Below are 144,179 nucleotides of genomic sequence, written 5' to 3'. Positions count from 1 at the left end.
GAAAAAATGCTTCCATCGGTGGTGCCTATTTTATTTTAATAATATGTTTCTATAAAGCCACCGTTGGTGTTTGTTTTCTCTTCTCCCCCCCCAAATAACGTCAATGCAGATTACTCATCGTAATTCGCGGGGAAAATAAAAACTAAATCAGCAATTTCCTGATGAATTGTAACGGAAATACGGAAACAATGGGAACGTGGATATCCGGAAGTCTTCGGATGTAGCCATATGTGGTAAGGATGCTGCAGCCGAATATTTAGAACATGACATAAAATGGCGACAGAAATACAATGCAACATGTGGTCCGTCGAAGATGTGGGGATATGGCTGACTTTTAGAGGTGAGAACTTGACGATAGACACAAGGTTGAGACATTCTTCAGCCTCAGAATTAAGTTTGAAAATCGTACATTTGAAACTCCGCAAACTTGGAAAAAGTCCCCTTCTCTTAGCTTCCATTTGATTGGTTAGAACTATTTGTATGACAAGTATGTGCTTCCGAAAAAACACGACCTTGAAATAAACCAGATTGCGCACTTTCTCACGCGACTTCATTTGACCTTTTAAGCTAAACTGCACGTAACATAATAATTTTGGTACCCATGTTTTGCTCTGACAGGCATTCGACTTTGTATGCATACTAAAACTTTGACGTACTGTTATACATTTATGGAATGCCAGGCCATTTTCCCCACGCTATAGCTCGACATGGCCATGATCGCATCTACTTAATATGCAAGTGCACTGCACAGAATAGAATGCTGTCTTCTCATTGGCTGACTGAAAATGAGGCAATGAACCTAGGTATAAACTGATTTTCAGTTGACTATAACGGAGACAGTATTCCACTTTTTGCGTTGCACTAGCATATTAAATGGGCGCGATCATGGTCATGTCGAGCGATAGCGTGGGAAAATGGTCTGGCATTCCGTAAATTTATAAATACTATGTAAAAGTTTTAGTAGGAGTATGAAGTCGAATGCCTGAGCGAAACATTGCTACCAAATTTATTACGCTACGCGCAGTTTAGCTTAAAATATCAGCACTGATTCTTCAATAGTTAGTAGCAACAGGGGACACCGCTAGAAGGCACTGGCGATCAAGATTAATGTTTTCTCAAAATGTCAACCTCATTACACCCAGTACTTTCACTGCTTTAATATGTAAAAAGCCGACATTATCACATCCGAATGTATATATGGTTGAAAGGTCAAATGTCTATATTTAGTGTATATGACATTGGGCCATTTCTACAATGTATTCAGCAGGAAAAAAAACGAAAAACGAATTTTTCAAAATGCTGGAAAACTAAATAACGAACATATACGCTCACCTACGCCTACTTTTTAAATACTTTGTAGTTCTTTTTACGAGAATAATGGTAAAATGTGTGCGAATATTTGCGGAAAACCCACGAATTACGACTTTTTCAAAGGTCACCCATGCCAGCAAGATTGGTAACTCTTCCTGGCACACTGGTATGTACAAAATGTAAACAATGACAACAATACGACATAATTTGGGTTCAAAAACACACGAAAACGATTGTATGAAAAGGCAGACGTTTATACCAAGGAATCGGATTATACAGACGTACTGTCATTCATTATACCAAACTTATTACAAAATATTTGTACAACTTTTGTTGTGTAATATATTTTCGAGCTTAGAGACTCGACAGGAGTATCACTGACTCAGTGATACTAGACCTATTGATAATATGTATGTGATTGTGATCAATGTCAGGTCATCTGTTCTAGGTAGGATTTTTATCTAGAGACACCGGTGTTACAATTAAAATGTTCATGTTTAGTAAGGATGGAAAAGAGGTACAAGTTCAACTATTTTTCAGAATTTTGAAGAATGAAAACAAATTCATTTAAAATTTTCATGCCATTATTTTGTGAATATCAATATGAATATTGTCATCATAAGCCAAGGAATAGAGAATTGATCTGTAGTATTTCTCCATTTAAACAAATACATAATCATAAATGTTTCTTGAGAACCAACTTAGTGCCAGTTTCTTCTCTATCTCTGACACCACAGTTGTCTTTGCTTCATGAACTATGTAATATTGCTCAAAACAAGGGTCAGAATTATTATGAAAATATGCAAATTTAGGACATCCAAAATTTAATGTTGCACCATCCAAGAACACTATAATGAATATGCACTATTGGTTTTAAGAGTAACATACAATTTCAACTTGGTATGACTCATGATTATGCTATTTCATGCAAAAATGTTAGGCGGCATGTGATAAAAAGGCACAGAAAGTCTTCAGAAGTACATGGAACACAGAAAAAGTGAATTTATTCTTTAACCTGAATGTTCACAACACATTTATATATAACCATATGTAAAAAATATGCAATTTTCAGCATGAAATAACATGAGGTCAAGAATTTTCAAAAAGTGACCAAAGAGCAATATTAAAAATGGTGGACGGTACATGTGTTTGAATGCTTCCTGTGAATTTATTTGAAAAGCTCACACTTTTCTATGTAAGCCGGAAATGGACTGGTTCCCAGCATGTTGTTCTTATATTATTACTCACTGTGGGTTTGTCATTGGCTGGCCAAATACAGTTTGGTACTCTCCATAAATAATGCACTGTTACTTAAATCTTCTGTGAGTTGTAAGATAAAAGACCCAATTCCAGCCAGTTAATGTAAACATTCAAAGAAAAGTCACGAGTTTTTGAAATATTTCCTCTAAAACAATGATATCTCTGCATTCTCACTGATTTGAAGACAGCAAAATTTAGATATGAAATGATAAATTATTGAAAATTGGTCAAATTATTCACAAATCACTGTGAAAATAATGGTTTTTATGGTTCTACAAATATGTCGACCTTGTAAAAAACTACCATGTTTCAAAATATTACTCATTGTCATGGGAAAACTGTTTTGTGGAATTGTTTTTGGTTTCTGAACTACATGCATCTGCTGATCCAATGAGTTTTGTGTGGTTGAAAATTGCAGAAATTTTACAGGTGTAATATTTGACTAATTAAGGCAAGATACAACAATAAAGCCTGGGAAAGACAACAACCGTATACATATATATATAGTATGGTAATGTTTTTGTTTTGTAATGTTTGTTTGAACATATAAACATGTAAAAACTTCAAATGGGTTGGCTGAATATCCAGTGATACTGTGTGTAAAAGGTGTGATATGAGACATGTGTCATCTTTATACAAGACAATTAAAGCTGCATGTTCGCAGTCTGTTGGGGAACATTTTCCATGTTTACAGAAAATAAAAGTAATTCAGGCATCTTGTGGTTTTTAAAATTTCTTTAATCCCTTCATATAAAATACATATTACCTTGTCTAACTTGAAAATAATTTTTAAAACTTACATGTATGGCCCTGCTATCAAATTTCATATATAATTTCTGGGTACTATTATTTAGGAGCTGTTAATCATATTGATCTTAAACTATGTAAATATTGTGCTTTTAATCCAAAATAAACTGTCAAGGCAATGTTTCATCCTTAAACTTGAAAACCATAAATACCCGGTTGATCAAAAATGAACAGCTCATTTTATTATTACTATTCACAAAATGTTTTTTATTTATCATATTATCTTTAATTATAAATATTGATTAGATCCATTATATTTTATTTCTGACTATTAAGTTTAATACTTCTATTCAAGTTACAAATAATAAACATTAATCAACATATAATTCACTTCTATTAAAGTAATTTGTATGCACGGAAATGAATTTCCAAAATTTGCTTCTATGCATGGGCATGGGGGTCCAAAATTCACTGCTATGACTGGTAGTGGTAGAAAAAAAATCACTTCAATGTGTGGTCACCCATTTTTGAATGTGCCTTCCCCTCCCCTCCGGGGTATGTTTAAATGGAATAGCCCTAAGTTTACCCTTCAAAATTCAAACTGTGGCACAAACCTTCATTTATCTACCTATCCCTAAATCTGTCTCACCAACCTTTGTTTACCCAAAAAATATTTAACTGTGGAACCAACCTTTCTTTACCCCCAAAATAATCTAACACTGGCACTGTCATGTTCACCCAAAAAGTCTAATTTTGGCACCAACCTAGTTACCCAAAAAATCTAACTGGCACCAACCTTTGTTTACCCCCCACCCAAATCTAAATGAGGCACCAGACTTTGTTTATAACCCTCCAATTTTTTTTTAAAATCTGGCCCTAATAGTTGTGCACATCTACTGTCCTAGAAGAGTGCTGATCATCTACTAGCTGAAAAAAAGAATATCAAGGAATCCAAGACAAGTTCATTTCTTCCTTTTCCCTAGTGAGCACTGAAACCATCACTGATATTCTTTAGAAATACCAACAAATATTTTCTTATGTATGTATGTATGTATGTATATATATATATATATATATATATATATATATATATATATATATATATGAATGACCGTTTTTAATAAAGGAAATGAACAATTAAAATGACCATGATTATCTTCTCTGTTGTGGAACCAATCTTCATGAACTATATATATGTAGGTTAAAAACTTCTAACACGAATACTGCCGAAAAATATATCCTGAATTGTGCACTTCAATGCAATGTGCATAGCAATCATTGATAAGACTCATAACACTTGATTTTTATTTTGAAACAATGTATAAATTATGTTTAAGTTTTCGTTAGATTCAGTTGTTTACCTCTGACACCTGTTTCGTTTTTACTTAAAACACCTTGCGAATGTATATGATTAGTGCTGACTTTTGGTCACATTCTTGCCTCTTCACACACAACCAATGTAATTGTACTATATCAAAATAATATACTGATACTGAGCTTTCTGCAGAAAAACAACGAGAAGCCATTTCTTTTTTTAAAGTAGTGGATGGGCTTTTCATGCAGAATATGCTTATTACAGGAGAATTTGCAGTATCGGGGATCAACATCAATCCAGACATTTCAAAATTGGAATAATTCCATGCACTCAATGTAACTCCTATAAGAGCTTACCCAGCATCTGAGGTCTGTATCGTATCTATACTGTATACTGTGTGGCATGTGGAGGAGGATGCCTTGGGCTGCTGCCTCTTGGACAATCTCTGTAGAGAACAGACCAATAATGAAGAGTATACTACAAGTATATTTTAAATATACAGCACATATACATAATCTTCATTATTTGACACCGATATTGATTACATCTCTACAAGTGAGATCAATAATGCACATATAAACAATCATAATCATTACTTCACATTGATATTGATTACATGTCAACCAGTGAAATCAATACCTGGCTACAGGTAAAATTGAAAAACATATTAAATAGAGAAATCTGTTAAAAACAAATATTCAATGCAGTTACAGCAGTTAAATTTGTGATTTTTACCTGTCTTTCAAAAGTATCAAGTTCCTCCAGTGAGATAACCAACAGTTTCTTAGTTTGACTGTAAGCAACCCACTCTGTAACAATGTCTGAAGCAGCCACCTTGTAAATTGAACACAATTCTTGCACTAGGGAAGACATCAATATTGGCATTAGTCAACATGATTGTGTTGAATTATAGAACATAAATTTTTTTATGAAAAGTAACCGTTTCATTTTCTATTTGTTCATCCGTTCTTATAGCAGTCTTTGCATACAAGTTTTTGAGATACCAGTTGAACAGTTTTAACTATATTGATGTAAATTCCATACAAGAAGAAAATTGAGAGTAGATGAATAAAGCTAGATGTAATAGAGGTGGCTTTTTTCGTCAAGCCCACCTACTGCAGAAGCTCAATGCAGTGATCACTTTGGCACCTTAGTTCAATCTCAGTGTAAAAATGTTTTTACAATCCATTTCAAGAGTATTCAGACACTCTATAAACTATAGAAGGTAAAAATGTTAAAGCAACAGGGAGATTAGAGTCAAGGTAACCAGTTATAAAATTAAAAAATTTCAAATTGACAAGATATTTGTACTCTTTATTCTTTTTTGTTTATCTTGTATAATCACAGATGTAAATATTATATATACGGTTATAAATTCTGGACAGGGCAAAAGTATTTATTATTATTTTCTATGATTTTTTATTGTGTTTAAAACCAATGGGTTGTTTTTAATTTAGTTTTTGTCCAAAAGCGTGTATTTGGTTGATAAATATAAATTAAATTTTTTTTACAGTTTTTGATTGCTTTTCTACATATAGTGCTGACATCAGAATGCATGAAATAAATTACTATTCTGTAGGTATAGTCTTGATGCATACAAGCTATAAGATTCAGTGATCAACTCTCTTGGAATCCCTTCTGGAACAATGATGGCGCAGTCAATTATAAAATAAATTAAATATGTAAAAGAAGATTTAAACCAATTTGCATTGTTCCTGTGATTGTATCTGCTAAAATTTTTTAAAAAATGTTGCCAGCTGCTCTGGCACAATAAGGAAAATTATCCAGCACCAATTTCTTTGGGAATGACCTGTATATGGCAATATATATTCCTATATCTCGACTCTGTATTGTCTGAACTGCATGTGAAAGTGTCACCAGTTTCTGAATGTGGCTTTCTACCTTGGAGTTCATGCGTCTTATACGCCGTGTATTTTTATATAGCCTTTTATATTGCCATCACAGTCTGGAAATTTGACACTATAAACCACGATAGGTCATGCAAGTACGTAGTTTAGAGCGGAGACTATTTTCAGGCCCTTCAAGACCCATTTAAAATAGTGGAGAAAGAGAGGAGAGAAATTTGATTACGTTTGCCGATAATAACAGGATCGTCTAAAGTAATACTGAATAGCTCAAACTCATCATTAAGGTCCTCCTCTGACACAAAAGCCATTTTTAAAATAGAAATATTTCGTTCGCTTTTGTGCTGATTTATACAACCAATACTCCCGCGCAAATCACACTCACTTCCGGATTGACATTATTCGAAATACCTTGGCTTCCAAGCAAACGAAGCGATAGCTCGGCGTACTTGATTATTCGCTGGTTTTTATACAATTTTAAACCATACGGCTACAAGCTTTTTCTTTCCAAGAAGCGTCAGGGCTCCAATAAATTTAATTATTAAACAAAGGATAAGTGGTGGGTGCAAAGAGAAGTTGGTCAGATAATTTTGTCAAAGGAGAAATACTGTTAAATTGTTGAGCAGGCGTGCGACTTGACTTTAGAAAGACTATTGACATAACCTGCTTATCATATTCAAATGATCGTGTATGCATCTTTCAAACAGAGTTGGGTGGAGCAGCAGAAAGGGCAAACAGACCCAAGAATTCCGACAAAAAAAAAAAAAAAAAAATAAACAAAAAAAAAATAAAACATCTCGTAGAAAGGTCCAGATTTTTACAAATAAACGTTTCCTTGAGATGTTTTATTTCTGTTGAAACCAACCCCATCAATAAAACCTTAGTTCGAAAAGGTAGCTGAAAAATAAAGTACTCTACGTGTTTATTTACTTTTTGTTTAATTTCCACGGACGACCAACATTAGTAGGCGCCTTCTCTGGTGCTATTAATTAAAAAATTGTTATATTAAAATAATGGTACATCCGGAATCTCATACTGCAAGAATAGCACGAGAACGATTAGAAGCAATTAAAAAATTTCTTCCTGTCAGAGACTCATTTAGAAAAAACTTGCAAGCGCAGCAAGAAGCACAAGTTGAGTATGAAGAGGACACTAAAAATCTGTTTAAACCCGTCACTACAGCTACTGAGAAAGTTTCAGCGGCTGTTGAAAAAACTATATGGGGGGATATTGCGGAGGAAGATGAGAAGAGGAAAAAGGGTATTTTTCCGGTATTAGAACAAACTGCGGCACAAGCTGAAAAAATAGCAAGAAGAACTAAACAGACAAAGAAGATTTTACGGGATCTTCCAATTGATATAGCTGCGGCTCAACCTCCACCCGTTGGTGAGGAAATACTTGAAAGTATTGGAAAACTTCGTACTGAAGTCACCGACGTAAAAAAAGAACTTGCACCTAAACCCAAACCAATAAAAGAAAATATAAAATTAATTGCAAATTTCAAAGAAGGGGTTGTTGAAGAAATTAGAAATACTGAAAGAAAAAATTACCCGATAAAATATTAGAAATCTGATATTTTAAACCACCCTCATAAGAGGACAAATGAATCTTATTAAATGGATATATCGCATATATGCAAACAAAAGACGGGTTGAAAGTGGTGATTCGGAATACAAAGATCTTTATAAAGAAGTAGAAGTACTTTATAGAGAGAGAGAGTAAGACAACTAGAACAAGAAGAACTCTCCCAGTATCAGCTTCCTCCACCTCTGCAACAAATAGAACAACAGCAATCTTCTTCACCGCAAAAACCATCTGGAGAGAAAAGGAAGCAGATTGCAAAAGAAATGAAGCGAAAAGCAGAAGAAAAATGGAAGCAAGAAGAAGAAATATTCAAAGATATAGAAACTAAACAACGGGAGAAATTACGTTCACTGGGTAAAGAAAGAGATCCTCCGAGCGCTGTAGGAAGTGTTTTTCTGACTACATCGGGAGAAAATAATTTTGTTTGTCCTGATAATATCATTAATGATGTGTCACGGTTAGAAGTTCTTATGGGAGGAAAACGTGCCGGAAATAATTCACCAGAAATAATTAATGAAGCATCTGATATTTGTCGACGATTATTTCAAGGTGGTATCATGGATATCGGAGTTTACCGAGAACTTTTCGATGAACTTGTTGATGACTAGTTGTTAGATAAATGGTAAATTAAAAAAGATGATCATACATAATAATCATCGTAAATCTGTACAGGTCAGAGCAGTAAACTCGCGATTACCAACCTATAGAGCAATTTATGGAGATGGACTTGGTGATGTTGTACGGGGATTATTTACAAGGATAGCTCTAAAAGTAGCGCCTGTTGCGAAACAATTATCGATGAAAGCTATTGATATTGTTCGTGATAAAGCTCCTGGAGCAATTGTTAATGTTGCTGGTAGGGCTTTCTCGGCAATCAAAGAAAGACTAGCACGATTATTGCGACGAAAATCACAACCACCAGTAAAATTACCAAGTACTGAAATTATGCCTGCAGATGTTAGTAAAATAATAAATCAGGCTGCAAATCAAAAACTAGCGGCGTTAGCAGGTGAATCTGGGAATAATATTTCAAGTATGATATCGGGAAGTGGAGTTCCCAAACCCGGTTTTCGTGTTAGACGAAAATAATTATAATAAATGTTCAAGCGTATATCAAACACTTCATTTGACATGGAGGCACCTGTGCTTAAAGATGAATGGATCATGGCACTGTTTGATAGCGCCACTTATATGATCGATGGAAAAAATATCGAATCGGTTCAGAAAGATGTCGACGTTGCTACAACAATAATAGGATTAGCAAGATATTCTGATGATTATACAAGATCAGCAGGTCCCACAATGATGTTTGTGAAAGATAATTCTGATTACCCTGAAAGCGATCAGTATAATATAAGACGACCAAGAAACGATACTAATACCGCTGATGCTGCTGTGTGGCCGGTGGTTCATGGTTCTAATGATAATTTCAACTTAGGATTTACAGCACGCAGAAAAATGTTGCTAGGAGACAGTAGAAGATTTTCATGTACAATTCCACTATCGCATATTTTTGGATTTTGTAGAAATGTTAGAAAGGTTATTTTTGGAGTTAGACACACGGTTGTTCTTGTAAGAAAGGGTGATGATAACGATGCTCTGTGGAGACCTCTTGGTGATGCTGGTAAAGTAGTATTATCGAAACTTTCACTGTGGATGCCGGTAATGACTCCAACGATCGCAGAAAAACAAAAGTTGATTTCTTTCATGGACACTGGTGGTAAATCCTTGTTGTGATGGTTAACAACAAGCACAGATAGTATGCAAGCTAACGTTAACGGTCAGTTTACATGGCATATAGCATCACAACAAGGTGTTTCTGCACCGCGACATATTTTTATTGCTTTTCAGGAAACTAATCGATTAGATGATCAAACTCGCTCTCATATGATATTTAATAAATTAGGTATTACAGATATTTCCTTACGGATAAACGGACAACAAGAACCAACAGAGAATATACAACTAAATTATGAGCAAAATAGTATAGGACGTGTATATCATCGTTTAATGTCATTCATGGGACGTGATCAAAATGTTGATACTGGGTTGCAGATATCACAATTAGATTTTAAAGAATTATATCCGATTTATTATTTTTCATTGGAGCATCTTGATCTATCAAAACAATCTATCGTTGATATACATCTTAAAGCAACATTAAATACAGGTGGTGCTAATTATAGAGCAATCGCGGTCATACTCAGCGATAAAGCCATGTTACTTGAAGGTGGTAGTGGTCGGATGAGGGTCGTTGATGCACCAGTGGAAAATATTTAATCATGTTATTTAGAAAAATATATTTTATATAAAAATGTCGTATAGTCATGTTAATGTTACTCTGACTCCTGGTCAGGTCAAAAAGCTTCAATCAAAAACCGTCAACAAATGTGGAACTAAAATATCACTAAAACGAGATCAGACTGGTGGTGGTCCAAACAAATTATCGTTGACAAATAATCAGATTAAACATTTCAATAAAGCCCTAGAATCAAAAACCGGAGTTCAATTACATCTTTCTCCTAGCGCTATAAAAGATATGATTAAAATAGGTGGATTTTTCCCACTATTAGTTGAAATACCAGCACTACTTGCAGAAAAAGCTGCTGCGTTACCTGCGATATCCGAAGCTGCTGTACCGGCGTTAGCAAAAGCTGCTGCGTTAGGTGCTGCTGGAGCGGCGGGTAAAAAAGTTTTCGAAAAAATTACTGGTGGACGATATAGCAAAAAAAGGGACGCGGTCTAAGATTACCAGGATCTCGTTGGGGAAGAGGTCTGAGGCTTCCACGTTAGATACTCCAGCATCAAAGTTTGATTTACTTGATGCTGCTAAAAAATTATAAATAAAAGCTTTTAGAGGTGTTTTTATGCGAGATCAATTGCCGGACCGACCAAACAAACTCGAAACAGGTATTATTAATCTCGACTCAAATTCAGCACCCGGTACTCATTGGGTATCATACGCGGTTGATCCACGTGGAATCGTTTATTTTGATTCATACGGCTTAGCTCAACCCGTTGAATTTATCAAGTATGTCGCACCACTTCACGTAAGAACCTTTGGTTGTAAAGTTTGGTATTCAACGCTACCCACACAAACAATGACAGATCCGCCAATATGTGACCGTGAAGTAATTAATGTACTTAACGCTATATCAAAATCATCCAAACCGCCACATAAAGTTGTACATGATTATACAAGCAACTGCTTCGTTGCGCGTAAAGCATTTTAAACAACAGGTCTTATTATAATGGTTGATATTTACGGAAGAAGATCCTCACTCGTTAAGAAAAAACCCGGCGACGTTGATCTGTCAAAGTACGCGACTAAAGATGAACTCGCTGATATCATGAATCTTGCTGGAGTTGATCCAGATGAGGTTGTTATTTTTCAGGATCGATATGGTAAACTAGAAACGAGCAACATTAGATGGAATGATATAGTTCGACGAGTACTTGGTGCAGTTACAAATAATATTCCTGTGTTTACTGACGGTGGTAGAATCAAAGATTCAAGTGTATCGTTTACAACCATCAGAGATGAAATTGCAAAAAGTGTTGCTAGTCGTGTGAGAAACACCGGCGACACAATGACGGGTGAACTCAGCATGAACGGAAATAAAATAGTAGTTTTAAGAGATCCAGCATCCGACGAAGACGCAGCAACAAAAAAATACGTCGACACCGTAGATGGTAAATTATCAACGCTGCGGGCTGAGTATGACGTTCACGTGGGCGCTTTTGCAAGATTTCTCAGAAACTATCAAAAAACCGCAGAAGAATTCTTCAGCACTCCGCACACCATTGACATAAAACTCGTTGATATCAAAACTAACCTAGACACGATCAAACGAACACAGCAAGACATCGTAGCGGGGATTCCTGAGATCGTTAATAAAACCAATTTGATTAAAATTCCAGCTGGAATAACTCCCGGACATATCACAAACATCGTATACACAGTATCATCGGGATTTGCAACGTGGTCGCAGCAAAATAAAACTATCAAATATACCGCAACAGTCACTGGCGTGTACAGGCTGTCTGTGTTTAGTGCTGCAAAATTTGAAATATTTACAACGTATCCATGGCGTCATTCAACGGATAGGTTTTCCGGGGTTATATCTGTTATATTAAATAGCGGAACCGAAGAAATATTTATTTTGGAAGCAGCTGATAAGAAATTAACCGCAACATCTTACTGGTGGTGTTTGGAATTTGTAGCTTAAACACCTCAACTGGTTACTGTATAAAAATATATAGACGGTGCACAGTACAGGTACAATCAAGCGCGTGAATGGCAGGCAGCATTAAAAGATCGAGTCGAACAATATACAGTAAAAGTAAAAAAATATCGACGACGATTAGTTATGGTCGACGTGATTGTTTATTCTGTATCCGCTGTTGTTGCTGGAACGGGTGTTATGTTATCAGCGGTGACAATGATGGCACCAGTAGCCGTAACTATTTGTATTTCAGCAGCAACAACTATTGCAGGTGTGTTTAATATCATCGCAAAAAAATATGTACTTGCACGAACGAAAAATTATCTGATTGCATAATAAAATTACACACAGCGACGGTAGCATACTCGAAATTATCCTCGTTGTTATCAGCGAGTCTCAGTGATGGAATTATATCTGATTTCGAGTTTTCTATGATAACTAAAATATATCATGAAGGTATCGGTATTAAAGATACAAGTATTAATAATGACAGAATTACTCCAGCAGATCGTGACTAATACAACTCCGCCAAAGAAAACGATGATCTCGGTAAGTTCAACTAATCCTGAATTTAGTATTAACTTTCCTACTGCAATTCCAGTAAAAGAAATAGCACTAGCGCAATTACGGGTATATTACAGCTGGCCAAATATCAGATCAAAATCATTTAATGGTACACCAGCAAATAATCTGCTTGTATTTGCTAACAAGAACAAACCAGATGGTACTCCTGACTGGATAAATGTTGGAATACCCACTGGTAGTTATGAGATCAAACAAATCAATGAAGAATTTCAGCGTAGAATAAAATCAATAACCGGAAAAGAAGCAAAAATACCAATTAACGTTCATGAACCGACGCTATCCTCGACGGTTGAGATACATTCTCCTGATTATGCCGTTGATATCTATCAGTCCACGATAAGATCCGTACTAGGTTGGCCTGATGTTCCGCCAGTGTATGAAGGACCACCAGAACCAAAATTAAATGATTTTCTTACGAATGTGAGTAATTATGCAAGCGGATTAAATTATATTAATGGAAACCCCGTTCATGAGCACGTTGGTAGAATTATTTTTAATTATGAAATTTCCAATAAAATAATTACCAAAGAAGTAATAGAATCAATAAGTAAAAAATTTAAGGATGAATATCAAACTCGATTTAAAATTTTACAGAATTTATTTTCTAGTATTACACAATTTTACAGCGATGATGTAAAACAACAAATAATTGAGTCAATACAACATTTAAATAAAGTTATATCAGATTTTCGTGATGCTAATGCAGTAATTGTTGGTAGATTGGTCACAAGAATTACATCTGGAGGTAAATTAACAGGTGTAAGATTAAATTATTCTTTTAATGATCTATTTACCAATCATTAAAAAAAAACCGACGAATAATTATTAAAATTTACATTACCAGAATTTGACACAACTTCAGCTGTTTTAAGATATAATAATGATCCACATGGCGGCGGCAGGCACGTATCTCCGGGAATTGTTAATATAACCAGCACGATCGTGGTCAATCTGGTTTGTGACGTAGTCGATGGTAGCTATCAAATAGATCTCGGAAAATCAAATCAGGCTCAGCAGGGATATATTTTATATACATTTACACCACAAGTTTCCCCTGGAAGTTTAATCGTGCAGGAACCAACTAATCCTGTGTACCTGCGGTGTCACAATAATATGTTAACACGAATAAATTTTAAGCTCACAGACCACCTTAATCGCTTAAATGACATACGTGGAGAAGAGCTTGTGATACATCTGTATGTGAAATCATAGATCTTTGATTTTAAACATACAGTAAATATTATATAATGTACCAGCACGTGAGGGTTTTTATACATGACAAGGAAGTACTTGAAAACGCTATCAGAACAGTGTTTTCACAAAACACAGAACAATTTAACGTTAATTTAGTTATTGATGAATACGGAAGCAAGGATTTCTTATTAACACAAGAACAGTTAGATGAGCTCCGTCTGAAACATATTATCGAGATCATTTGTAGCAGAGATCAGATTCTAAATTATGGACACTCCTGTATTAAAGTCGATCAACTTAAAAAATAATATTCCAGAATAAATAAAAACAAGTGGTGGATCAGAAATATTTTATTTTATTTTATCAGAAATATTTTATTTTATCAGAAATATTTTATTTTATTTTATCAGAAATATTTTATTTTATTTTATTTTATTAGAAATATTTTATTTTATCAGAAATATTTTATTTTATTTCTGAATTTCAGTGAAAAATCAACAAATTTCGTGTTTTTGAGGTGTATTTTACCCATCTTGGGTGATTTTGTCTATTAGATCGTCTGGTAAAGTAAAAACCAGTAAATCAGTAAAAAATTACATATTTTTTGAGCTAATTTTACTGATATTTGAGCTAATTGTACTGATTTTTTAAAATTTTTACTGGTTTTGATATTTTATTCAATTAAAATCAATTAGAGAATCAGGCAACTTTACCCGACGATCTAATAGGCAATTCACTGAAATTTAAAATATTCAGAATAAATAAATCTAACCCATCAATTTCAGAAATAAATAATAATTCAGAATAAATATAATAATTCAGAAAAAAATAATAAATCTGAGTACCAACTAACCCATCAAAATTGCAAATTTGATCATTTTACATAAATCTGAGTACCAACTAGCCCATCAGTTTCAGAATAATTATAATATTTCAGAAAAAATAAAATATTTCAGAATAAATATAATATTTCAGAATAAATATAATATTTCAGAAAAAATAAAATATTTCAGAATAAATATAATATTTCAGAATAAATAAAATATTTCAGACAGGGTTGCTTTGGTCGTTACTTGTTGACATAATTTTTCTTAAGTATCTTATGCGGGTACTGATTGTTTTTTTCGTTTCGTACTCGCTGGATAATCCCGATCTGACCTTTTCTACTGCGACAGAAAGAGGAATAAATTCATTTACTTGATCATCGCTCACCATAGCTATTGACTGAAACATAGCTGCCTGAATCCGCTTTATGAACTTATATTCAGATGATAGAACATACTTATTCTAACGTTTCAAAATCAGATATTATTTTTTCAGGATTTAGTTCATCAGATATATTAATTCCGTTTTCTTCTAGTTTTTTGATAGCAGAAATAATATCTTTGATATTTTCATGGTTTATTATGTAATAAATAAATCTTTAAAATAAAAACAAAAATTATCCCAATAGAACCCCTATCGAGTGTTAAGCGAGTTCGTCGGGATGTTTCAAGGACGGCACAACATATAGTATTTACATATTTACAACCTCATTAAACTCGCAGATTGTGCCACCGCATTCTAGTAAGTTTAGAGGATACACAGAACAGAACACAACACATAGTATTTACATATTTACAGCCTCATTAAACTCGCAGATTGCCACCGCATTCTACTAAGTTTAGAGGATACACAGAACACAACATATATTATGAATGACATGAAATATATACAATGAATGAAATCTTAGTTAAGGACAACACAACCCAGAACTCGTAGCTTGGCACCGCATTCTATCAAAGTTCAACGGGCACACGAAACACAACCCCCTGTGAGAGCCCCTAACCCGTCAAACAACGGTCTAGAGGGTAAAGACAATCCTCATTAAACTCGCAGATTGCCACCGCATTCTACTAAGTTTAGAGGACACACAGAACATATAATCTTAATTAAGGACAGCACAATCCATAACTCCTAGTCTGCCACCGCAGCCTAGCAAGTTTAGAGGCAAAACACAACATTAAACCCCATAACTCTTAGTCTGCCACCGCAGCCTAGCAAGTTTAGAGGCAAAACACAACATTAAACCCCATAACAGCAAGTTTAGAGGCGGCCCCATAACTCCTAGTCTGCCACCGCACACTAGCAAGTTTAAGGGCAAAACACAGTGTATGAGGCCAGTATATATAGTGGAGAAACCCGGAAAAACCCATAATTGGGGGATTTTTCTTGGGTTTTTCCCCATCATCAAAATGATAAATGTATCTTTGCAACGAATCTACTATTATACAATGTAACTGCAGTTATTTTTTTTCTGTTTGTAAGTTAGAAAACATAAATATCTTTCTACAAGTAATTAATTACGACGTAGATGGTTAAAAATACATCGCAAATTTGAAATAGATGTGTTACAGCAATTTTCCGCTTTCGATCGTGAACACGGTCAAGGGGAAGTAACTCAGTTACATGAATATGCTTAACGGAGTTATCCCCCTTCAGGCAAGTAGTATAATAATGATAATTTCTGACCAAAAAAATAAATATAATTCAATGTGGTGATGATAGTTAACAATATTGAAGGGTGACTTTTTGCTTATTTTTTTTGAGAAAGCGGTTTTATATATATTTTCTGCAACTTTTTGTACCGAATGCGGGTAAATATCAAAATATTTCGCAGTAGCACATATCGAACGAAATATTATTTCTTCACCAGTTTCTATGTTTGCAGAACTTACCGCCCTCTTTCCGATTGTTTTGCATCTTCCAGTATTACCACATGCAGAGTTCTCGCTCTGCATAACAACTCGAAGGTTAGATAAACTATTATTTTGAGGATCTCCGTCAATATGATCAATAACAAAACCATCTTTGATCAAACCCTTGTGACACTCGTAAATGAAACGATGACAGAGATAATTTTTCTTCTGAACAGTAAATCTAAGATAACTAAAATTATCAACAGTACCAACTGGTCTCTTCAACCTACAATTTCTGATCACACCATTACGATCTGATTCGTAATTCTTAATGACAGGATGTGGGACAAATATATTTTGCTCCATTTATGAAATAATATTATTTGTTTAAATCATTGTTTGTCTGAAAATTTGATATATAATTCTCCACGGATTTTATAGCGTTTTCACTATTATTATTTCTTTGTCATAATATCTTTTAAGTTTTCTGAACCGTTTTCCACCGAACTTTCCACATAATTCTGTTTTTCCTCGCACCCCAATGCCACATCGCAGACACGGTATTGGTCCTAGACTTCCTCGCCGTATATTTTGTAAGTGCATCCAGCAAAATTCCTTTCTGCAGGATTTATTGCATCGATTTACTGAACCGATCATCAACCATCTGCATTGAGACATTGTATATATAATATTTTTTATTTAAATATTTGTTTTAATTATATGAACGAGTTTGAGAGATTATCCCAAACTAGGCCTTCTAAATATAAATTTAATCTCGACAGATTATCTCCTAACTTACCAGTACGAGATCTGGTTGATCCGAAAAATAAAAGTTTCATCTCGAAAATTCACGACGCCAAGAAAGAATTTTACACGGATGGTGCATCTCATGTATGGTCAACGTTCAAGATTATTCGCAATACTGTCAAGGATGCCACAACGAATGATAAGCGAGCGGCAACTATCATTAACTACATCACTGAATACGAGGGCAATCAAAAAAATTTCTTCAAAGTAAAATTTATTGTATTAACAGAAACAGGTAGTTCGATTATCCGTGACAAATATGATCCTGTCCTTGGTAATAATAAAATTGCCATATTAAGTAAAAATTCCAGAACGGGTCTATTGACGGGTATTGACAAACCGTATTATGAGCGAGCGTATCCTGTAACAGCAGTTATTTATGGAATCTATGAGATAAATAAAAAACCCAACGTTGATAAACTAGCACCCATGAATTTTTCAAACTTAAATTGTGTAGCCGAACGAGTAATAGAACACTTTACAAACGCGATGCGTGGAAACGGATTAACTGATTTAAGACGTAAAAAAAATAAACTCGTGGGCTGATTCAGTTAAGGATACCGGTGCTACAATAAAAGATGTTGCTGAGTTAGGAAAAATATTAAAATTTCCAATAGCAGTATCAACAATAACGGGAGAAGTACTGTACGAATCAAAATATAAATCGAAAGGAGCTCCAATAAATATTATTGATCATAACGCGCATGCAAGGACTAGCGCAGTAACAATATTTCCACGTGATCGAACTGTTAGATTTTACCCGTCAGATATGAGTATGTTTGATTTTATTAACGAAATAAGTTAAAACGATCCTGTATCGGTATGGTTATTTAAAAGTAATGAGGAAGGTGGATTTGATCAGTTTGTTAGACCAAATGGTGAAATATATCGAGCAGAATATCTCCACGACGAGATGAAAAATCTCGCGGAAAAGTTTTTAGAGTGCAAGCACTCCACGGAAACTACTGACAAATTACTAACTAATTATTTTACCGTTCCATCTGTTCCGGCTCATTTCGCTAGAGAAAGAAATTCATGGAAACCAACACGATTTGATTTACTCGAGGACGTACGTGCAAGTTGCGTCGAATACGGACACGGTGGATTATGGAATACCAAATATAATTACAATGATGTTATTTCGGTTGATATGGTTGCATGTTATCCGGGAAGTTTTCTAGGATACGGAGATTGTTCTGTGTACTTTAAAAGATTCGGTCACCCCACAAACGAGATGGCGCGAGTGGCAATTAATGGACCATTACCTGATTTTGATCTGACTGGATTCGCTTGTGTTGAATCATTCGAGTTTAACGAAAATCTACACAAGATTTGTTATGTTTGGTTTGGCAGACATTTTTGTGAAAAACGTTGGGTGCCTATAGTTTTATTACGATATATGCTAGATTGTGCGATACTGACATCGTTGGTGGTTAGTGAGGCGATTATATCATATCATGCACATACCGAAGTTTGGTTGCCCATGCCAGATTCTGTCAGTTTTGATGAAGTTATTAGCGAGTTTAAGGAAAAATGTCCTGATGTTTCCGAAGATAATATTATCAAAGAAGCTCCTAAAATTCTCGAGATTAAACTTAAAACCGCAAAAGATCTCGGTAGAAAAATTATAGGTAAATTTACTCAAGGTGGTGCATATGATCATAAAAGACATCATGCACGATTAATTTTAGATGATGCCAAGTACGATTTTATAATTGCTGATACAACAGCGAGAAATATATTTGTAAATCGAGAAAGTGTTTATTTATCCGACGGAACAATATTGGGTACGATCGTTAGTTACATAAATGATATCTCCCCACAGTATACTCATCTAAGATCTTCCATGTTGGCTTATGTTTCTATAAATTTATTATCGATGATTAATAGATTTCCTGAGACCGCAGTCAGAGTCGCAACAAGTTCGTTTTATATTTCAAGTAAATATTTAGAATCTGTTATGAAATTTACAAGTAATGAAGAACGATGGGGTTCGTGGAGAATAAAAAAGGAAATATTATACAATTATACAGAATCAGCAGATGTTCCAATGAAAGATTTTTATCGTAAGTGTAATAAAATATCAGAAATGTCGAAAGCGCCGTCGTTGAGTGATCCAATAACTATATATAACACAGTATATCTCATTGGACCTGGTGGATGCAGCAAAACGACTCGAGCAATTAATGTTTTTTGAAATTCAGATATGATCGTGCTGACACCCACACATAGACTTGTACGCGAGATGAAACAAAGGCAAGTACAATCGTGCACGTATCATAGTTTCTTTCGGTGGCGCGGGGATACATGGACTCCTGAACGAATGGGAGAAAAATATATACCTAAGATAATTATTTGGGACGAGATATGTACGGTGTCATTGGATACATTAAAAACGATTCTTGATTGGTTGCTGACGAAAAATACCGCTATAATAATGTGTGGCGATCATGGTCAACCGCCGCCTTTTGTTGGATCACCTCCACATGATTGGTTAAAAAATTTCGTTGATTATTACGAAGAAATAGATGATGATCATAGAGCTCTCGATGAAAATTTAAAGGAATTTAAAAAATTAATCAGGTTACAATCAAACAAAATTCAGTGTGAAATAATACGTGGAGTGATCTCAGAGACCTCAATGAGTGATTTTTTAAATTTATGGAGACCCAACGATTTGATAGTAGCAAGCAGAAAAATAATCAGAGACGCTTTACAACAGCAGTTATTTCAGCTGCATAAAGAAAAATATTCAGAATTGCCTGTTCCCTTATGTTACAGACCATCAGATACACGAAAACAGAATATTAATGTTGATATTCCAGGACAGACTAAGAAGCAAACTCTCGTATTAAATGATATTGTCGCTGTTGATATCAATGTGGTCGAAGATGCATTACACGCTGACAAATCTCCATGGGTGTTGGGATACGCTATGACGATCCATTCGTCTTAGCGATGAACTATTTCTGATACACGAGTTTGGATTGTGGACGATCGCATCGAGTGGTCAAATTTAGTCTATTTAGCGGTATCGAGGGTCAGAAAAATATCTAAATTACGGAGAATTATAATTCCTGAAATCGTTGATAAATTTAACATCATCGATGATGATATAATAAGAAAAAAATTAATCGGATACAAACAATCTGATACAAAAAATAAACGCTACTTTGATATTGATGCTGAATTTATTATTGAGTTAAAACAGCAGCAGAATAATCATTGTGCAAGTTGCAATTGTATAATGCTGTGGCGGTATTCGAGTAATGATTCAAGACAATTTACCGTAGACAGAAAAGATAATAGTCGCGGTCACACACGAGAAAATACCATGTTGACCTGTCTCGAATGTAATCGACGTAGAGGCGCTAGTTAAGTGATCGCGGTGGTAGTTGTGTATCCTCGGGAATTATTTGTAGTTGTTCACGTGTAAATCCACGTTGAGGAGCAGCCGAATCTAGTCTGTAGATTGCAGGTCTACCTGAGGATCTTGTCACGGTGGATATTTTGTGTGTGGTAACACTCCAAATAGGATCAGTCGCTCTCGCTTTACCACCTTCAAGTTCACCAGGCTCGTATAAATATCTAACTGTAACATCACCCAATATTTTTTTGTTTTTCAATATCTTTTCGTTGTGTTGGTATATTTTTTTTGTAATTGCATTAATGGGTTTCATGTTGGTTGTTCGTGTAATCTCATTATTTAATGCAGCTATCACGCTTGGTAATCTTGCAACCCATTCACGATATCTTTTATCTTGAATAAATTCCCTCGCGTATTGATATCCAAATAACCGCTCAGCGAGTGTTCCATTAAATCGTTCAACAATTGCCTGATCACGATGAATTGCAGGATGTCCTCGTCGTATTTTGGTATTATGTTGTTTCATCATCGATGACACTGGACCAAGAAATTCCTTACCAGGATCAACCTGTAATAGATTTGGCCATCGCAGACCACCTTGTGGTCCGAGTCCTCGTTGATAAATTCGTTCAAACGCATCGGCTAATTCAGATGATGTTTTCGTTGATAGCGGCTCTGCCTCTTTATACCTACTTCCAACATCAACAACGGTTAGCGCGTATTTGTATGTTTTTCTGCGTACAGTATCATGTGGTAAAAACAGAATATCTGCTTGATGAACTTCATTAGGAACACTAACATCGAAATACGCATACTGAATTCGTTTCGGTGGTGGTAGGTAAATTTGCCATATTGCCTGTTTGGATAACCACGCTTTAGCAGTAGAATGTTTAACTGCTGCTGCATCAGCAAGTTTATTAATTGCTGCTTTACCTTTCCAGCATCCTCTTGGTGAATAATAAATTAATTCCATTGTATATTACCAGACCCAAACGCTAATTTACCTTTCATCGCAGATCTTACTAACCAATTAGCTAATGATTCTCTAATATTTTTATTTTTTTATATAATTTAATGCATGAATTAATTTCACATCTGCAATATGCCTGTCTTGTAGATTTTTACTTTTATAAGCTACATCATGAACATGACAAGCTTTATCAATAGCGTTTACTGGTTCCTCGCCTGGTTTTGGTTGGTCTTGATTATCAAGTCTGATATCGAGTCGAGTACCAGGACCGCAATAATTATATCCTGGTAGATGTTTTTTCTCCGCTGTATTTAGCCCATGGAGTACCTGGAAACTTTGACATCAAATTAGCAATATCACCACCGCGCTTATTAGCTAAAAACGAAAATTTCTTTCTACCGCATACAGAACATTTTCCACCATACGCTATTTTTTTATTTTTTGTCGTAACCGTAGTTAAATCAGCAGTTGGAGTTTTAACTTTACAGCGTAAACAATATAAATTCATGTTATAAAATATATGGATATAATTGATTTCTCAGCGACAAGAAAACGAGAACCTGTTAAACACCACCCTGCGTTACCCAATTCCATCAGAATGATTATCATAGGACCATCTGGATCGGGTAAGACGCAGTTATTACTTAATCTGATAATGAGATGGTTGAAATGGGATAAATTATATTTGGTTAGCACCATCCGTTGATGATCAGAGGTGTTATGAAGTATTAAAAGATTTTAACGAAAATGCAAGATTACTGGACGAAGGTAATGATGTTATAGAGTTTATAACCGATTTTGATGAAGCACCGTCTGTTGATGTTTTAGACGGATTTATTAATAATTTAGTTGTGTATGATGATGTGATGCTAGATAAACAATCAAATCCAGCCAGAATATTTTCTCGCGGCAGACATAAAAATACAGATGTGATAGTAGTGAAGTGGGGCAACCTAGGGACAATGGAAATTACCATTACAGACACCCCTGGGCAACTCTGGGGACAATGAAAATTTAACATGGAGAAAAATCGTGGGCAACTCTAGGGACAAGGGGAATTTAACATGGGGAATAGAGTTTGGGTCTGTCTAGGGACAAGGGGAATTGAACATGGGAATAGAGTTTGGGTCTGTCTAGGGACAAGGGGAATTGAATATGGGATTTTTTTTATAAATTTAAAAAAGGGTAGGCAATTGAAAGTCATTCTCTTTTCGAGAAATATGGGTGGCCCTGAAAAGGGCCTTTGGGTTTATGTTAATGTATCCATTAACATAAAGGGCATCTGCGGCATCCTCTTGTCCTCAAGCTGCGTCTTACTCGAGGGCCATAAATCAGTGTCCTCTTGAGGCAACCTTATCTTTCTACGTATACTCTTCGTATCCACAGACTGGTGTCTGACTTGTCGATAACGGTCCACTTGGACCCGACATACATGAGCATGTCCGTCCTAAACATCATGGAAGACACAAGGGTGGATGATTCTACTGTGGTCCACATCTTGAAGCGACGAGAACAGGTGAATCAATGCAGTGAACTGCGCTTATTTATAGGTAGAGGAAGGATTGAAACGGATTGAGTTCATTCACCAATCCGAACACGCGTTACAAAATTCAGTCAGCCCGCATCCAATCCGAAGAGAGCAGTCTGTGACGTCACGTAGTCTATATAGATTCGCTAGCGCTTGTGTACAGTCAATCTATGCGACAGTGATTCAACATGACGGAAACTCAGAAAACGATCCATTGGGGTGCACCAGCAGGGGAGACTGCCCAAGGGAACCCGGACTTACTTTCAGAAGAGGTACATTGGGATTTTGTGGATTTTCTTACCTCGCAAGAATTTGTTCCGGAACCTTCGTTACCTTCTTCATTACCGCAAGTGGAGAATTTTAGACAGAGACAAAAAGAAGAATTGGAGAAATTTATACAACGACAAAAGGAAGCGGAACAAGCTTTTCTCCTACAGCAGCAGCAAGAAGAAGAGGTAAGAAAAAAACAACAGCAACAACAGCAAGAAGAAGTAGCAGCAAAGAAACAAGAGGGTGAAAATCAAACGGTCACGGTACTGTTGGACATTTTAGCGGAGTTAAGAAGTCTGAAACAAATGTATCAGACTTCTTTATTACGAACGAAGAGAATACGACCTTCCCGAGCTAAACACGTCAACCCTGTGACTAAGCCTACCGTACCACCCTTAGTGATTTCAACCCAATCATTATCATCAACATTACGCAGTCCAGAAGTAGGCCTTGGCCGTGGCAAAGGCTTAAGGCAGTTAAAGTTGATTGCTTAAACTCACCCCTACACCAAAATAAAATGGCCCTTTTCAGGGCCACTCACATTTGTCGAAAAGAGATAGCCTTTCAATTTGCCAATAACTCAAAAAAACCAACCCATTTTACCCCTTATAGGACGTGTCTTTGTATGAGTGCGTGAACGTACGTTCTTATTCTAAAATCATAACTCAAAGACACTTACCTTATATCATTCATTTATTCTTTTCTCCATTGTTACAATCCAATTCACAATTCACAACAGAACACTTTAATAAAAAGTTCATTGACTTCTTCTTTCTCCTTGTTTAGTCTCTCTGTCTTTTAAATTTCTTCACCGTCTTTTCCTCTTCTTCCTCCTCACTTTCTTCCCTTCTTCTTTTCTTCTCCTGTTTCTTTGCCTCTTCTTAACAGAATTGTCTTCTTTCTTCCTCTTCTTCCTCTGAAGAATCCCTCTCTTCTTCTGAAGAATTCCTCTTTTCTTCTGACTCCTCTTGCTTCTTTTTTGGGCAATCTGGAGACCAATGTCCTTTTTCTTGACAATAATAACAGGTATCTTTACTTTTGTCTATTTTAGCCCTTTTTTTCTTTTTTGACGGTCTGGACACTCTGAAGACCAATGCCCTTTCTTTTGACAGATATAGCAAGTATCTTGACTTTTATCTCGAAAGGAAGGAGAGTAGTCCGTGGGCTGGTCTGAAGAGAATTTTCTAATGACCCCTCGCAAAGCTCTGACGAAACGTTCGATTTGGCTAGTCTCTTCCATCGTTGTGCTCGGCTTGAGAGTGAAATGAATAGTGAAAGGACAAGACACACACCCTTTTATATACGCTGGTCTGTCATGACTATAAATTAGTCTATGGTGTTTAAACTTGAGTCATTTGACGTTTTTCACTCAAGATGAAACGATCCTATTCATTCGAGAACAAAGAAGAAAGTAAGTGGCAGAAACGTGATCTATCGCCTCGTACCAGGGCTGAAATCTTGGCACAAATTCATGCCAGTAATTTTGAAGAGGACATGAGTGAATCAGAATCAGAACCCTCTAAACCAAGTTCACCACCCTTAGTCAACCCTGAAAAATACTATTCCATTCGAGAGACGGAAAAGCGCTCCTCTAGAAAATTTAGAACCACGGCTTACAAATACACGGTGAAGTTTAAAGATTTCAAGGCTGAAGTGCCGTTAGAGAAAGCAGAAGTGTTCATCACTGGGGTGTGGGATTCTTTGCTCACCGCACTCAAGCGACAATGTCAACCCAAAGAAGACGATCGCTTGAGACTTTCCATACAACACGACGGTTTGAAATCCCCTGTTTGGATCGAGTTTAGCACCCCTGCAGAATTGACTGCTTCCAAAGTCATGGACAAGATTCAACACGTACAACAATCTAATGATCAGGTTGACATCACCGATGGTAAAGCCACACTGGACATGACCCACGTCTCTCCTCCTCAAGGGACTGGACGCAAAAAGATGTTATTGGTGGACGACCTTCGCAACACCAAAACAAGTGTCGTCCAAATTCACAATTCTCAAGACCAGATGTGTTTAGCCCGAGCCATCGTGGTGGGACGAACCTATGCCAACAAGAACGACACGGTAGAATGGAAAAGAACCTGGGAGAACATTCGAAAATCGAACCGAGCCAAACAACGAAACGAAGCAGAACTCCTGTTACAACAAGCCGGACTGTCCAAAGACACACCCTGTGGCATTCCTGAGATGCAAAAATTGCAAGATGCCCTAGCTCCACGATACACCTTGAAAGTGCACCCTCAAGAAATGCGTGGGTCTCTGTTGTTTCGAGGCCAAGATTTTAAGGACGGAAAATACATTCATGTCTATTATCACGACGACCATTTCGATACCATTACCAGTATCACTGCATTCCTGGGATACAGTTATTACTGTGAGAAATATGATTATGCTTTTAATAATCGAGAGCAACACAAGCATTGTGGATCGAAATGTCCAGGATGTTTGGCCTCTCCACCCTGTCTGAGCGAAGAACCAGTGCCTTGTTCAACTTGTCTGCGCACGTTTGTCAGCCCTACCTGTTACCAACAACATTTGAAGACGCAAGGTTCACAGAAGGAATGTGCTTGTCAACTGCTGATATTGTGCCCTACGTGTAGACAAGGCATACTTACCAATAATGCCAAGGCACACGTATGTCGAGGAAAGAAAAAATGTCACATTTGTCACCACATCGTGGACTTGGAACACCAATGCTACATGCAAAAATACCAACCCCCACCAGAGAAAGAGGACGGTCACAAGAAGAAAGGCAATTTCATCTTTTTCGATTTCGAATGCTTGCAAGAGACCGGCATTCACATTCCTAATTTCTGCGTGGCTCATCGAGCGTGCGAGAAGTGCATTCAAGAACCTATTTTCAGTCATTGCCCTCATTGTAGCAAGATTCCCGGAGGGCGTGAAAAAATCTTTCGGGGACCGAACACGTTAGCCGATTTTGCCCAATGGGTCTTAGACCCCATCGACAAGACGTGGAGCCAAGAGGATATCGAACGTTACGGAGATTGTCATCGTCATGTCACGGTGATGGCTCACAATTTCTCCGGATACGATGGACAGTTTCTTTTGAGATACTATACGGAACAAGGCACCGAACGTCCTAAAGTGACTTTGAACGGAGCCAAAATCATTTTCTTGCAAGTGGGACAAGTACAGTTTAAAGATTCGATGAGCTATTTGGCCATGCCTTTGAGTCAAATGCCTAAAACGTTTGGAATGACAGAAATGGCTAAAGGGTACTTTCCACACTTTTTCAATACGGAAGCCAATCAACACGCCGTTCTACCCCATTTACCTGAGGCTCACTATTACGACCCCGACAACATGCGTACCGAACAACGAGAAGCTTTCTACGCTTGGTACCAGGCTCACGCCTCGGACCCTTTCGACTTTCAAGAAGAAATGCTAAAGTATTGTCGTTCCGACGTGGACATTTTACGGCGTTGCTGTGGAAAATTTCGAGAACTGTTCATGGAACACGGAGGGGTCGATCCTTTGAAAGAAGCTTGCACCATTGCCAAAGCGTGTTCCTTAGTGTATCGACAACGATTCATGCCTGAAAACACCGTGGCTGTCATCAGACCTCAAACGACCCACTATGTCAAACGTCAATACTCGGTCAAAGCCTTACGTTGGTTACATAACCTGTGCGACAAGGAAGACAAGTGGATTCAGCATGCCCGCAACGGAGGGGGTGAAAAGACCATCGGAACGTATTCGGTCGATGGCTGGGACTTAGAAAACCCCAAGATCGTGTACGAGTTTAACGGTTGCTTATTTCACGGATGTCCCGTCTGTTACCCTGATCGTAGCACTAAAAATCAGTTTTTACAACGAACCATGGAAGACTTGTACCAGGACACTTGTCAGCGACGCCTAAAGTTGGAACCGGAAGGATACCAAGTCGTGGAAATGTGGGAACACGAGTACGATCACCGTATGAAAACCGATCCCGAGTTTAAACGCCTCGTGGAAAGTTACCAGTTCATGGACCCGCTGAACCCGAGGGATAGTTTGTACGGAGGAAGGACCAATGCCACCTGTTTGCTGTACCAAGCCGACGAAGAGAAAGGAGAAGAAATCAAATACTTGGACGTGTGTTCGCTGTATCCCTACGTGTGCAAATATTGTCGCTTTCCTGCAGGGCACCCGCAAATGTTAACGGAACACATCGACCTGAAAAACATTCGACAATACGAATGCTTGATCAAGTGCAAAGTGTTGCCGCCCACGGACTTGTACCATCCCGTCCTACCTCACCATTGTCAAGGTAAACTGATGTTTCCATTGTGCCGTACTTGTGCCGAAACGTGCAACCAAGACCAACCTTGTCAGCACACCCAGGAAGAACGGGCCTTGACGGGAACCTGGGTCAGCGTAGAATTGTTCAAAGCTCTGGACATGGGATACCAACTGTTAGAAGTGTACGAAATTTGCCACTTTCCGAAGACACAACAATACCACAAGGGTGATCCCAGTCAGAAAGGCATTTTCGCTGACTACGTGGATGCCTTTTTGAAACTGAAACAAGAAGCCAGCGGCTATCCTTCCTGGTGTCACACTCCCGAAGACCAAATACAATTCAAAGAGAAATACTATGAACAAGAAGGCATCACTTTACACCACATCGAGAAAAACAAAGGCAGGCGATTGTTTGCCAAAGTGATGTTAAATTGCTTGTGGGGTAAAATGGCACAACGACCGTGTTTACCCAAGACGGAATATTTGACAGAACCTTCCCGCTACTTCCAGATGATTCACGACAAAACCAAATACATGAAACACGTGGACGTCGTTCGCGAGAATTTGATCTTGGTCAATTACGAAGAAGATCTGGACTTTGTACAAGACGACCCTTTTGGAAATGTCATCATTGCGGCTTACGTGACAGCTCATGCTCGCTTAAAATTGTACGAAGCTTTAGAACTGTTAGGGGAACGCGTCCTGTACTTTGACACGGACAGTTGCATTTACATCCATCACCCGAGTCAACAGCACCCTGACATCGAAGGAGACCGTTTAGGAGCCTGGACAGACGAGCATCCCGACGACAAGATTCTAAGTTTCGTCAGTGGCGGTCCAAAAAATTACGGTTACGAACACCGTGACAAACAAGGAGAAGTGCACACGACGTGCAAAGTGAAAGGACTGACTCTGAATTATCGTACCAGTCGTGTGGTCAACTTTGGGGTATTGAAAGAATCCTTGCAATCGGGAGAGGAATAACACTTTAAAGTGACCACCTATCAACCGAACAAGATTGTACGTTTACCCACTCATCACATCGTCAGTCGGCCCTTGGAAAAAGTCTATCAAATCGTGTACCAGAAGCGAGTGCGACTTCCCAATCATTTCACCTTACCGTATGGACACGTCGGTATTGGTCTGTATATAAAAAAGGAACCCTAGGCAAGATCGATAGTTTATTGGGACTACCAAGACCGAGCGAACAAGATGAATACTTTCAGAGAAACACAAAACAAGTTGTTTAGAAAGGCACAATTCAAGTGTGGGGCTTCGGAAGTGGAATGCGATTGTGACCCTTGCGATGGGTACGATGCTGTACGTTGTGACCTTAGCGATGCCGTAAAGTATCATGGGAACTTTAGTGTCACTACCCCTATCATGGAAAGGGATGTTGTGCGTGTCAAAGCTGAGGGATGTGAAAGTGATGCCGCTCGTCCTCTTGGACATTTTACTGGGTTTCGTTTTAAAGGGGAATGTTCACCTTCACGTCTACCCTCCTACGGATGTCATCCAGCCCTGAGCAAACTCCTGTTCATGTCACCCAACCCTCATCGAAACGAACCTGTGAAAGACGAATATTCGTTTCCTGTGCGTTTGTCGGAATACTGCGACTTTGAAAATCGTCTTCAATCGTTCAAAGGAAAATGGCCTAAGTATCTGGGAGGACCTTCCCCCGAAGAATTAGCCAGAGCCGGATTTTTCTACTTGGGCGAAGGAGATAAAGTCAAGTGCTTCAGTTGCGGTGTGTCACTTCATTACTGGGAACCGCAAGATTCGGCCTACGTAGAACATGCTCGATGGTCACCGAATTGTCATTACTTACCCTTAGTGGGACCGAGACATTGAAGTAACTTACCATAATCTGTTCATGGATACTTTACAAGAGAACATTCGTGCTTTGCCTGTGGAGTTGAGAGAACGCATTTACCGAGAGCTGCTCAAAATACAAGTGAAACGTAAAGAACAATTGCATCCGTTACGTCACCGGTGTTTGAACCACTGGTACCTGAAGGCTATACAAGGATTGATTCAATTGAAAGTGTTCCATTGGACAGACATTGATCAACGATCCCCTAGTTTTAAAAAGGATTGGTTTGTTATGGACGATTCTATCTACTACATCATTGTAAACTTACTGCACCGAATTCCAGAGGAAGAGTTAACGAATTACCAACATCTTGAACACAATGTCAACTTGGTGAAAGAGGAAACTTCTGAACGAACTGTAATGTGTAGATTAGTGACTAAACGATTTAAATTTGACACTGAAGTAAAACCATGTCTGTGCAAAGAGTACATTTCTTGTGTCAGACCAAAGAGGATTTAGTATGACCTATTCATGGATACTTTGCTAGAGAACATTCGTGCTTTGCCTGTGGAGTTGAGAGAACGCATTTACCGAGAACTGATCAAAATACAAGTGAAACGCAAACGCAAAGTTATTCAACCGTTTTTAAATTATGCTCTGTTCCAAAGTATAAGAAGACTGATTATGAGTGGATATTACATCAGGCACAAAGGTAAACAAGGCTATTGGCCACCACCCAAGGATTCCAAAAACAGTGTATATACTTATGGATACTTTACAAGAGAACATTTTGGGCTTGCCTGAGGAGTTGAGAGAAAGGATTTACCGAGAACTGGTCAAAATACAAGTGAAACGTAAAGAACAATTGCATCCGTTACGTCACCAGATCTTTAACCACTGGTACCTGAATGGTATAAGAGGACTGATTCGTCAGAAATTTTTTCAGTGGTCAGACCTTGTTGAACATTTTCAGTTTGTGAATGATGATGAACTAGACGTTCGTAATTTTGGTTACTTCGAGATTCACTTACTGCAACGTATTGAGGAAGACGAGTTAAAGGATTACCAACATTTGTTACATGGAATCTGCTTAGAGAAAGACGAAACATCTAGACAAACTCTGACGTTTCAGTTACAGTATGTAACATTTAAATTCCCTACTGGAGAACGAACATGTTTAGTTAGAAATTACCTTTATTGCTTCCGAAACAAAGACACTATAAAATCAAGTTGCCATGCCACGGATTATGTCACATATTATTGAACAGATTCCGTGGAAGGAACTCAATGACCATATTCAAACCGTGGATCATTACCATCGATTATTACAAGTACTGTATCCATTCAATTTGGGACGACAAGTGGTGTGTGTCTTAGTGACTTGTTTCCTGGGATTTCGTTTACCAGCCGACTCTTTGTGAACTCTTTACGATCAGTACTTACCACCTCAATGGCCTTAAATGGTCACGAAAAACTCCTTTTGCTCAAAGCCTTGCGGTTTCATCTGGATACTTCTCGACCTCTACGGGAAAAAAAGATTCGTCAACTTTTAGCTACCCAAGACGTGTATGACGATGTGTGTGTAGCTTGTGACTTACATCCCCATTGGACAGATGTCCGTGCCTGGAAAGAATGGGATTATGAGGCTTCGACCCAAGAAGTGGCCCAGTATGCACGAGAGTTGTTCAGGAAAAAAGTTACTTTTCAACCCGTGTTAGTGACGGTGCCAGAAGAACCCGTCACCCAGGACGGGACTGTCGTGGACAGGCCTGAAAGACCCTTTCGGGAGGACACTTGTGTGACCTTACCTCCTACTATAGAACTGGTTAGAACATTACCCAAAACATGTTGTTGTACAGACACTTGTTTTTATTCCACGTTAATGGTTATCATGTGCCTTTTATTCTTGTACTTAAGCCTTTGGCTTTTATGTATTTTTCTCTTTCGTATTCATCTTTGAAACATTCAATAAACGTGTTCTGAAAAAAAAGTATATAAACTCTTGTCTTGTTTGTTTTCGTGTCACAAGTGACATTTCTCACACAATGACTACCTCTGCTGTCTCTGCTCCCTCTTCCTCTACTGTCAAAGTCATCGACGAACACTTAGATCGTGCCAGTTGGGAGGCTTTGTATCTTCGCCATCCCTTTAACATGCTCATTGCTGGACCTAGCGGTTCAGGCAAAACCGAATTCGTCAAACGTTTGATCGAACATAAACATCATTTGATCGATCGGCCACCTCAACGGATCGTGTGGTGTTACAAAGAGTGGCAATCGGCGTACAGCCTCTTGCGAGAAAGTCAAGGCGATTCCATCGTGTTTGTGGAAGGCATTCCTAAAGAAGACGACGACATCGTCTCTGACTCCCGTCAAACCCATTTGGTCATTTTCGACGACATGTTAGGAGAAGACGAAGAAGAAATTAAACTGTGGTTCACGCGCAAAGGGCATCACCGTAATGCCAGTGTCGTTTACATCACCCAAAATTTGTTTCAACAAAGTAAAGCCCATCGCACCATCAGTCTCAATGCGCATTACGTGGTCTTGTTTAAAAGTCCTCGAGATAAATCGCAAGTGCAAGTCTTAGCCAAACAGTTAGGAACGCCTTGGCTGACTCAGGCGTACGACGATGCCACTCAAACGCCACACGCCTATTTACTCGTCTATCTGAAACCGACAACCCCCGAGGATTTGCGATTTCGTACCCACTTGTTTCACCACTGGTGCCAAGACGGAGGGCCTGTCCTGTACACGTCTCCGTCCTCGACTTAATTTCACTCCACATAAAAAAAATCTATAAAAATCTCAGACCCTTTTCGTCTGTCTCACACACAGTGTGAACATGACGTCCCTTCAGTCGCATCTTCCCGTCAAATTGATTCGTGCCTTGTATGGCATCAGTCGAGAAAAAAATCCACAAATACGAGCTCGTGTCTTACAAGCTAGTCTCAAAGAAGTCTTACGATGGTTCACGGTGACGGCACGTCAATTACTCCAAGGAATCATTCAGATTCCTCATCAAACCAAACGCTTTTTCGATCGAAACAAAGTCGCTTTGGTCCAAATGGCCGATCCCCGCATCGACACTCAAACCAAAAAACAAATCATTTTGAAACCTGGAGGGAGCGGTACTCTAGGAGGGGTCATCATTCGCTCACTCTTAAGATGGGATCCTAATGCCCCCAAAGTTATCCCCAAGAAAAAAGTCCAACGAAGCCCCAAGAAGAAAAAGAAAAAGACCAGGTTCCCAAGGAGAAGAAGAACATCTCCAGTGGCGGGACCCTCCTCTGTCCAGACACCACCCCGGAAAAAGAAAAGAAGCCCCCAGAAAAAGAAACAGAGAAAAAGTCCCCAGAAAAAGAAAAGTCCACAGAAGAAAACTAGTCGCAAGAGAGGTACTTCTTCTTCGGCCAGGACGCAACCTTACACTCGCAAACCACGACCTGCCACGGCAATGACAGCGTCTCCGGCAGCCTCACGTTCATTTACTTCTCCATTAATGACACCAAGAACTGAAGAGTACTTGGAGACGTTGATCACACAAAGAACGTCTCCGTTGATGACCCAAAAAGAACTTCCCCAGTGTCAGGACCCTCCAATTTAGTGGCACTGGCTGCTGCTCACAAAGTACCTTCTCCCAAAATCAAAGTCCATGAAAGATCGGGCATGTTACAAAGTTTACTGGATTTGTCCAAGCAAGAACTGGCTCGATTCAGTCCGTTGCGTACCCCTCCACGACGTGTCATGCCTGTCCTCAAACTGATACGACGTAAAGACAATCAGTGGCGACGCGTTCCAGTATAAAAAAGACCTGTGACCAAGTCGGGGGTTATCAGTGTTTTTTTGGTGCTCCTGAAGACTCAAAGATGTCACCCTCCAGAAAACCCCAAGGAAACAAAAGAAAAGGACTACCACCACGTTTAGTCAAACATGGAGACATGTTATCTGTCCTGTCCAAAGCTTCTCCACCTCTACGAAAAAAACTCATTCAATCAGCCTCCAAAGAGGTCATCGATACCGTGTGCGAATGTTGTTTGAACGTCTTGAAAGGCACGATCACTTTGTCCAAACACCAGAAACAATGCTTAAGCAAACATCGTCACGTTCTTCGCCAAATGGTTCAAAAGAAAATTCCCATTCGTCAAAAGAAGAAGATGTTGGTCCAACGTGGAGGCATTTTGCCTCTCTTGTTAGGCCCCATACTGAAAGGAGTCTTGGGAACCATGTTGAGAGGAGTGGTGGGAGCAAGATAAAAAAGCCTTCGGAAGTCCCAAGATCTCAGAATCGACCCCTGACAACCCCATGGAAGGACGAAAACTAGCTTTAGTGCCTTACAAACGATGGATGGAATACCATCGGTGGCAAGAACAACGCACCCCGCATTTACCTCCCAATCCCAATTTGAGCGAGATGTCCCAGTTACAAAACGAATTGCAGTCCTTGATGGATCGCCAAGATCTGTCCGAAACAGAAAAATCGCAAAAGTACTGTCAACTTTTGCAACGACTGCAACTCTTTCACCAGAAAGCTTTAGACGAAAAAGCCCTACCCACTCTGAAAGATTTTAAGACCTTGATGAAAAGTCCAGCACCATCATCATTACCACCACCACCACCACCACCACTACTACCATCCCCAGGAGTCACCAGAGATGCTACCCCACGAAGGCCTGAGGAAGAAGAGATGCGAGAAGTGTTTCAAACACCGTCAGCAGCTCCCATTTCGAGTAAGATTGCAGCATCCTTGTTGACCCCGTCCCCCACACCCCAACGAGAAGAAATGAAAGCTTGGGTTAAAAAGATGATGTCCACTCCTCCTTCGACAGAAGTGAAAAAGAAAGAAGGGAAACCAGAAGTGAAAAAAGAAAAGAAAACCAAAGCCATTCCATTGCCACCTCCACCACCACCACTACCTTCGACTTCTACTCCCGTAGCCCATCGGACACGTAAATCCGTTTCTAAACCACCCTTTCGACCCACCCAAAGTAGCATCACCGAAGAGTGGGTGACTTATTAACACACCAACCAACAGAAAAAATAAAAATGGAAAAAGTCTTAGCCAGCATTTACTACGATCCCTCGCATCCTGCAGGTTACGCAGGAGTTCAAAAATTGTATCGTGCTGCCAAAACGCGACTGAAAAGTCTCCGTTTACCTCAAGTGCAACGATGGTTACAAGAACAAGCTGCCTACACTTTACACAAACCCATTCGACGCAAGTTTGCCAGAAGTCGCACCCGAGTGGAAGGCATCGATCATCAATGGCAAGCCGATTTAGCCGATGTTTCTCATTTGGCTAGCTACAATCGTGGCTACAATATTTGTTTTGTGTCATCGACGTCTTTTCCAAATTTGCCTGGGTCGTGCCCTTGACTTCCAAATCGAGCAGCGAGTTAGTGCGAGCCCTCCAACGGGTGTTGAAACAAAGCGGTCGTCACCCTCCTCGATGGTAAACGGACAAAGGCACAGAATTTCTGAACCAAGCTTTCCAAAAAGAATTAAAGAAACGTGACATTCATTTTTTTACCACCGAGAATCCCGAAACCAAAGCCAGCATCGTGGAACGTTTTCAACGCACTTTGAAAGCACGCATGTGGAAATATTTTACGCATCACCACACTCTGAAGTACATCGACATCTTACCGCACCTGGTGCAAGCGTACAACCAATCTTACCATCGAAGCATCGGACGTGCCCCGCAAGATGTGACTCCCGACAACGAAGTGTTGGTGTTTGAGCGCCTGTTTGGTACGTCCCCAACGAGGGCTGTCCCCAAGAAAAGCGGAGAGTTGGCCGTAGGAGATTGGGTGCGCATTGGCAAAACCAAACGCACTTTCGACAAAGGTTACTTACCTAACTGGACGACCGAACTGTTTCGCGTCACTGGACGAGTGCATGGCCGTCATCCTGCCGTCTATAAATTGGAAGACATGAACGGAGAAGTGCTCAAAGGAACGTTTTATTTGCCCGAGTTACAACGTGTCACCAAAAAAGAAGACGACGTGTACGACATCGAAAGCATTCTCGAACGCAGAACCCGTAAAGTGGGCAAACGACGTGTCAAAGAAGTCAAAGTACGTTGGAAAGGATATCCACCCAGTTTTTATTCTTGGATCGGCGCTTCGCAAGTCATCGACTATGAAAAGAAGTGACCATCATGCCCTTTCACACAGACGCAGCTACGTCGACCACTCCTCCTTCCCCTAGTTCTTCTGTGCAAGATTTACAAAAACAACCCTTGTGGGTGTGGTGTGGAGAACGTGTGCCTAAAACGCAAATCGTTTTTTTTCTGCCAAATCTTCGTGGTGTATTGTGTCATCGGTGCAGCCATTGCCAATTTGAGTTTGCAACAAGGAGACAAACAATTGTGGACCATTTTATTGAGCAGTTGCATCGGTTGCCTGCTTCCCAATCCCTCCCTGAAATTCTCCTCGAACGGGAACCACGGGAACCTTTTGTCCAGTGCCAGTGCCAGTCACCACTCCAACCACAACAACAACCACAACCAGAACCCCATTTTAGGCGGAGACACGCCTCTGACGTCCAGTAACCCCTCGGACAGCCACAGAACTCTGGAATTATGAGTCACGAAAACCAATTTTACTTAACCTTACCCAGTGACAGTTCCATGGAGGTGTTTCCCAAGAACACGTTGTGCTGTTACACGGCCAAATTACCTCAAGCCATCCCCTTAGATCACGAAGCCCATTGGGAAGGAGCTTTAGTGGAAATCATTCACCCGACCCAAGTCCTCAATGTCCTTCCCAATCACAATAAATTTGATGTGGAAGTTTATGACGAACAAATGCAACAGTGGATGGATACCAATGTCAAATATGACAATAAGACCTCTGCCACAAAAACTAAAAAGTACACTAAATATCACTTGTTCATTCCCCCAGGCTATTATTTTAGTGGTCAACATTTGGTCAGCACCATAAGCTCCAGGTTTAATGCCGTGTTTTTGAGAGCTTTGGACAATGTCAATAAAAGTGTTACCCTGGAGTACCACAAAGCAGCTCGTCGCTTCCTGATAAAATTTCCTGAGGGGGGTAAAATCATGTCTTTCTTATTTTGTCCTGAATTGTTTGACATGTTGGGTGGAGACATGGACATTAGAATGGCCATGATGAAGAAAAACGAATTACCCATCGTTTACGACAACGATTCTTTTGCCAAGTTATTTCGTACCCCATTAGAACTGAACCAAGGACTGAATTTGATGTTTGTGTATTCCGATGTGGTGGAGTACAACGTGGTGGATTACAACGTGGTGGGACACACCTCCGTACCGTTACTGCGTGTCATTCCTTTCAAAGTAGATTCTGATACGGCCACTGACGAGGAAGGTGGAAACACTTACCACGTCCACCGGGAATTTGTCCATCCTCATTATTTGCCGGTCAGCAAGTCTTATTTGGACACGGTCAACATTGCTATAAAAGGAGATCTGGGACAAAGTATTCCATTCACCAAATTAAAAGTCACGGTGAAACTCCATTTTCGGAAACGGTTCTCTCACGACTCGTAAGTCATGTATCCAGTGTACCGAGGGGTTGCACGACAGCGAGGACACGGTTTAGGAGATATGTTAAAATCGGCCTTTCGTTCGGTGGCCCCAGTGTTGAAACCGATGGTGACACGCGGATTGCACGCTTTGAAAGATGCGGCACTGACACAAGGCAAAGAATTTCTCCAAAATGTCATCATCGACAAACAAAACCCTAAAGAAGCCTTCATGAGGGCAGGCAAAAATGTCTTGCTGCAAACTGATAAAGACCTTTTGGGCCGCCGAGACACACCTATAAATGCCCTGCACGCTACCGAGTCAGGCATTCAGCAAGGACATGGCAGAAAGAGACGACGAAGAAAACACCCTTTCACCAGACTTCAAGCTAGAAAGATCAAGAAAAGAAGAACCGTTCGAGATTTAGACGTTTTCGATTATTGAGAAAGAACAGAAAAAAAATGATGCACCGAGAGTCATGTGCTTGTTCCAAGTCGGAACTGGATATGTTTGCCATGCCCCCCACCATGATGACTATGCAAGAATCGCAGTGGGTGGAATTTCATCCCGTCTCCTCATTGACCGATTCAGCTCCCATCGAGTTTGAAATCAAAGGACAGCCCGAAGATTACATCGATCTGAATAGCAGTTACCTGTACTTGAAAGTGAAAGTGATCGAACCACCCAACACTAACATAGACAATGATGATCTAGTAGCTCCCGTCAATAATTTCATGCATTCCTTGTTCAGCGAAGTGGACTTGTACTTGAATAACAAACTGGTCAGCAGCAGCATGGATACTTACCCTTACCGAGCGTACCTGGAAAATCTCTTGACGTACGGAAAAGAAGCCAAAAACACTCATCTGGATGCTTGCGTGGTATGGAAACCTGACCAAGCGACTAAGTTCAACGCCACTGCAGTTGCCGGGGATGGTTCAAATCCAACGGGATTTGTAGAACGACGAAAGAAAATTGCTGAAAGTCGTAGTTTAGAACTGATGGATCGCTTGCATTTGGACATGTGGTTACAAGAAAAATATTTGCTGAACGGGGTGGATATCCGCTTGAGACTGAATCGCAGCAGTACCGCTTTCCATTTGATGGCTCCTGTTGCTCCTGATGCTGCCCCTTTTTACAAAACCGTCATTCAAGAAGCCAGACTCTACGTGCGTCGTGTGCAAGTGTTACCTAAAGTGGGAAACGACATCAGTCAGACGTTGAGCAGAACGACTGCCAAGTATCCGATCCGACGAGTGGAAGTGAAAACGTTCACCATTCCTGCTGGACTGCGATCCATGATCGAAGATCATCTGTTCCAAGGACAGTTACCCAAGCGTTTAATCCTTGGTATCGTCAAGAATTCAGCCTTCAACGGAGCCTACAACGAAAATCCTTTCAACTTTCATCATTACAATGTATCCAAGATCGAGGTCAGTCGTGATGGCAAAACCTTGTGTACCCGACCTTTCGAGCCTAACTTTGGTGCCGCGAAGAATTACTTGAGATCGTACTTGTCCCTGTACGAAGCCACCGGACAGTTAGGAACCAACACCAGTCACGGCATTACGTACGACGATTACGCAGGAGGCTATGCTTTGTGGGCTTTCGATTTCACTCCAGACCAACGCAGCGACGAGGGACATTTCCACCCTATAAAATCTGGCCAGATTCGTGTGGAACATCAGTTTGCAGAACCTTTACCCGTAAATAACACGGTGAACGTCATCCTGTATGCAGAATTCGACAATGCCATAGAAATCAACAGTTTGAGAGAAGTCATTCTAGACTATTAGAAGCTATGGAAGACTGTTATCCCTCTTTACTTAGTGGAGAAACTTTGGACATGAAATGTGAGGAAACTGTGGAAGAAGAATCCCAAGACAAAGACGAAGAAGATATCATGATGAAGTCGAGATGGCCAGAACAAGAAGCCCATTTAGTCTCCTGTTTTGCCAAACACTTGGTCGAAAAAATGACGGAATTGATCAAGAAAGAGTGTTATGGATGTCAAAACGATCATCCCAGTCAAATTCAACACGATAAATGCCTGATGTTGAGTCAAGAAGAAAAATTGGACGAGTACCTGGACGAAGCTTGGAGTCTCATCTCGGACGAAGACGTGTGGCATCAGTGGTATAAAGACTTGCGTGAACATTCTTGTCCACCATTAACCACTCAAGAGATCCATCGTATCGAAGCTCTCCTGAATCAGAGTGAGGAGACGAAACGAAGAAACGGTTACTTGTCAGACATTTTCAAGCAAAAAGTCAGGATCGAATTGATGACTTATTATTACCTGTGAAGAAAAAAAGAAGAAAAAACCACACACAAATCAATGGATACCTGGGAACTTTATTACCTTTTGAACCACAGTTCGTATACGGCTTTTTGGAATCCTGTCGTCTGTGCTAAAGATGAACTCCCTCATCGCAAACCTCAAGACCATCAAGCTTATGTCATCAACACGGACGACAGTCATCTTCCAGGAACCCACTGGGTAGCCGTCTACTTTCCTCAAGAAGGATGTGTGGAATATTTCGATTCGTACGGATTGCCCCCTTTGGAAGACGATATCATTGACTTTATGAGAAGAAATGCTCAAACCACCCGATTCAATAATGTGAAATTACAAGGCGCAGATTCCTTGGTGTGTGGACAATATTGTGTGTATTTTCTGCATCATCGCAGCCTGGGCTATTCCTTAGGACATTTAGTGACTCATTTTGATCCTCGTTCTTCTTCTAGAAACGATGAGAAAGTAGATCGATGGTTTTGTGACCATTATGCTTATCTTTTGTCTCAAGCTAGGAAACGTAGTGTCCATCAATGGCCTAATGATTTCCAACAGTGGAAATCACAATTTCATGCACAACGTTGTCAGCCCTGTTTAAAGTAGACTGTCAATTGAAAAAATGTTTGATGTTATAATGTTGGATTATTGTTTAAAATATGTTAGAGTTGTTGTTGGTTAGTGTTAAGTGATTATTGAATAAAAAATGTTGTGTTTTGAAAAAAAATGCCTTTGTCTTTTGTTTGGCTATAAGAATGTTTGATTCATGCTCTTTGACTTCTCTCTATCCCTCTCATGACACTCATTGAACGTTGCGGCTCGAAAACCGTGGAGGGATGTTTTCCTTCACGTCCGCGCTTTGACTTTAAGAACCGGGTCAGTTTTCCAGTCTAACCATCCATTGTCGACTCATCCTCCTACGAAGATGTGCTCCAAACTAGCTAAGCTAAACGAAGCCTACGTGAATTTGCATAGGGTCAGACACAGTCTAATACCGAAGCCAGAAGAGATAGAGAATGTGAGAATGCTAAAAATCACTGAAGACCTGATAGAAGAGCTCTTCAGAGAAGAAGTGAACAGGGAGAAAGAAGAATGGACAGAGAAGTACAGACTTCAGAGACAGCAGCAGCAGCAACAACAACAACAACAACAGCAACCTGAAGCTGACAGAGGCTTTGTCGATTGTCGTATCGACACCAAAGAGTTCTTCTTCTCTTTTCGAAGAAGCAGACCTATCGCCAGAAAGTCTATCCTCAGAGGACATCGCATTCTTAGAAACTAAAAAAGATTGCCATAACAAAAAAAACAAACAAAAAAAAAACAGCCCTTTTCAGGGTTACCCAATACTCTAGAAAAGAAATAACCATCAATTTGCCAATGTGTGTAGGTAGAGTAGTGTGAATATAAACACTAACTCTTTTTTAAAAAATGTGAGGGTAAGTGTTTGTGTATAAGATTGTGTGTTTGTAAGTGCTCACGTAGGTTGGTATGGATAGTAGATTAAAATGATGTCTTTTTTTGGTGTTTGAGGTGTAGATTTGGGGTTAGATTGGATTGCTTTGCGTATGTGGATAGTCTATTGAAGTGGTTAATAACAAAAATTTTTTAGAATAGTAATGGGTAGCATAAAAAGTGAGTGATGTTTATTTTAGGTCCGCGCGTTGTTTTTTGGTCATGATCTAGGTAAGATCAATTTTATGTTTTTAGGGGGATGTTTTCCATCACGTCCGCGCTTTCAGTATAAATTGAAACTCGCTCGGCAGTCTAGCTACCCTTGTTGATTGATCAACACCATCAGAAGAATGAACACCAGAATTGTGAAACTGCTAGAACTCCAGATGCACCTGGAATATGCCAGGCGCATAGTAAATGAACTATCCGCGGAAGCCATAGTAGAAGAGGCAAGAATAAAGAAGGAAGAGGAGGAGAGAAGAGAGAGGGAAGAGGAGGAAAAGAAAATAGGAGAGAGGATGACTTACAAGATACCAGAGACAGAGGATTGGTGTGGTGAAGCCAATCATCCCGCCTCTGCACTCCCAAGAAGAAAAGTGAAAGGAGACTGGGGAAGAAGATGCGTGTGTGGCGCCAGGCCAGGAAGGTGCCATCATTAGATAGGTGCATCTGGAGTTCAAAAAAAAACCAACAGCCCTTTTCAGGGCTACCCAATACTCTAGAAAAGAAATAACCATCAATTTGCCAATGTGTGTAGGTAGAGTAGTGTGAATATAAACACTAACTCTTTTTTCATAGTGCGAGTGTATGTGTTTGTGTGTTTGTGTTTGTAACTGCTCACGTACGTTGGTGTGAATAGTAGATTATGGGTTTCTTTATTGTTTCTTAGCGTATGTGGAGAGTATAGTTTGGGTTTTATTATATGAAATGAGAAAAGTAGGGGATGTTTTCCTTCACGTCCGCGCGTAGTTTGGTCATGATCTAGGTAAGATCAATTTTATGTTTTTAGGGGGATGTTTTCCTTCACGTACGCGCTTTCACTATAAGAACTCACAAGGTTTGATGTTGGAACCATTCTACGGAATAAAGACAAGGAAGATGGTAGCTGTAACAGAATTGTTTAACCAGTTGAAGGACATTTGGTATTGGATGGTGGATGGAGCTTATGCAGTGGAAAGGATTGAACGAGAATGGAAGCATGAAGTTACCCGAGATTTTGTCAGAAGACAAGTGACCAACCTGAAATTAGCTATGGATCTGGTGAAAGAGATGACAGAAGAAGAAGTAAAAAGACTAAGAGGCTTTATAGATCCAGAGTATGTAAAGATTGGTCACTTAAAGGAAGCCATGGATAATGTGATGGAAGTAAGGTGCTTTTTGGAAGACGTAATGGAATGGACAGAGTGGTCCTTTGTCAAAAAAGGCCTAGACCAGCTTAAGAAATCGGAAGAACTTATGAGAAAAGTAATGGAGGAAGAAGTAAAGAAGATCAAAGACAAGTGGAATAAAGAACGAAATGATATGGAAAACTTAAAGAAAAAAGAGGCCTTTGACAAACTCAACAACAATTGGATCAAGATACAAGAGAAGTTCATGGGCTATGGGTCACTCAGACTGGTTACCTGAAGAAAAGAGGAAGAACAAAGGAATTTGGGGAAAGATTAGGGGCTGGATGAGAAAATGGAGGAAATAGAAGAAGAAGCAGAAGAAAATAAAAGGCCCTTTTCAGGGCCACCCATATTTCTCGAAAAGAGAATGACTTTCAATTGCCTACCCTTTTTTAAATTTAAAAAAAAAAATTTATTTTAAAAATTTTAAAAAAATAAAAAAATCCCATATTCAATTCCCCTTGTTCCTAGACAGACCCAAACTCTATTCCCATGTTCAATTCCCCTTGTCCCTAGACAGACCCAAACTCTATTCCCCATGTTAAATTCCCCTTGTCCCTAGAGTTGCCCACGATTTTTCTCCATGTTAAATTTCCATTGTCCCCAGAGTTGCCCAGGGGTGTCTGTAATGGTAATTTCCATTGTCCCTAGGGTGCCCCACTTCACTACTTGTGATCTATGTTACTCAACGATATACACAAATATCAAAAGTGATCAGAGACAACTGCAATATTTTAGTTGTGTTTAATGGTGTAGATACACACACACTTAGAAATATTCATCAAACTTGGTGTGGTGGTGACATGGATTATAATAAATTCAGAAATTTCTTCTCACAAGCGCAAGCTACTCCGCATGGATTTATAACAATAAATTTACATGATCCAAGAACAAGATATCGTGTAGGTCTTGATAAAATCTTTTAACGTTTTTGATTTTTAAAATTAATAGCAGCAGAGAGGGCGCCTACCAATGTTGGTCGTCCGTGGAAATTAAACAAAAAGTAAATAAACACGTAGAGTACTTTATTTTTCAGCTACCTTTTCGAACTAAGGTTTTATTGATGGGGTTGGTTTCAACAGAAATAAAACATCTCAAGGAAACGTTTATTTGTAAAAATCTGGACCTTTCTACGAGATGTTTTATTTTTTTGTTTATTTTTTTTTTGTCGGAATTCTTGGGTCTGTTCGCCCTTTCTGCTGCTGGTGGACATGTTGGACTGTTTAGTAGTATTGCAAGTTCTCTTTTTTACACTTTTGCTGAAATTTATCCGATTCATCTTACGTGTCTATTTCCTCAATCTTGAAGTTCCCTGGATACTAGTCCGAGTTTATTCTGACTCTTGCCACCCCACTTTTGATATTTGGACATTTCTGTTGGGGTGTAGGGTCAGAGTACATTCCCTATCGAAAATTTGGAATTTGCCAACACCATTTGGTGTCGGCATGGGGTGGCCGTTTACTAGCCGGTGTAGTGTTAAATTTTAACCCTCGTTGAATTCTGACCCTCCGGGTCTGCTTTTAACGTTGAAAGTTTACCCAGGGTCAGTTCTTAACGTTGAAGTTTGATTTTCACAGTCGTTGAAAACTGATCGCAGCGTTGAATTTTGATCAGATTTCCGGGTCATTTTTTAACGGATATTGTTTTAAGTTATGCATACATGGGTTTATGAATTGTCAATAAGGGAATGCTTAGTATGTATAAAATCAACAAAAGCAATGTAATGCAGTACATGTAGTAATGAAATTATGAATATAGTTATCTTCCATATCTGAAATGGATATAATGTAATTTTGTTTGTACTTCGCCTGCTGCGTTCCATCAAACAATCAATGACCCTCTTCGAGCCTTAACCAAACAAAATCAACCATGGAAATGGAATAAAAACGATAAAGCGTTTGAAAACTCAAACAGAATTTAATAAAATAACGCAATAATAGCGTAATTCGATCCTAATAAGGAAACGCAATTACTTGTACATGCAATTCCTGTCGGTCTAGGCACATTATTAACTAATAATGGAAAGATTATTGCCTACACCTGTAGAGCACTTTCAGATGTAGACCAACATTGAAAGAAAGACATCAGAGAAGTATAGTGGGACAAAAGGGCGATAATGGGAATTAGCATTACAAACCACCTTGGGGCGATATGGCGACAAGATTTATAGCGACAATGGGAATTAGCATTACAAACCACCCTGCAACGATATGACGACAAGAGTTATAGCGACAATGGGAATTACCATTACAAGGTCCCTTGGGACGATATAGCGACAAGTACTTTGAAGTACAACCTGGGCCTGTATAGCGTCAAGGGAAAATTAACATAGGAATATATCATGGGCCTGCCTATCGTCAAGGGGAAATAAACATGGGAATATATAGTGGATTATAAACACTGATACCACATTTAAAAAATAATTTTTTTTGAGAGTTAGGCATGAAAGTCATTTGGTTCTTCTGCTTTTTCTTCTTCTACTTTCTCCATTTCTTTAACCATCTCCTAAATTTTCCCAATATTCCTTTATTTTTGTGTTCCGACTCAGGAATCCAGTCTGGATGACCTATCGCTCTACATTTCTCCCGGACATTCGTCCAGTTTTTGTTCATTCTCTCAAATGCTTCTTTTTTCTTTCTGTTCTCTTGTTCTTTCCTATCTTTTGCCCATGTGTCTTTAACGTTCTTGACTTCTTCTTCCAAGACCCTTTTCATAATTTCTTCTGCTTTATGGACTTGGTCCCGTCCCCTTTTGACAAAAGCCCACTCTGTCAAATTGAAGATATCATCCAAAAAAACAACACCTGACTTTGATAACAATTTCAAGAGACTGCTTCAATGTTTCGACTCTTACATATTCAGGCGAGATGATACCTCTCAACTTCTTTACCTCTTCTTCTATCATCCCTTCAATGTTCTCCCTGGCTATTTTCAGATTGTTTGCAAAGTCCAAACTGCCTGGGAACTTCCATTCTCTTTCAAGTCTTTCCACTACATACTCCGGATCTATCATCCAATACCAACTCTCCTTCAACTGGTTAAACAAGTCAGATACTGCTACCATCTTCTTTTCGCTTATTCTATAGAATGGCGCGAATGACGGGCCCTTTTTACATTTATGTCTAAAGCACAGACGTGAAGGAAAACATCTCATACTTTTGTCTTCTCATATTATCTACTATTCACACAAAGTTAATGAGACAAAAAACTATCCACACTATATACTATCCACACACGCACAGATGCCAAATCAAACCCCAAAATCTGCCATCCACACACGCCAAGAAGCAGAAACAAACCCACCATTTACTATTCACACAGGCAGAGATGCCAAATCAAACCCCAAAATTTACCATCCACACACGGGAGAAGCTAACAACATAACCACAATCTACTATCCACACACGCTGAGAAGCAGAAACATAACCATAATATACTGTCCACACACGCTGAGAAGCCAAATCAAACCCAAAATTTACCATTCGCACACGTAAAAAAGCAGAAACAAACAAACCATTTACTATCCACACACAGAGAGATGCCAAATTAAACACAAAATCTACTATCCACACACTCGGAGAAGTCAAATCAAACCCAAACTATACTATCCACACACGGGGAGAAGCCAAATTAAACCCTAACTATACTATTCACACACACCGGGAAGCAAAGACAAAACCCAATTATACTATTAACACAAAAGGAAAGTTAAACAACCACACACTCTACTATCCACACAAACCTACGTGAGCGCTTACAAACCCCAATAATATACTATCCACACACGGAGAAGCAGAAACATAACCATAATATACTATCCACACACGCTGCGAAGCCAAAACATAACCACAATATACTATCCACACACGAGAAGAAGCCAAATCAAACCCAAAATTTACCATTCACACACGTCAAGAAGCAGAAACAAACCCACCATTTACTACCTACACACGCAGAGATGCCAAATCAAACGCCAAAATCTACCATCCACACACGGGAGAAGCTAAAAACATAACCACAATCTACTATCACAGACGTGAAGGTTTAAAAAACCATACTCTCTATTATCTACACAAACGTACTTCAGCGCTTACAAAACCCAATAATCTATCATCCACAGAAGCGTACGTGAGCGCTTACAAACACATAAACACACACATACACAGACACACACACAATTACACACATACACACACAATTATATAAACACTACTCCACATTCTCACATTGGCAAATTGAATAGTGTTTCTTTTCTAGAGTTTTTGGTTAGCCCTGAAAAGGGCTTTTTTTGGAACTCCACATACACCTGTTAGTGATGGCACCTTCCAGGTCTTGCTCCACAAACACATCTTCTGCTCCAGTAATTATCCCAGTTGACTGTAGTAGATGGGAGTGCAGAGGCTAGATGATTAGCCTCAGCACCCCAATCTTCTGTCTCTGGGATAATATAAACTTCCCTCTCTCTTCTTCTATTTCGCAGTATAGGATGTTGTGGCCTCCTTATTTCTGCTTCCCAGCTTTCAGTTGGGCGAACCACAGGTAATTGTACTACTGGTGGAAGATGAACATCAAAATGATGGGTATTGTAGTGAAAAGGTGAACACAACACGTAGCGCTGGAAAACGCAAAAGGGAACCTGAAGTAACCATTAAAGACCATCAAGAGGACTCTAAACTAAGGTCGAAAATAGGTGGCCAGAAAAATCCAGACGATAAAACTTTCCTACCTTCAAAGAAAAGGAAAATATCTAGAGGTTATTGCAATGAATATGAGGCAAATGATGTTAGAATTCTTCACGTTGAGGCTCAGACAAGCATTGTTTTTGACCCACCCAGTAAAAATTGGCAGAAGGAAAAGTCAAGATTTTTTGGTCTTAACGTTAAGAACTATCACAAGCCAGTTCCTACCAGACATGTGAGCATCAATGCAAGTGCAGTAAAACATGCGCAGATGAGAGGTGACGGTAATTGCTTGTTCCGCACTTTTAGCTACATCATTTTTGGAGTTCAGACCTATTATGCTGAGATCAGACAGAAGGTCATAGAATACTTGACAAAGAACAGCAGAACATTTGAACAATACACTAATAAAACTTTAACACAATATTTAAATCAAACACAGATGTGGAAAGACGGAAATTGGGGTATGGATGTGGAAAGAAGAGCTGTTGCAAGTATGTTAAACACGAACGTTTACGTGTATTGCACGTACAGTACAGAGCATAATTGTTCTTGGAACAAGTATACTCCAATAAATTCTACCTCAGAGAGTAGCATGTACATATTAAACCGGAATGACCATTATGAGCCAGTATTAGATGTTGAAGACTGCGAATTCCAAAATCTCTTCAGCAGACCACCTTACGTTCCTATACGCAAATATGTTCCGGAGAAATACTGGAAATATGTCTCTGCCGAAACACTCGAAGCTGCTCTTTTCAACAACTATAATGATGAAAAAATACTTCAAGAAATGAGAGAATGCCCGGATACTGTCTATGTACAGAACTATAAGGATGCGCACTACAAAATTCCAGGAACCGAAGATACCGTGAATGGATTTGACCCTAACGTTTTTAATCTGCTATGTGACCATGAGAACTTTCTTGACTTACTGTTTTGATTGTCAGCTTTTCAACAGATGTGAAAGGCAGGACACCAAATGCTAAAGTTTTGTCAGAAGTGACCAATAAAATAAAAAAATTGCATACAGAATCATATTTATAAATCCTGAGCAATTTGCAACTATTCAGGCCATTGCCTTGCTCTTTGTAATGACATTAATACTGTTTATTGAAGAAATATTACAGTTGAAATTATCATTTAAATTTCGAACTTAACGTCCATTTAGGTCGATTTGTTCAAAACACTTGCTTTTGAATTGAATTATTTACAGTTTATTTCTTAGTTTTCAGATTCCAACTTGTCTGCCAGTTTTAATACTACTATGGTGTTTTCTGTAAATGAAGCGTTTATCGAACAGGTTATTTTTTGTTTGCCTGCTTCCTATGTTGTTTTTTTTTTCATTTGTCACCCAGTCCAACTAACTATCGTACACGGTGTTTTAAAGCAATATTTCTTAACATGGGGAAAAGATGACTTTTCTATAGCTGTATTCAAGCATTTATAATATTTTTGTCAAATGATATCTCCCCCAGAGAATGGGGAGACGTAGTGCTTTTGGTTTAAAATGTTCATCATACCGAGACGATTTGCAGAGCACAAGTTTCAGCCACGTAGGTTTAAGGTCAATATAATATTTTGATGTTAAATTGAATATAGTTCATGACCTGTCCATGTATTCTTTACGTCTCGAGGGATTTGATATTACTTGGCACAAATTTGCACAATATTGAGATTATGGTCAGAGAGCCGATTCCAGTCTCGTCGGTTCTTGCTAATGTGATATTTTGTGATCAAAGGTCCAATAGACTATATATATGTTTTCCGCTCCATATCACCCTTACATGTTGAGGGATTTTGAACAAATAACACATAATACTAGTTTAAATGTAGCAAAAACTTAGGAGATTTTGCTTGCTTTTTGGAAACTTGATTGCTCCCAACTATTCAATTGTATTCATCAGAATTTAAAAGATTAATGGAATGTTCGCTACCCAAGCGCAATATAATTTAATTCCAAGTGAAGGAAGCCATTTTTGGAAATCTTTTAATACAGGTAAATCGTGCTAAATTAGCGATATTTTACGGCCGCGGGTTTTACGTTTTTCTTGTAATAAAAGTAAGAAATGTATTTTTAAAATTTAAATATATATATTTATTTACATTTGGTCTAAACGTAAACATTGTCAATTGATCTCTGCTTCTCTGCATTGTCGGCCGATAGTTACATGATAACCGTTATAAACATTGGTGTATTTATAGGGAGATAAGTTATACCCATGTATATTGATAACAGTTGAAATGATTCGCATTAAAATGCATGCCAATGTAAGCTTTTTAAAATCTTGTCTATCAAGAAAGAGTCATTGGTTCTATTCCCAATCGATATGATTTTAAAAAAATATATATATATAATGCATAATACATGCCGATGCATATCTGAGATTTTTATTTGATGTAATATCATGACAAAACAGTTAGCATTATCGATTTTAAGAGTACCGGTGTGCAATTTTAAGATCGTATCAAAATGTCTTAAATGCACGTATATATAAACCGCAAGCGAAGGCGAGGTCACTTCAGAAACATACACGGCATATTAGGTCTAACAAGAGTTACATCGCCACGCCTTTTTTGTCGTATCGCTAGAATATTATTTTGTAATTTAAAATGCAGAATGTTTATGAAAATAAAATAATATGCATTTCCCAAAAATAATTTCAAAAATACATTATCAACTAGAAAACGTTAGAACAAATTGCATTTCAATACTTCAAAATTCGATTTGAAATAAATTAATAAAAGAGTGCCCACACTGGGATTCGAACGCTTATTCACATACTAAACATATATATATATATATATATATATATATATATATATATATATATATATATATCTGAACCGCCTAGGCAATTGATCCATCACAAACTTTAAACTGAATGTTAATTCTTATATATATATATATATATATATATATATATATATATATATATATATAGTCTGCATTTTCATTTAATAAAATCCTAATTTTACCCGATTTACCTACAGTAATAAATAGACGAAGTCGTTCATTATTATGTATCTTTAAACCGTCTGTGGATGGTTTATTCATTATTCACGGGTTCTTATTTACTGTTATAATTATCCTCAGGGACGTAGCTAGTATATGATTGATGATTAGGTATGTTGAACGGCGAAGCCTCGAACTGCTAGAGGAGTGGGGGGGGGGTGGTGGTGGTGTGGGTACGGGGCAACATTGTTACAATCTAGAGGCTCCGAGATAGCATTTCATGCATCTTGTTGAGACTTTCTGAACCTTGGTACTGTTTTAATACTGTAAAAAAAAAAAAAGAAAACATCAAATTCTTATGAACAGACTCAATAAAATCGAGTTTGCTACTATCTTGTTCGTCTTTTTGCTTCTAATGAATCCTCTTTTCCGTATGTATTGTATTATATAAATACAGATTTCATATCGGTTTCATGAGTGAAACTTAAACCATTGAAAAAAATCGTCAAAATTCTGTGCAGGAAGCTACGCTCCTGATCATCGTTAATATACTGTTTAGTTGTTTACCTGCCCTGTTGAACCTTGCGACTTTACCGAAGTGAAACATAGTCATTCATTTATCAGTTTGTCCAATTTGTCCAAAGCAAAGTTTAGCTATTTTTAAAATGTTCCGCATTTTGGGACATTTAAAAAAAAAAAAAAGTATAACGGAGTGAATTACGATAGTGACAGATTAACAACATTCTATTGCACACAATTGTTTCCTTAAAAAAAAAAAAAAAAAAAAAAAAAGATTAAGAAAGACACAGCTCAGTGAGTAATAAGTTGATTTCATTTTAGAAGTGGTTCAAAAATCAACGTTGAGTTTTGATAACAGAACATTTTACCCTAAGGTCATAATTTCCCCTGAAAGGGGTCGTTATTTAATAGGACATTAAAAAAGGGTCAGTTTTTAACGTGAAATTTTGATCACGTTGAAAAATTACCGACCGGGTCAGAATTCAACGAGGGTCAAAATGTGATACTACATCTGGGTCGTTATTTAACAGGACATTTAAAAAAGGGTCAGATTTTAACGTGAAATTTTGATCACGGTCGTTGAAAAATGACCCGGCGGGTCAGTATTCAACGAGGGTCACAATTTAACACTACACCGGCCCAGCAAACTTGAACAACCTTTCATCGATATATACCTGCATGAAATCGATAGGAATATTTTTATTCTCTCACAAATCGTGAGCATAGCATTCGTTATGTCTTCAATCCGCTGACAGACGAGACAAAAGTACATCGTTGCTGAAATTTGACCTTAATCTGGCCAGTTGCATTCCTAGTCACGTGACTATACAACTCTTGCAACCTACATGTTAATGACATCAGAGGTCATACAGTCACGTGATATCAACACTACACCATTTCTAGTGTTGCTGTAGGATAATAAATCGAACATATAAATGAATGTCGCGTAATGTTTACAGAAAAATGAAAAAGCCCATAAATTTCTCAAAATATTTATTGTGAAAACAACGACCGAAAATCTGTAAATGTTTCAGCAATTTGAAGAAATCAGATTAACTATGCTGAGAGCACAGATCAATGTGATAGTCACGTGACACCAACAAAACCATCGCTAACACTTGCTCAGTACTTCTTGAAAATGGTTTTCTCCACGCTGCTGCGATACCGACAGGTTTCTGGTTGTTGTTCTAATAATACATATGTTGAGAATTAAGTGTGCATTATATTTATTTACAAATATTAAGTGAGTTTATATAAAATGTCCAGATTCTATGTACAACAACTTTGGAATTTGTTTTTTTGTCGATATCACGTGACTATATGACCTCTGATTTACTTGTGTAATGTGTTAGCACGTATCACGTTATCACGTAGTAAGTATCATTACAATGTTTTCTGTGACTCTTGTACAATTTGTCACTTTGACGTCATTGCTGGAATTGAACCAATCAAACACTGCTATCTGACTCATTCGAGTAGAGAGGACTGAGGCTGCTGAAATTCGCTAGTTACAACGACCTTATGCTGGCAAACACCTTCGGCCAACACAAAGTATCCAGAATATGGACATGGCACAGCCCACGCGGAGATCATCACAGTCATATCGACTACATCATGGTGAAGAGGCGCGTACAGTCAAGTGTAAACATCTCCAAGACAAAAAGCTTTCCTGGAGCGGACATAGGAAGTGACCATGATCTGGTGATGATGGCCTTCAGGCTACATCTAAATAAGGTCAAGAAAGAGAGCCACACAAGAATAAACTTTGATCTCGAGCAATTGATTGATCCCAAAGTAGCAAAAGCCTTCTGGGCAATGCTTGGTGGGAAATTTGCACCGCTCACCATCCTTGATGCTGACAATACCAACATGGACACGTGGATTACCACCTTCAATACAGCAACGACCGAAACACAGCCAGAAAGATCCTTGGTAGACATCGCCCAGTCAAGAAGCCCTGGGTCACAGCTGAGGAGGTCCTGAACATGTGTGACAAGAGGAGGGAAATGAAGAATTAAAAAAGCGATACAGTAGGGGCAGAGCAGTACAAGGCAGTCAACCGGGAAGTTAAGAAAAGCATGAAAAAAGCAAAATAGAACTGGATAGAAGAACAGTCCAAAGACATTGAGAGAAACTTAAAAAGGAACAACAGCAGGAAAGCACACCAACTGTTCCAAGTTCTAACAAGCACAAAACAAAGGCGGATACCTCCTTACAGGACAAAGCCAGAAACTGCCTCACAGAAAAAAAAGATATTCTGCAAAGACGGACAGAGTACTGCGCAGAACTTTACAACCACAGAGCCACAATAGATCCAGGGGTACTGAACGTCCCTCAAGCAACTAACAACGACAACCACCCTATAAGAAGTGAAGAAATGGAAGCCGCAGTGAGATCGCTAAAAAGAGGAAATCATCAGGAGTGGACAATATCACATCAGAACTGTTCCCAGCTGAGGGAGAAACAATGATTAGAGCCCTCACAAACATCTGCAAACAGGAGTATGGCCTTCTCCATGGACCTAATCACTGATCATCACCCTCCCCAAGAATAGCAACTTGCCACAGTGTCAAAACCACCATACAATCAATCTTATAAGCCATCCAAGAAAAATCATGTCAAGGATACTGCTGAACAGACTAAAGCCGCAGGCTGAAAAGATCATTGCAGAGGAGCAGGCAGGGTTCAGAGCAGGGCTTAGAAAAACAGCAGATCTTCAACATCAGGACATTGTGTGAGAAGTACATCCAACTCTAGAACTATTTGTACCACGTCTTTGTGGATTTCAAGAAGGCATTTGACATGGTAAGGCATGCAGCCTTGTGAGCGACCATGAGACTGTACAACATCAACGCCAACATCATCACAGTAATAGAACACCTCTATAACAAGGCCACCAGTGCAGTATACTTCAACGGCATCCTGGTTCAGAAAGAAAGTCGGAGTCAGACAAAGCTGTCTGCTCTCTCCCACACTATTCAACATCTTTCTGGAGAGAATCATCGCAGACGCGCTTAAAAAGCATGAAGGGATGGTCAGCATCGGAGGCAAAACTATCACCAACTTACGTTTTGCCGACGACATTGATGGACTAGCAGGAAATGAGCAAGAATTAGCTAGCTTAGTAGAGAGCTTCGACAAAACCTCTGCAGCCTACGGCATGGCAATCAGTGCAGAGAAGACCAACATGATGACCAACAACACCAAGGGCGTCAGCACTGACATCAGGGTCCAATGTACGAAGCTAGAAACAGTCCACAGCTTCAAGTATTTTGGGGCAACTGTAACAGATGAAGGATCAAAGCCTGAAGTACTCTCCAGTATTGCACAGACAACAGCAGCGCTGAGAAAACTGAAGCCCATTTGGAACGACAAGAACATCGCACTCAGTTCAAAGGTCAGACAGATGCACTCAATGGTGATCTCCATATTTCTGCGAATCATGGACCATAACAGCTGACTTAGTGAAAATGATACAAGCCCCAGAGATGGGACGTGTCCGAAAGATCCTCGGCGTCACTTACAAAGACCATGTCACCAGAGAGGATAAGACAAGCCACTGGGCCTCACAATGACTTCCTGATCACAGCGAAAAAACGTAAACTGGTATGGGCATGTCTCAAGATCATCAGGACTTGCCAAGACAATCAGGTAAGGCACTGTGCAAGGAAGAAGAAAGAGAGGCAGGCAAAGAAAGAGGTGGGAAGATAACATTCGAGAGTGGACAGGCTTGACACTGAGCGACACACAGAGAAAGACGGAAAATAAAGAGGAATGGAGGAATCTGGTTGTTCGGTCTTTACGGAGCCCCAACGGTCTACCAAACTACAGGACTGATGGTGATGATGATGATATTGATATTTATGCATTACATAGTGAATTCCCAGACTACTACTACAACAGCTACTACTGCTACAATGTAAAAGTCCCTCTATCTGAGATACAGAGCCTCCAATCTGAAGCAGACGAAGCAGAAAAAGACTTGTGTTAAGTCATTATATAGCTGGAGATACTCTGCAAGAGTGTTGAAAAAATAAAGTACGACCCAACGCTTCTCATCCCACCTCACCCCCACCCCCAATCAACGGTGCATAGAAACGCCGGAACGCACCGAAACGCAATATCGTATATACCATAGCTGGAAATTGTGAAATTTGCGACATTATTTTTTTTAAAAGAAAATAACATTTACTATTATTAGTGTCTAATAAAATTTTTACATAACTTTAATGCTTAATCTATTGCTAATAAATATATATCAGAAATGATTTTTTAATAATGCCGGGATGTATGAACTTCGTGAAAATCAGCAATTTAAATTGCTGTACAATGTAAGTGTAACTATCAAGAATTATGCGCGGACAATTATTTTAGTGATCTAAATACAAAAATAGATGCAAAAATGGCATGTCAAATCATTCCCGTATTTATTTTGGAATTTACATCACAAAAAATTGTTGGTCCCGTGATTCAGAGTAGTTACAATTTCCATATCAATTGTTCAATGATAATAATAATAAAAAAGTACACGTAGTTTTCCTTTCATGACAGCTTTTCTTGAATACCCATATGTATTCACTTCTTTGTTAATGGCATTATTTGCATATATTGCTAAAACATTAAGCTGCAAAAAATGAAGCACTGGTCAGTGAAGATTAACACCAAGATTCCAGTGACACTGATAGCAAGACCTTTGCTGATTATACATATCACAGTGTCGGTACCAGGGAAGAATCAGCAATCACGTTGTGAATTTCAAACTTCCTCTCCAATATTGTCTGTATAATTAGTTTTATTACGTAACAACAATTTGATAATCCCATTTGAGACGCGACTTCAAGTTTCTACAGTCACATTGCTTTACCATGCATCCAGTCTCAACAGAGCTTGATGTGTCATGCGATTTTAACAGTTTTTTGTAGCGATTACTCAGACACTCCTGACTGAACTACCCAAAGCGATAATCGGTAAACTTAAGATGTATGATACTTGTGCCGCTTTCTTCCCTTCACTTATAACGTTTTATCCATCATCATTTATACTTTTATTTCTAATTTATATATCTTTTAATGAACTGTTAGTTTCCGTTTTCTGATATTTTGAGTAACTTCTACGTGGATAATTTATGTATCTTTCTAATTACTGTTCGTACTAAAAATATTCACATGTCATCTAAAGATGAAGATATTGAAAATAAATACCTTGAATTACTTAATTATATGATGAACACTTGGCCATAATGTTTCAACATAAATAATTGGTGTTTAAACCATCAAACCTGTCTAAAAGAGTTTTTTTTTTTGGTACAGAGAAAGTGTATGCTGTTTGATTAATGTACATTATTCATAGATCTCACATTATGGTTTTTGGACTAACAGTAGAAAGAAGTTCGATTGCTTTCATGTAATTTTCTTACAGATGTTACATTTCGGTGGCAGTTCTCAGTTCCATAATTGGACTTGTCTTTATGCATATCATTTAAGAGTTGTATGTGACTGTTTTATTTTTTGAATATCCAATAAAAGCTTCTGATCTTATGAGACTTTCTGATAGCCACATATTTAATCTCGAGTTGTAACACTGTTTCAACATTCTTGCCTACACAGCTTTTTTGTACATTTTTTGATCTACACTAGAGAAACACCGACTTGGAAATTATGAATAAACGTGTGCAGATTATTATTAATATTTGCGTTTATAATGCACTAATTAACATCGTTGAATTATTTACATTATTCATTAAGTTTGATTGTGAAATTCATAGTTACCATATAGCAATCAACACATTGTCCTAATAAACACAATTAATGATCATTTGGTATTCGTAAGCACAAAAGGCCAAAATGATTAAGGCCTGCTGAAGCATAGTCTTTATAAATTTATAGCAGAGCTATTACTGATTCGCTTTACTTCAAATGTTTTCTTTCACAATTAGTATTTGCCTTCTTTTAACTTTCTCACATTCTGTAACTTGCGTTATTTTCTTTTTGGTACCGGTCCTTTTTTACACTAATCACCTCTCCCATACACATTTCTAGTGTACTGATATGAAGGCATATCCAGATGCAATTGCGGGGGATAATATGGCCGTATTAGCATGTTTACTTTGCAATCGGGCCGTATGGATATGCTATTTCAGAATACGAATTGATGACAATGGTATGTTTCTTCGTATAAAAGTGTTTAAATTCCGTAAATCTTTGGTAAGTTGGCTATGTTCATTAGTCAATCATGATAGATGGCTGAATTTCACTGTGGCAAGTGTAAATTGGAATATGACCATGATACCACTCAGTGCTCAGATTTTTGTAAATGGTACCATAGGAGATGTATTGATAAGTCTCAGCAAGAACTTAAATCTTGGTCTTTAAAATCTCAACAATTCCTTTGCAAATCCGGTGCATTTGAAGTGATGACTATGATGCAGGAGCGGCTTCATAAAGGTAAGGGGATTTAAATAATTGTATTTAGTATGTTATTAGTCTCCATTTCAGGAAATGTTTTAATGAAGCTAAGTTTCAAACTATTTTGAATGTAGTTTGCATTGAAAATTATTGTCTTCATTTATAAAAAGGTAATCCTCAAACTAAGTCAGTAACAACCGCTTCTTTAATTCAAGCAATAAACGAAATTAAACTATATTATTATTATTATTATTATTATTATATATATATATATATATATATATATATATATATATATATATATATATATATATATATATATATATATATCAATCAACATAAATAATGACACTGTTTTCATTGCGTTTTCATTATGTTTATTATAATGCATAGGAGGCCGTGTACGTCTTTTTATTCAAATACACCCATATATTGAGTTACACTCAAACATACTCAAAGACGTCATTTTTAATATTGAAAGTCAACCTTACTATCATAGAAATCGTGGCCCGAAAGAAAAGACCGATCGTATAATGGGCATAGTACGTAATGTAACATACTGTCCAGTAGACTCAACAATGGCAACATCTCTGTCCAATTTAACCGTCCAAGCCGTTGACCTGCGTTCGATAAGATGGTTGACGTTTTAATAATGTGTAGTTCTCGTCAAATTTCTTTAGCAGTTAATCTTGCGCAAAGTTGTAAAAAAAATGTATAATGTAAAAAAGATGTATGATTTCAATTCGCTACATTTTTACATTAAGCATAACGGACATCAATTTCTTTACATAAATGTATAGAAGTATGCAATTATACAGAAATAATAAAAAAAATTATTCAGACTTTGTCTAACATTTCGGTGTTTGGCAGGACCGGAATGCAAATGACGCTAAAGATCTACAACAGGAAAAGTGGCCGATTTATATTCATCAATTACAACAACAAAAAGAACATACCACCAAAGATATATTTAATGCATATATTTTTTGAGTATAGTCGAGTGTATTTGAGTAAAACGACGTGCAGTACAAGTCAGCATACGTATGATAGTGTATTGAACTCCAACGGCTACTGGTTAAATAATCTTTATTTCAATGCAGGAAGGCAAGAACGAATGCTGGCTGATTTTTAAAGGTTGAATTTCCGCGATTAGTGGAAGAATGCGAACATAATATAGGATTTATCAAACAGTCATTTGTGTGTGTGTGTGTGTGTGTGTGATTTGGATTTTTAACGTAGTTTTAACAATTTTTCAGTCATATCGCTACGATGTCTGCAGTGTGGCAATTTATAGTGATGTCTAGCACTGGTGCATCATGCCGCAGACATGCCGCAGACATGTAGCATGATGTCCCACCCAGTCACATTATCCTGACACCAGGCCGACCAGTCCTAACACTAACCTCTTATTGCTGAGCGCCAAGCAAGGCAGCTGTTAGTACCATTTTTGTAAGTCTTTGTTGTGACTCAGCCGGGGATCGAACCCACGACCTCCGGCATCTGAGGCGGACGCTCTAACCACTAGGCCACCGGAGCGGTAGTCATTTCTTGTACCACGTGGAAGACATGCTTTTCAATATGTAGGTTTTGTTGGACACTATTAGTGTTTAATAAAATATTCATGATAATGATACATTCTCATAAATCTAACAAAGCATTTTCATACTCCGACTAATACTCTCTCTCTCTCTCTCTCTCTCTAAAGATAATAAGAAAAATATAATTAATAATAACCCCAATATAATAATCAACTTAAGAAATCAATATTAATATGTGTTTATTATTAATAGCTAAAGCATTAAACTCGTGTATAAATTACAATACACGCTGTTATTATTAAATTTTGTTCCTTTATGAACTGTCTCCAAAATGCGCAGTTTCCAGCTTCTTTTTAATTTGATGTTGCATCACTTGCAGAAAAGAAAGTACATATTAATTTATTATATAACTAATATTAAATATCACAGATATGAATTATACATTTACAACCAATATACACTATGGTGTATACGATATAATTGAAGTGCGTTTCGGTGCGTTCCGGCGTTTCGTTTCGGCGTTTCGGTGCGTTCCGGTGTTTCTTTGCACCCCTCCCTCCCAATCAAAACACAAATTTAACTCTTTTGATGAATTAAAGGACTTTTGTTAATCTAACTCATCTACTGTAATTAATCCCCCACATCTGAATTTAAAATAGTAATCAAATCTAGCAAATTTTCCGCTTAATCCCGTATGTGCTATCCCGCATTAAAGCGTCCCAGGATTCAAGATGGACGACTGCAACCTTGAAAAACTATCGGTAACGCCTGGGAAAATGTCCCCGGCGTTTCACATGAACGTTACAGAATACTATGCCACTGTTTCATGTGAGGTTGGAGAAATTACGATTACTGCACTTACTCGAGATAGTAGTGCATCATATTCAATTTCAGTAAGTTGTAATAAAGCGAACAAGAATGTTGTGTTCAACTGTGTCAGGTGGTATACTTAGTCCTACAAAGTAAGACACATCATCCAATATTTTTGTTCTGGGGGGTGATGGAACAAAAACAACATTTGCTATGTCTTACACTGTAGGACTAGTGGTATACTCCAACGCTGTATTATCGCGGCAAACGGGATTTTACAATTAATTTTGGATACGTCTTGCGGTTGTTTACAGAGGTAAAGCTGTAACCGGTAAGGACGGAAATATCTTACAGCAAAATTTCCTCTAAAATGTCAAGAATTTGTATAAGTTTACAATGAAAAAGAATGAATATCACTTTTGTGTAAAGTGCATACAGTTACGTTCATCATCATATAAAAAATTCCAGTCAAACTTGCTACACGTGCATTGGCTTTGATTACGAAGTATATTCAGTTTACCGTCTGATGTTTGATGATTATTGGTCATATACTGATGGTGACATACATGTCCTTACAAGGTTAAGCTTGCAATTTCATTCCATGGTAGCTAGTATGGACCAGAATTTATAAAATGTTGCTTATGATCATACTTTTCTTACATAAATAAGAATATAATAACAGTTAAATTTTCTTGAAATCAGTAATAATATTAATAATAGTTATTTTATATTTACATTTCTTTGCCCACATTGCTTTAAAATTCATATAAAGTTAAATAATAATTGCTTTTAATTTGTGATGTTGTTATTCATGGATTTACAATTGAATTACATTTGTGTGTTCGATTTTATCATTGGATCCTTTCGTTTATTGTGGAAATATTATGCCAGTACAAGTGTGGACGTTTCTTCTCATAAGTAAGTTGTATTTTGTGTTTATTATAAAACCTGCATACTACCATAGTTAAGTTAAGGAAATACTGTGATAATATAGAGTTGTTCCCCCATGGTATGTTAATCTGGGTCAGCCATTGTACGCTGTTTTTTTTACATTTACGAGCTTCGATTGACAAAGACTTTTTATAGGAGTAGAAAGAGGGAAAGTCATTGAAACCTTATAAATTATAAGTAAGCAGCAATAACAAAACAGTTTTAATATGTACCGATAAGAACATTAAGTACCTTGATAATACAGCATTCTGGGCTAGCAAGCCTGTTGCATCTTTGGGGGTACCTCCACCCCCCCAACAAAATGCCCCCCCCCCCCCCAAATAAAACAACAAACAAAAACAAAACAAACCTTTTCTGCAGCTGTTTACATACCCTTGTGCAAGCATAGTTGATGATTGATGGCAAATCATCCAATGTCAACTTTTTTCTCTCCACGATATCATTTTCGTTAGGTATTGTTGGTGCAATATGCATGATATACCCAAATAAAGCCAGTCATGCAGTCGATTCACAAAGTAATAAGTTAGATAAACTTCTGTGTGTTGGATAATAATTCATTTTCAGTAACTTGATCACATCCATTTGAGTTGCATTTATGATTTAAAGCAAAGGTGTTTCCCAGTTGTAATACATGTATTTCAAAGAATACACTTATAATAAATGAGTGCAATGCACACATTTATTATAAGGATCAAAATATAGAAGATAAAGCTTCCATTATATAGATAAAAAGTATATTAGATGGATATAGATAACTTACAAGAAATTTGTAGGAGCCAATAATGTGCCATGATCCTGCAGTGAATGCATCAGATTCATGCAGATTTTCCAATTTTAGTGATTTACTCAAGAAAACCTAATTGGTTTGATTTTTTTTGTTCCCACAACATTGGCACCAGGTTTCAAATTCAGTTACCTTAAAAAATCTGAATTTTGACATAATGTATACATCATGCTACCTCTTCTGTACACATTGTATTTAACTGATTAGCCCAGTCAGTTTTGAGGCTTGTTTCTCTGACAAATAATTTCTGAATATAATTGTTAATTTAAATGTTAGTTTTGGGTCTGAAAATACATGGGAAGACTTAGCTGCTTTTTACAAAATGTCTGAGAGTTTAGGATTTAGAACAATCTGACATAGGATTAAGGTAGTTTCAGAAATACCATGGTGAGAAGTGCAGAAATTTAAAAAGTTAGAAATTTATTTTCTTTATTATTATCAGTGAATCTTTTTTTTCAGGGAAGTGGGGGAAGCAAGAAAGTTAGCTTGCAAGAGGGGACTGTGACCGATATAAAAATAGAAGTCACTGCTGAGGATGGCACTGTAAAACACTACTTTATCCATGTGAAACGACTATCAGCTAGAGATGCTACACTTAGTGATATCAAACTTAGTTCTGGAACATTAGATCCAGAATTCAGCCCAGACGTGACAAGCTACTCATGTGAGATTTTCATTACGTTGACGAAACTTTGGAATTTTATATAAATTAAAAGATTTAAATCTTAATGTGGGCTTCTGGCAGAAAGAGCAATGATTTAGTTTCCCATATAACTGGCAAAGTTTAATTTTGTTACATTTTGTCTTACTCCATTGTACCTGTCTTACGTTTCAGACAAAAACAATAGAGGCAAGTGTTAATTTTCTTGTGCTTATCACTTTATCTAATTTTATCTGGGTGTACTGAATACTTGAAATTGCCTCTGTCTTCATTCTCATTCTGTGAGATATCTCACCTACATAAGTAGTCATTGATAACTGTTGCATGTGCATGAATTCTTTTACCATTATAATAAGTGAGCAAATTATTAGCCAATAAAAACATTTCCAATAAAGCTGGTATGATTAATTGGATTATATTTGGTTTGAACAGCATTGGTATTTTGTTCTTTGTTCAACTCTTATACTTATGAGTGGATCACCCTTTGATTTCATCAAAGGAGTGTGATTAAAGTAAGGAAAGGCACTTGACTGACATTAGTATTTGATTCCTTTTTGAACTTATTTAATAACAGTAATGATTCTTTAGTTTTTAATTAATTGTACAGAGGATCAACTTCCACATGCAGTTTTGTGTTTAAAGTATATTGATGGGATGTTAATTTTAGGAGCTGTCTGCATTTTTATTTAAAGAACAGAAAGTATATTATGAACCTTTTGCAATTAGTTGTCAAGCATATCTTTAACATGTAGATAAAATGAATTTACTAAATTATTTCACAAAGGGAAGGTAATAACAAAGTTACAGAAAAAAATCTTATAACAATGGATAAATTTAAGGTGACAAATGAGTCTGAGATAACAATCTGTAGAATGAAATATTAGCTAGACTCAGTGATTGCAAAAATGACCCATCAACTAAGAGACAGAGAAACTTGTGGAAAACCATTTTCTGATCTGTGAATTGATTTAGTCTTGAGAGAAGAAGTTAGGGAAAGTCTGAACTCCTTTCCATTCTTGATGAAAGCAATTGGAGGCTACTGTATCTGGGCAAGATGTAGTGCTTACGTAGACAATGGAAACTGGAGAATTAAGACCTTTCAAAAAATAAATGTTCTTTTCAAATGAATATTGTTACATGCTATAGCAGTTAATGAAACTAAACATAGATATCTTTCTGCATCCATAACAGTGAAAGTATTGATACATGTACTCACTCAGTGATCTCATTGCATCCATAACAGTTAAAGTATCGATACATATACTCACTGAATGATCTCATTGCATCAATAACAGTTAAAGTATCGATACATGTACTCACTGAATGATCTCATTGCATCCGTTACAGTCAAAGTATCGATACATGTACTCACTGAATGATCTCATTGCATCCATTACAGTGAAAGTATTTATACAAGTACTCACTGAATGATCTCACTGCATCCATTACAGTGAAAGTATTGATAAATGTACTCAATGATGTCATTGCATCAATAACAGTTAAAGTATTGATACATGTACTCACTGAATGATGTCATTGCATCCATAACAGTTAAAGTATCGATACATGTACTCACTGAATGATCTCACTGCATCCATACCAGTTCAAGTATTGATACATATACTCACTAAATGATCTCATTGCATCTATAACAGTTAAAGTATCGATACATTTACTCACTGAATGATGTAATTGCATCCATTACAGTTAAAGTATCGATGCATGTACTCACTGAATGATATCATTGCATCCATAACAGTTAAAGTATCGATACATGTACTCACTGAACGATCTCATTGTATCCATACCAGTTAAAGTATTGATACATATACTCACTAAATGATCTCATTGCATCTATAACAGTTAAAGTATCGATACATGTACTCACTGAACGATCTCATTGCATCCATTACAGTTAAAGTATCAATACATGTACTCACTGAATGATCTCATTGCATCTATAACAGTTAAAGTATCGATACATGTACTCACTGAATGATGTCATTGCATCCATAACAGTTAAAGTATCGATACATTTACTCACTGAATGATGTCATTGCATCCATTACAGTGAAAGTATTGATACATGTACTCACTGAATGATCTCATTGCATCCATTACAGTGAAAGTATCAATACATGTACTCACTGAATGATCTCATTGCATCCATTACAGTTAAAGTATCAATACATGTACTCACTGAATGATCTCATTGCATCCATTACAGTTAAAGTATCAATACATGTACTCACTGAATGATCTCATTGCATCCATTACAGTTAAAGTATCAATACATGTACTCACTGAATGATCTCATTGCATCCATTACAGTTAAAGTATCAATACATGTACTCACTGAATGATCTCATTGCATCCATTACAGTTAAAGTATCAATACATGTACTCACTGAATGATCTCATTGCATCCATTACAGTTAAAGTGTCAATACATGTACTCACTGAATGATCTCATTGCATCCATTACAGTTAAAGTATCAATACATGTACTCACTGAATGATCTCATTGCATCCATTACAGTGAAAGTATCGATACATATACTCACTGAATGATCTCATTGCATCCATTACAGTTAAAGTATCAATACATGTACTCACTGAATGATGTCGTTGCATCCATTACAGTGAAAGTATCGATACATATACTCACTGAATGATCTCATTGCATCCATTACAGTTAAAGTATCAATACATGTTCTCACTGAATGATGTCATTGCATCCATTACAGTGAAAGTATCGATACATATACTCACTGAATGATCTCATTGCATCCATTACAGTTAAAGTATTGATACATGTACTCACTGAATGATCTCATTGCATCCATTACAGTTAAAGTATTGATACATGTACTCACTGAATGATCTCATTGCATCCATAACAGTTAAAGTATCAATACATGTACTCACTGAATGATCTCATTGCATCCATTACAGTTAAAGTATCGATACATATACTCACTGAATGATCTCATTGCATCCATTACAGTTAAAGTATCAATACATGTACTCACTGAATGATGTCATTGCATCCATAACAGTTAAAGTATTGATACATATACTCACTGAATGATCTCATTGCATCCATTACAGTTAAAGTATTGATACATGTACTCACTGAATGATCTCATTGCATCCATAACAGTTAAAGTATTGATACATATACTCACTGAATGATCTCATTGCATCCATAACAGTTAAAGTATCAATACATGTACTCACTGAATGATCTCATTGCATCCATTACAGTTAAAGTATCAATACATGTACTCACTAAATGAAGTCATTGCATCCATTACAGTGAAAGTATTGATAAATGTACTCATTGATGTCATTGCATCCATAACAGTTAAAGTATTGATAAATGTATTCATTGATGTCATTGCATCCATTACAGTGAAAGCATTGATAAATGTACTCATTGATGTCATTGCATCCATAACAGTTAAAGTATCGATGCATGTACTCACTGAATGATCTCATTGCATCCATTACAGTTAAAGTATCAATACATGTACTCACTGGTTGAGTGCATTGCATCCATAACAGTTAATTTACAATAATTCTTTATGATTCTTTAGAAAATATGCAGATTAAGCAAATGTGCTTGCTGTGTAAGCAAAGAAAATGATATGCCTGAATTAGTGCCAAAAATAATCCATAAATAATGTAAGGAAAGATAAAGAATATTTATGGTTCAGTAGATGTACATGCTGAAATCATTAAGTGTTGTATGTATCAGTTTCAAACCACTAGAATTATACCTGCTTGATTCTGTATGAATATAAATACTTTTTATAATTCCTTTAACTTAAGCATTAATAATTGTTAATGATGACATGTTTGAAAGGGAATGGACAGTGAGATTTTCAGTAATTTCAACAATTTTAAGCCATGGAAGTGTTGTTGATGATTAGCAGTTCCTTTATTGCATAGGTCTGTAAAAGTGATGTTGATAATTATCAATTCCGTAATTAGGTAGGTCTGTAAAAATTATGTTGATGATTATAGTACTGTAATTCCTTAATTTCATAGAAACATGAATTGATTTTTAAAACTCAGTTGATGATCCTTTTATGACCACCACACTGTTTGGTGCTTATTTATTTATACTAGTTGACTAAGCAAAATATCTGTAGGTTATTGTTTACCTTGGATTAAAAAAGGATTGGACACAGGATGTGGCAAAGACAAACACAAAGGAGACTTAATGACTTTATTTTTAAGTGACTGTAATAATAAGATTCACAATTATCAGCTTTTTAAAGCATTAATGTCTTTCACAAATAAACTAAGATCATAGTACAGCATTTGATTATGGATACAACTGAAAAGAACGTTCACATATAGAAAATTGTAACATTGTTATTCTTATAAAGGACACAGCAATAAGACATTTTTTTCTTCAGGAATTTTACACATCTTGACAGATGGTTAAATCAAACTCTTGTTTATTTGGTACAAAGTCTTTTGTAGTACTTCAGGATATTGGTAAAATTATTATAAAATTTTGAGATCTATTTTGAACCCGCAACCAACCGCATCCGAGGTGGATGGTCTAACCAATAGGCCACCTGAGCAGCTGAGCAGTTGTTTAAAAATAGAAAACTTGCCCAGGTCATTGGTAGGAAGCTACTTGCTATGAAATAAATTTGTGGAAATATTACAGGCACAATGGGATGGGTCAGGCAAAGCATAAGTTACATGCCCCTCCATTTTTTATGTGTATTGTTGTTATTTTATGTGGAAGTTTGAAACTGATTTTGTGATAGGTTTTTCTGTGCAGATGTCTTCTAGGGTCAGTACGTCACATGGAAGAGGTAAAGATACAAGTAAACACTTATGTTTTCCTAAAGCTTGTGTAGCAGTTTTAGCACTCTTGATCTCAAGTAACCCCATTGTCACATGGAAGCAGTAAAGATACAAGTCTTCATGGAAATACAGTATTTGTGTATTTGATAGTATATTTTAGGCATGTAGGACAAACGTATTTCAAAGGTTGAAACTGCTTCATTGAATTGAGATCTATAGATAGTGTACAGATACATTTCAAAACATGAATACCTGTGATAATCATAGATTGATATCACAGTAAACTTCAGTACCTATATTTATTCTTTTGTTTTAGGCTTGTTGCCCTGTAATGTGGCCAGTGTCACTGTAATTCCCACTGCCCCAGATAAGAAAAATGAAGTGACAGTGCTAGGAAACAAACCTGGTTCTCCCACCCCCCTGAATGTGGGAGATACTCCTGTTGAGATTGAAGTCACTTCTGCAGATGGATCTAATAAACAGGTACTGTTATAAAGCATGGTGCATTTAAAACAGATCTAATAAACAGGTACTATTATAAGGCATGGTGCATTTAAAATGGACGGATCTAATAAACAGGTATTGTTATAAAGCATGGTGCATTTAAAATGGACGGATCTAGTAAACAGGTACTTTTATAAAGCATGGTGCATTTAAAACATTTGTTTCATAAAGTTTATATTTATTAGTGTCATGATGTCATATTATAAATATCATAAACCACACCATGACATAATAGCAACTATCATGTGTTAAAAGAACCCTGACTTTGTACATTTCCTCTTGAAAAATTTGTCATTGAAGGGTATATTTCAGATTACTATTTACTGAGTTTTCTTTTTCTAAATGCATACATCATTTACAAAGATGGAAATTCTATTTATCATAATTGAAAAGAGAATATCACTTGGTGAAATCCATTTGTTGACATTGATAAACATTGGAAGTTCTATTTATCATAACTGCAAAGAGAATTTCACTTAGTAAGGTCATTTTTGAAATTGATGTACAGTGTAAAAAAGATGACTCTTGTAGGCTAATAAATTTAGTACTTGGTGATGAATGGTATTATCAACTTAAGGTATCCTTTTTGACATCAACATTTTCGTCTGAATATAGCTGCATATAAATTAGATCTAACTGCAAATTGCATAGACCCACATCAGCTGTCACATCATGTGCTGGTAGATCAGGGTCTGTGTAGTTTTTCTTAGGAGTAATCAGTAGAACAAACATCATAGACCCTGAACTGCTGGTGCATTATGCAAAGGCAGATCAGGGTCTATATTGTTTACAATTGGACCTGACTTACAAGCAAGTACATATTGTAAGTTTTCTTTTATATCAGAAGAATTTAAGCAGCTTTACTTCTACTGAATTGTGCTGAATTTTCTTTGTGCAGTTTCAAATCACAGTGTAATGGATTAAAAACAAAATACATACAGTTTAGTTAATAGTGTGCAGTTGTGTTTTTATGCATGTGGATGTCCATAATAGATACTGTATTTACCGTACATGATCGGACACTATTTGTTGGGACACTATAAATTAGTTTCTAAAGTATGTTCTGGGATACATCATTTTGTTTCAAGTCGTACGTTGTGGGACACCTTATAAATCATTCAAAAACTACACGTCAAAAAATGCACTCCAACTGAAATTTTCAAGATGGAACTGTACACGAGATAAAACTCTTTAATCCACAGCAGCAGCTCGGCACAGCCCTTCCCCAGCACACATACGATCCATTCTTTTGGTGCACGAATATTTGTTCATGCTGTGAAAAATTATTGTTGGAGGCAACACCTCTCCTGAAGCAGAAACTGCAAGGACTAAAGTCAGATTTTTAAAAATCTGCACCAGTTGTGCTAATTCTCACACTTTTAGCCCCCATCTTATTGTCAGTCCATCTAGCAGTGACATCAAAGTACGCTACAATTTCATCCATGTTAATAATCATATTGTCTGTGAAATCATCTTCTTTTTTGGCTGTCATGAATTCATCAAATGATTTTATTTTCTCCAAATCTTCTGGGTGACACTGGGTCATAGATGCCAATGCACATCCCATTGTTTCAATTTATTTTCAAAATTCCCATGAATGCCAGTGAATAGGAACCAAAGTTAGCTTCCATATCACGGTTGACTTTGTATATTAAAAAAAAGAGAAAAATTTGCACATTTAAAGGAATCCAAAGTCGGCTTCCAAGGTTGGCTTTCTTGTGATAAAATAACCTTTGAGTTGATACCCTTTAAAAAAAAATGGGCTTAAAAGTATACAAAGTTGGCTTCCAAGGTCAGATTGCTTTGTAATAAAAAATAACCTTTGTCTTTGATGTCTTGTCAGTAAGTTCAGACAATGAGTTTACTGCTTGCTGCCAGTTGTGTTTATTCACCACCTGGGCTTCTGTTTGCTTGGCATCTGTAGTTATATGTAATACAAACGGGCATTGATGTTTTCAGGTAAATAGTATACACAGCAATAACTTGCTTTGATGATACTTTTTGTAACCCATGCTACCGAAAAGATTGTCTCTTGCACTCGAGTGAATGTATTATCAAATAATTTTTATTTTGCAAGATACTGTCATATAGTTGACCTGGATATAATTCAGTCTTGGTTATTTAGCACCTAACACCATGTCATGCATGAATGGCAGATGTCTTCAAGCAGTCGGTCAAATATATCCCTCTCATTTGCAATTTTGTTGGATCCAGTCATCATTTGGATAAGATATTCAAACCTTTGAGTACAACCAAACACGATTTGTTTCTCAGTGTTCATGTCAGTCAGTGAACAATGTGTCATCGGTCATACATGATACATGATACATGCTACAGTATGGATGCCTACGCTATACAGAGTTTGTGGATATGTTTTATTCTGTAATGCTCATGACAACAAAAAAAGGTTTCATTGGTAACAATACAAGATTGGTTTCTTTTGTTTTATTATCAAATAAGCATTTTGTTTATCTATATTATGGCAATATGCAGTGGGAGGGGGCAGCGCAAATTCAACACAAATTTGTTTTGTTTCTTAAGCCTTGGGACATATAACCTAGGTGAAAAAGTATTTTATTTTGTCCCAATATATACAGTAAATATGATATATACAATTAGATATGAAATTGATCGACCTGATTGAATTAACAATATTTTCCTTGTTGCATGCAGATCCTGACAATAATTAAAATTATTTCAAACTTTAATTTTACATGTATTCTTTACAGTATGTAAGTTTGTATTCAGTATTGGAACATTGAAAACTCAAAATGCTATGATCCCACATTTTTGGTTTGGGTTTTCAGGTATTATGAATTTGTCAAGGTTATAAGGAAAATGCGTTTTGAAGGGACTTAGTGAGTCATTCATTGGCTCTGACTTACTGAGTCTTTCAAGCGGTGCTAATTTAGGGAGTCATTCAGGTAGAACCGAATATACAAGAGATTGATGTATGAGTTTTTGAATTTTTTTTATGTGTTTCAGGTTTATGTTGTGCTAATCACCAAGAAACAGCTACCTCGTCATGTCAGAATTACAGACCCTGAATTAGCTTGTCAATTTGAGTGCCCAGTATCTCTCAGTCCCCTCTATCGCCCAATCACCATAAGAGGCAGTGACCCCAAGCACACCTTTTCTGCCCCAGTCATTGATGAGCTTACAAGGATGTCCAAGACTGACCCACTAAATGATATGCCACTGGACAAGAACTGGAGAGTGGAGGATATTGAGCTAGAGAAAAGAATTGCAGGGGTACAAGCTTGTGTGCCTCTCACTTATGGAGGTATTTTGTCTGGCTTTCTCTTGTACAGCACATTTGCAGAAGTTCATTATTTGAGCTGAGGCACTTAACTGTGTTCATTCTTTTGGTCATGTCAGTATTTTACTAAGATGGCATAAATGAAAGCAAGAAAATGAATAACTATTAATATTTTTGTACAGTGATATAAAGGCAAACTGAAGATTTTCAGGGTAGAAAATATTGATACACCACTCCCTCGATAACTTGCGAACCCACTTATAACACGTGGTCAGGTGTGGATCCCATTTTTTTATGTCGGGTGAACTCACTGTTATAAATTTTATTGTGTATGTAACATAAACTACCTTAAATTAACTAACTCTTTCATAACTGTGATCAAAGATAGCAGGGCAACCAAGTGAAGCGAATACTTCATAAAATAAAGAGTTTGATCTCACAGATATGGGCCATTGTGGGCAAGCAATTTTCAGATAATTTCTAAAATGGCACTTAGAGATATCCTCAAGGAAGATAAGAAGTTTCACTCTTACTTTCAGTGAAATCATGACATCAATATTGAACTAATTGAACAATACAAAATTGAGTTTCAACTTGTGCGATTGTCCTATGAAACAAATGTAACTAGTTTTTGAAAACAAGGAATATTGTTTGGTGGTATATAAACAGATAGTCTAGTTTCCAGCTACTTTGACTCCTGACCTGCTAGCATTGCTATTTAATTCTACTCCAAGAACTACACTAATCAACAAAACAAAAAGCAGTGACGTAATACACGTTTTCGTGTACACATGATGGTTGATGAAACCAGTTGGAACAATCTTTCACATGTTAGAAATTTCGAAAATATATGTTATTTATGCAGAATAATGGACAACTTCATTAGAAAAAGTGTGTTATTAACAATTATGATAGACATGATTGTAAAAGGAGGATTCAGTCATTAAACAGCACAGTTCCCTACCCCCCTATGATTCTCTCGATGTATAAGTGGATATTTTCAAGTTTTGGTGGTTCCTCAGTAACTCTCGCCCTCACTTATAGGTCTATGTTTGTGGACCTTGTGCGCTAGCTATCTAGGGAGAGGTGTAATTAAATATGAGAATTTTATCTATTGCTAACTCCCTCAGCATTGTTACTTTTGCATAGGCTTCTACTCATATCATTTATTTCATTTGAAGTTTTTCATAGATAATGAATTCAAAATAAATTTCTTTAAAAACTGGAGAAGTAACATTCTATATTACCACAGGTCTTGATGATATAAGTGCTAAATTTGTAAAACCCTCGTCTCTCAATGCACCTTCACTTATGTGTATCTTCAGTTTACGTATTTCCACAGGTATTTTTCCAAACAGTCTAAAACTGGCAAAAGTAGCTCCAGTACATAATATGGAAGATCTCTTTGAAATGAATAACATTAGACCTTATTAGTTTTATCATCATTTTCAGAGATATTAGAAAGACATGCTAGTAATGAATTAGAAACCACTTGAAATCTTTTAATGTACTACATTCACCACAATGAGGCTTTCATGAAATGTATTCATGCCAGACTACACTAACTAGAATGGTGGATGATTGGTTAAGAGTAATAGATTAAAGTAACCTTGTAGATACAGTGTTTCTTGACCTAACAAAGGCTTTTTACCTTGTAAATCACAAAATCCTGCTAAAAAAGCTCAGCAAATATCAAGTTAACCATGAAAGCTTAATTTGGTTTCCAACCTATCTTGAATGCAGACATCAAGTTTCTGTTTTAAATAAACTTTCAGATAAAAATTGATAATGTAAAGAGTTCCACAAGGATCAGTTCTCAGACCATTACTCTTCCTGCTTTACATCAGTGAATCACAGTGAGCTGTCCACCACCAACATATTCACAGATTACATGACATTATAAAACATTGGATCAACTGGCCATGAGATTAGCACTAAATTGAATCAAGACTTAAAAAGAATAAAATGACTGGTGTGAGTATAATGATATGATGATAAATGCAGCCAGATCAAAAGCCATAATCATTGAGCAAGAGTAATATCGGAGAAAGATGACTTCAAAGTAATGATAAAAAGAATGGATGTACAACAGTCTGAAAATGAAAAACTACCTTGCATCATGATAGAAAATATTGTGTTGGAAAATGCAACTTGATAAGGCCATTAAAAATATTAACACTGCTTTATCTCTTGAACAGAATAAAATCTTATCTCCCTCAAGAACACAGAAAGATGACCTACAATGCATACATAATGCAACATCTAGAATATTGTCGCTTGATCTGGGGTAATACCGATACAGAAAATAAAGAAAAATTACTGAAATTAAAAAAATTAGCAGTGGGAGTTATTCTTGATTCTGATGTGGGTGCATCATCAACAATCTTTTAAAAACCCTTAAGTGTCTTCCATTTCAATAGAGAACTCAGTTTCAAAACAGTTTGCTAGTTTATAAATCCGAACATGGATTGGCTTCTGGTTATCTTAAATGTAACTTTAAATTTGTTAAAAATGTACATATTTATGAACTAAGCTCCATCTCAAACAACAATTTAATTTTATCTAAACTTAATTCAAAGTTTTAAAAGAAAAGTTTTGGTTTTCTGGAACCACACCATGGAATTCCATACCATGCTATATAGATTCAGCTGACTCATGCCAAGATTTCAAAAAGCTTCTTAGTCAACATCTACAGAAACAATCATTTGTATGATTTTATTTAATTGAATACTCATTACAAACGTGGTATATCATGTAGTCACCTATAATGTTTACACATATTCAGAAGTGTTATATCATGTAGTCAGCTATAATGTTTACACATATTCAGAAGTGTTATATCATGTAGTCACCTATAATCTTTACACATATTCAGAAGTGTTATATCATGTAGTCACCTATAATGTTTACACATATTCACTATTGCTCTTTGTATGAATTCTGTACTCAACCTTCAAGCCTTGTGCATATTCTTTTGTAGCAATAGATCAGTTATCTAGATTTTAATAGCATCTGTTGTCTTAAGACACCTCATCTTGCAAAAATTGTGCATTATAATATATAAATACATATATATATATATATATATATATATATATATATATATATATATATATATATAGTCAGTTCACCAAATGAGCTTCTTTAAATAAAATTATTATTATTATTATTTAGAGCACTGTTACCCAAATAGTAAAAAAAAAATATATAAATCAGGATGCTGGTACAAGTGATTATAAAGGAAAAATAGAAATATGCATATCTACACAAATCAAAAGAAATAATAAGAAATAAATATATATGATTCAAAAGGCTCTAAAATAAATCAGTTACTAAATTCTTTAGTCATCCTAATTAAATTTTGCACAGACAAAAATATTTTCTTTAGAGTACAGGGTTGCCAGATAATAAGTTTCATTTGTGACAGGAAAAAGGAGTGTGTCTATGATATGATCTCTAAGATCAGGATATTTTGGAGTCTAGAAGAATGTGCTTTGCATTTCTGCTTCACCACATGAGCAATACTAAAAGATGGGATTCATTTAAAATTAAACAACTACACATTAGCCTAGCGTACATAAACTATGGCATTCACTCACCAACATAATAATAAAATGGAGTGATTGATCTTTTTCATATTTAGTGCCCTGGGATGTATGTTCAAGGTATATCAGTATTGTATTTAAATATTTGAATGGAGTCGGTATTCATGATCTGCTATTCTCAGTCCAACACATCTTAGGAACTTTAGTGCAACAGCTGTTGCTACAAATTACCAAAGAATTTTTTTATAGACACAGGTCAAGGGCAAGTCACTTGGAAAAAGATCACTTGCCTCGACTTTAATTCACAAGCCCAACAAGGCCATATTTTTGTACTGTTATTTTGACACACCCAGCTCTTTCAGGAAATTTAAATGGTCATTCCCTTATACTTGTAATAATGTTCATTGTTTACATTCTGCTATAGAGGAGCTCACAACTAACGTGATCTCCAACAATTTCACAATGTCTGCATGCTCAGGTGTGGAATTGTGGCATTCACCTCTGCTCTTGCATTCTCTGCCTTTATCTTTGCCTTCAGGTTCATGTACATTCTGTGTATTTAAACAGACTGCAGGGATGAGTATAGGTTCATGTACATTCTGTGTATTTAAATAGTCTGCAGGGATGAGTATAGGTTCATGTACGTTCTGTGTACACAGTCTGTAGGGATGAGTATAGGTTCATGTACATTCTGTGTACACAGTCTGTAGGGATGAGTATAGGTTCATGTACATTCTGTGTATTTAAATAGTCTGTAGGGATGAGTATAGGTTCATGTACATTCTGTGTATTTAAATAGTCTGTAGGGATGAGTATAGGTTCATGTACATTCTGTGTATTTAAACAGTCTGTAGGGATGAGTATAGGTTCATGTACATTCTGTGTATTTAAACAGTCTGTAGGGATGAGTATAGGTTCATGTACATTCTGTGTATTTAAACAGTCTGCAGGGATGAGTATAGGTTCATGTACATTCTGTGTATTTAAACCGTCTGCAGGGATGAGTATAGGTTCATGTACATTCTGTGTATTTAAATAGTCTGTAGGGATGAGTATAGGTTCATGTACATTCTGTGTATTTAAACAGTCTGTAGGGATGAGTATAGGTTCATGTACATTCTGTGTATTTAAACCGTCTGCAGGGATGAGTATAGGTTCATGTACATTCTGTGTATTTAAATAGTCTGTAGGGATGAGTATAGGTTCATGTACATTCTGTGTATTTAAATAGTCTGTAGGGATGAGTATAGGTTTATGTACATTCTGTGTATTTAAACAGTCTGCAGGGATGAGTATAGGTTCATGTACATTGTGTGTATTTAAACAGTCTGTAGGGATGAGTATAGGTTCATGTACATTCTGTGTATTTAAACAGTCTGTAGGGATGAGTATAGGTTCATGTACATTCTGTGTATTTAAACCGTCTGCAGGGATGAGTATAGGTTCATGTACATTCTGTGTATTTAAATAGTCTGTAGGGATGAGTATAGGTTCATGTACATTCTGTGTATTTAAACAGACTGCAGGGATGAGTATAGGTTCATGTACATTCTGTGTATTTAAACAGTCTGTAGGGATGAGTATAGGTTCATGTACATTCTGTGTATTTAAACAGACTGCAGGGATGAGTATAGGTTCATGTACATTCTGTGTATTTAAACCGTCTGCAGGGATGAGTATAGGTTCATGTACATTCTGTGTATTTAAACCGTCTGCAGGGATGAGTATAGGTTCATGTACATTCTGTGTATTTAAATAGTCTGTAGGGATGAGTATAGGTTCATGTACATTCTGTGTATTTAAACAGTCTGTAGGGATGAGTATAGGTTCATGTACATTCTGTGTATTTAAACAGTCTGCAGGGATGAGTATAGGTTCATGTACATTCTGTGTATTTAAATAGTCTGTAGGGATGAGTATAGGTTCATGTACATTCTGTGTATTTAAACAGTCTGTAGGGATGAGTATAGGTTCATGTACATTCTGTGTATTTAAACCGTCTGCAGGGATGAGTATAGGTTCATGTACATTCTGTGTATTTAAACCGTCTGCAGGGATGAGTATAGGTTCATGTACATTCTGTGTATTTAAATAGTCTGCAGGGATGAGTATAGGTTCATGTACATTCTGTGTATTTAAATAGTCTGTAGGGATGAGTATAGGTTCATGTACATTCTGTGTATTTAAATAGTCTGTAGGGATGAGTATAGGTTCATGTACATTCTGTGTATTTAAACCGTCTGCAGGGATGAGTATAGGTTCATGTACATTCTGTGTATTTAAACCGTCTGCAGGGATGAGTATAGGTTCATGTACATTCTGTGTATTTAAATAGTCTGTAGGGATGAGTATAGGTTCATGTACATTCTGTGTATTTAAACCGTCTGCAGGGATGAGTATAGGTTCATGTACATTCTGTGTATTTAAACAGTCTGTAGGGATGAGTATTCAGGGTCATTACAAATTCTGAATGTTTCTCCATTTACATTGAAAACAGATAATTGAAAATGGACATACAATTGGATTGGCATTGGTCTTTTTAAGTTTCTTAGTTCATAGGATGATAATGGGGACAACATTCACCCTATTGAAATAGAACCAGCAGCTACCAATTCTTTGAACTATATGGATTAAAATACAATGTAGTTATCAAGTAACATTGTACTGGGGGCTTGTATTAAAGACTAATCCCTGAGCTTAGATTGATTTTCAGATAATCAGCTAGGTACAGCTTGATATAATTTACCAGTGATGCAACACAAAGTCAACTTGAGCAAATTAGAGCTCATTGATATTTATGTAGGACAAGTGAGTACTAATTATAACCAATAAAATACAGAGAACAGAAATAGTACTGCAACCCATTCATAGGTAGTATGCTTTTGTTTTGTACACAAAAGTAGAGCTTTGATATAATTAAACAGTTTTATCATAAAGTTGAAGAACCTACAAATGATCTGCTGGGGTGGGGGGATGAATAATATTAATTTAACACTTTCTTTAAAGAAATTTCGAGTAATAATTTTTCAGTAGGTTGGTGATTCTTCCCATGTTCTTCCTTTACCAGATATACTAGCTATCATGTCATGTGCTGAAAAATGGCGTAAAAACCAGCAACAATAACAATAACAACAATAAAAGCAACAAAGTAAAAATTCTGAATTTGGTGGGTGTTGTCAAGGTGTTCACAAATTAGACAAAACTTGATTCAGACAGACCATGTGATTGAGGCTGTATATATTACACATGACAAATTTCAAGTTTTACCAGTTTTGATTTGCAGATGTGTTAGTTTGCTAGATCACTATGCTTCCTCCATTTACTTATACATAATATTTTTCCATTATTTATATCTATTAGCAAGATTGTGGGTGGGGGCGGACAGTATGCCTGTTATGAGGTGGAGCATATTATGTTATGATGTTGTCTATCCATTCAACTGACACCTGTCTGTCTGTTATCAATTTTGCTTCTGTGTACAGTAACCCCACGATCCACTGATTTTGTGGGGAAAAGATCAAAGGTCAAGGTCACCTTGACTGAAGGAAGGTGGTTTCTACACAATTGCTCCAGCTCATAAATATCTACAGTAACCAAATTTTTATAGAATGCTTGCACTTGGAGTACAGAAAATTCTTTTGATTTTGGAATCAAAAGGTTAACAGTTGTGGTCACTGACTGAAAGAATGAAAGTACTTTGCACACAATAATTTCAGTTCTCCACAATCTACAGTTACCAGACTTTGTGGATTACTTGCACTTGGAGCAAAGAGGAAGATAATTGATTTTTAAGTCAAAAGTCAAGGTTACTGTGATAAATGAAGAAAATGGTTTTCACACAATATTTCTTTTAGACCAAGTTCCTTGATAAAAGTTTATGGAGGGCTAACACTAAAAGTATGGATAGTCATCTTGAATTGGGGTTGTAAAGGTCAAGGATCAAGGTCATTTTGTCTCAAAGAATAGTTGACTTTCCAGAATAACATTTATTTAAGAGTAATTCATTGACCTAAGTTTATGGATGTCATGCATTTAGGGTGATAAAATTCTGGTGTCTAACTTAGTTTTTAGATTGCATACCTAAACCAATGTTCAAGGTCATTGAGACCAGTTGGACAATAGTCAACTGAGCCATCCATACCCTACTAGAGCCTACATTGTAGACTATTAAAAACAGAGTAGGCATACCTTATGCCATTCACTGCATTTTGGTTTTTATGTGGGGTGGAGAGGGGGTAGCTTTTCACTGATAAAGCCATGTAATCATAAGTTGTGTTTTGATCATAATCTTTTTTTTTCTTCAGGAACATCTGATCATGTTAAGTTTTCAGAGCTGCCAAACCTAGTAGACAAATGCAATGTTGCACCGAAAGTTCAGGTGAGATTTAAAAAGAAAATTCCACAGCAGGTTTTACTATTTTATAGCATTTGTGTTGTATGCTTTTGACTTCATCTCACATGTTGTAGACTCTGTATTTATGTGGGTTTCATTTTTCAGGCTTTGGATGATGGCTGCTTTTCTTAAGTTAACACTTGATTTAGAAAAAATTTTCTTGTAAGTAAAATTAAATAATTGGCTTTTGTAAATTTTGGAAAAAATTATAGAGAATGTTTCCTTTTTAAACAATGTTTGATATTTAGTGTATATATCAAGAACTAACTGTATATTGCACACTAATCTCAGATCCAAAAACATCCTCATCTAATGCATGTTGAGTAACTTCAACACTCTGAAAGAGACTTTCAGGTAATTGTAGTGATACCTCCATAAATGGTAAGATTTTGAAAGATGAGCATTGAACTTCAAGAAAATGTTTGAGCACTGAAATAATTATACCCTTGTCAGGCTTTGTAATCCAGAAACTGTTTGTGCACTGAAATAATTATACCTTTGTCAGGTTTTGTAATCCAGAAACTGTTTGTGCACTGAAATAATGATACTTTGTAATCCAGAAACTGTTTGTGCAAATAATGATACCTTTATCAGGCTTTGTAATCCAGAAACTGTTTGTGCACTGAAATAATGATACCTTTATCAGGCTTTGTAATCCAGAAACTGTTTGTGCACTGAAATAATGATACCTTTGTCAGGCTTTGTAATCCAGAAACTGTTTGTGCACTGAAATAATGATACCTTTGTCAGGCTTTGTAATTCAGAAACTGTTTGTGCACTGAAATAATGATACCTTTGTCAGGCTTTGTAATCCAGAAACTGTTTGAGCACTGAAATAATGATACCTTTGTCAGGCTTTGTATTCCAGAAACTGTGCACTGAAATGATGATACCTTTATCAGGCTTTGTAATCCAGAAACTGTTTGTGCACTGAAATAATGATACCTTTGTCAGGCTTTGTAATCCAGAAACTGTTTGAGCACTGAAATAATGATACCTTTGTCAGGCTTTGTAATCCAGAAACTGTTTGAGCACTGAATTAATGATACCTTTGTCAGGCTTTGTAATCCAGAAACTGTTTGTGCACTGAAATGATGATACCTTTATCAGGCTTTGTAATCCAGAAACTGTTTGTGCACTGAAATAATGATACCTTTGTCAGGCTTTGTAATCCAGAAACTTTTTGAACACTGAAATAATGATACCTTATTTCATGCTTTGTAATCCAGAAACTGTTTGAACACTGAAATAATGATACCTTTGTCAGGCTTTGTAATCCAGAAACTGATGGAGCACAGGAATTGAACTCATATTTTATACTCCAAAATGAAAGAAATCCTACCAATTATTATAAATATCATTAAATTTTTGGATGTATATAGAGATGCATGTATACATGTTTGGATAATATCAGAAATTTCTTTAATAATACCTTATTCAGAACAGAGTTATAGATGGTCAGATTCTGAGTACAGATTAAATTGTTATACTATGACAGTTTCATTACTTTGGAGTCTGGTAGTCGCAAAACAGTTGGAGCACAAAACTCACTTCCAGACACAACAATCTTTCAGTAAGTGAAAATCATACTTTAGAGTCTGTCAGTATTATGGAAATTTGCATATGATGTGTAATTTGCATGTAAGTGACTATCAAATGAAATACATATAATGTTAAAAGTGTCATAAGGGCTGTTCCATTTAAACATACCTGGTAGCCCGGGAAGGCATTTGATTTCACAGAGTTCATATTAAAATGATAAATTTCTAAATTGCCCTTTAAAAGTGCTTTCCCTGAGTCCCATGTATGTTTTAATGGAACAGCCCTAATTCTAACCTTACTCAATACAGAATTATATAAAATTAAAATATTTAAAACCTTATTCTGACTACAGGGCCAGGACTTTGGTTGTTATGGTAGTAAAGTACAATCCAATGTTGTCAGCACAACTTAAATGGTTTGCATACAAATATTAGACTGACCTGACTTTTGAATTAACTTATTTTGACTGACCTCTTCAAGATCATTCCCGCTGAGACTGTCATACTAATGCATACTCTGGGTAAAAACAAGAGTGGAATGATTTTTCACCATTAAAATTTCGATTCAGTCCTACTCACATGCACGGGTTGGGGAGTTGGGAAGGTATAATGCAGTTGGATTACAATATTTTATAGTGAGCAGAGCAAAATTTACCTGTGTGATAGATAACACACACACACCTATGTGATAGATAAGCTTGATGTGGTAAATGTAGACATGAAATGCACAAGGAGAACAAGCAAGTGAATTTTGGAAATCAGTTTTAGTCATAATGAGCCCTATTACATATCATGTTTTGATCTACTCAAGGAGAAGAGGAGAAAGAATTGACGCACATGACTTAACCACAGTCCAAGAATTTATGTTTCTTAGATTACCATGTTCTAAAGTTAGTCCTGAGCCATGCTCTCCGAGTCTGGTTCTCAGGTTTCTTCCACCTCTAAGAGCACCCTATACCTGCATTATTGCCAATCCGATATTTTGTATAGATCTTTCAAATGTGCATGCAATCAGTTGGAGAAAATGAAATGTTAAAATGAAATAAGAAATCCTTCATTTTAAAATTTCAGGATGTTAAAGACAAGTTCAAAGATACTAATGTTCCAATAAACCACAAAGTTGAGGTAAGTCCAATCACATGATGACAGATTCAGCTAAAAACATGCAAATTAGAAGTTTTCAGGCAATGTAAGTAGCTGTTCCACCAATAATGTGTGATCTCTTAGTCTGAGTTCATTGAAAGAGATCCTTTTTAGTCTCTTATACAATTCTTATACAACAAATTACTTGATTGGTGATAAAAAATATGTATGGAAAATGTTTGTATTTATTGAAAAACATATAATATTATACTTAAAAGAATAACCATTTAAACTTATCAAGAATTTTTCTTTTCGTTATAAGTCTACAAATATTGCACTTCGCCTCAGATCAACAGGAAAGAAAGAATTCCATAACTAGCAACTAGTTTGAATGTATTATAATTGATTATAATCTTGTTCAACATCAGAATGAGTGTTCAAAGTAATATGTATTTAATATTTTATCACTCATTGTCATATTTTATCTATCAGTGTGACATCATATTTTATTTTTAAAACTTTATCACTCAGTGAGATATCATATTTTATCATTAATACTTTATCATTTATTGTGATGTCTTATTTCATCTTCAATATTGTATCACTCAGTGTGTTTTTTTAATCTTTAATACTTTATCACAGAGTGTGATATGTGATATCATATTTTATATTTAATACTTTATCACAGAGTGTGATATGTGATATCATATTTTATATTCAATACTTTATCACAGTGTGATATGTGATATCATATTTTATATTTAATACTTTATCACAGAGTGTCATATGTGATATCATATTTTATATTCAATACTTTATCACAGAGTGTGATATGTGATATCATATTTTATATTTAATACTTTATCACTCAGTATGATATGATACTTTATCTTTAAATACTTTATCACTCAGTGTGATATCATATTTTATCTTTAATACTCTATTACTCAGGGTGATATCATATTTTATTAATAACACCATATGTTTAATACATTATACTCATTGTGATATTTTTTCATATTTTATCATTAATGACATACATTATTCATGTACATTTTATGTCTCAATAAGCATTAGAGTCAAATCTTAGATCAGACAGTTCTCATGTCTTCCATTTTAATTATATTGATTTCTTAGCAAGGAACCTTTGTATAATTTTTATATTCTGTCCCTAATAGATAAATCTGTAAATGTGTTTCATTTACTGTTTCTTTTCTGGACTTTGTTTTTGTTTTCTTAGTTCCAAATAATAGTTGACATATTTTTATTATTTTATTGTTTTCTGAACTCATATTGTATTTGTGCTGTCCCACTGTAGATGAAATGCCATTCCACTTCCTGATTATAAGATTTCAATTTGCATAATCTTACCACAGAGATCTGTTATATTTGTCTGAGTTGCAAAATTTAAATATTTTACACCACACTAATATTACACAGATGATTCATAGTTTATCTGTGATGCCTTAAATGTTTTAATTATAATTATTTTATTCCTTTACATTTTACTTTATCTTGTATATCCATGGTTCCCACGCTACCAAGAAATCAGGAAAATGTCAGGAGAAATGATAATTTTTTTCCTGACCATGAAAAGTCCTTGAATTTTACAAATATTGATGAAAGTCAGGAAAAACTGGGGAACTTTCCACCACTACTTGATGCCCGAAACAGTCACGTAATTGAGTCATAACTAAACTGATTGTAAAGTTAAATTTATGGAGTTCTAACCAGAATATTCGGAGGGATGATTTGGCTGCTTGAAAATAACATATATGCTGAATCAGTCCAAATGCCCAATGGGTTAGATTCATCTAGAAGACTTTTATTTTCAAAGTCAGCTCCATATCCATATCTTTCTTTACATGGAAGGTATGAAAACCAGTCTTGCATCACAGGAGGCCAACATTGTGGTGGCAAAGTGTAGCCGATTACCAGATGGCCTCGCAAACTTGAATCGTTAGATTGAGTGATACATGCATGAAATCGATATGAAAATTACTTTTTCTCTCAGAAATTGTGAGTATTAAAATCGTTATGTCTTTAATCTGCTGAAAGACAAGATAAAATTACCTTGTTGATGAAATGTGACCTGGTACTTGCGATTTGCCTTGCTAGTCACATGAGTACACAAATCTAACAACCCATATTTTGAAATGTTGTAGAGAAGAAAAAAAAATATCAAACGAAATTTGTATACTAGCTGTAATAAAAATACAAAACTTAAAGAACACAAAATTCTCCATATTTTTATCTTCCGAGAACAACTTCGGGAGTTTTGTTGTATCATGTGACTACCACGTTGACATGTGCTCTCTGCTCTCTGCTTGATAAATCAGACTGGTCAGATTGCTGGTTTTTACAAAAAAATATCTTATTTTCATTTAATATAATTGAATTTCTGTACAACAACATTATAAAGGAGTTTGTTGTTGATATCTCATGACTATTGGACTTCCAATGTCGTAATTTGAGATTTGTGAAGTCATGTGACTAGTAATGCAAATGGCGAGTACTGGGTCAGGTTTCATCTACGCTGTAGTTTCGTCTTGTCTGTCAGCAGGTTAACAACATAATGATTGAAATGCTTGCCATTTCTGAGAAAATAAATCATTTTCCTATCAATTTCATGCAGGTATGAGTCAACATAAGTTAACATTTTCTTGGCCTGCTGGTAAGTGACTACCATATGTCGCTACTGCACGGTGTCACCAAATTCCAAATTTTCGTTATGCAGATGCAATGACCCCACATCCCAACCTAAATGTCCAAATATGAAAAATGGGGTGGGAATATTTGGAGGAAACTCAGATTAGAAAATGGACTGCTATTCATTTTAAGTCAAATTTGTAGTCCAAATTGTTGAATCTCAGAGCTGAAATGAGAAATTGTCATTCCTTGTATTATATATTAAAAAAATGATTAGAGCCCCTGTTTCAGTACAGGTTTGGGGACTGGTTTAATGAACTACAAGAAGATAAGTTGATTTTACAGAAAATTCTGTCCTTGTTTATACAACAGTATATACCTTTGAAGGTCTTTTGTCAAAATTTAAATCAACCCTTTTGAAAATGTTTTGTAAATGATGGATTTTTAACCATATTGTCTTAAGGAGATTAGGTTGTTTGAAAATCTTGTTTGGGATTTTATTGACACAGATAAATTCAGGGTTAAATTCTTTTTGTTACAAGACAAGATTCTAATTATTTGCATTTATTGTTTTTATATATATACTATAATAGGAATGTTACTTTCTATGAGATGCATAAATATATATTGCTATAGAATTCTTTAGAATTAAAGATTTGAAAGGAAACAAAACATAATTTATGTTAATTATATTGTTCCCACTTAGCAACATAATGCAGCAAAATAAATTAGAATTTTGTTCTATACACTGAAATGACTTTACTTGCCAATTTATAGGAATATAATCAAACTTGTTTTGTGTGATACATTTTGTGGTCTTGTACATGATCGTCTTTTCTGACTTAGATGTTTTTGGAGAGTCTTGAAAGAGAAACATTTTTAGATTTAGAAAATGCATGTTTTGTAATCTAAATTTCTTTAATTCCATTTAGTAATGGTCATATGTGAACCTTGAAAAAAAGTAATTTCATCCTGGAAAAACCCTGGAAATGACCTGGAAATTTATCTTTAGAAAAGCATGGGAACCATGTATATCAAACTTATTTGTGTCATCAAATATCATAATACAGCGCTTTCTTCGTGTAACCTTATGCTGGTACAAGTCTGTTGCCATAATTACTTCTTAGAACCTGAAGACATACAGAACTGGATCAATCTTACGGTGTTGAAAACTCCAAATTTTCCCTTCATCTTTTTTTTTTAATTAAAGTTTAATTCCCTGAAAAATGTCGGTCTGTCAAATGTGCAAGACAGTAATGTAATGAAAACCCTTTTTTTTTAAACAAATGGTGTGTGTATAATATGTTCAAGTAGTTAATTATAGCAAAGGAATACATGCTGTATCTTACATCATATTTCTTTTATTTTCTTGCTCTAGGTTAGAAAGTGGGAGAAAGAAATGCACCAGGTGTATGGTGAGACCAGTGCTGATAAGCTAGTTGAGGGAGCAAAAGAGGCCCTTCAGAATTACTTCAAATCCCTTCCATCTAAACCAGGTAGACAGATTGACCATGGCTATTTCAAAGTGATCAGAACTTTGGCACTCACATGGTTTCCCTTTAGGTTTTTTTTTTTACAGTCTAATCACATTTATTCCAGTTATTTCCTTGAATAGCATCTAATAAACTCAGCTGTCAAGATTTTAATTGATAATTATTTATTGGTTCATTTTCATATTATATTACAGTAATATTCAGACAAAACTGAGATATGGAGACATACTGTATATAAACAACTTGGACTTTATTGTGGCACATAAATTATTTTACATAAATTGTTTTATAAATCAGCACAATCATGATATGGTACACTTAAATACCTTTCACCACATAAACTCACTAGTACACAATAATGGTTGAAAATTTTGTTGAAGACTTTGAAATCTGCTCAGGTTTTGTTATTTTAAAGATTAAGTGAATTTGCTTTGCTTTATTGTAGGCCTACAAATATAATTATAAAATCCCACCTTGTGATCATTGCAGTTTTTAAGAGCACTCAGTTGTACCAATGAACATTAAAATAACTGATAGTCATTCTCCTTTTAATTAGATAATTTTTCTCCTGTTAATTATTCTCATATTTCATGGCTCAAATAATTTGACCACATGGATTACAATCAGCTAGTATGAACTCACTTTATAACTTTTGTTGACTTCCTCCCCCTCCACAAGCTAGCATCAAAGCATTGAACCATTGACATTAATCCAAAACACCAGAGTTGGTAAAGAAAGATATGCATGCAAAATAGTGTTCATGCCAAGAAACAGACTAAATCTCTCCCTCAATAAGTCACACACAATGAGACCAAACCATTGACTGCAGCGTAAGCAAGAATATGAGTTACTGAAGTTACCTCTGAAAAATTAAGAAAGGAATGGACATCAGTTGTGACAAGAGTTAGAGTGGTGGGATTAAATGGTTGAATACTATTTTTATATTAATGTTTGGAATAACTTTTTTATAATAAAGTTTTTGAGTTTTTTGCATAAATTGTCTTAATTTTCAAGATGACCAGTCTTTGAAAGATTGTTAAAACTGTACTCCAAGAGGTTTAAATACACAGTACTTGTGTACCATTGAAATTAATGTCTATTTTGGCAATGCTTTTTGCATGTGAATATGGATACATTCTGGTATTATTGTTGATTCAAAACAGAACTAGATCCTGTTTTTTCAAAAAGGATGGAGAAATTTGAAGAAAAACAACATTCAAACTCGATTTGTGTAGTTTTGTCTATAACATATTGATGTTCTGATTTCATCTCAAGCAAATTTCTGCTTTTTAATAGATTTCTGAGTTCAAAAATTCTGGAATTTTAAATTTACTGCAAACTTTTGATCTCATTTCTCGATAATGAACCCTATCCATGAAATCAAAGCATTTTATGCACTGGCTATTCCCTTGGTTTATCTCCCTTTATATCCTTTATGATAGTTGTGAGTAAGTAGGCTAAACGAATAATTAATGCTATATACTTTAAATTATGATACCACAAAATACTATTTATATTGGAATTTAATTGTTCAGTTGACACAAGTTGAGTTGACATATGACTGTGACTACTAACTTTTATGCAGATAAGATTTGCATGGCTTTCAGTTATTGTACTCTCTTTTCTCTCTTTTAGTTACTGTACTCTCTTTTCTCTCTTTCAATTATTGTACTCTCTTTTCTGTCTTTCAATTATTGTACTCTCTTTTCTCTCTTTCAGTTAATGTACTCTCTTTTCTCTCTTTCAATTATTGTAGTCTCTTTTCTCTCTTTCAATTATTGTAGTCTCTTTTCTCTCTTTTGATTATTGTACTCTCTTTTCTCTCTTTCAATTATTGTAGTCTCTTTTCTCTCTTTCAGTTATTGTACTCTCTTTTCTGTCATTTCAATTATTGTACTCTTTTTTCTCTCTTTCAGTTATTGTACTCTTTTTTTCTCTCTTTCAGTTATTGTACTCTCTTTTCTCTCTTTCAGTTATTATGCTCTCTTTTCTCTCTTTCAATTATTGTACTCTCTTTTCTCTCATTCAATTATTGTACTCTCTTTTCTCTCTTTCAGTTATTGTATTCTCTTTTCTCTCTTTCAATTATTGTACTCTCTTTTCTCTCATTCAATTATTGTACTCTCTTTACTCTCTTTCAATTATTGTACTCTCTTTACTCAAATTGATACAAACAAATGTGGCTAAGGTGATAAAAAATACAAAGCATATCTATATTTAATTAATTGTAACAATTTAATAAACACTCCCTTAAATCAAAACACAGTCATCATTGAATTAGGTTCTCATAGTAACAGTCATGGTCATTGCTTTAATGTTTGATTGATACTTTTTACATTTGCTTACTAGAGGGCATGTCACATTTATGATTATTACACTGAAAGCAAATTAAAACATGAAAATGATACATAAATTTTATTTGACAAAGTTTATTTTATTGGTATTTATTTCTTAAAGTATTGCCGCTAGTAGGAATTACTAGCATTTTAATTAAATTGATGCTTATCGTATGTTGTGATTTACAGTGTTGAGCATTTTGTAGAAAAGAAAATAATTAAAAATATAAACATATGAAATATATCATGATGTTGATTCATAATTCCTGACATTAACTATCTCTCCTGACAATAAAATAAGTGATCTATGGAGGTTTCATTTACCACGCTTGACAATAAAATAAGTGATCTATGGAGTCTTCATTTACCACGCTTGACAATAAAATAAGTGATCTATGTAGGTTTCATTTACCATGCTTGACAATAAAATAAGTGATCTATGGAGGCTTCATTTACCACTCTTGACAATTAAATAAGTGATTTATGGAGGCTTCATTTACCACCCTTGACAATTAAATAAGTGATCTATGGAGGCTTCATTTGCCACTCTTGACAATAAAATATGTGATCTATGGAAGTTTCATTTACCACGCTTGACAATAAAATAAGTGATCTATGGAGGTTTCATTTACCATGCTTGACAATAAAATAAGTGATCTATGGAGGCTTCATTTACTACTCTTGACAATTAAATAAGTGATCTGTGGAGGCTTCATTTGCCACTCTTGACAATAAAATACGTGATCTATGGAGGTTTCATCTACCATGCTTGACAATAAAATAAGTGATATATGGAGGTTTCATTTACCACGTTTGACAATAAAATAAGTGATCTATGGAGGTTTCATTTACCATGCTTGACAATAAAAAAAGTGATTTATGGAGGTTTCATCTACCACGTTTGACAATAAAATAAGTGATCTATGGAGGCTTCATCTACCACGCTTGACAATAAAATAAGTGATAATTCTATGGAGGTTTCATCTACCATTCTTGTCTCTAAATTGGGAGATGTATCAAGGTTTCATTAAAAATATTTGCACTTCTATTCAAGTTTGACATGTAAAGGCCTACTTTTTGTAAAAAAAAATTTTTGGGGTGGTGGTATTTTCTTTAAGAAAGAATGAGATCTAACTGCTTCTGCATTTTACTTTGTCCATACATTTTAATACATGTGTACGAAAATGAGATAGCAGTGTACCTGGCTTTTGCATCCATAGTCCAAGATTGATATTCATTACACTTTGTGTGCATGACAGAAAGTTAAAAGTTTTCATCTATGCATCTATGCAATCATCTTTGCATCTACACATCTTTACATATATATATATATATATATATATATATATATATATATATATATATATATATGTATATATATATATATATATATTTGCATCTATACATTTATACATCTATACATCTGTGAATCCATGCATCTATACATCTATGCATCTATATACATCTATGCATTTATACATCTGTACATCTATACATCTATGCACCTATACATGTATGCAACTATACAAATATGCATCTGTGCATCTATACATACATGCATCCATGCATCTAAACATCTATGGATCTATGCATTTATGCACCTATACATCTATACATCTATGCATCTAAACATTGATACATCTATGCAACTATGTATCTATCTATACATATGTGCATCTGTACATATATGCATCCATACAAATATGCATTTGTGCATCTATACATACATGCATCCATGCATCCATACATCTATACATCTCTGCATCTATACGTCCATACATCTATACATCTATGCATCTATACATCTATTCATCTATGCATCTATACATCTATTCATCTATGCATCTATACATCTATTCATCTATACATCTATTCATCTATTCATCTATACATCTGTTCATCTATGCATCTATACATCTATTCATCTATACATCCATGCATCTATACATCTATACATCTATGCATCTATACATCTATGCATCTATTCATCTATACATCTATACATCTATGCATCTATACATCTATACATCTATGCATCTATACATATATACATCTGTGCATCTATACATCTATGCATCTATTCATCTATACATCTATACATCTATTCATCTATACATCTATACATCTATTCATCTATACATCTATACATCCATACATCTCTACATCTATTCATCTATACATCTATACATCCATACATCTATACATCTATGCATCTATACATCTGTTCATCTATGCATCTATACATCTATACATCTATACATCCATGCTTCTATACATCTATACATCTATGCATATATACATCTTTACATCTTTACATCCATGCATCTATACATCTGTACATCTATGCATCTGTTCATCTGTGCATCTATACATCTATACATCTATACATCCATGCATCTATACATCTATACATCTATACATCCATGCATCTATACATCTATACATCTATACATCTGTGCATCTATACATCTATGCATATATACATCTATACATATATTCATCTATAAATCTTTACATCTATACATATATTCATCTATACATCTATGCATCTATTCAATTATGCATCTATACATCTATACATCTGTGCATCTATTAATTTATACATGTATGCATCTATCCATATATACATCCATGCATCTATACATCTATTCATCTGTATATTTATACATATGTGCATCTATACATCTATGCAACTATGCATCTGTCCATATAAACATCTATGCATCTATCCATCTATACATCTATGTGTCTATGGATTTACACATCTATACATCTTTATCTTAATGCATCTATGCATCTACACACATATACATCTTTGCATTTACATATCTATACATTTACACACATGGACATACATGCATTGATGCTAATAGACATCGTTACATCTATTCATATACACTGTATATCTATACATCATTGCATCTTTGCATCTATACATCTATTTATCTATTTATCTAAACAAATATATATATCTATGCATCTATATATATATATATATATATATATATATATATATATATATATATATATATATATATATCTTTGCCTCTATGCATCGATACATCCATGCAGTTATACATCTACACATCTAAACATCTCTACATCTATACAGGTATGCATCTTTACGTCGATTAATCTGCACATTTATGCATCTGGACATATATACATTTATGCATCTATACATCTATTTATCTATACATCTATGCATCTAGACATCTAGACATATACACATCTATACATCTATGCATCTATACATCTATACATCTATTTATCTATACATTTGTTTATCTATACATCTATACATCTATGCATCTAGACATCTAGACATATACACATCTATACATCTATGCATCTATACATCTATACACCAATGCATCTATACATCTATTTATCTATACATCTATACATCTATACATCTATGCATCTAGACATCTCTTTATCTATACATCTATTTATCTGTGCATCTATACATCAATACATCTATGCATCTATACATCTCTTTATCTATACATCTATTTATTTATACATCTATACATCTATGCATCTCTACATCTGTGCATCTCTACATATGTGCATCTCTACATATGTGCATCTTTACATCTATGTATCTTTACATCTATGCATCTATACATCTGTGCATCTGTACATATATGCATCTTAATTTTTATACATCTATAAATCTATATATCTTTACATCTATGCATCTACATATTTGGTAAATTCTCATTCCTAAAAAACTGCTATTATGTTGTTTGCCCTTAGTTTCACTGAGGGTTGTTGAGAAACGATACAAATTTCCCCAAGGGTGCTTTGATGAAATTATACTTTTGATATATGAAAGGTAGGTTTTTTGTGAAGTCTTCACCCCTAGAAGCAATTTAGACTTGTGTCATTCTTGTATGAAGTTTTTGAGTTATCAGAGTACCCTGGAATGTATATTTAAAAAGAGTGCCTTCCTCAGGTACCATGCAATTTTATAATGAACAGCCTGAAGTGGGATCAATAAGAAACAATGCTCTTGCCATTGAAGCTAGAAATTTTAAAATTTCTTTAGTGTCAAGAATGGTCTTAAAATCGATGTTTATTAAGTTAGAACTTTTGCATTATTTATAGGTCGTTACACCAGCTATGCAGAGGGTGAGTCCCCAATGGATTATCTACAACTGTGTATTCACCACTATGCTACTGCTATCAAGTTCAAGGGCAAAGACACCAATCTCCATCTGCAGCTGGGAATGTTACTGGAGGAAAAATATTATGCTGAAGATATCTTTGGCTTGAAAAGGGAGGTAAAATCAAGAATGAAAGAACATCCACTCCATTTAATACTATGCTGAAGATATCTTTGGCTTGAAAAGGGAGGTAAAATCAGGAATGAAAGAACATCCACTCCATTTAATATTATGCTGAAGATATCTTTGGCTTGAAAAGGGAGGTAAAATCAAGAATAAAAGAACATCCACTCCATTTAATATTATGCTGAAGATATCTTTGGCTTGAAAAGGGAGCTAGATCAAGAATGAAAGAACATCCACTCCATTTATATGCATAATAAACATAAATAAAGTCCTTTGAATCTAATTGGTCAGTCACAAATTTATATGATGCCATATATCCCTGGTGAGTCAGTGTATATGAGACGGATGCCATATATCCCTGGTAAGTCAGTGTATATGAGATGGATGCCATATATCCCTGGTGAGTCAGTGTATATGAGACAGATCCATATATCCCTGGTGAGTCAGTGTATATGAGACAGATGCCATATATCCCTGGTGAGTCAGTGTATATGAGACGGATGCCATATATCCCTGGTGAGTCAGTGTATATGAGACGGATGCCATATATCCCTGGTGAGTCAGTGTATATGAGACGGATGCCATATATCCCTGGTGAGTCAGTGTATATGAGATGGATGCCATAATATGATATCCAAGAAACTCATCTGATTGTTATAATAGAACTTACAGGAAATTCATAAAGCATCATAGGCAAATAAATTTAATACAAGTTGATGCTATTTTTTTTCTTACATTGGCTACAGTGAGCAAGCATAAAGAGCTATTAACTCCCCTTTCTATCCCCCTAGATGGCTACTATTATACCTGGATGTAATCAGTAAATCCTTGACCTATTTGATGAGGTGGCATATTTGTTATCCCCTGGCTGCCTTTACTTGCATCCATTACAGATGGCCCTTCTTGCATAATGGTGTTGTAACATGGGCCACCTAGATCAAAACATTATAATCTCGACCAACATCTTAAAAGGTTGTGACTTTTGGTAGGAAACCCCTTGACAACCTGTAACTGGAAAAAATGATTTGTACAGATGACAGTTTCCTGTTTTGGAGATCACACTTTCGTACCTGCCATAACATGAAGTGTAATGCAAAAAACATTAAAACATGAATTCTTACAACCAAACCCCCTGATATTATTTTCAGTAACATTCGGGAAAAGAAACAAATTACCACCTCATTTTATGCCCCTTACATGTAGCATATATAAACAGCAAAGAGTCCTGCTTAGAGCTCTTATAAAACAATCGCTGGGGCAGTTTATACGACTAATTGTCATGGATGAAATTAAAATGCAAGATGGTCAGGTATAACCAAACACAGTTTCGCTTATTACTTAATTGACTGACAATAGCTAGGGTGATGTGTTAAGTCCTTTGAAGACTGTATGGGGGGGTGGGCAATTAGGTTAATTTGCACATGTAAAATTTACAAAGTAGAACAACCCAATACATTTTATGTTACAGGTAAAACAGTGAGATGCCGGTCGAGGAATACAAGTTATTAAACATCATTGCCTTGATTGAGAATGTTTATGTGCTCTTTATTATAAGAGATTATGGCAAGTTTGTGACCAGCAGCAACATTTTTTTAAAGTTAGATTTTACTTCATATATAAAACATAGGAACTATTTATTTCAATGGAATAGTGTTCAAGTACATGTGATTTAGTTTTTAAAACAAAATGTCAGACTGCTAACCCTGAGATTCAGGAAGCAATGAGCTATCAGTGAAGCAAGGAATATCCAGCAAACTAAATTACAGAACTCCGGGTTGACAGAGTTTGACATTGTGAAGAACATCATCAGCAAGGGGGAGGATGTTGCCCCCCCCACCAATGAAATGGTCTGTTCCAAATGTGTTCTTTATATCAAAAGAGACAAGAATATTTTGTGATCAGATATGTACTGGATACAGTTCTGACAATGCTAATTTTATTGTCATTATGAATAACTCAATTCTGATCAGGATTCACTTAGAGAATCCAGCTGAAAAGTTTCAACAACAGTGCCATACAGTCTCTAAAGAGTGCAAAGATGAACAAAAATGACACTTGCATTACCTTCAAAACCCTACTGAACTACTGTTAGCTGCAAAGACTGATTCTAATTAAGAATGTATTCCACAGTTCAGTGGATTTTAAATACAGAAACTTGGTGTATTTTTTATTCAGTGTCTTTGTGGTTGTGATTATGTGAGTTTGGCATTGATGGAGACATTTTTATATATTTTCTCCACAATATGGTTTCTAGAACAATAGAGCTGGAATATAAAATTTGTTTTACATATAAAGTGAGAAAAAAAATACTTTGTATATTTGTATGTACTAGTTGTATTGTTATTTAATCTGCTATTAATGCTGACACTGTATTGCTTATGTGCATGGTTTCACTGTAAATATGTATGATCCATGTACCTATCTGTTGAATTATGAAATACCTTTGTTATGTCAGTAAAATAGCTTGTATTTAGAAAGTGTTTTATGTTGTTTTACCACGACTATCAATGTTAAAATATTGTTTTATCTTCTGTTTTGTCATAGTCAGTGGAAGGTCCATAGATCAGTAGCAGCTACATCTAGATAAAGGGATGGGACTGACAGAGGGAAGAAAATCTTAGGCAGTGTATGACGTTATAAGCTTTACATGTTAAATACATGGATTCGGAGTCTCAAATAACTGTTGGGACCCTGAGTGGCCTAGTGGTCTAAAGTGCTCACCATTATGGATCACTGCCATCTCACCTCTGTCTGCATGGGTTAGAGTCTTGGGTTTGGCCAATGTGGGTATGTGAGAAAGCTAGCCAGTAGCCGGGCTCTTCCTCCACCATTAGTACTGGCTGCCATGTATAGCCTATCTTATGTTGAAAAATGGCGTTAAACCCCACAACAACAACATCAAATAACTGATAAATTACGTTCTTGGCTGTCAACAGATAACCCATGAATCAACTTCTTGGATGATGATAACAGATAACTCATGAATTAGCTCGTTGGTTCTGAAAAAAAGCATTATAAAGTATCCCAAGAGCATTTCACTTTTTTAAAATTCTTCTGCCTACATAAATTAGACATTTGATGGTCACCTAAAAATTTCGTATGGTTAAAACCATGAACCCAAATGTTCAAATGATTTCCCTTGCTGACTTGCCCCATAGTTACTAATCTATCTTAGTCATCATTCTAGGATCAGTCTGATTTCCCGTCCATGAACCTGCAAGCCAAGGAGAGCTCCAAAGAAGAAGAGTGTGCCGCTATATGCAAACTACGTGGAGTAGATTCTTCAGCTCCACTCCCACTCCAACTGAAGGCTATAGATGAAGAATACCATCATCTAATCAATAATGGTCAAAGCGCTAAGGCAGATCATGTGATGGAACTTTTTCAGTTTAAGTCCAAAAAGGGGTCTCAGGTAACAATGTCGGTCTTGTTGTAGTTGAAATTTTTAGGTAGAACAGATAATTTTTACATTATGACCAGTTTTAGTTTCTTATATTCCTCAAATACAAAGTGTTTATTATAATATTAACACATGTTAGCAAATTTTTGCAGAATTTGCTGGAAAAAAACTTTAGGATCAGATTCACATTACAGGGAACATGATGATTTGACATGGTATCCACACTTAATATGGTTCAACTTAGATTGTATTTCTGTCAGACATTGACATTCAAAATATACAATATACTTTATAGTAATGGATATTTGTTGTTGATGAGATTGAAAATAAATTTTACTTTCATAAAATTTAAAATTAGCTTTCTAAGTACTTTTAACAATAAGAATCCTTTAACAATGCATACATTTTCAAATGCCAGACAGCTGAAAGTAAAAAATGTAATGTAAAGAATTTCCCAGAAATTTCATCATGAAAAGGCCCTGAAAATGATTATTTTCTGTGGAAATTTATACAGCAAGGTAATAATTAGTGATAATTAGTAACACATTTTCCACTGTAAAAGAGATAATAGTTTAGTTTTTGAAATATTATATATATGTATATATATATATATATTCACAATTCAATCATTGTTTATATATATATATATATATATATATATATATATATATATATAAGGCAATAATTTGCAAAGACATTACATCATTACCTATAGGTATAGACCAAGTTGTCCAAGCTGAATTAATACATCAATTATTTTAATTTCTTCCCTCCACTCCCTGATTTTATTTTACAAATATATCTGAGTAATGGTAATTTCTCATTTTTTTGCCCTGAACTAATTGAGCTTAAATGCCAGGTCTTCAAGTGAAACCTGCCTTAAAGGATCCCTCCATACACATAAACTTGTTAATAAAAGACACCTTCAGAAGAGTGTTGAATAGAAGGCTTACAGACGATGCCATTGCATGAATGTTACCTGTTGGCAAAGGACCAATTTTCTTGTCCTTTTCCTTTCCTTGGTAGACAGGTTTCGTTGTACTGAAAACATTATTGAAGAAAATAAGAATCGACCTTGATAATAATTTCCTTATCTCTTATCTCCATATGATTCAGCCATTTAATCTGTGGAAAACTTTGATGATATATTTAACCATTGACCCATGGAAATTCATGGAAAAAGAATACTTATTTATTCCATTGTCTGAGATTGAATGTCTTTGACAGATTCCATTGTCTGAGATTGAATGCCTTTGACAGATTCCATTGTCTGAGATTGAATGCCTTCGACAGATTCCATTGTCTGAGATTGAATGCCTTTGACAGATTCCATTGTCTGAGATTGAATGCCTTTGACAGATTCCATTTTCAAAGATTGAATGTTTTCCATGGATTCCATTGATGGTGATTGAATGTCTTTCATGCCTGAGATTGAATGTATTCCATCAGTTCCATTGAGGTTGAATGTCTTTCGTCAATTCCATTGTTTGAGAAAGAATATTTCCATGGATTCCATTGTCTGAGATTGAATGTCTAACATGGATTCCATTGTTTTACATGTACTGATTGTTTTAAATTTTGATGAGCTTTCAATGAATTTTCATAAAATCCATGAAGATTTACAAACCATTGGTTCCAAAATAATGATTTAAGAAAAAGGTATGGGTAAAACAATCTTCATTATGTATATGGGGAAACAGATAAAGGTAAAACCTAATGGGATACGATTGTGTCAGGGAGAGACACTGGCCAGTTAAAGCAATCTTTTTCTGACTCACCTCATGCATTATTTCTTTTGGAAAACTTTGCAGAATATGAAAAACTGATGTATATTTTTGCACATTATATATGCATCAATGATGTCAGGTGAATGATGTCACATATGTAGCACATCAACATACCCACCAATGGCACAACACAGAGTTGTCTAGCACAAGGAAGAACTCAGTTAAATCTGTCCAGTAGGCCTAAAAAATAAAAATTACATGGAAATTGAAATTTAAGCTTGTGTGACATACCAAACGTCCATGATATTGAAAAATAAGAGTGTGACATACCGAAAGTCCATGATATTGAAAAATAAGAGTGTGACATACTGAATGTCCATGATATTGAAAAATAAGTGTGTGACATACTGAATGTCCATGATATTGAAAAATAAGTGTGACATACTGAATGTCCATGATATTGAAAAATAAGTGTGTGACATACTGAATAATAATAGTAATAATAATAATAATAATAAAGACTTTATTTAGAGAAGGTAACTCAATTAGTTACAGAACTAATCTACCTTGAGGCCTTCTATCTGTTATGTACAATATATACAGTATATACAACATGATGTGAAGAGTCTGGCTTGACACTAAATAATTAAGTAATTTTAAAATTCAAATTATCAAGCCTGGAACACATGCACAGGCATCAGTGAAAACATATAAAATATATCAAACATAAAATATCATCCTGCATTGAAAAATTCAACTATAAAAATGATGCAAAATTACAGAAAAGCAGGTGGTATTTTTGTACTAGAACTGTTCAGTTTTCTAAAGATTTCATCCATTTAAAACATTGATTATGAAAAGAAGAAATGCTAGGAGCCTGCCTTATGTCACTGGGAATGTTGTTCCATACCAGTGGACCAGTATATTGAAAACTTCTTTTAAACAATTCCTTCTTTGGCCTTGGTATAATGTAATTTTTACTTCTTATGGACCTTAACTTTGGAGTACCATCAGCATCTCTTTGGTGAAAGATATTGCTTATATAGACAGGAATGGCTTTTCTGGATACTTTATACATCAATTTGGCCTTTCTAAGAAATATTCTTTCATGTGTTGTTAAAACCTTGATATTATTCATTGCATCCTGAAAATTATCTATACATTGATCTATAATTAAATGGCAAGCCCTCTTTTCAAGTCTTAAACCTGTTGTTATGTTTGAATTAGAGGTATTACCCCAAATTACATTACAGTAGTCCAGATATGGCTGAATATAACTTTTATAAAAGATGACCCTGTACTGAAGAGGAATGTATGTTTTGATTTTCCTCAGTAGCCAAAGATAAGAATTGACCTTTTTTGAAACATGTTTAATGTGAATAGACCAAGTAAGATTGTTATCTTTGAATACACCAAGAATTCTATCTTGAGAGGTCATATTAAGGCTCACATTGTCAAATAGAACTTGAAGCTTGTTGTTATCTAGCCTTGCTCATTTTTGTTGTGTTGAATGTCCATGATACTGAAAAATAAGTGTGTGACATACTGAATGTCCATGATATTGAAAAATAAGTGTGTGACATACTGCATGTCAAGGATATTGAAAAATAAGTGTGTGACATACTGAATGTCCATGATATTGAAAAATAAGTGTGACTTACTGCATGTCAAGGATATTGAAAAATAAGTGTGACATACTGCATGTCAAGGATATTGAAAAATAAGTGTGTGACCTACTGAATGTCCATGATATTGAAAAATAAGCGTGTGATATACTGAATGCCCATGATATTGAAAAATAAGAGTGTGACATACCGAATGCCCATGATATTGAAAAATAACTGTGACATACTGCATGTCCATGATTTTGAAAAATAACTGTGTGACATACCGCATGTCAAGGGTATTGAAAAATAAGTGTGTGACCTACTGAATGCCCATGATATTGAAAAATACCTGTGTGACATACTGAATGTCAAGGATATTGAAAAATAACTGTGACCTACTGCATGTCAAGGATATTGAAAAATAAGTGTGTGACCTACTGAATGCCCATGATATTGAAAAATAAGTGTGACATACTGCATGTCAAGGATATTGAGAAATAAGTGTGTGACCTACTGAATGTCCATGATATTGAAAAATAAGAGTGTGACATACTGAATGCCCATGATATTGAAAAATAAGTGTGACATACTGCATGTCAAGGATATTGAAAAAATAACTGTGTGACATACTGTGTGTCAAGGATATTGAAAAATAAGTGTGTGACTTACTGAATGTCCATGATATTGAAAAATAAGAGTGTGACATACTGAATGTCCATGATATTGAAAAACAAGTGTGACATACTGCATGTCAAGGATATTGAAAAATAAGTGTGACATACTGAATGTCAAGGATATTGAAAAATAAGTGTGTGACATACTGATTGTCCTTGATATTGAAAAATAAGTGTGACATACTGAATGTCAAGGATATTGATACTAAAATTTATTGACTTTATGTCAGACTACGAACAGTCTAGGTTAGTTTTTGGTCAAAGTTTTTTAAATTCTAACTGACCACAGACCTGTATTTTTGTAGGCTGCATAAAAATCATTTTGTAACTGCACCTGAATTGTAATATTGAGGCTGCATGGTTAGACACCTACATAGTATTCTTCACTTAATGTGTGCAATTTCAAATTATTTCAAGTTCATCATATTATTCTTGTTATCAAGATATTTTCACATAAAAACCTTTCTGATTGAGTTCTTAGTACAATTTAACAAGACAAAACTTTGTTTTAGAACATTTTTTTCTAATAAATAGAAATTGTTAACTTCAATTTTGCTTTTGATTAATTGGTATTTTAATAATAAGCATTTTATTTTACTTTTAAGTTTAAGTTCATTAATCAAACACAATACACACTACCAACAGGAAGGTGCTACAGCCCAGAAAGCCATGATGGAAGAGAACCCCATTGGTCAGGCATACCTGAAATATATGGATGCACTGGCTCTGGATGAGGCAAAAGCACTTTACAACTTTCATGTGGGACGTCTCCTTGTTGTTCAGGGGAAATATGACGATGCAGTCAGTAGACTAGAGATCAGTCTCATCTGGAACCCAAACCATCAGCTCTCCAGGTAGGGTGTTGTTTTGTGTATGAATGGTATCATCCAATAGATGGTATGTGTGTATCATTGGTCTTATAGTGATCTTTTCATATGCCTGCCATAAGGTGTCATGTGATGACGTCCATCTGTACATTTGTCTGTTCATCTATTTCCTTTCTCATTTCTGAAAAATAACTAGAGTATTTCACCTTCTAACCATATCAGACTTTGAACATAACTTGTAAATGGAGCCAAGAAGAGACTTTTTAATTTTGGGTCAAATAGATCAGTGTCACAGGGACTGAAAAAAGGAAAACTGTTTCTTCACAATAACTGTATACTAGATACCTTAATCAAACTTTATTATTGGCTTGCATCCAAGATAAGAAAAACACGTATCAAATTTCGAGTGAAAAGATCCAAGGTCACAGTGACTCCAATGATGTCTGCATGATATCATGATAACTTACTTTGACCAAACTTTATGGATGCCTTGCATTTGAAAAAATTAAGACACCTGTTCGTTTGGGATTACAAGGATTCAAAGAAGTAAAATCAATTTTTATGAAAGTGCATAAGGTCTGTACAGCTTGTTTTGACTGAGCTTTGTAAATGACTGGCATTTGGGACATGAAAGAACTTAAGGTCTGTATGTATCGTGACTAAACTTTGTACTTGATTTGCATTTGAGACACAGATGACAATACTTGATTTGGGGGTTAAAAAAGATCAAAAGTCAGGATCAGATTCAAGAAGGAAAACAGTTTCCACAAAATATTTCAGGTCTTATGCCACAAACCATGACCAAGCTGTATGGATGGCTTTGATTAGAGACATGAAAAGCATGTATCAGTTCTGGGTAAATAGATCAAAGTTCAAGGTCACCAAGACTAAAGGAAGAGAAATGGTTTGTGTAAAATAACTTGACTTGGTGTATTTTTCTTTGGAATATTTGATCAAGAGTAAAGCTTTCTGAACAGAAAAAATCTAGAATGAAATATGATGCTAACACCATCCAGATGTTGGTTTGAATAAGGTGTGTGTTCTATTAGCCAATTAGTGTTTTTTCAGACACTAGAGACCATCAGGTGTGAGACAACCATGTCATATTGCACATTGCATTAGTAGTCCCATTTTTTGCAAGTTATATCTCTTTTTATAATTACTGAGTTGAAAATTTACCTGTAGTCTTACACTGTAGTCAGTTGATTATTGTAATGCAATGTTTGTACTATGATAAGACCTTTCTTATGAATTTTTTAACGTTGTATATTAGAAAAACTTTACTAAAAAGAAATGCCAAAGTGTAGTAAAAGTTGATTGATGGAGTTCGCCATCAGGCATGTACCTGTCATTGGAAGTGTTTCAGTCAGAATGCGTACTTGTGGGATTTATGAAAATTGATACAAAGTCCTGGGAAAAAAAATTTGTATGTGCCAAATGTGGTGTCCTAAAAAAGGATAGAGTTGTATTTTTTACCTTTAATCTGCTGCAGATTCAACTATCAATCAATAAATGTATGCACTGCTTAATGATTCATTTAATGAATCCACCAATAGTTAGATAATTATGTACTCAGTTTATCATGTGAATAGTTTTTGTTTGAGATTTTAAGAATAAGCTTGGCATGCTACTGAATTGTTTGCTTAAGTTTTTTTCAATTTAACACATTCTTAGTTATGTTATGCTGAGAAAATGGGAGCTAAGTGCCTTTCTCAAGGACACTCAGAGGCGGCTGGCCTGGTTGGGTATCAAACCCAACTGAGTTACTGCACTTCGCTATTGAATTAAATAGTCTCAATAACAGCCTTCAAGTAACATATTGAGATAACATGCTGAGTCAGCATAATATATGTAACAACATATTGAGGTAGTATGCTGAGTCAACATAATATATGTAACAACATATTGAGATAACATGTTGAGTCAACATAATATATGTAACAACATATTGAGATAATATGCTGAGTCAACATAATATATGTAACAAGATATTGAGGTAATATGCTGAGTCAACATAATATATGTAACAACATATTGAGATAACATGTTGAGTCAACATAATATATGTAACAACATATTGAGGTAACATGCTGAGTTAACATAATACATGTAACAACATATTGAGGTAATATGCTGAGTCAACATAATATATGTAACAACACATTGAGGTAATATGCTGAGTCAACATAATATATGTAACAACATATTGAGATAACATGTTGAGTCAACATAATATATGTAACAACATATTGAGGTAACATGCTGAGTCCACATAATATATGTAACAACATATTGAGGTAATATGCTGAGTCAACATAATATATGTAACAACATATTGAGGTAATATGCTGAGTCAACATAATATATGTAACAACATATTGAGGTAATATGCTGAGTCAACATAATATATGTAACAACATATTGAGATAACATGCTGAGTCCACATAATATATGTAACAACACATTGAGATAATGTGCTGAGTCAACATAATATATGTAACAACATATTGAGGTAATATGCTGAGTCAACATAATATATGTAACAACATATTGAGGTAATATCCACTCCTTGTTTTATTAACATTATTGATTTAAAAAATTGTAGTCTTTGCTATTTTAAATGCATTTGCTTTCAGTGACACTATATCAACTTGACATAAAGCCATTTATTAATAGCAAAGGTGGAAAAAGTTTGTGAAGAGGTAGACGTGGAATGAGGGATAACGAATTTCTTGACCACAATATGACATATCATGAAGGCTGTAAGAATTACCATTGGTGTGATTACTCAGAAGAAAAACTGGTAAAACCCACTAATGCCAAGACAAAAGTCAAACACGATGTGAGTTTGATGAAGAATTGGAATCACTTGAAAACTGAAACTTCACAAAGACTGAAGACTAATGCTAGAGGAGCATAAAATTGTAGAATTTGATTAGATGCATTAATATGATTAGATGCATCAAAGAGGACAATCTTAAAGTAAAGACAGTTATTTACATGGTTTTCATTTTATATAAATTATATTTCATTTTATGATGAGGTTGGCCTATTATGATCGCACTGTTGACCTATGTTTCTTAAACCTGTTTGCAACAAAGCATTTAGAACAATATGATATAAACATTTACTGCATGCTATTTACAATACTTCCCCAGTGTAAAGTGAATGGAAATGTAAGTGCCATTGGTGAAATGACATGATTATATAAATTCTTTTTCTGTTGTTCTGCACATGTACATGTTCCAGTAATTTGTGTTCTTCAATAGCAAGAAAGCAGATGCAATATTTACCGATTGTGTTATTTCCAGTATCAAAGACAGTTCAAGTTCTTTTCACCAAAACAACCTGACCTCATTATTTTATTATTACTTTAGATATTAATAGTTATTTTGTGAGCAATGGAACCAGTCTATATTTATATTCATTTTCCTTCTCAAAATAATTGAGCTCTCCTGCTGTCAAGGTTTGAAATCTTCTTTTTAATTTGGCAAAGTAATTTTTAAAGAAAAACTTGAAGGATATACCCACTCTGCTGTGTTCAGCTATAGTTTAGTGATTAATGTGCCATAGAATTACATATTAAAGTCACAGGTTCAGCTTTCGTTGTGAACAGCTTACAACACTTTCTTTGTAGTAGGTATCTTAATTGTTAATTATTCAGATCAGAAACATGTTGCATCAGATCTGTAAATTTATTATTATGTAACAAAAACTAAAATATCATATCTTTTGTAGATACTATCTAGGTCTGGCCCTGGCGCTGAAGAGGGAGGGTCCAGGAGCCCGAAGTAAGGAGGCTATTGGTTATCTGTTAGAAGCCCTAGAGACATTGCTGCAAGAAAAATCAAAAGAGGCAGTTTCATTCGATGATCCAAGGTAAGATCAACAATTTAAGTCATGTAAATGAACAACTTGTTACTACCCTTTTTCTCTCTGTGTTTTATTGCTTTTCTTTTAAAGGGATTTTGTCCAACAAATCTTGTATCCAGATGATAGGGGCTACCAGAATTTTATCTGGGCTCTCATATGTTGAATTTGGGTAACCCAGTAGGCCGTTACATGATATTATTTGTTGTACTTTTGTTTAAAACATAGGTATAAAAGTATTTCAATAAGTAAAATGAATTATAAATGACTTAAGATCATTGAATTGAGATAAAGATCATTGCAAAGAGAAGAAATGCTTTTATTTCAGCTGGTAGCAGGAAGAAAATATAATTATTTTTAAAGAGAGGCCAGGTTTTCTTATTGTCAAACAGCACTTAGTTAAATACATGACATTTTTAGTTTACTTAAAATTGACTCATACAGCCTTCATAATGAATCTTGCATGATTTCATTTATTTTCTCTCTCTGTAACTTAATAATATTCCATATTCATGAAAGACCAGCTCTAGATTTCGATTGTCCAATTTGTATTGAATCGTAAACTCATATATAAGGATAATGATAACAGGTCCATGTTTCTTTATGACAGTTTGATAAAAAAGGTTTTAAGGGCTGAGAATTTGATGCAGACAACTAATGTCCATCTGCTAAGAGGCATCATACAGTTGGGGAAACTTCTGTCCCAGAATCCAGACATCAAAGAGGCCATGTCACCACAAGATGTTTTTCACAAGTATGATCTTTAGAGTTATCTTGACCTATTGCTCCTTGAATAGAAAATAAACTACATTCAGCAGAACCTGTTTTTAACCTACCAAGATGAAACTAGTCATGTATTAGAACAATGGAATCTTATAAATCCAAGTGATTATGGAATTATATGGCTGTTATAACCATTATATTTGTCACCATATAATATCATATGTATGTAACATAAAATTGCTCCATCTTGTATCATATTTGACTTGCATTTTAACTAAGTCTAGTATGTACATTTCCATCTGTTAAGCACTTGTATTAATTCATCTACAGGTACCATGGCTGATAAACTCTGCTGCACTACATTCGTCAGCCCTGGTTTCTTTGGTTAGCATTGATCATGAGTCCTGTGTACATTGGTTGGCAAAGATGATAAGTCCTGTGTGCATTGGTTTGCAAAGACCATGCATCCTTGGCACATTGGTTAGCAAAGCGTATGAGGCCTGGGTTCATTGGTTGGTAAAGACCATGAGCCTTGGGTGCATTGGTTGGCAAGGACCATGAGCCCTGGGTACATTGGTTGGCAAAGACCATGAACTCATGGTACATTGGTTATCATCTATATGCTGGACACTAGTTATCAAACTTGTTCTGCAACTTGGCAAGAGAAATGACCAGTGTCAGTGATGAAACATTAGAATAATATTTTAGTTGAAGCTTAGATAGTTCAATTGGAAAAATGAAGTTCAGATTTAATATTCTCTTTTGGGGCTTTTAATATATCAGTTTACAGTCTGGGTAAAACCAGACAAAAGCCAGGAATCTAGATCAAAACCTGAAATCTGGGTTTCATCTGCTTTTTTTGAACCAATAACTGGCTAATGCTGATTGCTTTTCCATATAGTTTGAGTTTCAGTGATGCCTGGGTAAAGTCAGGTGTGTGTGTGTGTATGATTTGGATTTTTAATGTAGCTTTAAAAACATTTGAGTCATATTGCTATGAGGTCTGTAATGTGACTGTTTATAGTGATGTCTAGCACTGGGGCACCATGCCACAGACATGTAGCATGATGTCCCACGCAGTCACATTATTCTGACATCAGGCCAACCTCTTAAATGCTGAGTGCCTAGTTAGGCAGCTGTTAGTTCTATTTTTATGTCTTTGGTATGATACGGCCAGGGTTTGAACCCACAATCTTCCACATCTCAGGCTAGTGCTCTAAGCACTTGGCCACAGGAGCATTCGGTTAAGTCAGGGTAAACCTAGACTAAAATACCAGATGTCCAACTGTTACAACCATGTGGTCTTAAACTACATAACAGAAAAGAGTGAAACCAACAAATTTTGTAAAATTCAATGAATAATTTACTTCCCAAGAACACAAACTGAAAATTAAAAGGAATTTACAGTACTTCAAATGAATTCCAGTGGTGTTTCAAATGAATTTCAATCTTGAAAGTGTTGATGCACCAATAGCATGGGATAGTGTTGATGTGCTAACAGTCTTGATGTATCACAGTGATATAATCCAAAATGTCTCTTAACGAATTAACAATAATCCCTAAAATAGTGATTTAGTCCAAAAGTATTATTGAGCACATTTTATATCCAGTGAATAATCAAAATATATAAATCCTCGCAAATTAAAACTGAACACCATAAGACTGGTTTCACTAGTCAGATGTTTAACAATGAATAAAGCATTTCTGTTTACTTTTCCCTTATATAAAAGCCCAAGTCACAATATGATAACCATAATGAGTCAAAAGTTAATTTATAGAACATTTAAAGTTGTCAACAATATCACGTCTGTTGCTAAAACTTTAATAAAGAACTTGGCAAACAGCAGGTACACCAGGAGTTCCCAAGGGGAAAACCAGTGTACTTAACTCAAATAAAAGGAAACATGTTTAACTACAAATAATAATAATCTTAATATGTAATATACAATAATCAGCATAAATTAGCTGTCTAATATGTTGTTTACAATAAAATCCAGACATTAGTCAGGTAGGCTCAAACTCCTACCCTCAGTTATGGACAAAAGTCAATCACACAATACAAATTAAATATACAGAACACAAATCAAACCCTAATAACAATGTTTCATTTGGGTTTTTGTCACATTATTTAGTGATAGCCTTAACTACCAAAATATCACAGATGACAATGTGCAAGCTCTGTTTTAATATCCAAAAGAGTATATGTCTGGCTGAAATTGCATTTGTCCGTGTTCCACTTCCATCTCATCATGTGATGTCATGACATTGACATATGTCTTTAACATCACAGAGTACCAATTTGAACTTTTATCGATGTTGTAACATTTTATGATAAAAATAAGTCTATCCATCAAAATGTATTTTTTGCCAGATTTTAGGGCCATTTAGAGGGTAAAGTGAACCTAGTCTATTACCAGGTAAATAACTTTCTAAACTTTATTTGATGTCATCTAATATAATTTTTATCTGAGATAAAGTTCCTATTGATCATTTGAATTTATTAGAAGTTAATTATTTCCATTCTCAACTTTTTTTGAATATTTTCTATTAGTAGTATAGTAAATTTTATCTCTAATTAAATTACAGTTAATATAATCAGTTATTATTTTTATTAATATTATTTTTATTTTTATTATTATTATTATTGTTGTTGTTTTTGTTGCTGTTGTTATCTTCATTATCATCATTACTGTTATTGGTATTATTGACAAGTTTTGGATCAGTCAGCATATTCCAGTTCTCTCAATTGTACTGTGGATATATCCAGTTGTGTAGGTCAAGATTTAACAATGTGTAGACTTCCCATGCATTATGAAAAATGTCTTGGGTATAAAACCATATTAATATCAAAATACCAATTATTATTATAGTGTCAAATTCCATTTTCCAGATGTTCTTTCTGGCCAGGTTAGTTTGTTGTTTGTTTCCATTATCATGCATGAGAATCTTCTGGCACTGCTGTATTGATAATGTGAACAAACCACCTCTTTTATAAAACAGCATGAATTTCAGAAAATTGTTCTCAGACAACTACATTTTTAAGTTTCTAATGATGTTTTGCCTTGGTCATTATTTTTTCTTTCTTTGTCATTTATTGGAGACTGGCTAGTTTTAATGTATATCTATGGCTAGCTGTCATGCATGTTGTATGCTTACTCCAAGCCAGTCTGCTGTACTCACAAATCCTTTAGCTGACTCTGTTAATTGTCTTTGCTCTTGCACATTCTGCGGATGGTTGAAGTTTTGATGTTTTTTATATTTACAATAAAATTACGGTTTCCAGTTTCACTGTATGTAGTCTAAAAGCTGCCATAATTAATGGCCTTTCCACCTCTCTCTACTTACCATATTTCATAATGCACACTAATTTATATGTATATGTATAGTTTTGACCTAGAATGAGGTGAAAACCTTAGTTCTGTCATATAATGTGCATGTGATATCCTGCATTTCAAAATCTTGATGATTGTAAACAGCTGTTTTTCTGCCATTTTGGATTGTGCATTTGATCGTCATTTACACCACATTTGATTAGTTTACAATAAAACTGTGCTTGACTGTTTCTCTGTTCTTTTCTGTCAGTACTTGATACTTGACTGTTTCATCATTCTTTTCTGTCAGTGCTTGATACTTGACTGTTTCATCATTCTTTTCTGTCAGTACTTGATACTTGACTGTTTCATCATTCTTTTCTGTCAGTGCTTGATACTTGACTGTTCTCTGTTCTTTTCTGTCAGTGCTTGATACTTGACTGTTTCATCATTCTTTTCTGTCAGTGCTTGATACTTGACTGTTTCATCATTCTTTTCTTTCAGTGCTTGATACTTGACTGTTTCATCATTCTTTTCTGTCAGTGCTTGATACTTGACTGTTTCATCATTCTTTTCTGTCAGTACTTGATACTTGACTGTTTCATCATTCTTTTCTGTCAGTGCTTGACACTTGACTGTTTCATCATTCTTTTCTGTCAGTGCTTGATACTTGACTGTTTCATCATTCTTTTCTGTCAGTGCTTGATACTTAACTGTTTCATCATTCTTTTCTGTCAGTGCTTGATACTTGACTGTTTCTCTGTTCTTTTCTATCAGTGCTTGATACTTGACTGTTTCATCATTCTTTTCTGTCAGTACTTGATACTTGACTGTTTCATCATTCTTTTCTGTCAGTGCTTGATACTTGACTGTTTCTCTGTTCTTTTCTGTCAGTGCTTGATACTTGACTGTTTCATCATTCTTTTCTGTCAGTGCTTGATACTTGACTGTTTCATCATTCTTTTCTGTCAGTGCTTGATACTTGACTGTTTCATCATTCTTTTCTTTCAGTGCTTGATACTTGACTGTTTCATCATTCTTTTCTGTCAGTGCTTGATACTTGACTGTTTCATCATTCTTTTCTGTCAGTACTTGATACTTGACTGTTTCATCATTCTTTTCTGTCAGTGCTTGATACTTGACTGTTTCATCATTCTTTTCTGTCAGTGCTTGATACTTGACTGTTTCATCATTCTTTTCTGTCAGTGCTTGATACTTAACTGTTTCATCATTCTTTTCTGTCAGTGCTTGATACTTGACTGTTTCTCTGTTCTTTTCTATCAGTGCTTGATACTTGACTGTTTCATCATTCTTTTCTGTCAGTACTTGATACTTGACTGTTTCATCATTCTTTTCTGTCAGTGCTTGATACTTGACTGTTTCTTTGTTCTTTTCTGTCAGTGCTTGATACTTGACTGTTTCATCATTCTTTTCTGTCAGTGCTTGATACTTGACTGTTTCATCATTCTTTTCTGTCAGTGCTTGATACTTGACTGTTTCATCATTCTTTTCTGTCAGTACTTGATACTTGACTGTTTCATCATTCTTTTCTGTCAGTGCTTGATACTTGACTGTTTCTGTGTTCTTTTCTGTCAGTGCTTGATACTTGACTGTTTCATCATTCTTTTCTGTCAGTGCTTGATACTTGACTGTTTCATCATTCTTTTCTGTCAGTGCTTGATACTTGACTGTTTCATCATTCTTTTCTGTCAGTGCTTGATACTTGACTGTTTCATCATTCTTTTCTGTCAGTGCTTGATACTTGACTGTTTCATCATTCTTTTCTGTCAGTACTTGATACTTGACTGTTTCATCATTCTTTTCTGTCAGTGCGTGATACTTGACTGTTTCTCTGTTCTTTTCTGTCAGTGCTTGATACTTGACTGTTTCATCATTCTTTTCTGTCAGTGCTTGATACTTGACTGTTTCATCATTCTTTTCTGTCAGTGCTTGATACTTGACTGTTTCATCATTCTTTTCTGTCAGTGCTTGATACTTGACTGTTTCATCATTCTTTTCTGTCAGTACTTGATACTTGACTGTTTCATCATTCTTTTCTGTCAGTACTTGATACTTGACTGTTTCATCATTCTTTTCTGTCAGTGCTTGATACTTGACTGTTTCATCATTCTTTTCTGTCAGTGCTTGATACTTGACTGTTTCATCATTCTTTTCTGTCAGTGCTTGATACTTAACTGTTTCATCATTCTTTTCTGTCAGTGCTTGATACTTGACTGTTTCTCTGTTCTTTTCTATCAGTGCTTGATACTTGACTGTTTCATCATTCTTTTCTATCAGTACTTGATACTTGACTGTTTCATCATTCTTTTCTGTCAGTGCTTGATACTTGACTGTTTCATCATTCTTTTCTTTCAGTGCTTGATACTTGACTGTTTCATCATTCTTTTCTGTCAGTGCTTGATACTTGACTCTTTCATCATTCTTTTCTGTCAGTACTTGATACTTGACTGTTTCATCATTCTTTTCTGTCAGTGCTTGATACTTGACTGTTTCATCATTCTTTTCTGTCAGTGCTTGATACTTGCATGATGCACGCAATCACATCTGATGTGAAAATAGAATTTCTGGAAGAGATTCAAATTGCTCTTCTGTATTAATATTTTGTGGATCAGAATTAAGAAATCAATAAATGAGAAAAAGATCAAATCAACAGTAACTGTTCTTGAATATTTATGGGTATGGTAATCAGGTACTGTGATAATTTTCATTTTGAAAGTAATCATGATAGAGTGAAAAGAACAAGCTACCAGTCTCTTGTGTTTACTTTTTGTCGAGTCACAGAACAAAAACTATACAATGACATGAAATGAATTTGTTGACATAAGCAATCAAAGAACTTGACTGTCGAGGGTTTTAGTTTTTAAATAATGCTAATAACTGCTGTAGTTGCAAAGCAACAGATTTAATATTTCACAAAGAGTGAATATAACCTTGGTAGACAGCTTAGTGCCATGTTCCTCTTAGTAGAACAGCCTGGCAATTTCTTTTTACAGCAAAAATGCCCAGCCACTCCTGAAATTCAAATAGATATAAAAGAGTTCACAAAGCAAAATACTCCAGTATTAAAGATGTTTCCAAGTACATTCCATAACTTCTTGTTCTCTCTGCTTTATTAATGTACAGTTTTATTTCCCTTAATATCCTTCATTTTAATCCCCACCACAGCTGTGGTAAGGGTATTTAGTGTTGCACTTTTCTGCCTTTACGTCTATCCATCACACTATCGCTGAGTTCTACATTTTTGTTAGCTTGTCAGGTACAGTGGTGGGGAATTTGTGTTTCATAACAATGTTTCTAGCTGTGCTACCAGTGTACATATGTTTTATCTACCCATCATTCTGCTCTGTCTTTTTAAAAACTTATTCATAATACTTTGTGTGAAAACTGTACTGAAGGTCAATCTTTTCATTTGACTGCAGTGCCTGCCTGCTTGCCACACAAACCCTGCCCTTGGTGAGTAGAGGCGATCTGTATCAGCAGCTGGAATGGGTTATTCTTGATGCTCACTCGTGTTTATTGGACTTCCTGATTGCTTCAAGCCCAGCTGACACCACCAGAGAAAAATTAATAACCCAGCGATGTCACTGGCTGTCATCTAGGATCTTCCATTCCACCATTCCTAGTAATGACCAACTGCTGACACTCCAGGAAAAAGTAAGTACACAATGTTACATACGTGATTTATTCCAAGTTGGCAGAAAGGACAAGTGTGATATGTGTAGGAATATGTCTAGTTGGTTTGGGATGAAATGTATTCATATGCCATATCAAGCAAGTTCTTTCCTCTGAGTCAGAAAAAAATCCAAATGTGGCTTTACATTTTTTACATACCTGCCTGGTACATATATGATATACCATGCCTTGTACAGTTATTCCATACCCTGCCTTGTACATTTTTACATACCCTGCCTTGTACAATTATTACATACCCTGCCTTGTACAATTATTACATACCCTGCCTTGTACATTTTTACATACCATGCCTTGTCCAGTTATTCCATACCCTGCCTTGTACATTTTTACATACCCTGCCTTGTACAATTATTACATACCCTGCCTTGTACAATTATTACATACCCTGCCTTGTACAATTATTACATACCCTGCCTTGTACATTTTTACATACCCTGCCTTGTACATTTTTACATACCCTGCCTTGTACAATTATTACATACCCTGCCTTGTACAATTATTACATACCCTGCCTTGTACAATTATTACATACCCTGCCTTGTACATTTTTACATACCCTGTCTTATACACTTATTGCATACCTTGCCTTGTACATTTATTACATACTCTGTCTTGTACAATTATTACATACCCTGCCTTGTACAATTATTACATACCCTGTCTTGTACAATTATTACATACCCAGTCTTGTACAATTATTACATATCCTATCTTGTTCATTTATTATATACCCTGTCTTGTACATTTATTACATACCCTGTCTTGTACATTTATTACATACCTTATCTTGTACATTTATTACATATCCTGTCTGGTACATTTATTACATATCCTGTCCTGTACATTTATTACATGCCCTGTCTTGTACAATTATTACATACCATGTCTTGTACACTCTCCAAATATGTTCACTATAATGAATAAAAAGTAGATTGGAATTTTTATAGAAGTTCAGTTTGGTGCAGTTAAGAATATCAACAGGAAGACTTAATTGAAACCACTCTGGTGGCCTAGTGGTTAGAGTATCTACCCCCGGATACAGGAGGTCATGGGTTTGAACCCCGGCTGAGTCATACCAAAGACTTTTAAAAATGGTACTAACAGCTGCCTTGTTAGGTACTCAGAATTAAGAAGTTAGTGTTAGGACTGGTTGGCCTGGTGTCAGGATAATGTCTAGGTGGGACATGATGCTACATGTCTGTGTCATGATGCCCCAGTGCTAGACATCACTTTAAACTGCCACACTGCAGACATCATAGTGATATGACTGGAAAATTGTTAAAGCTACGGTAAAAATCTAAATCACACACACACACACACTTAATTGAAAACACGTTTCTAAATAATTACCTCGACAGTCAAAACATATCTAGTTAATAGGACACTGATGTGAAAAGAATGTGTTCATTTTGTACATGTTAAATGCACTCAAATTTGTAATATAAGGTTTATTAGCATACCCATTAATTCTTACGTGGCTGATCCGACATTGATACAGATGTCCGTATCTCAAACCTAACATTTCCATACCACATTCCTAGCTTGGAACTAATTTTACAACTTGGAATATTAAATAAAAGTCCACTTATAAAATATTTGGAATGATTTATGACAAAAAAATTTAATAATTAAAATATTACAACACATATTGTAATTATAAGAAATACAGTCATATTTGGTGATAATTGGCTTTTTTGCCACTGGAGATAAAGAGAGTACCATAAGTAGCAACAGGCAGTTTGTGTGCATTTCATTGTATCTAGGCTGAGAAATTAGAGTTAGTTGAGGTGGTTAACAGTATCTTGGACAGAATTGTTTGACATTGAAATATCAGATGAAATTGGTGTGCAAAGTGATATCAAACATGAGAGAGAGAGAGACCGAGAGAGAGAGAGAAAGAAAGAGACAGAGAGAGAGAGAGAGGGAGAGATTTTGGTCCTGAAATCTTGTATTTAAATTTTTAAAAATACAGACAAAGTAAGAAAGACTCATGGGGATATAACAAGATTCGAGATATGGTTAGAAATTACCCACATTTGGAGATAAACTTTAACACCATGTTTAATTTCCAAGAGGCATTCCACAATGTAGATCATCTAAAATACCAAATATATCTAAAATCCAATTCAGCTTCAGAATTCTAAAAATATGATATGCAGAATTATACTTTTCAAGGAGCAAAGTTGAATTGGAGGGACTTACAATTTGTCCATTAAAATTACAGAAGAATTGAATTTGTTTATTAACTGTCCTGTATAATACGTACAATAAAGGTCACTATATTGGAGTGCTGTGTACTTGTTATAGCATAACTGCCAGAAAGTAAGTAAGGTTTTTGTCTAGCTAATAAATTATATATAAATTATAGACTTTGAGATGAAATCAAGCAATCAAATGTTTCTAAAGATGAGTTGTTTTCTCTAATATCTTGTTAAACGAAAAAAATGCATAATATTCATCATGAACTAATAGTAAATTATTTCTAGAACATAAGTTACAAAAATGTGTCTGAAGCAATGTCACCTCACTGCTCCTTGCCTCAATATTCAGTTTATAGCTAAAAACAGAGAAATGTCATTATGAATGTAGAAAGGTAATCCTCTGTGTGTATATATATATATATATATATATATATATATATATATATATATATATATATATATATATATATATATATATATATATATATCAATATTCTTATAATACATAGATTTTGTTTACTGTTGTATCTTTTATTCCAGTTGTGAAATATGCAATCTTGTCTAAAAAAGTTAATACTTGAAAAGTTTTAAAAATCTCAGAGACTTTTTTCATTGTAAGCATCACATTGCATGTACTCCAATTTTGTCTGAAAGCAGTATTTCAGTGCATGACTGGCCTTTTGCATAAATGAAATTAAATTATATTTATAGGAGCAAGATGAATTTGTAACCTTTCGTACTGGCTGAGGGCTGTTCCATTTAAATATACATGGCACCCAAGAAGGCATTTTTAAAATTATATGCCAGGGTACTTTAATTTCACAGTTTATATTAAAATGATAAGAAAATTCTAAATTGCATCTATTTTTGAGCACCCAATATTAAAAGTTCTTTCCCTGGGTCCCTTGTATGTTTTGCTGGAACAGCCCTGTGAATAGTTAAGGTGAAGCTGTGTTAAATCCTTTGAAGACTGATGTGGGTCAGCCAGTTAGGCTAATTTGCATAGGTAATGTGGAAAAACCCAATTATTTGGAAATTATCTGTTAATCGAAGAGATATGTATAGAAAAAACAAAGTTATTACATATCATTTCCTTGAATGAGAATTTCAAGTCATCTTTATTACAGATTATTGACAACATGATCTGCAGCAATGCTGCTTTGTCCTTGAATCTCACTCTATATAAAATTCAAAGCATTATTTCAGTAGTCAGAATAGCATACAAGTATGATTCATTTTGGGGGGGGGGGTAAAATGTCACATTGGGATTCAATATAAGATGAGCCATCTACAAAGCAAGCAAAACTAAATATATTTTTTGGACACACTACTATTATATTTTATTTGTACTGCTGTGATTGACCTTTGTCCATAATTGAGGGTAGGAGTTGATCTAGTTATAACATTGATATATAAACTTCAAATTCTGAGATATTATTTACTTTAATATGCTTAGATTTTTGTTTTTACATATAAAAAAAATACCAACTATTTAGCAAAAAGTAATTATCAGAATAAAACTTGTTACATTTTGATGTGTCTGTGTGTGATGGCCTGTGTTATAGAACTGATAAAGCATGTGGCATGTGTAATGATGACATGTGTGTCTGTGTGTGATGGCCTGTGTTATAGAACTGATAAAGCATGTGGCATGTGTAATGATGATATGTGTGTCTGTGTGTGATGGCCTGTGTTATAGAACTGATAAAGCATGTGGCATGTGTAATGATGATATGTGTGTCTGTGTGTGATGGCCTGTGTTATAGAACTGATAAAGCATGTGGCATGTGTAATGATGATATGTGTGGCTGTGTGTGATGGCCTGTGTTATAGAACTGATAAAGCATGTGGCATGTGTAATGATATGTGTGTCTGTGTGTGATGGCCTGTGTTATAGAACTGATAAAGCATGTGGCATGTGTAATGATGATATGTGTGGCTGTGTGTGATGGCCTGTGTTATAGAACTGATAAAGCATGTGGCATGTGTAATGATATGTGTGGCTGTGTGTGATGGCCGGTGTTATAGAACTGATAAAGCATGTGGCATGTGTAATGATGATATGTTTGAACTGACAAACGTTTACACCCACTTCCTTAATTTTAAAGTTTTTACATCACTTTTTGATCATTTTAAGTTTAGTTTTTTTTTTTAAATTTCAGTTGTAAGCAGAAGTATAAGTCACATTATATACTGGGGCTTGTATGTAAATGTGAAATTTCATACAACTGACCTCTGAAAGAAAAAGATACAATTAGTAAACATTGTCATTTAAGTAATGATACAAACTCAGACTTTAGTCAGCACATCACAGAAGGAAGATGTAACTTACATGCAAATATGATAAGTAATGATAATATTTTTAGGTACCACATTTACTTGCTTATAAGCCTAGTTGAACTGTAAACAACAAAGATCCTTATCTGCAGTAGCATAATGCACCTGCATATCAGGTCTGTGTTGTTTGTTCTATTGATTAATCCTAACAAGCTGCACAGACCCAGATCTGCTGGTATATTATGTGCCTGCAGATCTGGTCTGTGCAGTTTGCAGTTGGACTCAACTTATAAGCAAGTACATATAGCATGCAATCTTTGAAGTTTATAGATATCATAGTAAGCTTGAAATCTTGTCCATTAGGAACAGGTGTCCTATATATAGATTCATGACTTGAGGCAAGCTTCATAATATTTTGCATAAAGCCAAAATATGTTATATAAATGGAGGATTAATGCAGTTTTTAGTATTTTCTCTCAGACATTTTAATGAACTGATCTTATTTGAAAATGCATTCTTGTTTGTTTCTTTAATCATAACAGGTTCATGATTCACTTCTGTAAATAGCCATGTTTGTCATTCACATATATTATTCTGAAATTGAAATGAAACAGGGATTATTGTAATGATTATGATTTTTAGACCCTCTATTTTTGTGCACACAAGTAATCCATACCAACAAAACATTTTGCTTTTTGCAATTTAAGGTGCTTTAAAAACATTATAAGAATATTTTTACCTGTAATAATTTGTATGCCCCCAAAAAATCAAAAGAGAGTGTAAAGAATGACAGGCATTCTAGTACTTAAAATGAAAGTATGCATGATTCATAGTGTTCATCATGGTTTGCACTGTAGTGAATTTATCAAGGTCATGATGGGAATTGAAGCCTTTATGTAACTTTTATGAAGTTTTGTCATATCAGCTCCAGCTTTTTTTAGAATTATGGCCCTTGGTAATTATCTTCACATTTTTATGTTGCTTGTAACCAGCATAGATCAAACATCACTACATATCCTGATGCAACTTTGTTCAACTTGTTTAACTGGATTGGCGATTTCCTCACAGGCCAGAAAATTACCACAAAAATAGGCAACACCCATTCAGAAGAATTTTCACTTGAAAATGGAACACCGCAAGGCAGTGTAATAAGTCCCCTACTATTTAACCTAATGGTAAACGACCTTGACCTCAATGCAGCCTCCACAAAAATAAACTTGTCACAATTTGCAGATGATAGTGGCATATGGAGGAATGGAAATCCTGCCAATAACACAGTAGTTAAAGAAATCCAGCAGAGCCTAGACAACATAGGGAGATGGGCGGACAAATGGGGTTTCAAAATATCTCATGAAAATACTGTGGCAATCATATTCACCCCCGAACGAAATAACAACCTAGTCAATCCAAACTTCTATATACAAAATCAATTAATCAAATACTTAACAGTAATAAAATTCCTAGGAATGTTCTTTGACAACCACCTCACATGGAAACAGCACATTGAACAACTCACCCAGAATTGTAACAAAGATCTCAAGATCTCAATTTACTCAGGAACATCACAGGGACTGACTGGGGATCCAACAAGGAAACCCTCCTCATGATATATAAAACCCTAATTAGATCAAAACTGGATTACGGTTGCCAAGCATATAACTCGGCTAAGCAACCTGTACTACAAAAACTTGACACAATCCAGAGAAAAGCCTTACTATTATGCACAGGAACACTCCCCTCAACATCATTAGAAGAACTACAAACACCAACAGGAGAACTACCCTTAAAGTTACGTAGGCAAGAACTGATCCTCCGATACTCCATTCGATTAGATACCCACCCAGACAACCATCCCATCAAAATAGCTATAAACAAGTGTAAAGTTGTCTTCAAACCCAAAATCATACCCACCACACCAAGTGGCAAAGTAATCCTTGAACTAAGAGAAAAGATACCTCTACTAACAAAACAGGTAACAAACAATACAGACCAGAACAAATCACCATGGTTACAAAAACCACCAAGGATTAACACTGAAGCTACCAAATTAGGCAGCAAAGAAAGACAAGAAAACTTACTAAAACCTGTACTGGTAAACAAAATCAACCAAAAATACATGGACTATGTTAAAATATATACCGATGGATCAAAAACAAACAACCCACCAAGAACAGCAGCAGCAATAGTCATCCCTGAATTCAATATACAAACGGGATCCAGATTACCTGACTATTGCTCCATTTACACCACTGAATTCTGGGCTATACTTGAATCACTACAATGGATCAAAGACAACCAAATACCTAAAGCAGTCATTATAAGCGATTCCCTAAGCGTTATCGAATCGATCCAAAATCGCAATACACACTGTAGGGAACAATTCCTCAACAGAGCATGCCAATTAATCGATGATATCACCACACCACATCAATTAATCGAGCTCATGTGGATACCGTCGCACATTGGAATCTCTGGCAACAAAACAGCAGACAAAGTTTCACAAACCAAACTAGGAGATCAAAACTCTATCAAGCTTAACTATAGCTCTACAGAAGCACTAAGCTTCACACAAACATATATAGACCAAACATGGCAAGATTTTTGGAACTCCTCCACAAAAGGTAAAAAGCACCATGAAACCCAAAAAACCTACAGCTACCTAAGGGTGCCTATTTAGAACAGAAAACCATAAACAGGATAATAACTGGAAAAACTAAACTAGCAAGCAGTTTTGGAAGGTTTATAGGACCCAAACCAGCAACCATTAACTGCTTTAACTGCCACACCATCGAAGATCTACACCACGTATTCAGTATATCCCCAAAATATCAACCCGCTCGGAAAATATTTATCAAAAACCAAAAAGAGATTGGATCACCACACACATACCCAGAGTTACTTATGGACTCTAATAAAAATAAACAATCAGCATATAAAAATATAAATAAATTCATAGACTCAGCAGGACTTAGGAACAAAATAAAATTACTATCCCCAGAAAATTACTTATGGACTCTAATAAAAATAAACAATCAGCATATAAAAATATAAATAAATTCATAGACTCAGCAGGACTTAGGAACAAAATATAATTACTATCCCCAGAAAACCAAAAGACCCAGTAACTAGCTAAATAAATTTAGAAGCCACCACATAAAAACCCATAACATATCATTCAGTTTTATAAAAATGTTAATAAACAATTCACTTACGAAGCACCTATCAAAAACTAAGGAAACCACAAAATCAGATGTCCTAGATGTCCTTAACGAACCGAGTGATCAGCTAGGACTCCGGTCCTAGATGTTCTTAATGAACCGTTTAATCGGCTAGGACTCCGGTCTCTTGCTAAATAAAGTATAAATAACATTCAGTCTCTAAAAACAATAATAAATAAATAACTTAAAGAGGCAGTATCTAAAATCTTATAAATAACATAACGTAGGAAACACACCCTAAACACCTCGACTAGTAATACCATAATAACCTTGAAAATCTCTCTTCATACATGATTTCTACTAACAACCTCTATAAACAGCATAGAACACACACCCCTTTTTAGAACATTTTGAAAAAAAAAAAATGCAAGAAACACCAGGCAAATGCAACAAGAAACCAGCGATGTAAAGCAACCAGGACCATTCCTGAGCTCTCCTTCCCACTAATGACAGCCAACCATTCAACTGTAAGGGACCTTAATGGACCCACAGATTACGGCCAAACTATCAGGGTTCCTTGAACCCATAAAAGCCTGGGGGAGGTGGCACCATTCCCTTCCCCAGGAACAACTAGTTGGCTGCGGTGCAGTCAGAAAGAAGTGGCACATGCACAATTGTGCGCACGCCACTATAATTAAACTCAACAACAACAACAACCTAGATGTGCCTTATAGAGTTGTGTCCCTTGAAAGTTAACTACTTATCCTCACATAGGAAGTTGTTTTTTGCTGGTATAACTTGAGAACCATTCAAAACATTATGAAAAAGTTAGGTTTGGACAATGTCTCATAAACTCATGTGTCTTTTTTTTTTTCCAACTCCATTTTGTATAGAGTTATGGCCCTTGAAAATTAACTTCATATTCTTCATATGGAATACTGATTGTAACCAACTCAGTTAAGCCCACCTCCAAAAAACATTCAGTATATTCTGTTGCAACTTGGGATGAAAACTGTGTCATATACTTGCATGTGCCATTTATGGGTTTAGTTATGATCCTTTCAAGCACATTGTTTCAAATTTAATGAGACTGTTGGGTTAATTTTACGTTTTTCATAGAGAAAGTTTTGTTAGTCATGAGACTAAGAAATCATTATTATTATTATTATTATTATTATTATTATTATTATTATTATTAAACTTTTCTAAACAGTTAGTGGTTGGGGCCACACAAATTCTGGCCATTTAATCAGGGTGGCCAGCTTACTGTGATTTAATAAATTATTACAATGTCTTCAATGGGACCAAAACATGTTGCCAGTCTGCACAGGGTTCTGACATGAGTATCTTATATTATTGTTATTATTATTATTATTATTATTATTATTATTATTATTATTATTATTATTTTCTTATTCAGACTTGTCAGAAGCTAGTCATGTGTCAACCTTGCAGTAGTGAAGCATTGTATTATCTTGGTGCTGCACAATTTGCTCGGTTTGAAAACTCACCACCAGGGGATGCTGCTATAAAGCTTTTGGTGGATGCCAAATCATCATTCCAGTGTTGCATTAACCTTGAGGGAAAACCTGCTGCTGGAGATCTTCCTGATGTAATTAAAGGTATACTATTTATCAGTACTAAAATATTGAAGCAGACTGGTTCTTATAAATAGTTTGGACAGTTCTACCAAGTATTATAAGATCATTTATATGGGAACTTGTCAGATAGCTTGTGATTTAAAATGATAAAATGGAAATACATATTGATCTATATTCATCTCCTTTTCTTGCCTTTTTGCTTTTGTTAAGAAAGTGTGAGACACAGAATGTTCAACTTTTTATCCCAAACAATGTTAAAGACTTTATGCAAGCCCCTAACTCCAACAAGGGCAAGAAAGAGTGTTCCACAGACTCTAGTTGATTTTCACCTCTTTCTTGCTAAATGTACCTAAATCATTTCACACACATACTATTTCAACACTATTTGAATCAGCATACAGCACAACACATTCAATGATGCTGAAACAGGGTGGTCTGTTTACATCAAATTCTTTAAGGCTGCCATGACCCGTGGAAGAGTCTATTGCTTATAAAGGAGTGATCCACTTTCCTATTTGTCTATCTTCAATCATAATATCATTGTTCTCCTTGTGGTTTCTTGGCATTTGCATCCCTATAATTGTACATGTACTTAATTATGTCAGGCTACAACAAGTTTAGCAGGTCCCAGACAAATAGTTTGGATAATACTGGGTATTTGGTTAATACTTATTCAGATAACTGATAGCCTTTTGCATTTAAAATAGTAATTTTCACACATTGTAATAAATCCTTTTACACTACAATTAACAGGGCCTAGAGTGACCTAGTGCTCTAGAGCACTCTCCATTATGGATCACTGCCATCTCACCTCTGTCTGCGTGGGTCCGAGTCTCAGATTCGGCCAATGTGGGTATGTGAGAAAGCTTGCCAGTAGCTTCTCGTGGGTCAGTGGTTCTTTCTGGGGTTTTCTTGGGTTCTTCCTCCACCATTAATACTGGCCGCCATGTATAGTCTATCGTGTGCTGAAAAATCATGTTAAAACCTACAACAACAACATTACAATTAACAATGATTAGCTGATATGTAATAAATCTGTAAGTAGTGCAGGTTACATGTTTGAAAAGCATATTGTACAATAATTATACACATATAAAGGACAGTTTAAGGATAGTTTTCATGGTGAATTTCCAGATCCGTTTCTTTAGTGCCTCAGACAATCCAAAGCTGAAGTGCCAGGGACCCTCCGAAACCTTAAGCCATCCATCTGCCAGTCAAGGATGAGTAAAACACATATTGTCAGAAAACCAATGATTGTGAAAGTTTTCTAATGCTACTCCAGGTATAGTTGGCTTTAAATCTGATTGGATGTCCAACTTGGTCATTTCATGATTTCCAAACATCTGTGCTTGGATAGTAGAATGCTACACCATTTGAATTCATTTAGTGCAGAAAGGACCTGCAACAGTTTTTACTCTATTTTAACTGTTTGATGTATTCATGATAGGTTTATAAATATAGCTATATTAGACTAAGGCTTAGAACTGTATGTGGTTTATTTCAACCCATGTAATTTTATCCATGGCAACCAGGAGGGTACATTGACAAGGGGTATGTGCCTCTTGTACTCCCACCTTAATCAAGCACTACCAGCAAAGAAAAAAAATGGAAGAAATCTGTCATCATTAACATTATTATAGTCATGCTTGACTTTTAGGTTCCATGTTATTTTGTTTTTTTCTGAATCCTAAGCCTCCTGTGTGTTTGAACTGAAAAATATAAAAGTTACATATTATAAATCAAATTACGTTTAATTTTCACAATCTTTTTATAAACTATGTAATAAATAATTTTATTGAAAATAAATTATATTTTTTGAAATAAGATAAAGTATCATTGAATTGTATGATATATATTTATTTTGTTTTCTAAATTTAAATTGGGCATAAAATATTAAGTTATGTCTAATAATTAATAATTGTGTGTTAAGCCTGGAAGCATGCTATATTGAGGTATGATATAATTTTTTATTTTTGTTATTCCGTTTTATTGAACTATAGCCGTAAGACATATACAATATATAGCATGGCTTATGAAGAGACAGACAGATGGATAAACAAAGATGAATCATATATTCTCATACTATTTTACAATGTATATTGATAATGAAAAATCATTTTGGAATACAAAATAACTTATGTAATGTAAATAAACTGGTGGCCTATTGGTTAGAGTGTCTGCCTCAGATGTAGGAGGTCATGGGTTCAAACCCTGGCCAAGTCATACCATAGACTCATACAAATAGTACTAACAGCTGCCTTTCCTGGCACTCACTGTTAACAGGTTAGTGTCAAGACTGGTTGGCTTTTCAGGATAATGTGACTGGGTGTAACATGATGCTACATGTCTGTGGCAAGATGCCGCAATGCTAGACATCACTGTCAAACTGCCACACTGCTGATATGACTGAAATTGTTGAAGCTACTTAAGAAATCCAAAACACGCACAGACACACACAAACACAGAAAAAATATATAATTTTGAAAAAAATTTATCATATTGCAGAATATTCTTGACTGAAATAACTTAATTTCTTTTCATGTGTGTTTTTTTCCTGCTGCACACCAGTCTGTAAACCAATGTTTTGAAATAACTACAGTTGCAGTTCATAATGTCCCATTCTTATTTGTAGATCAAAAAGAAAGGAAGAGAAAAAGGATGTCAAATCGTTCAACCTTCTCTCTATCGGTGCAATTAGTTTTATTTGGCCAAGAAGTACAGTAGTCCCTCTCTTATAAGGCCACCCCTATTGCAGCAGGGAAGTGACCTTATAATGAGGGTGGCCTTTCTAGAGGGGGATGACAAATGCGAATATTAAATACATATGAAGAATGTCACAAGCACATTTAATTCTGAAACATTTAATATTTTCGTTTAAAAATCACATGCATGTTGTGAAATAAATGTAAAACAAACTGTTTCATCATTTTCAAAAGAATGTTACGAATAACAATCGATATAGTTTTAAAACTGCCTTATAATTATGTTACAGATCACATCATCTGTCACTTTGTTGGTAACAGTCTAAAAAAACAAACCAGTCTCGTCTCAATTAAAAATATTCTTGCTGTCATATCCCCTGCATATATCGTTTAGTCTTTTGTTCCAATCATCGACAACTTCATTATTAACATAGCTGATTCTCCACTAAGGACAGAACACTTAATATTGTGTTGGACATGTAATCTGTGCAGCCATCCGTTACTTGCAGTAAAGTCATCATATCCCATTTCAACTGACAAAATTGTTGCTTTTTTGGATCAGTGAGTGGAATTTTCTTAGCACGTGCAGTGCAAAACCATCAAAAACCTTGTCATTCAAATCAGCATACAAACATCTCCTGGCTCAGACAATCTTCCTTTCTCCAGCCATTCCACCTTCCCACTTCTGCAGAATTGTTTCCTTATCTTTCACAATATTGTTGATGTGAGTCTTTCTGACATCACAGTTTTCTGCAAGGATCCTCGAACCCCCAACTTTCTGTGCAACCATCTGTTACTTCCAGTAAAGTTGTCATATCCCATTTCAACTGACAAAATTGTAGCTTATTTTGGATCATTTGACCGGTGAGTGGAATTTTCTTAGCACGTGCAGTGCAAAACCATTCAGAACCTTGTCATTCAAATCAGGATACAAACATCTCCTGGCTCAGACAATCTTCCTTTCACCAGCCATTCCACCTTTCCACTTCTGCAGAATTCTTCATTATCTTTCACGATATTGTTTATCTTTCCAACATCACAGTTTTCTGCAAGGATCCTCGACCCCCTACCCCTTTTCAGTCAGTTGAATTACTTTCATTTTCTCTTCTAAACTGAGAATTTTTCTTTTCCTCTATGACATGTTGATCTTTTTGCAGTAAGTTATTCATGTTGCCAACTACAAGACTGATAAAACAATTTTTTATGCATTTAGACAAATTGCCATGTGTTTTTAAAGGAAGTCTTGTCACATGATTCATTAGTCACAGTCTGGCACCCTATTGTTTTTATACATTTCTTTACACTAAGTGAGAGAAGCCAAAAAAGGCTTCGATATGTACCATTAACGTCATGCAGATTTGACCTCGCAGCCATTATGATTTGTAATTTTGACAATTATTGTCATTAGTAATAGCCACTGATTATCAAAGTGAACAAGCTCAACATCTTACTAAGGGAAGCCATAAAGGCTACCAAACCATTTTCCTGCTGACTTTTGTATTGTACATCAATACTGCCACTTCTCAGCTGTTACTACTATTCAATAATTGTAATCTTAACAATTATCAGAGTGACTAAACCAGACATCTTATGATAACACAGCAGTAAGGCTAACTGGATTAGATGTACTTACCCTTTTGTATGGATTAAATTTTGAGTCTTTCTCAGCTTTATGGAATAAATGTGGCTTTTAATGAGGCGCAAATGATATATGGAAACAGAAATTGGATTACTTAACACACGTTGTGAATAAAATATTGGTTCTGGATACATATTAAAATAAAATGCGGCCGCTTGTTGGGGGTAAATTTTATATTATTGCACTAATATGCTGGTTCTCGTTAGCCGGGTGGCCTTTCGTGAGGGGTACTTTTGAACACAAACTTGTCGGTGCCAACGGATTCTGGCCATAAGGATTGGGTGGCCGCTGGTCAGGGGTGGCCGTTCAGGAGGGGACTACTGTATTTTTAGTTTCTTTTCCATCAAGACAAAATTATTTTCCACCTACCCTTAGCATATATATTTGGCTGTACCATTGTCAACTTTATATTGTTTTAGTTAGACTTGTCAAAATATCTTGCCTTTAAAATGAAAACATTATTCAAGTGGACATAATTGTTCTCAGATATGGGGGGGGATAATCATGCAATTAAACAACAGGGTTATTCACAAGTACAATTGGAGGCATACTTTCTTGTTGTCTTTAATGTATTTAAACAAATAAATGCTGTAGATTGCTTTAAAAAATTGAATTTAGTGTTAGATTTTAAATAAAGGCAATCATTGGTAACAATGGACTTGTGTAATGAAAATAAAGTGACTTTATGACTGGTGTAATATTCTTTTGGGCAGTTAAATATGTGGGTTAGAAATAGATATATCAGTTCAAATAAATAAATGATTTACCTTTTTAAAAAAATAACGAACAATACACTGAAGTCAACAAATCAGCAGTAATTTAAAACAGTGTTTAAGATAACATTTAGAACAAGTGAAATGGATCAGCAAGAACATTATTATTCTGATTATTATTATTATTATTATTATTATTATCATCATCATCATTATTATTATTATTATTATTATTATTATTATTATTATTATCATCATTATTATTATTATTATTATTATTATTATTATTCTGATTTATTAATATTATCATTATTATTATTATTATTATTGTTATTATTCAAAGCTGTTTACTGTGCATTTATTTATAATCAAAGGTGGAATACTTCAATTTTGTTGGGAATTATTTCTTTGGTTATTTTTGTTGTTGTTGACATAAACATTTCAAGTAAAACTAGATGATGTAGATAATTTTGTTTGCCTGCAGCACATGACAGTTCCAGTAAGGCTGTATCACAATCACAAGTAGACTTTTCCAAAGCTCCTGGACAAACACGCTTGATTACATGTACAAAGATCACCCTTTTTCAGCATGTATCCAATGAATGATATTACATTCTTTGTTGTTACACAACTGTTTAAATCATTTGATCATGAAATGAATTCAGTAATTTCAACAACATTTTGAGCTGCTGACATGAAAATTCAATGAGAAACATACATGGATATGCATAATAAACTTTAAGTCATTTTAGGACATACTGAGAAAATTCTCTAACCTGGATTTCATATAAACATGTACCTTTAAAACAGAATGTGACATGATGTAATACTATCAAGGCAGAATAACTTTTTGATGTACTGTACAGATTCATATTAAAATGTGTATGTGTTGGAATTAAGAATACATTCTAACTTATGTCTAGGGTACTATTGATTCCTTACTATATATATATATATATATATATATATATATATATATATTAATGTTGTGCATTAAACAGCTGCTCTATTTTTATTACAGTCACAATGACCTAGGAATAGCTTTTTCTCTATTAAAAGTTGATATCATTTGAAATATGACTGCAAAGTATTCAGCAGATTTTAGTGTATGAAATATGTCCAATTTTATAAAAAGCAGGTCTTTTGCAAGCTTGTGCTAGACAAAACAACACCCCAGGTGAGCGTTGCCTTCGTCACCCTGCCCCAAATCAGAAAGGAATACCACAAAGTTCATGAAATGGCAGCCCAGGCAATTGCCCATATTACCTGTCCTTTACAATGATCCTGTGTAAAGACATGGTATAGATCAAGTTCTATTGAATCCTGTATAAAATCCCACTGAGAGTGAATATTTTGGCAATACATTCTACCCCCTTTTTTCTTTTTGACTTTTTTTATTATGATACAACCTACACTATAACTTAATGTGAATGATTTCTGGAGAAATCTTGTACCTTAATAATACAGACGCCTAAATTCTTGAATGCTAGCAATACATGGGGATCGCTTCGTGGAGATTATGTTTCAAGGTGCAACAGATCTTGTCCCAGGTGCACAGGTGCACAGGGTTTACCAGAATACTGTCTTGGTTATATTATATTGAATTCAGGTAGCCCTCAGGTTACCAAAACTATTGACTGATAGCTTGTGGTTGAAAGGTGGAGTTTATGGGTTGGTCAGTTTAAATTTGGCTTCGGTGGGCTACCATCTGATTTCAAAATGTTTTCAAGCTCAAGGTTTTGTGAACCTTTTATGAAGAAGGTTCTCATGTGCTGTTCTAGTTTTTGCTATCATAGATGAGATAACACAACTTGTGGAACAGCTGTTTTTGTTGCATTCATTGCAGAATGGCAGAGTTTTCCATATTAATAACAAGAAAAGTTAAAATTCTATTACCATTACAAGACTTGTTTATTCAGAAATTTCATGATTGAAATCATTCCAAATTGTAGATGTATTTTTGACTAGAACAACAGTGGTGGCAGGATAAGGTGAAAGAAGAGGAGAAAAAGAAGGCAGAAGAAGCAAAAAGAGCAGAGGGGGATAAGACAGCGGCATCTGGTGGTGGAGCAGCAGCAAAAGGTGGCACTGCTGCTGGGCGTGGTGCACCTGCTACAAGAGGGCGTGGAACAAGCACACCTGCAGCCAGGGGAGGTAATGTAAACTAGGATTACAGGACTATAATTATTATGTACTAATAGAAATTTTGTTGCTTTTAATTTTTATATGTTACTCTCCTGTAACAAATATTTAACACTAGTTATATCTTCTCAAAACAATTATTGAAGCTTTTATTTTGTATTCATACAGGTAATTTTACTTTTATAACACCTATTCTTTTTAAGTTGTGAGATTTAAAAAAAAAATGGCAACATTAATTTATATAAAATTTTAGAATTCAGTGTCTCCTGTTTATTTTTACAGGAGCTACTCAAGGAAGAGGTGCAGCAGCTGTTTCAAGAGGTGGAGCTACTGCTGAAAGAGGTGGAGCTACTGCTGCAAGAGGTGGAGCTACTGCTGTGAGAGGTGGAGCTAAGGTATTTATAAATAGATAGATTGTTTGATTGTTGGAGAGAGTGAGAGACATTTTTGCTTTTGTCTGTCTGTCTGTCCAGTCTTCCTCGCTGTGTTGACTGTAATTCTCAATTCAACACACTTATAAACACCAGACTTGCAGAGTGAGCTAAATTGGGTCACTTTGACCTATTTGTCATGGTTAAATTAAATTGCTTGAAAATACTGCCTACTGTCACAAACAGGTGGCTGCCTAGTAAGCCACTGTTCCTTCTAACTTTAGGATTTTGCATGATCATTCATTCATTGTTACATATGTTGGTCATTTTTCAGGCAGCACCAGCAGGAAAGGCTGCACCTCCTTCTGCAGGTAGGGGTGCACAAGTAAAACCAGCACCAGCCAAGCTAGGCAGTACAGGTTCACAGCATAACTGTGAACAAGTCAAACCCCAGGTTACTGCAGAACCCCCAGGTAAGTACTAAATTTAGACCTCTGTCAATTGGCTTGAGTCCTGTAATAATTCAATTTGTATTTTTGTTTCACTCTCCTCACGTTTACCTCATTGTTGTTAGTTCACGTTTCATAGAGCCTCATGGGAGAATAGTTGCTGACAGTAATTTTTAAAAAAATGTATTTTTATTGTTGCTGTTATTATTATTTTTATTATTATTACTCTTCATTCTTAAAATAAGTAATAGAAAAGAGTGAACATCAAAACATTTTGTAAAATTTAACAAATAACTTATTTATAAAGGGAAAATTTGAAAATATTTTACTGTGTTTCAAATTAAATCCCAACTAGTTCAAAAAGTTATATCACCTGTCCTAATGAATAAAGTTCTAATTAAATTGCAGTTGTGTTCAAAATAAGATCCAGCACTGAAGGCATCGATGTGCCTGTAGTCTTGTATGTACTATTGTCAGTAGCCTGAAGTGTGATGATGTTTTACAGTCTTCCAATTAATCACGATAATATTTTCCAAGACGTCCTTGTCTGAATTCACTATATTTTGAAATTAATATTTCTGTCCAAGAATATTATTTAAGAGCACTTTGTACTTCCAGTGTATAAATAACTTGAATAAATAAGTTCACCCAAATCAAATACTGAACACAAGAAGACAGATTTCTGCTTCAGATGTTATTGCAGGAATGAGTATTTCACAAGTTATCAAGATAATAAACCCCTCTACCTAACCTAGGTCGCAATTAGCATTTTCTGGAAATATAATGACTTAACGGAATTTTCCATTCTAGAACATCCCAAGTTGTTTACAAGATCCAATCTTTTGCTAAAATTATTATAGGGATGTGATAAACATCAGGTATGTTGGGGGGAATACCTACATCCTACTTTTATTGATAATTATCCTAATATTTAACCTCTCACTCAAAGAGATATATTAGGTATGCATTGTTTGTTTACAAAATAAAAACATCACCAGTGTCTCTAGTCAGGAACAACATGAACTTGATTTTGGACAAGGTCAAGTGCAAAATATCATTATGCCTAATCATGGAGAAAAACTAACGAAAAAAATGTAAATATACATAACAATTATATTATGTTAAATATCATTGTTCTTGTTGATGTTGTCATTGCTAGTTCAGTTATTATTATTATTATTATTATTATTATTATATTTACTATTATTACATCTGTGTTTCTGTGTGGCCACACTTTTCTTGGTATACTCTACTTTTAAAATAATTGGCATCTGATAGATTTAAATCTTTTGTTTTAGGTTTTTGTTTGTTCTTCAATTCTTCTTCTGCAAGTGCCAGCAATTCTTGCAAACAAAAATCATGTCTTTCAGAGACAGAAAGCCTAACACAACTGGGTGAACCCCCATTTTAAAATAATGATTGAGATGTTGAAATATAGTTTTCTTTTTGCTTGTTTATAAGCAGTATTTTATTTAATACTGTATTTGTAAAATGTTGAAAGAAACATATGGTAATAGTGAAAACTTAAGTTAATTGAAGGGAATTTTAATTTCCTTGACATGTGCCTTATCTGTGACAGAGCATATAGTGTTACCATATCTGTCCATCCCATCCCATACTATTTGTTTCCAATCTATAACGTTTGAAAAGCTTCATAGATTGAAACCAAATTCGGTATGAGGCTTCAGATTACAAAGCCCTAAATCATGTTCAATTTTATCTCGTTTTGACAAACTTTAACATAGTAATAACCCTGTTTGACTTAGAGCTTTGTCTATTAAGGACATTATATTTGCTGGGACATCCATGGCATACAGACATGTTTCTAGCTGCTTTATTTATATGTATTTACAACCAGACCTTCACAAATATCTGATTGTTCCAGTGTGTTGTGCGTTATTAGGATTTTTTAATGTAGCTTTAAAAAAATTTCAGTCATATTGCTACAATGTCTGCATTGTGGCAGTTTATAGTAATGTTTAGTTGTTGTTGTAGTGTTTAACACCATTTTTCAGCACAAGATAGACTATACATGGCGGCCAGTATAATTGGTGGAGGAAGAACCCCGGGATGAACCACCGACCCATGAGAAGATACTGGCAGGCTTTCTCACATACCCACATTAGCCGGGCCTGAGACTCAAACCCACGCAGACAGAGGTGAGATGGCAGTGATCTGGAATGGTGAGCGCTTTAGACCACTTGGCCACTCCGGGCCCCTAGTGATGTCTAGAAGTGGGGCATCATGCCGCAGACATGTAGCATGATGTCCCACCAAGTCAAATTGTTTTGAGACCAGGTTGACCAGTCCTAACACTAACCTCTTAATGCTGAGCACCAAGCGAGGTAGCTGTTAGTACCATTTTTGTAAGTCTTTGGTATGACTCGGCAGGGGTTAGAACCCATGACCTCCTGCTTCTGAGGTGGACGCTCTAACCACTAGGCCACCGGAGTGGTCTGATTGTTCCACTAGTCCTTTCTGTTTGGTGGAGATTAAAACAATATTGAATTTTATATTGCTTTTACTAGATAAAGGACTATAGAATCTATAATACTCTTTACTATATATCATATGTAATGTTGTAAATAACATATTTAGAAATGCAGTAAATGCAATAACTGTATATTGTTGTGGTAGAAAACAAAATTACTATTGCATCATGTATCATATTTTACAGCAAAACAGGAAGAAAAACCTCCAGAATCCAGCCTGACCTCCAAACCTGCCACTGGTCCTATCAACAGGAAAAGCTACCATCCCCGACTTGGACTTGCCAGGGCTCACAAAGCAGCCAGCGAGGTACCAGAAGCACAGAAGTATTACAATGAGGTCATCACCATGGCGCCAGAGGTGAGACTCCAGCAGATGTTGAGTAGAGGAACTTTTCCAAAAACAAAAATCTCTCTCTAGATAAATATAGACTATAAAACAGTGAAAATTTCCTAAATCAGACACTGGTCAGAAAATGATTTTTATCTTGTTTTTTGAAGTGGTATCTTCAGACAGATGTGATTACTGTATGTATTTGATTGAACTCATTTGCAACACATATGTATCCTGTCTGCAGTGGAAGCTGGATTACAGAGGGTGTAGTTTAGGGACATTCCAGTATACTTTTACTTTAAATGAGTCAATGAATGGAGAGATAAAATTTAATTAATGAATGGATAAACAAATGTTTTCATTGAACTGCCTTGCAATTGACCAGGATATTGCAGTGGTTACCAGTATACACCCACTTTGCACCCCTGCAGTTCCAGTTTGGGTGTAAGGGAAAAACATGTTCTCCACCTCAGAGAGAACTATAATACAATACCTAAACCATCAAGAGAGAACTATAACACAATACCTGAACCATCAAGAGAGAACAATAACACAATACCTGAACCATCAAGAGAGATCTATAACACAATACCTGAACCATCAAGAGACAACTATAACACAATACCTGAACCATCAAGAGAGAACTATAACACAACACCTGAACCATCAAGAGAGATCTAAAACACAATACCTGAACCATCAAGAGAGAACTAAAACATAATACCTGAACCATCCAGAGAGAACTATAGCACAATACCTGACCGATCAAGAGATAACTATAACACAGTACCTGAACCATCAAGAGAGGACTATAACACAATACCTGAGCCATCAAGAGAGAACTAAAACACAATACCTGAACCATCCAGAGAGAACTATAACACAGTACCTGAACCATCAAGAGAGAACTATAACACAGTACCTGAACCATCTAGAGAGAACTATTACACAGTACCTGAACACTTTTTGGAAGTAACTGTTATTCAGTGGACATTAATAATGAAAATTAAAAATAAGCAAAGTACTAATTTGTTGTCATTTAAAATAGGGAAAAATTAATGTAAAGAAAGCCTTTCAAGCATTTGTTTCCCATAGAAAGATTAACACATGATATCAACATATCATTGGAATTTGTTAATTTATTTGTTATTTAAGAATTGTCTGGGAGCTTTTTGCACAATATAATGGCAGATTTTGAGTGAACGCAGGTAGGCATACATCTTAATTTGAAAGAATTACTTCAGTTTTATGTTTAAAGACCTAATTTATTTCTAAGATATATTAGATGCATTTCCCTTGATTCAGATGTTATTCATGATGACATGGGGAAACGGCAAAATTTACTTCCTGGACCACATTGACATGCCTTTCACTTTTCGTTACACTTATTCCTCTCAATACGCTAACAGTTTAAGGAGGAAAAAAATCATAAAAATATAAAAAGAATCAATCAGAGATTTATTGAAATATTATAAACTGGTACTTGATTTCAGGTCCATGATGCATATATAGAATCTGCAGAGATGCTTCTGAAGACCAACCCTCTGGCAGCTGTGGATGTCTACTGCAAGTTTCCCATTTCTGCACAACCCACATTTGATGATGCTTTTATCATTGGAGAAATTCTGCGTATTCTGATGAAGAATGAAAAGTATGATGATCCCAGACTGGCACCAAATATGATTGCATATGGAAAGGCTCTAGGCTTGGGTGAGTATTGCCAAATAGACTGGCACCAAATATGATTGCATATGGAAAGGCTCTAGGCTTGAGTGAATATTGCCAAATAGACTGGCACCAAATATAATTGCATATGGAAAAGCTCTAGGCTTGAGTGAATATTGCCAAATAGACTGGCACCAAATATGATTGCATACGGAAATGCTCTAGGCTTGAGTGAGTGCTGCTGGTTCAAAAAAAGAAAAATGTTCTTCCTTGCAATATTTTATCTTTGAATAGATTTCCATAGTTTTCTAAATACAAGGAATTCATTTATTTTCATGAGAACCAATTTTAATGGTTTTGTAAAAAGTACATTTTGGACATTGTTAAAGTCACAGCTTGGGAAGAGTGTCATAAAGTCTTTCTACATGGATCATTATTTCTAGTCTTACAATGTTTAATCCACTAAAATTGGTACTCCTGGGATAAAAATAAATTTGCAGGAAAAGCAATTTTTGTGCCAAGATATTATGCCTTAGACGTGATAAATTCTGTAATATTTAGGAAGGATAGACTCTCAATACTCGTTGAATCAAGTGTACAGTCTGATTACTGTTCATTTTATTCTAGAGATAAATGTCAAAGACAGTATAAAAAGTGGGGGTAAGACTGAAGCAGCTAACTATATTTTCAGTCTGGTTCCCAAACCTTCTGCATACATATATAGTTATATTCTTGTGGTATGGTTTTATTAAAACACCATTAAGTCAATAATAAAAACAAAACTGATTCAGTTCTGATAAATGATAATAAAATCCATTGCTGCTAAAGTGTACCATGTGTGTTGATTCTGTATTGAAAATGAAAATGTAAAACCTGGATGACTTGGTTTGGAAAAAAATCAAACATTTATGACTTACTTTTTGTCATTTTTATGTAATCACTTGATTAGATCAAATTTTGCACACAAATTCAAAACAGAGACAGAAAGAACAGACTTATACCAAACCTGGTTTTGATATTAACAAAACATTTTCATGCTCAAATTCAGGCTCAGTTTGAAATTCTGACAGATTGGTTAATAATTTGATGATAGAACCAATTGTCTCTTTTATAATTTCAGGTGCCCTAGAGAAGTATATTAAAATCTTGGAGGAAAAATTCAAGGCAGAGCTTCTAAAAACTGTATATGCTGGAGTTAATGGCCGTTCTGTTGATGACCCTGATATGCAGGCGTTCTTCAAATTCAAATGCTGGGTCTAAGAAGCTGGAGTGATTTCTTGAAACTGTATATTCACTGTTAGTGAACAGTATTAGTTTGTAATGATTTACATAGTTTTTGTCTTCCCAGGAATTGTTAGATAATTTTAGACATACATGTATATGGTTGGGACACTATAGATTCCTCGTCATGAATGGACAAAGATCTCACTATTGGACACTGCAAGAATATATGTCACTATTGGACACTGCAAGAATATATGTCACTATTGGACACTGCAAGAATGTATGGTACCTATTACATTTCTGCTCAGGGGAAAAATAAATTAAAAATACAGAGACCAGTTAAGGATGATTGCTTCTTAAAATATGTTTTTTTTGGACAAGATTAAGGTCTGAAAGAAATTCAAGCAAATGTTTAGTTTGGTGTTCATTTTCTTGTACTATTTTTAGTTTAATATTTATCCACAAGTAAGGGTCATCACATGAAAAGTAAGGGATAAAGTTGTTAAAGGTTTAATGCCATATTTCAGCACATGATAGGGCATACATGATGGCCAGTGTATTTGGTGGAGGAAGACTCCAGGAAAAACCCAGGAAGAACCACTAATCAGCAGGAAGTTACTCGCAGGCTTGCTCACATATGTTGGCCAAACCTGAGACTCGAGTCCATGCAGACAGAGATGAGATCTCAGTGATCTTTAAACGTGAGCACATTGACTGCTTGGCCACCCAGGGCCAACTTACACCTAGGTAAAATCTGACTACAAAATCCAGTGATCATAGTTTTCTTTCATCTTTTCAAGCCACATTTTAAGTGCTGACTTCATAAAAGTGGATTGCCATTATATACATTTTCCAGCAATTTAGAGTGAATGATATTTCTTTTGAAAAGAAATAAGGTATAATCATTGAAATTTGTTGAATATGATGCAAAATATTATCAAAGAACTTATAACATGGCAAATACAGGTATATTTGTGGGGACTCCAGCTACCAAAATGGTCTCAACATCAGTGATATATCATAGTTCAAAAATGAATTCAGAAACTGGATTAAAATATAGTTATTTTTAATATGGGGTTCTCATTCATATCTTTTACATTTGTATCAGGCACACTGTTTTCTGTCAACAATCTGAGACAGATTCAAATAACAGATCCTTTTTATTATACCTCAGCTTAAAAACATTTTCCTTTCTTGAAATTTCACTGAATTCTTAAATATTATCACTTAAGAATAATTAGCCTTTGGTAAAACGCAATCTTCATCTAATGTCTTTTGCCATTTTCTTAATAATTGGTTGGTAAATTTTTAATCAAGCATATACTAAAAGTTGAGACATAGTATAACAGTGAAGTTTATTATTTCAAGGTGAAAGTATTTACCAGAGTTACTAAAGCCTTTGATAAATCAAAGAGTAGCAATGAGCAAGATCTCAAGCCATAATGGACTACTCTTACTTTTTCCTACAAATTACACACAGAATTTTGACAAGCATTTATGTGTGAATGAACAACTTAATAATCTGAATTTGTATTTTAAAATATTTTCTTATTTGGATTTCTTTGTTTCTTTGGTTATTTTTCTTGCTTTGTAATTAAAAAAATGCTATGTCATGGATTCAGAATTGGATGTGAATGGTCTGTGATATTAAAATACTGTGATGGTTTTATTTTCTTGTAAAAATGTGATTATTTCAATTTCAATATGACATGCATTGCTATGGTTTTTCATGATGTCTTTCTGTCTGCCTGTCTCTACAGCATCACCACCTAGATTAAGCTTTGCAATTAACTCACTTTGCTACATTGAATTTGAAATGTATGTGCACAATGAGTAGTACTGTGGCATTTATACAAAGGCAGGTTGCTGTGAATAATATTTGACATTATGCTGACTTGCATAAAGTGTTCGGTTTAGCCCCATGGTATAGGTATTATTATCAATGTGACCACTCTGATGGTCTAAGTTCGAATCCTGGCCGAGCCTTTCCAAAGACTTATGAAAATGGTGCTAGGAGCAGCCTCGCTTGGTGTTCAGTATTATGAGGTTAGTGTTAGAAATGGTCGGCCTGGCTGTCAGGATAATGTGACTGGGTGGGACATCATGCTACATGTCTGTGGCATGATGCCCCAGTGCTTAACATCATTTAAACTGCCACACTTCAGACATCATAGCGATATGACTGAATTTTTTTGTTAAAGCTACATTAAAAATCCAAATCACACACACATGCATTACCTACATTAGGAGGACCTTGTAAATCCACATACATTAGGAGGTCCACCTCAAGGAAAGCATTTATACGCTTCCTTTATGGAGAAGTTTGTTTGATTTTAAACAAAAGCATATCTCATGGTCTAGATGTTTTGAAAAACTACATTTTTATGTTATTGATATGATGTGTTTTCCACATACATTGGGGGGATGACACACATGTGGTAAATGGCATACACTATGGGGACACAAGTTTACACACCTGTAGTTCACTATACTTGAGAGGACTTTGCAGAATTACCTCCTCCTTGTCCAAGGGAAAATTTCAGAATTCCGTTTGCTTTGTAAATTGTATATATTTAATTGATCTATGTTTCCAACTTTACTTGTTGTAGTATAATAAAAACAGAAACAACACAATATATAAGTATATACATTATTCCTATATTTGTTTTACTTTAGTATAAGCCATTCCGATGACTAGAAATGACCCAGTAACAGCTAAATATCACTTGTCATTTTACAATTTTATGAGACAATTTAAAATTTTAGGGATTTTATGGATCCAAATAAGACAATAAAAACATGATTACACAACAATAAATTGTTTTGGCAGTAGCATAGTTTTAAAAATTTGTCAATTTAAGACTATACATTACTTGAAAAAGGGGAAGTCAAAAATGTTAAAAATAAGACAGCCAGAATTGTAACCAATACAAAAAAATAGTAATTATTGAAGTTTTATGTCGAGAAAAATAAGACTGGAAAGTCATAGATCCAGACTACAAAAACACTAGCTTACATTTCTATGCAAAATGGCAACTGGCTCAAGGCTTCTTTAATTATAATATCTTCAGTTGCACCAGTTGTTAATGATATAGCTTATGACGTAAATAGCTTCCAATCAATACAAGCTGGAGTAAGAGTCTTTGCTACAACTTTTTCTTCCTTCAGTCATCCAACAGAGACACACATTATCTCTCGAGACTTGTTAAAGTGATTCCATTAATAAAAAGGTCATTTAGCAATCGTGACAATCATGTTCCCTGACACTGTTATCGGGTAAAGAAAATATCGTTTCCTCCTCGACTTATTACAAACTGCGTCTCAAGTAATGAACAAACATTTTAATTGGATCACCTCTGTCTTGATGTTTAATTGAAGAAAGTACACAACACATATTTTTCTCTTACGAATATTACCTACAACAATGCCATGTAAAGTTCCAAACCTTACTCTATATGGTAAATTAACTTTAAATATCTTTAATATGGTGATACAATGCTGCCATATGAAATTAGCATTTATGTAGTTAGGTCAATCCATATTTGTTTGACAGTCATGCCTGCTGAGATTCGAACAACCAAACTTTTGCTCAGAAATCAGACCGCAAAACAGACGATATTTGTCTTTGATGAACCGAGGTTTTGGCTATCTGCTGTCTTTATTGTGGTATCTCTTGTCAGTTTAAAATCTTTTATAGAAGGATAGAAAGGGTGTTATTGCATGTGTATAATAAAATAGTACTGAAATTCATATCTCAGTATGATTTTGTTTTTCGGTTCTTCCCTATGTTTACATGTTTGAAAATGATTTATACAGTATAAACTTATTAATTGTTAACATAGGATCTATAACTGTCTCATTTCTAGAAAGACAGCTCCAGTGGTCTAGTTGTTAGAATGTCCGCTTTGGATGTGGGAGGTTGCGGGTTTGAACCCCGGACGAGTCATACCAAAGACTTATAAAAATGGTACTAACAGCTGTTTCACTAGGCACTCAGCACTAAGAGGTTAGTGTTAGGACTGGTCAGGCTGGTGTCAGGATAATGTGACTGGTTGGGACATGATGCTACGTGTCTGCAGCATGAACCCCCAGTGCTAGACATCACTATAAACTGCCACACTGCAGACATCATAGAGATATAGGTGAAATATTGTATGTGTTTGTGTGTATGATTTGGATTTTTAACGTAGTTTTAACAATTTTTCAGTCATATCGCTACGATGTCTGATTTTCTGTTGGAGTTAGCTGGACATGGCACACATTCAGATATCGTTCTGTTGTGCCATCTATCCTAGTCACATTTCACCATCAAGGGTCCGTAACTTTTTGAGGGAGATTATGTTCATTTATTATGCAAGTAAAGATCGTACTGTATTAATTATCAAAGGATTCTATGTGCATTTTTCTTGTACCTTCTGTGCCCCACACGAGATGGTATCATTAAAAAAATTGCACATGCGCTCGTGCTGTACTGGTGTCCCCTACCTGGATGCTTGTGATCAAAACACTGTACAAATTTACTCATAACCATACATGAGATGGGATTGATTCAAATTTATGAGTGCGATTGTGATGTACGCATTCCCCTACACAAACACGGGATGGTATTAATTTAACTGTACATGTCTACACAACTATGCATATATATATATATATATATATATATATATATATATATATATATATATATAGAGAGAGAGAGAGAGAGAGAGAGAGAGAGAGAGAGAGATAGAGCCAGGTACAACAAGTTGGTATATCATTATATAATGACAGTGTGCAAATTTGAGCAAGATACTTTCAGACCACATGCCAAAAATAAAGAACTATTTTACAATTTACGCTAAACTAAATTAAATTCACTATTTGGTTTCCAGCATAGTCAGAATATGTTTAAATGTGTTGAAATGTTAAAGTTTCATATTTGGAAGCAATTTGTATTATGGCTAAGTAGGAAATAAGAAGTTCTCATAGACTCTACTTTTGTTGGTGTATTTGTTACCTCTCAAAATATGAACCATCCTTTATAATCTGTATGTATGTATGTGTTGTCTCATTTATAGTATTAATTTGTAAATATATTCTTTGCATGTACAATGATCACACTTTATCTAAATGTACAAACACCGCAATCGTGATGTGCTTACAGGAATAAATTGATAAAGGTGACTGTTTTCTTTACTTTGGTTTGTTGCAATAATTTTCTAACACAGTACTAATAAAAACTGACGCCCTAAAGAAACAGTTGTAATTAATTTTGTTATCATACATTTATACTATATTGTTTGGGGAAAGGCGTTTGTTTTCATGACGTTGTAAGAAATTACGAAAATAGAATTCAACATGGAAACAATTTGTCCACACTGTATTGGTTATTGGTAACTGTAGAATTTGCTAGATGACTGTATACAAATGTATGTTTGGATTCTTTATTTTGCTGCAAGGTTTTAGTAAAGTGTTCAGATTTATTAGGGATTTAGATAACACATTTGTATAGTTTTTTTTGAGTTTATGTAAGCAATAAAAATTGAAGGTAGCACCATAGGTCATATGTATTTTTAGAATGTTATTCAGTGGATACAGTATCGAAGCACTTTCAAGAAATGCAAAGTAAACTTTTTATTTCTCACATTTTGGGTCTTGATTATGAAAAAGTATTAAAAATAATTAGACCAGTATGGTGTTCAGTGACTGTAAGAGAAGCCAACTAGACACAAAATAGATTGACTATAAAAGAAGCAACAGACAAGGTTTCCAGATAATTTGCTGAAGGTCGTTGAATCACTATTCAAACACAGCAAACATTCTACTGGTTAAAAACTGTTCATAATCGTTAATCAGAGATTTTAATATGAAAATTGAGATTTCCAAAAATGATATCAAAGATTGTATAATCGCTATGGAAACACGATACACTTTCAAATGGCTGAAACTATATATATTGATCTTAAATGATAGTGTGCGTGTGTGTGTGTGTTGGGTGCGCGGGTGTTGCATTGTGTCCAACGCACCATGAAATACATTGACTTATCACGACAGTTATGGAGAGCAAAATACAATATGTTTCATGAAAGGTCCATAAGATTCATGAGAGGATTTAAGAATATCAAACAAGTGACAGTATACATGCACGTCAAATATCCGAAACAAAACATAGTCTCATATCAGTCCCATCAGCTCAGCTTATCACAAAGATGGTGAAGCCAGGTATCTTGATAGAACAATCAGACCGATTTTCATGTTGAGGTCATTTAAGAAAGATATTTAGCTGGAAGGACTATATGTGTCAAAAAAGTTGCTTCGTTTTTTAATGATGATGCGAAGAAATGCCCTCCTTTCTGTTATACTGATGTGTAATATTTAATTTCTTTGGTCCACCTTTCCGACTGTCCTAAGATTGTTAAGATGATTATGCAATAACCATTTCACCTAAGGAAATAGATATACATGTAATAGGCTAAATATTTAAAGACCAGTAGATGACCTGTCTAATCTTAAACTTCTAAACGATTACTGCATTTGTTCACTTTATCTTTGTCTGGACTTACATTTTGTGTTAAAAACTGGTCGGAAAAGCATAGCTGAAATTTCACGTGCTAATATATGTGCTCATTTAGATATCTCATTGGACTTTTGTGTGCTTTAACAGTTTTCTCAATGTGGTGTGTTGGTATTTTTATTTTCATGGTGACAGTGTAGCTTAGCAGTACACTATAGTTAAACTTACAGGTGTGAAAGTTGGCTATCATTTGCTTCTTAAAGTTCATTGGATGCTAGGCTTTTATTCAAGGATTTATAGTAAAATTAATTTATTCCTGGTTATGTATTAACTTGGTATTTCTAATACAATGCCTTAACTCATTTCATTAGTACATAGCCACAAAGTAACTAAATAAGTATTAATACAATGAAATCAAACAGTACAAGATGTGCTAAATGGGCTTAGTACACAATTGTAACATTGGGATTTATTAGACTACCAGCACAACATAATACGGTAGGATAAAGTAGATTCAAAAATGTTCGTTTAACCACTGATTGTACTACCTTAGCCATGCCTTCTCAGGTATTCGGGTATGTGGCTTAGACTCACATGATAAAACACTACAACACTACACCAACCAAACAAACTAGATAATACAAATGAAGAAATAAATCTTTCCCATTATCATACAATTATCACCTACTGTGACAATAGCCAGTTGTAGTTTCTATTTATGACAGGGAACATTTACTCAAACATGAGTATAGTCAAATTTACCAGTAGTGAGTGTCGTACATTTCTGCAGTCAGGTGGCTTAAAGAAGAAGATGGACAAAAAATGCGACACGCGACGGACACAACAAAAGAATGGGGGTGGACAATGGAAGATGACCATTGGCATCCTATCTGGATGACTCTTCCTGAATCATCTGAAGCTTGCAGTAAGCTAACAGAATGCGGTTGCAAGTCTGAAGGTTGTTGAAGCTGAAAGTGCCCCAAAGCCAGACTGACGTGCACTGAACTTCGCAGTTGCAGCTGTCAGAAATATTCGGTTGTCATGGTTTGACTCAATTGTTATCTTTAGGTTATATTGGTAGAAATAATTTTGTTACTATAAACCATGCTGAAGAATGTTTCTCGTGTTATCACTCAGATCTTTTAGATGTAATTCCCTTGTTAAAATTATGTTATGACATCATTATGACAAGTTATGATATCATTATGACAAGTTATGACATCATTATGACAAGTTATGACATCATTATGACAAGTTATGACATCATTATGACACCGCCTTATTTATTTTCTACAACTTATTCTCAGACTAAATAAGACAAAAGTGAAACACTCAATTCTAACCCATAAAATACTTGTATAGCATTTTAAATAACGTTTATCTGTGTTTTGGGATATTTTGATGGCATTGACACCACAATGGCACCACAATATCCCCATGCTCATCAGATTGTATGGAGTTTATAAGTTTCTGAATATATGACCCCACGCAATACTTGTTTAAAAAAAATGGTTCCTTTGTCTGGCACGTAAGTGTCATTTCACTTGGCCACCTGACTACCAGCGAATACTTCAGCTAGGTGGTGTATGAATGTTACCCTTGTAGTATACTTTATTATTATATTTTCAGAGTGTCATTATGCGAGCTCTTACAAAATATTCCATGAGCTCTGCTTTTCTTCTGAGATCATCCATGTGCAGTGATACTAATTTCAAACATATTGTCGTTTGGTTTCACTTTTCACCATATGTTTGACTAGAAACAGACTAAATGGAATATGCATCCAATAATAATTGAACAATGTGTTTGACATTAGATCTACAGGTCAAACGCATTTTGTTATGGAAAACATTGCAATATATGGCAGTGTCAGATGGGCATCGGCTATCAGACTGGTCGGCTTTTGCATTATTCACCTCTTTCCCTATTTCAAGTGCAGACAGATTGACCATTAGGCTAAATATCAATTAGTCTCTTTGATTCATGTGAAGGTTTGATGCAGGGTTTCAAGGGTTTCAAACCTTCGCTGCCTTGCGACTATACCCTCTCATGGGAAAGGCTAAGGGAGTAAACCCCAACAGAAAATCCGGAGACGGAGTCCCTAAGGCGACTTGACATTGATTTCAGTGTCATCTCGGCAACTCCTGCGATGCAGCTGGTACCATGACGTATCGGCTTGTCCTTTCCCTTGGATCCATCAGCTGCGTGGAGAGGGGGGATCAGCTGCGTAGGCAACAGTTGATTCTCCATATCACCCTGCCCAGGCTTGCGCCCTGGAGAGGACACTCCAGCTTCTTTCCACAGCGTCGACACAACACGGGAAGCAGCAGGGGTTGCTTCTGACGGTGGGAGAGACCAACATGTTTCACTGGACAGCTACTGCCCGTCTCAAACTGGGCAGCCCCCAGCCAATAAGGTGCTGTCCCGCCACAGTTAGCCTGCTTTGCTGGGTGCGTAAGGCTTAAGGTAGGCGAGTACCTGACAAGCGGACTGCAACTACTGCACCAAGAAATAACAAAATAAAAATGAAAAAGAAGACTTCAATCCTCAAGCTAGGTACATGGAATGTCCGGACCATGCTGACTGGACTTTCAGATGATCTCCAGACAATCAGTGATGTTCGTAAGACTTCAGTCATTAACGACGAACTTGCAAGGCTCCGGGTCGACATTGCCTCACTACAGGAGACACGACTACCAGATTCTGGGTCCCTCAGAGAAAAGAACTACACATTCTTCTGGCAAGGAAAGAGCGCAGATAAAGCCAGAGAGTTTGGTGTTGGATTCGCTGTCAGGAACACTCTGCTGGGGATGATAGAACCCTGCCAACAAGGAAATGGAAGACTGCTATCCCTCCGCCTCCACACCACAGACGGGCCTGTCAATCTGATCAGCGTTTACGCTCCCACACTAAGATCCTCCACAGATACCAAGGATGAGTTTTATGATGAGCTAAACTCGCTCATGGACAAAATTCCCAAGGAAGAGAACTTGATTTTGCTGGGCGACTTCAATGCTAGGGTGGGTGCCGATCTTGACTCTTGGCTCTCCTGTCTTGGCAAGTTTGGCATTGGGAAGATGAATGAGAACGGGCAGCGACTTCTAGAGATGTGCTCGTACCACAAACTCACCATCACCAATTCATTCTTTCAGACAAAGCCACAGCACAAAGTGTCTTGGAGGCATCCCCGGTCTAAATACTGGCACCAGCTGGATTTG

General features: G+C 35.6%; 2 protein-coding genes across 2 annotated transcripts in view; one reads left to right on the top strand and one right to left on the bottom strand.

The window, feature by feature from the left end:
* Positions 1-6,875, bottom strand: part of LOC149804210 (DNA polymerase alpha subunit B-like) — a 32,085-nt gene extending 25,210 nt beyond the window's left edge. The window contains exons 1-3 of the mRNA XM_089951261.1: positions 6,725-6,875; positions 5,369-5,493; positions 4,990-5,078 (exon numbers count right to left, since the gene is read on the bottom strand). Of these exons, the coding sequence (XP_089807387.1) occupies positions 4,990-5,078; positions 5,369-5,493; positions 6,725-6,809 (299 nt within the window). The 5' untranslated portion in view covers positions 6,810-6,875. The remainder of the gene's footprint in view (positions 1-4,989; positions 5,079-5,368; positions 5,494-6,724) is intronic.
* A 52,361-nt stretch (positions 6,876-59,236) lies between these two features.
* On the top strand, positions 59,237-139,631 carry LOC149804209 (uncharacterized). The gene is made up of 20 exons (XM_089937936.1): positions 59,237-59,403; positions 61,515-61,719; positions 66,863-67,029; positions 70,036-70,333; positions 78,159-78,232; positions 80,860-80,913; positions 84,899-85,016; positions 91,463-91,638; positions 94,835-95,059; positions 99,701-99,909; positions 103,621-103,761; positions 104,363-104,506; positions 111,227-111,461; positions 120,557-120,758; positions 127,760-127,945; positions 128,216-128,328; positions 128,639-128,777; positions 131,431-131,603; positions 133,070-133,286; positions 134,362-139,631. The coding sequence occupies exons 1-20, from the start codon at positions 59,242-59,244 to the stop codon at positions 134,499-134,501; spliced, it is 3,378 nt and encodes a 1,125-aa protein (XP_089794062.1). The 5' UTR covers positions 59,237-59,241; the 3' UTR covers positions 134,502-139,631.
* Positions 139,632-144,179: the final 4,548 nt, after the last annotated feature.

Source organism: Sinohyriopsis cumingii, chromosome 2 (assembly GCF_028554795.1).
Source record: "Sinohyriopsis cumingii isolate HCF-2022 chromosome 2, ASM2855479v2, whole genome shotgun sequence".
NCBI lineage: Eukaryota > Metazoa > Mollusca > Bivalvia > Unionida > Unionidae > Sinohyriopsis > Sinohyriopsis cumingii.
This window is presented reverse-complemented; position numbering and strand designations above follow the sequence as displayed.

Coding starts and splice junctions, on each gene's coding strand:
- LOC149804209 (XM_089937936.1), top strand. CDS start 59,242: ATGGACGACTGCAACCTTGAAAAACTATCGGTAACGCCTGGGAAAATG. Junction 85,017..91,462: donor ATCCCTTCCATCTAAACCAG/GTAGACAGATTG, acceptor CATTATTTATAG/GTCGTTACACCAGCTATGCA. Junction 127,946..128,215: donor CACACCTGCAGCCAGGGGAG/GTAATGTAAACT, acceptor TTATTTTTACAG/GAGCTACTCAAGGAAGAGGT.